Raw genomic sequence first — 144,179 nt, forward strand, 5'->3', positions numbered from 1 at the left:
GGAAAAGATACTTAACAAGCAAGGTGCATGCATGCATGCTCAGTCATGTCCAACTCTTTGAGACTCCATGGATTATAGCCCACCAGGATCTTAGGTTCATGGGATTTTCCAGGCAAGAATACTGGAGTGGGTTGCCATTTCCTCCTTCAGGGGATCTTCCTGACCCAGGGATTGAACTGTTGTGTCCAGGGGCTCCTGCTTTGGCAGGCAGATTCTTTACCACTGAGCCACCTGGGAAACATGATTTGCATCAGATGATCAGCGTCAGGGTATAAAGGTGCCTTCTCCATTCTCCAATTTGGTATGACCCTGCAAAGACATTTCAGCACTTAATAGCCCCATGGGATAATCTGAGACGTTGTGTGACGATATCACATCCCAGCTTTTCCTTCTACCCTATCCGATTTTCTTCATTTCCCCATAGGTCCTAAGAACACTGCCCACGACTCCCCGCCCCCTTGCAATAAACTTCGGGTAAGGAAATTCAGTCTCAGAGTCTTCTTTCTGGGAAATAGGACCTGAAACACTACATATTTGTTAATTTTTAAATTCTTACTTCACTGCAGCTGGAATTACGTCAAATCTCATCTATTTTTTTCTTCCTTGAGCCTAGGCTAAAACCATGTTACCATATTAAGAATAGTGGGTCTAATGTAGACATCGAATCCTGCTATTAAGACCAAGTGCAACTGTTTGGACAATGACACATTAAAGTCTGGATTCCACACAACTTTTCAAAACCCATACATGCAGCTTAACCTCCTCATCCTTCACTCTCCGTAACCTTCTGCTCTAGTGTCACTCAGAGATTTTGCTGTGCAACTCACAGAAACAATGACCTCTGGTTGCAGAATAGAAAAAAAAATGACACCTTGACCTACCTTAGATATGATTTGAATGCAGGTGAATCTCATGCCTGTTTACAGAGGTATGATTTTAAAATTCATTTGTTTCTTTGATTTCTCAAGTACATTTTCTCCAAAGGTTCAGAATGTAGAAGAAGTTTTAAATGTTCTTCTTTTTCTATTCTTATGTCTCCGGATGTAAAAGTGCTGTAATTAGGGGCATGCGTCAGATACCATCCCACTTCCTGTTTATTTTCCTTGCTTAGAAAACCAGAACCTTTCAGGAAGGTGAAATATATAGCGAATGTTGTTAGTCGCTCAGTTGTGTATATTGTCTGACTCTTTGTGACCCCGTGGGCTGTAGCCCTCCAGGCTCCTCTGTTCATGGGATTTTCCAGGCATGAATATTAGAATGGGTTGCCATTTCCTTCTCCAAGGGATCTTCCTGACCCAGGGATGGAACCCAGGTCTTCTGCATTGCAGGCAGATTCCTTACCGTCTGAACCACATAGGGCTGGTTCCAAACTCCACCGTGAAATAGTTTGTCTGTGGTGAGCCTCTTCCCTTTTGTGGGATACTCCAGTCACTTTGTCTTTTCTCTTCCCCTGATTCTGGGATCTCCCCAGCCCACTGCCAGCCTCTTATCCATCTCTCCCCATAGCTCTCCATCCCTTTTTATCCAGCTTTCCCTGCTCTACTTTTCTCTCTCCATGACCCAGAATCAGTCTGATGCTGCCTGTTGTCACTACAGTTGAAACTTCCCTGTTCTGTCGTTCATCAGTCAAGGCCAACTTTCTCTCTTAGGAGGCATTTCTGCCTGACTTACTTGTAGTTGATTAGTATTTAAATAAATGAGTGGACATATGAATAAGTGAAGTGCCCTCTCATAATAGGCCACTTAGCACCTGTCTTATCCCCACACACCCAAGGTATATGTGTATTCATAAGGGCCTGATAAGGACAGTATGCCTTCCTTTGTAGCATGACCAAACCAGGTGAGTTGACAGAAATCTCCTGACAGGTGAGTGGTAGAAGATTGAAGATAAACAATGAATGTTTCTGATGATTTGACATCTGGGAATTTGCTGCCCCTGGAGAGACTGCTCCTCCCAGAGCTAGCCAATCCTAGAGATAATAAACAATTCACTTGATAGAGTTTCTTTCATATGCAAACCAACATGTCCATTCTTTATACCCCAACCACTTCCTTTACTGAGCTCTCATAAGACTCTCAATCGAATTCTGGGACACAGTCCATTTGCTCTAATAACACCAGGGCCAGGTTCAAGGCAACTAAGGACAGTTTCTATAACCCAGAGTCTGCTGAAATTATTTATATCGGTCCATCCTCCTGCTTACCCTGCGTTGACTGTTCCTTCCCACAAAAGCCACAATGAAGGCCCTTGCCCATATTTCCCCCTTGGTCCTTCTGTCTCTTGACCAATCCTGGTGCTTCCCCACGTGGTTCTTTGTGACAGAGCTGTTCCCTCCTCTTGGGAATTGTGAGTAACAAGCTCTCTTTTCAGTGGCGATCATCTCCTGATCTGCTGGCTTCACCATACCTGGGTGATAATAAAGCTTACATTTTACAAGTTATAGTTATTTCAAGGGAGAACGGGGTAGAGATCAGTGGTAGAGCACATACATAGCAGGAATGAGACCCTGGATTCAGCTCCCAGTACCTCCATGTTTGATAAAACCAAAGCAACTTTTAAAGTTTCAACTATTTCTCCAATCTCAGGTGTGAGAGCCCGCCCCCTATGCTAATTCTTTTAAGACCCTGAAGGAAACGTCTCCTTTGCTATATGTTCAGACGATTAGAGAAATGATTGTTATCCAGAAAAGGCAGGGTAGAATTAAATTTAAAAAATGGAAGTAATGACTGAGACTTTCCTGGTAGTCCAGGGGTTAAGACTTCACCCTCTAATACAGGGGGTACAGATTCAATCCCTGGTTGGGAGGATCCTACATGCCTTGGGGCCAAAATACCAGAACATAAAACAGAAGCAGTGTTGTAACAAATTCAATAAAGACTTTACACAAATGTCCCACATCAGAAAAATCTTCAAAAAAAGTAATGACAAACCTTATTTAATATATGTTGTCACTTTGAGATCTTGGGGAAAAAAAAAAAAAGATCCTATGAGTTATTATTGTATTATCCATGATGAATGGAAGTTCTAAGATAGAAAGTGGTTTTTCCAAGGTCACAGAGTCACAGACACAGAGAGGTGAGTCTCAAATACAAACTTTACTGGCATTCCTCTGACTCATGCTGCTCCCACTCCTTCCGTCGGTCATAGTCTTCTAAACCATCCAATAGCTTTTACAAAATATTGTATAACATCACCACTTCCTTCATAATTTAAGGAAAAAAATAAGGCAGTCTTGCCAACTAGGACTAATGAATGGTTCCACAGTGAAAAATAGCTGTGACATATTAGTATTTAGATATTTCAACAATCATACAGCCTTGGGGAAAGGAATATAGAGTCTTAGGAAGATAATTACACAAAGAGAGGATCTAGAGATGACAGAAGTTTCTAGTACTAAGTCTGATCTTTAGTGAATGAGCGAGGACCTTTAGAAGTTTCTTCTTTCTAGAGAAGTTCCATTCTTTGCTCATAAGTCCATGGTGGCTCAGACGGTAAAGAATCTACCTGCAAAGCAGGAGACCCAGGTTCAGTCCCTGGGTTGGGAAGATCCCCTGGAGAAGGGAATGGCTGCCCATCCCAGTATTCTTGCCTAGAGAGTTCCAAGGACAGAGGAGTCTGGCAGGCTACAGTCTATGTGGTCACAAAGAGTCAGACGTAACTGAGCAACTAACAAACACTTTAACATACGAAGAACAAGATTGGCCATGAAGGAGACAGACAAGAATATCTTTCAGTTTTGGAGAAACATAAACCTAAAAGGAATAATTAAATACCATAAGATAATAAGAAATGCACAAAGTACAAAGTATAATGAAATTGCTATTGAAGGTCATCAAGAGAAAAATACCCTGTAAAGAAGTTAAGATCTGTGTAGTCAATGCTGACCATAGTTATTGGCGGGAAGACTTCAGGTAAAATAATTGAAAAATGAACTCAATATTGAACAGAATATAGCTCATGGGAATTTATGTGTTCAGTTCAGTTCAGTTCATTTCAGTTGCTCAGTCGTGTCCGACTCTTTGCGACCCCATGAATTGCAGCACACCAGGCCTCCCTGTCCATCACCAACTCCTGGGGTCCACCCAAACCCATGTCCATTGAGTCGGTGATGCCATCCAGCCATCTCATCCTCTGTCGTCTCCTTCTCCTCCTGCCCCCAACCCCTCCCAGCATCAGGGTCTTATCCAATGCGTCAACTCTTCACATGAGGTGGCCAAAGTACTGGAGTTTCAGCTTCAGTATCAGTCCTTCCAATGAACACCCAGGATTGATCTCCTTTAGGACGGACTGGTTGGATCTCCTTGCAGTCCAAGGGACTTTCAAGAGTCTTCTCCAACACCACAGTTCAAAAGCATCAGTTTTTCGGTGCTCAACTTTCTTCACAGTCCAACTCTCACATCCATACATGACCACTGGAAAAACCATAGCCTTGACCAGATGGACCTTTGTTGGCAAAGTAATGTCTCTGCTTTTTAATATGCTATCTAGGTTGGTCATAAGTATCCTTCCAAGGAGTAAGCATCTTTTAATTTCATGGCTGTAATCACCATCTGCAGTGATTTTGGAGCTCCCAAAAATAAAGTCTGACACTGCTTCCACTGTCTCCCCATCTATTTCCCATGAAGTGATGGGATCAGATGCCATGATCTTAGTTTTCTGAATGTTAAGCTTTAAGCCAACTTTTTCACTCTCCTCTTTCACTTTCATCAAGAGGCTTTTTAGTTCCTCTTCACTTTCTGCCATAAGGGTGGTATCATCTGCATATCTGAGGTTATTGATATTTCTCCTGGCAATCTTGATTCCAGCTTGTGCTTCTTCCAGGCCAGTGTTTCTCATGATGTACTCTGCATATAAGTTAAATAAGCAGGGTGACAATATACAGCCTTGACGTACTCCTTTTCCTATTTGGAACCAGTCTGTTGGTCCAGTGTTAGCATTTACCAAATACCTACAAGGGTTTGGAATCCCATTCTTTTAAGCAAAAGAGAGGGAATGTTGACAAAAGAGGAAAAGAGAAAATGATAAAGTCAATCAAATGACTTGGAAATTTTTTAAAAAGGTGAAAATTTTGGATTATGAGGAGTATGGAAGAAAGAAGACAGGTTAAGAAGGTTTAAGAGCAATCAGCAAGGAGTTAGAGGTACTATTTAGAGATGGTGATTGGCAGCCATTAGGAATTTCCATGCAGTATAAGTTAGAAGAAAGAGCTTGTGTGGTTAGTAGACCTCAGCAGGATATCAGGAAGAATTTCCTGATGGTAAATGTCAAGAGTTCTGGTTCGGAGGATCAAAGAGCAGCTTCTGGGATGTGCCTATCCCAGGCATATTTTTCAGCCTCAAGCAGGAGACTGTTTGGGTGGTTTTCAGCAGCCCTGTGGATGGATGGGTCTGCCTCCTTGGAATCCGCTGGTCTCATGTTGCCGAGGGGCGTGCCCTCCACAGCTGCTTTCATGGACTCCCAGCCAGCAGCCAACTCCCAGCTCACAGGCCATGGAGTTTTCCCCCAAGAAAGGAACAACTAAGTCTTTCAGAGTCTATTCCCCACTTGGACCAGCCCTTAGGTATACACTGTGGTTTTTCAGCTCTTCAGCACTTAGGCACTTTCCTTCAGAGCCAAAAGCCCTCCTGGGAACAATGCAGCATTTGTGTGTTGACAGTAACAGCCTGTGGGCCAGAGACACTCAGCCAAACTCTCCCTCTGTCCCACACGGTCTGGATCGCACACCTCATCTGCAGTAATCCACACTCAGTTAGCCCCAGCTTGCCCCTAAGACCAAGCGCCCCACTTCTCTTCCCCCCTGTTCCCCAACTTCTTACCTAGTTCAATCCCCAGCTCCACTACCATGTTTATCCCAATGGTCATGCAGGATGATCTCCACCAGCTCCCATCCCACCCACGGGGAACAATGATACAGAGGTGGCTCATGGCCTGACCCTAAACAGTAGGCACTGAAGAGGGAGGTCCACTCTGCTGAGCTGGGCAGTGGGGTATTTACAAGATGTTAGGTCTGCAAAGAGATGCCAGTCTTTTTCTATAAGATAGGGCTTTTTATTTATCATGCAGTTGTTGATTCATATGAGGAGTTAGGAATGCGAAACAAGCATAGAGTTGTACACGGTCTGTTTCTGCTGAGTTCAGAGACTTGGAAATATTGTTTGACTTCTAGCATGAAGACAATTCCAGAAAGGTGTTTAAAACCATGTTTGTGTCCTTGGCTCTGAGTCAGAGAGGGACAAGGGTTATGAAGAGTAGGGTTTCAACTCTTAGGCAACCCTACAAGATGTTGGATGTTTCAATATTAAATGACCCTCAGAACAATTTCCCTCTAGGAATGCTCCCTTTCCCCTCATCTCCCCCTACCCCCCACTTCACAGCAAGAGTGCAGTGTTTCTCTTAAAACCTCCATCCAGTGTATGGGTCCACTCAGTGTGAATGTAGAAGAGAAAAATCAGATGGGTAGTAGAGAGTATAGAAAATTTAAAAGAAAGGGCAAGTAGAGTAATTGAGATTTTAAGGAACAAACTGGAGTTGTGTGTATGTGTGTGTGTGTGTGTGTGTGTGAGAAGCTTGGCGAGTCTGTTATTTAGTGTCTCTGGGATTTGAGTCTTTTTACTGACCCCTTTTCATTCAGCATAAAGTAGTTACTTGATTGTACGCAGAAGAAACAGGGAAGAAATCAGAGTTCCACCTTTGACGTCTTCTCTTCTGATCCATGATTTTCTCTCTGAAAAACATCATGGCATGGATATTCAGATCTGGAGCCCAATCTTGTTTTTGAACTCTGAGATTAACAAATTGAGCTCTTTAATCCCTCCTGAAAACCCTAAATCCATCTTCCACTGTTATGAACCCCTCATATGAATTTGACTTATTTCCCATCGATATTGTACACAGAATGCTAAAATCCAAAATCCAGCTTCTTTGAATATGCAAGACCTTCCCCAAAGTGCTTTTGGAGTTCTGTTTTGGTTTGGTTCCCATGACTACGGACTTCCCTGATAGCTCAGTTGCTAAAGAATCCATCTGCAATGCAGGAGACCCTGGTTCAATTCCTGGGTGGGGAAGATCCCCTGGAGAAGGGATAGACTACCCACTCCAGTATTCTTGGGCTTCCCTTGTGGCTCAGCTGGTAAAAAAATCCACGTGCAATGCGGGAGACCTGGATTCAATCCCTGGGTTGGGAAGATCCCCTAGAGAAGGGATAGGCTACCCATTCCAATATTGTGGCCTGGAGAATCCCATGGACTGTAGTCCATAGGGTCACAAAGAGTCTGACATGACTGAGCCACTGTGACCTATGCAGGACTTGATTAAGAGTAAAGGAGTAGGAGGATATGGTGGTCAGGGTCGAGACGCTTTTTAGGAGGTAATCATGACCACCATATCCTCCTACTCCTTTACTCTTAATCAAGTCCAGCAGAGGTCAAAGAATTTTCATTTAACAGAAAATTAAAGGGACTGAGAGGGAAAATGGATCCGATTCAATGGACATGAGTTTGAGCAAGCTCCAGGAGTTGGTGATGGACAGGGAAGCCTGGCATTCTGCAGTCTGTGGGGGTGCAAAGAGTCAGACATGACTGAGCAACGGAACTGAACTGAACTGAGAGGGAAAAAAACCTCAACTTGCTTTACCTGCAGTTTCATACTTACCTGTCCTTTCCCTTTCAGGAATCCATCACAAAAATTTTGCACTCGCTCTAGTAAGACCTCTGTTATAGGCAGTGTATCCCACTTATCATCTAGAGTCTGGTAAATTGCTAAAGCAGGCAGTTCAGACATCTTTAGTTTGAAAAATGATATCGCCTTTTCATTTTGCTTCACTCCACTGTCCACCAGAATAAAAAGAATCTGCAGTTTGGGAAATTTGAAAGAGAAAGATCTGTCTGAGGTCCTCCTTGGAAGAAAGAGACACTTGGTGATTGTTGCTGTTTACACTGATTGAACTTAGGGTCTGTGCCACAATTTAAATATTCATTGAATTAAAATGAATTTCTTCTTTTACTTTGCATTGTTTTAGGTTTTTTTCCTTTAGATCAGGTCTATTTAATTTTAAGAACATAGAACTGGAAGACAGTTTAATGATTAGCTAAGGGAGAAAGTATGGTCTAATGGCTAAACATGGAGAATTCTTTTTAAATGTTGCCTCTAGTACTTTCTAGCTGTCTGACTTTGGGTACATTAATCAGCCTCTCTGAGATTCAGTGTTCTTCTTGGATTTTGTTGGGGGGAGACTGAATAAGAGAATAGATAATATTTCTAGTACGGTTTTCAGCGTATATAGTAAGTGCTTGATAGGGCTTCCCTGGTGGCTCAGATGGTAAATAATTGTTAACTATTTTATATTATTAAATCAAACCTTCTGCTCGATGAGGAAATCTCCTTGATAACAGTCTAGTTAGAGAGTTATCTACATTTAGTAACACTGAAAACTTCCAATGTTAGGGAAACAACCACCAGAAAGATTTTTTTTTTTTTTAACCAAACAACCCTCATCATTGGTGTCTCTAGTTCAATGCAGTAGACTTGAAGTAGTTGATGTTTTACTATTTCAGTGACATAAGCAGAACTGCACAAAGTGGGGAAGGGAAAGAAAGAAATATTTATTGCTTATCCAGTAGACACTAGGTACAAGATATGTGTTTTATGTGAGAAATAAGCCCTGGGTCTAAAACTTCAGAGTTTATAGTAAGGAGTAAATAAATCACGGGGCTTCCCTGGTGGCTCAGTGGTAAAGAATCTGCCAGCAATTCAGGAGACACGGGTTTGTTCCCTGGGTCAGGAAGATCCCCTGGAGGAGGGCATGGTAACCCACTCCAGTATTCTTGGCTGGAAAACCCCATGGACGAGGATGCCTGACACGACTGAAGCTACTTGGCACAGCACAGATACATGAAGCTATCAAGATTAACAGGTGATTTTTATGTTCAGTCTCTTTGGATCTCTAATTATTTTTTTGTCCAACCATCAATGAATAAAAAAGAAATAGACTTACTGCTAATGGAAGATATGATTAAATACATCTTTAACAGTTTAAAATACATCTTAAGTTTTAAGGCAGAGTAATGGGATTTAATGGGATTTATTATACTCCAGTTCTCACTTCGTTACCTCTTAACCATAATTATTTTCCTCATTTCTCTCACTTCCCTAGCCGCATCTCTCTTTTTCTGGTGTCCTACAGCTGAGTAGTCAAAAGGGAATCTCCCAGTCCAGACTTACCCTCCCCTGGAAGAGCTTAGCTGCCTCCTGAAATCTGTGCAAGTTTTCTTCAAACTCTGAGGAGGCCTTGTTCATAATCAGTAGAAGATGAATCGGAATCATACTATTGAATAGGCCAATTGCAGTCTGGCAAATTGAAATGTATTAAAGCAGAATGAAAGAGAAAAGGAGGGGAAAAAATATTAGCGGCAATTCAATGACTAGGTACATTGGACCATAAATGATACCTGTCCACCCATCACACCAATGGCAACTCCTACAAGATGGCTTTGGATCAATTTCAGTCTCCTAATTTTCATGCAACTTAGTAGATCCCTCATCCCCACACTGAACAGGGTGGAGCTGAGTAGCCAAAGGGATACTGCAGTAGTGATGGAGTGTGACCTCCAAGGGTTGGGTCATAGAAGACATAGTAGCATCTTCTTTGTTCTCTCCTGTATCACTTACTCTCTTATATTGCCCACTCAAGCAGCCCTGGGAAGAGATTCACATAGTTCCTATGAAGGAACTAAGTTCTCCTGCTAACAACCAGTACTGACTTGCCAATCAGGTGACTGAATCATCTTGGAAGAAATCCTCCAGCCCCCATCAAACCTTCAGATGATTGCCTCCTTGACCAATGGCTGCAACCTCACATGAGCCCCCGGGATCAGAGGCCCCCATCCCTAGTCACTCCCGAACTTGACCCACAGAAACTGTATGAGATAATCAATTTTTTCTGTTCTAAGTTGTTACATTTTGGAGTAAACTGTTATGCATCATTAGACAACAAATACACCATGGACTATTTTAGTCACTTTTTTTCAACCCCTTTTGAAATGTGGTGGTCCAGTGGTTAGGACTCCAAGCTCTCACTGCCAGAAGTGTGGGTTAATGCCCTGATTAGGGAACAAAGATCCTGCTGGCCACACAGCACAGCAAAAAACAAAGCAAAACAAACAAAAAACCAAGAGAAGCCAGATACACTTAAAATGGGATTTTGAACCCTTGATAGTACTGTACACTTTTGAGTGCTTTTGTTGTGCTGGGGAGTGTTTCCAGGTCTTTACGTATAATAACTAATTTAATCCTCAAAGTCCCAGTTTTATAAATAAAGACATTGAGGTGCAAGATCGCCTCAAGTCACATAAGTGATGAGCTGGAATTCTCAGCAGGCAGTGTGACTTGAGAGTCTGTACCCTTAACCATGAGACTCCTATTCAGCTGATGGCAAAACCTCAACAAAATCAACTCAGCCCTAAGCACGGTTGAGTTAGTCCATCTCAGGTCAGCCGTAAGATAACTGCTTCAGCAGGCGGGAAGTTTGGCCCTTTTTTGTGGGTTAGAGATGGTGATTTCCCCTGAGGCTGTGGGTGGTAGAGTGGAGGAGACAGCTGTGAGGCAGAGGGACGAGAGAAGGGAGACTAAAACTATGACCCTAGCCCCCTTCATTTCCCTGTTCAGAAACAGCGCTGCAACTGTCTCTATTTTAAACAAAATCCCATTTCCTCTTACCTGTCCCTTCTAAAGACAGAGAGTATTGCTGTTGAACTAGCATGTGCACACAGAGAGAGAGAGAGAGAGAGAGAGAGAGAGAGTGAGCTGTAGGTTAATGAACATTTGGGCAAAGTCCCAGGATGATGGGAACGGGAGTCACTGAACAGGATTCTTCCAGAAGCTACATACTACCCTGAAGAGAATTTTCAGCTCTACTGGCCAACATGTAGGCAAGGAGGATCCATTAAGTTCTTTCCAAAAACTTTCTCCCTGGAGTTTAAAACCAGGTCTTCAATTTTAAATTTGGAAGATTGGAAATTTAAATAACTGTCTCTTGTTTTGTTATTTAAATTTAAGCAGGCAATCTACCCTCCTAGAACAGAGATAGGGAATAAATCTTGGGAAGACTCAAGAAACCAAAGCTAAAGAGTCAAACGATATAGTGAAAGGATAGAGGAAGAGATTGAACACTGCAGAAATGATGAGTTTAATCCTAATAGGCACAGTCCGATTTTCATCTTGAAGCCAAGTGTTGAGTGTATGCATTAACAGTGCATAGGAGGTCAACCACGGGACTGGGAATTTCTGCCCAGTTGCTACAGGTACAAACCTCTGCACCAAACACAGATGAGAAATAGCCAGAGTGGTGTGGGCAGGCCTCAAAAAAGAGAAAAACAATTCTTCTGGGAAATGAAAAAGTCATGGTAAAACTTGCTTCTTTAGAGAAATTCTTTCCTCATTTCTTCTTGATATGAGTTGGTGTCGCCTCTAATGTAGAACTTAACAAAATGTGTCATTGTTCCATAAGTAAGAGATGGCCCAATCATCAGAACTTAGGAAGGCTAGTCTTTGCCTCTGCCCTCATTCACCTGTGGAAATCCAGGACCCTGGGTCATAAACCAGAGACTGGAAGAACATCTTTTCTGGTCCCCAATGCACTCCTGGCAGCCTTATAGACATTGACCAGAATGATGATGGTCTAGGCACTTTTCAGTGCCTTTTAAATTATTGCTGCCAATGCCCCTGGGATGCATATGTTTGCAATCCTAACAGAAGTGGAAGTGGGATCACCATTTCATGGAGACAAACATGGTATGAGAGGAATTTAGTCAACAGGAAGAGGGGTGTTTTCTGTTGTAGGCTATGTAGGAGAATGGAAAAACCACAGGACTCAGTCAGAGAGATCAGTCATGAAAAAAGCTGGGACAAGTGGACAGGGCTGTCACTGAACTTCAAATGACAAGTTGTAGGGCTTGAGGATCGCTTTTCTGAACTCCCATCTCCTCTCCTGTAAAATGGAAATAGACAATATGACTTCATGCATCATCAAATTTTCTGCCTTCAGTGACGTCTTTTCTACTTACTGTGTAATATTGAATGTTGTTTGGAACTTAAGAGTCCGCCTCTATAAAATGGACATAATAATCTCCTCTCCTCTACCTCAAAAAAATCTGTAAGTATTATGTGAAAAAGTGGCATAAAAGGGTTTTGTTAGTTCCAAAAAGCATGACATGCATATAAAGTACTGTTATGAGAGAATGTGCAGCATTTTGGAGCCGAGATAGATCACTGGAAATCAACACTCATCATCTTAACATCAACTTAACTTAATGATGTTAAGTTCGGGAAGGTAAAAGGTAGGACATATAAGGTAATTCTATAAGCTGTGTTAGAAGGCCAGAAGATTATCAGGACAGGTGGACCAACACCTTCACCCAGGTTGTAGACAGCATGAAACAACCAAGAAAGACACCCAGAAAGAAACCTGAGACTCTAGGAGGGTCTAGGCAAGTGCTAATTGTACCCGACTGAGAACTGCTGGTCATGAGTCTGCAAGGAGGTAGACACAGAAAATGGGAATAGGTGTGTAGAAACTTTTTAGAAATTTTACACTGCTGCGACATCCAAATATGTGATCAGTGTTTTTAACCAGCTCATTTGTATTTTACAAAAATATTGGTCTCCAACGCTTTAGGAAAAAAATTGACCTTCAGCATTTTTGCAGTTGTGGCAAGCTTGCCATCTTGTTTGAGAAGCATGGTCTAGAATGCTGGTCACATCAGAGTTGCTTCACTGAACTCTCTTGCAACCAAACTCAGAAATTTTTGATTAGTCACCCTAACTTTGCATTCTGACTCTCTTACTAGTCATGTAACGTGTCATCTCACTTTTCTGTTTTTTTCTTTGTTGGGTACGAACAAGTTTATCAATCTTAAGGGCTGTAGTAGTGATAGGAATATAAACAATTACAAGTTGATTTAATGGTGGTTACTGTTATTATGGGCTGCCTTGGTAGCTCCATTGGTAAAGAATCCACCTGCAATGCAGGAGACCCTGGTTCAATTCCTAGGTCGGGAAGATCCCCTGGAGAAGGGATAGGCTACCCACTCCAGTATTCTTGGGCTTCCCTTGTGGCTCAGTTGGTAAAGAATCCGCCTGCAATGCAGGAGACCCTGGTTCAATTCCTAGGTCAGGAAGATTCACTGGAGAAGGGATAGGGTCCCCACTCCAGTATTCTTGGGCTTCCCTTGTGGCTCAGCTAGTAAAGAATTTGCCTGCAATGCAGCAGGAGGCCTGGGTTTGATCCCTGGGTTGGGAAGATCCCCTGGAAAAGGAAATGGCAACCCAGTCCAGTACTCTTGCTTGAGAAATCCCATAGACAGAGGCGCCTGGTGGGCTACAAAAGGCTTCATGGGGTCCCAAAAGAGTCTGACATGACTTAGTGACCAAACAACAATAACAACTGTTATTATTGATTAAAAGATCAGAATGCTTGGAGGAAAGGATTTCTCCTTCGAAGGCAATTACCCTCCCTGACACAGGGACTGAAGGGTCTAGAGACAGGGGCTACTTACTATAGCATTGTACTCCGTCACCAAGTGGAGGTTGTTGCTCTCAATGAAACGGCTTAACTTGGTGGTATCCATGCTTTCCATGTCTTCACCCTTTAAATCCAGTTGTTTGTTATCCACCTGGGTCACACAAAAAGGACAAAATTGTCACTGTTTTGTCATCAATAAATGTTTCTGAACTATTAAACCCAAGTCAGCCACTAACTCAAGCTCCAAAGACAGAAAGGTCAGTGTTCCTGGTTCTCGAGGAATGCACTGTCCTGTGGGTCACAGAGAAGTAAACAGGAATATCCCACAGAATGTGACAAGTATCATCACAGACCCGTATGTCCCCTCAGGAAGAGGAGAAACGCTTCCAGGAAGAGACAGCTCCCAGTGAATGGCTAAGACTTGGTCAGATGAATGAGGATGGGGTAGGAGTTTTAAATAAAGAACAGTGTTTGTAAAAGGCAAAAAGATGACAGACGTTCTGTTCTAGAAGCTGCAGTTAGGTTAGCTAGACTATAGCAGTGGATGTTAAGTGTCGTAGGAGAGAGACATGGGCAGTGGGGTGGAAAGTGACTGCAGCTGGCCAGACTCCTCTATCCTTGTGATTTCCCAGGCAAGGATACTGGAGTGGGTGGCCATTTCATTCTCCAGGGGATCTTCCTGACCCAGGGATCAAACCCAGGTCTTTTGCATTGCAGGCAGATTCTTGAGGATCTGAGCCATCAGGGCAATGGGGTAGGCAGGGCAAAGTCCCAAAGAACCTTGAGGTCAAGATAAGCAATTAAATTCTAACCTGAGGGCAAGGGGAGCCACTTACAGGATGAGATTTATGTTGTATTTATGTACATTTCTAATGTGAAATGAAACACACATGCAGAGAAAAGCACAACATGGAAAATATAAAGCTCAGAAAATTGTCACAGAGTAAACAACTGTGGAACCATCAGTAAGGGAAGGACATAGAATATTGCCAGAATGTCTGAAGCTCTCTGTGGTCCTTCTACTGCTGGTGTTTAGTAACTAAGTTGTGTATGACTCTTTGCAACCCCACGGACTGCAGCACACCAGGCTTTCCTGTCCTCCATGATCTCCCAGAGTTTGCTCAAGTTCATGTCATTTTATAATCCATTATTTTTCTGCCAATGTTCACCATTATCCTGACTTTTACAATGACTATTTTCATTCTTTATAGCTTTACTACTTAAAAATGCATCTCACTGTTACAGTTAATTTCATCTTTTAAAAAATGTTATGTAGGGACTTCCTTGGTGGTCCAGTGGTTAAGAGTCCATGCTTCTAATGCAGGTGGTGTGGGTTTGGATCCTGGCTGGGGAACTAAGATCCCACATGCAGTGGGGATGCATAAAAAAAAATTATGTAAGTGGAAACAGACTATGTTTTTTTGTCTGTGTATCTCAATTATTTTGTTTTTAAGAGTTATCCATATTATTGCATGTAGCTGTAATATGTTCATTTTCCTTGCTGTAATAGTATCCCATTGTACAAATATGCAAAACCTTATTTTATTACTGATGGATATTTAGGTTGTTTCCAGTTTCTGGTTATTAAAATAATGCTGCAATGAACTCTCTTGTTCATTTCTCTTGGAACTCATTCCTCTGTATCTATTGAGCATGTATTTAGGATTGAAATTTTTGATTATAGGATATGTATATTTTTGACATGCACTTTGATGTTTATTTGGGAGATAAGGCCAAGATATTTTCTAAAATGAAGAATAATGTACACTTGCATCTGTACTGTTTGAAAGATCCCAGTGCTTCACACCCTGGGCAGCACTTGGTATTATCTGCCTTTCTCATTTTATTCATTTTGATGAATATGTGGTAGTATTTCATTGCAGTTTAACCTCCAATTCCCCAATTAACTAGTTATAGATCGTCTTTTTTGAAGTGTCTGTTCAAGTCACTTGCTTATTTTTCTATTGAGTTGATCTTTTCCTTGTTAATTTGAAGGTGTTTTATATATTCTGGATATGAGCCCTTTATAGTTCTATATTACATATCTTTTCTCACTGGGGACTTCTATTTTAATGGTGACTTTGTGAATAGAAGTTAATTTCAATGTAGTCATCAACCTTTTCATTTATGATTAGTGTGTGTTTTTGTTTTGTTTTGTTTAAAATGCTTTGACTACACCAAAGTACTGAGATGCAGAAGTGTTGACATTCACTCAACTGGCAACTTAATCACCTTATGATTTTTTTTTCACAACTTAAACTTATGAAATACATAAATGCCGAGGTACAGAAAATGTTTGTCTTTACAAAAAGAACCTTAAAAAAAGCATTCATCGAAACCACAGGATATTTTAAAATGTGACTTCCCTTTGCATGTTTAATTGTTTTAAAATTCACACTATTTGAGAGAAAGCCTGGGAGAGAACTATGAAAGCAGGAGAAAAAGTCATCCTAGGTGGGGCCTCGCCCACCCTTCTCCCATCCTTCTTCTCCAGGAGAAAGAAAGTGAGCACAAAGGATTTTTAAAGCTGCATAATGCCCAGGTGGTGCTAGTGGTAAAGAATCTGCCTGCAAATGCAGGAGAGGCAGGAGATACGAGTTCAGTCCCCAGGTCAGGAAGATCCCATGGAGGAGGAAATGGTAATCCACTCAGTCTTCGTGCCTGGAGAATTCCATGGACAGAGCAGCCTGGCAGGCTACAGTCCATGGGGTTACAGAGTCAGACACAACTGAAGCGACCTAGCAATGCCTTGTACGTTTCCTTCCTAAGGTTTTGCTAATTGCACAACCATCAGAATCATTACTGTAATCACAACCAGGGTCCTTTTTATGTTTAATACATCTAAATACTTTCTGATTATTTTTCTAGAAACTTGGAGGCCTGGTGTCTACACCGCAGCAGATAGAACTGTGCTCTGAGCCAGAAGCTCCTCCCTCACTGCTCTCTCCTCCAGGCAAACCCTCGCATTTCCCAGAACAGGATGAACAGGAAATGCCAGCTACTCCAGGTGGCTCCGGACTTGAGGAATGCAGTATAGGAGAGGCAGAGTTTGTGAAGTGGTGATAACATTCTCTAAGAAGCAAAGATCTTTCATAAAAGCCACCCTCCCGAACCCTCTCCAGCTGGTCATGGCTCTTTAAATGAAGCATACCTGATTATTTCTCTATTTCTTAAACCAACAAACTCCGGAGCGCTCATATGTAGGGTTGCTGGAAACATTTAAACAGGAAACCTCCCTTCTGTAAAGGGAATTTATTTGCATAATGCCCTGGAAAAAAAATCCGATCCTGGATCCCAGAGTGGGAGAAAATATTTTTTAATATATTTTTCCAGTTTTTGGAAAGAATTTTCCTTGAAAAACCATATTATTTTTCTCCTCAAGAGGCACCAGAAGAAAAACAGAAATAGTAAACCAGAAGGGTTGTCACCTTACAATATAATTTTGAGGTTCCCTGAGAGTATCAGATGTGGATTATTATATGATTCAGACACTGTATCATACCAGTGGATTTCATCACTCCTTTTCTGTTTGTTAGTATTTCAGCAATACTCTTTTGAATTAATTCCAACAGATTCCTGTAATTAACAACCCAGCTTTTTGTAAAACGTTAAAGTTGTTTTAGTTTGCACCAATTACAATGTTAACTATCTTGGCCACCATGGAGAAATCATTTGTTCAGTACATGCCCTCTCCTTTCGGGTTTGTTTTTATAAGCTGCCTGGTTACCATATACTTGGTAAATATATACTTTAGGATTTCTCTGGTGGTCTAATGGTTGGGAATCTGCCTGCCAATGCAGGAGACATGGGTTCTAGTTCTGGTCCAGGAAGATCCCACATGCTGCAGAGCAACGGAGCCCTTGTCCACAACTACTGAGCCTGAACTCCAGGACCTGTGAGCTGAAACTACTGAGCCCACGTGTCCCAGAGCCCATGCTCCGCAACAAGAGAAGCCACAACAATGAGAAGCCCACACACCTCAACTAGAGAGTAGTCCCTGCTCACCACGGCTAGAGAAAGCCCATGCACAGCAGTGAAGACCCAGCGCAGCCAAAAATAAATAAATTAAAAAATATATATATACACTTTAGAAAAATATTTTAAAATTTGGCATATCTTATTTATTGCCTTTCCTATCAGTTTATTTTTATGCACTCTGCTCTGATTCTCTGCTTGGCTAGATGCATTTCTTATAATAGATTTCCAGGAAAAATTGTGAAAGGCATGAAAGGACGCCCCTACCGTATTTCTATTACTATCCCACTGGGTCAAAGTTAGACTTCTTCAAATAGAAGTGATGGAGAATATTGAAAATGAGGTGCACATTCAAATAATATCTGGGATTCCATTTTAGGACAGATTCATGGTTTATTCAACACAGGATTAATCTCGGTTAGGGTAATAGTAAGAGTCCTATTGAGAGTGGGGGGCTGTTATGGCCATACGACCCTGAATGCACTGGATTTCGTCTGATCTCGGAAGCTAAGCAGGGTTGGCCCTGGTTAGTGCTTGGATGGGAGAGTGGGGAGGGACTTCGCACTAGTGCTAGGACAAGCTGTGTCCTCACGCAGACAGGTTGTCATACACAACTTACTATTGCTCCATTTTAATTTTTTCTCAATCACATTTATATAGTTGGCCTGAGCTATTTTTGCAGACTGATGCATTCTGTAAATATAGCAAATGCTGCCTTCTTATCTCTCCCATATAACTGTCAACTCATATTTCCACTTATTATTTCAGCTTATTTCTAAACATGTTCTTACAGTGGAAATTTGCTATATGGGCTAATTCTGAAATTTCTTTGCCAAAATACATCATGTATGTGTGTGTGTGTGCGCGCACTCAGTCATTCAGTCATGTCTGACTGTTTGGGAGCCCATGGATCCCAAAGGCTTATTTGCCCATGGAATTTCCCAGGCAAGAATACTGGAGTAGATTGCCATTTCCTACTCCAGGGGATCTTCCTGACCCAGGGATCCAACCCACGTCTCTTGCACCTCCTGCATTGGCAGGTGAATTCTTCACTACTGCATCACCTGGGAAAACCTAAAATATGTCATGCCTAGGTTAAATCTTGAGAAATAAGCCAGAGGTTTGATTAAATAGTGCTAGGGAGAGAGAAATGGTTTAGGAAAAATGTTTTTTGTTTTTTTTAGCTTTATTTAATAAAGTTTTATTTAATGAGGAGCATTAGAGTAGGTAAAATATACGAGTAAAAACAGACTTTTTTCAGAATTAAATACTGTAGAAAGTCACTATAATAAGGTAGAAAAGGTAGCTTTGGAGTCGGCCATGCTGGGTACGGGCTTTCCTTTTAGTTCGGTTGGTAAAGAATCCGCCTGCAATACAGGAGAACCCAGTTCGATTCCTGGGTCGGGAAGATCCACTGGAGAAAGGATAGACTACCCACCCACTCCAGCATTCTTGGGCTTCCCTGGTGGCTTAGCTGGTAAAGAATCTGCCTGCAATGCAGGAGACCTGAGTTTGATCCCTGGGTTGGGAAGATCTCCTGGAGAAGGGAAAGGCTACCCATTCCAGTATTCTGGCCTGGAGAATGCTGGGTATGAGTCAGATGTTTGTGACTCTATAGTTCTGAGATTCTAGACATCAGAATCAATCTCATGGAACTTCAGCTTCTTTATTGATAATGCAGGGTCGATAATGGGCTTCCCTGGTGGTTCAGATGGTAAAGAATCCCCCTGCAAAGTAGAGACCTGGGTTTGATCCCTGGGTCAGGAAGATCCCCTGGATGAGGGCATGGCAACCCACTCCAGTATTCTTGCCTGGAAAATCCCATGGATAGAAGAGCCTGGTGGGCTTCAGTCTATGGGGTCGCAAAGAGTCAGACACAACTGAGTGACTAAGTGCACACAGGGATGATAATAATAATTTCATCAGATTCTACTGCCTATCATAAATTAGGCACTAAAACAAACAGATGAAATTCTAGATCTTAAATAAAAGAAAGTATCAGAAGATCTGCAATTGATTCACATTTCCCAGTGTCAAGAAGAAGTCTTAGCTGTAGACATAAAAGGGCCTCCTAATGGATCACATAGAGTATTACATAGAGTAATACATAGAGGCACAGATACCAACAGGCAGGAATCAGTGAAGACCATGTCCATTGTGTATGTCTGTTCACTCCCAGACCACCCCTACAGGGCAGAGGAATTGATTATCATTTCTAAACATTGGGATCCTCTTCTGAAGGGCACGGTCACATTGTATGGTATTTTTTGAGTATATTAAAAGCCTCAGTTTGTTCAATGCCAAACTTTTAAATATTCCTCAGTTTAAGAAAACACTAAAAAAAGAAAACAGTCTTGGTTGATGTTCTTTTTCTTTTTTAAAAAAATTATCCAAAAAGCCTGAAAAATAATCCTAGTAAAATTTGAACTGAATTTTCGAAAGTGTAGGGCTCCAAAATCACTGCAGATGGTGATTACAGCCATGAAATTAAAAGATGCTTACTCCTTGGAAGTAAAGTTATGACAAACATAGACAACATATTAAAAAGCAGAGACATTACTTTGCCAACAACGGTCTGTCTAGTCAAGGCTATGGTTTTTCCAGTGGTCATGTATGGATGTGAGAGTTGGACTATAAAGAAACCTGAGCGCAGAAGAATTAATGTTTTTGAACTGTGGTGCTGGAGAAGATTCTTGAGAGTCCCTTGGACTGCAAGGAAATCCAACCAGTCCATCCTAAAGGAGATCAGTCCTGTGTGTTCATTGGAAGGACTGATATTGAAGCTGAAACTCCAATACTTTGGCCACCTGATGCGAAGAGCTGACTCATTGGAAAAGACCCTGATGCTGGGAGGGATTGAGGGCAGGAGGAGAAGGGGACAACGGAGGATGAGATGGTTGGGTGGCATCACTGACTCAATGGACATGGGTTTGGGTGGACTCCGGGAGTTGGTGATGGACAGGGAGGCCTGGTGAGCTGTGGTTCACGGGGTCGCAAAGAGTGGGACACGACTGAGTGACTGAACTGAACTGAACTGAAACTGAGAAAAAAGCTGTTTATCTAAAAGCTGTCACCACAGACTTGCCAATGGAGCAGGGTGCTTGTTTTTGGTATGGCACATAAATAATCTTGTCCACAGAGGTTCCAAGAGTTCATTTGGAGTAGGTCTGTCACTGGTGGGAAACAGCCAGCAGATTCTAAAGAAGAGCGAGCAACTCTGAGAAGTCATCAACAGGGCTTTGTAGAGAATAAATCGTAAACAAAGTTAAAGCGTTCGTTAGAGGTCGTAAAACCTGCAGACACTGGAAGCAACAAGCACTTGTTTTTCTTCTCAAATGTGTGCCTTTGTGGAACTAGGAGTTTTAAATCAGGCTTTCATAAGACTATAAACAACAAACTGGAAAAGAAGTACTGTGGATCTGTAGCTAAATGGAATTTTTTGTATTGATAGGTTGCTATAAATAGTTCAATAGTACGGTACTGGGAAATGCATTAGTGTAAACTTTTATATCTTTCTTTAAAAAAAAATTTTTTTAAACTGAAGTATAGTTGATTTACAATGTTATGTCAGTCTCTGGTATACAGCAAAGTGATTCAATTATATATTTTACATATACAATGTATGTATATTTTCATATTCTTTTCTGTTATGGTTTATTATAGTATATATAATATAGCTCCCTGTGAAATACACTAAGACCTTATTATCAATCTATTTTATATATAGTCCATATCTTTCTCACCAAAACTCTTCACAGAAGGATTTGATTTAATCCTATTTTACAGTGCAAGCCAGCAGCTTCTGAGGTGGGGGAAGAACTGCTGAAGGGACTCAGGCATCTTCAGACAGAGTTTTGGGAGTGAGTAAACTCCTCAAACACTTTCCAAGTGTCTTCAAGTTACCAGAGACCTACTGTAGACCTTTGGGACACAAGATGAGTAAGTCATGGTTCCTGCCTTGAATAAGCTCATGGTCTAGTAGGGTAAAAGGTGAAAGAGACACAGAAATACATGACGTGCCCTCTAAAGTGGTCAATTACGTGGGATTTTAGAGGAAACTCTGTCAGTGCTCAGTTGGGTCCGACTCTTTGAGACCCCGTGGATTGCAGACTGCCAGGCTCCTCTGTCCATGGGATTTTCCGGGCAAGAATACTGGACTGGGTTGCCTCTTCCTACTCCAGGGGGTCCTGACCCAAGGATCAAACTTGAGTCTCTTGCATCTCCTGCATTGGCAGGCAGGTTCTTTACCACTGTGCCACCTGGGAAGCTTCAGAGGAGTGGTTAGGACAATTTGAAGATTCCAGGGAGCCTTTCTGAAGAAGAAGCTGCTGGAACTGTTTCACTGGAATATGAGGAGGAGTTGGTTGGGTGAGCCTAAGAGAAAGTGGCCCTGAGGGGGGCTGGCATTCTAGGCAGAGAAATAGCCCATGTGACATGATGGAAGCATGTCCTCATACTGTGTATAGTTGGGTATTGAATGGGTAGAGACCAGGGTAGGAATGTGCTAGAAAAGGGAATGGAGAAGCAGGTAGTGGCCTGGTCATAAAAACTACACATTTAAATGTCTTGATTTTGTTCTTGTAATATGGGGGAATATAGAAGAGTTTTTTAAGAAAGAGGTGTCATGGTCAAATGTCCATTTTAATTCCATCATTGTCATACCAACCTAGAAACTGAATAAAAAATAGTGAAGGGAAACCTATTAAGAAGGTATGGGAAATGTTTATGCTAAAAAGGTGCTAAGAGTCTAAGCAAGGAGCAAAACAAAGGGCAGAGGAACAGTCAATTTTTGTGCATAACACCATCAGTACATTAATTGAATCAATAATAATAATATAGGAGCAACAGTAAGATTCAGGCAGCTACAGACACAGAAAATACTTCAATCTATTTAATAAAGATGGAAGCATTCACTGGATAATAAAACAACGTGTAATGGCCATGGCTGTGGGACTGGCTAAATCAGACCTCACCGGTGGCAACACTGAGTTTTCATTGCTGTTAAGGGACCTCCCTCATAGCTTAGATAGTAAAGAATCTGCCTGCAGTGAAGAAGGCCTGGGTTCAGTCCCTGGATCAGGAAGATCCCCTGGTGAAGAGAATGGATACTCACTCCAGTATTTTTGCCTGGAGAATTCCATCGACAGAGGAGCCTGGTGGGCTACAATTCATGGGGTCCCAAAGAGTCGGACATAATTGAGCAACTAACCCTTTCACTTACATTTATGAACTCATTATTGTTGATTACTGTCTTCCTTCAGAAGTATCACTTGTATTCTATGTGTCTCTACAAATATTTTGCTGGTGCCTGAATAAACTGGTGTAATAGAAAGTAAAAAGAAGAGTGAAGGAGAACATAGGCTCCAAATACAGGGTGGGAGGTATGATTGGCAAAGATTAGAGCATGAATGAACATAGCCATTCACTAAAATAGTGTTTTCATGGGAAGAACGTGACACAGCAAGGGAAGGTGACAAACTCAGTCTTGACTAAGTGAAGACAGCAGTCAGTTTAGCTCAGTCGCTCAGACATGTCTGACTCCTTGCAACCCCATGGATTGCAGCGCACCAGGCTTCCCTGTCCATCACCAACTCCCGGAGCTTGCTCAAACTCGAGGATTGCAGTATTTATGAGGATATTCAAATAGTTCTATCCAGCAAGCATCTGAATCATGAGAGACTTCCAGGCTAGAGATAAAACATTCCACATCCTCAACAAACACATAACCATCAAACATAAGAAAGGATCCTATTATTGAAGAATTACTCTTTCATTCATTCATTAGTTGATTCATTCACAGGCAGAGCACAGAGGAATTTAAGGGCAGTGAAAATCCTGGGATACCATAATGATAGATTTATGCCATCACTCATTGTCCAAAACCATACATTGTAGAAAACCAAGAGTGAACTATGATGTAAATTATAGAGTTCGGGTGGTTATGACATTACAATGTAGCTTCATCGGCTATGACAAATGTACCACTCTGGTGGAGATGTTGCTGACGGGGGAGGCCATGGATGTGTGGGGCAGGAGATATAAGGGGAATCTTCGCATTTTACTCTCAATTCTGCTCTGAACTTGAAACTGCTCTAAATAAATAAAGCCTTTTTCAAAAATTAAAAAAAAAAAGATTCATTCACATATTCATTTATTCAGCAAATACTTATGAGTACCTGCTACATGGCAGGCACTTTTATTTTTTATCTTGTTTTTTTAAAGATGCTTACTTAAATTTATTTTTAATTTATTTTTGGCCACAGATCATCCCATGCAGAACCTTAGTTCTCTGATCAGGGATAGAACCCATGCCCCTGCAGTGGAAGTGCAGATTATTAACCACTGGACCACCAAGGAAGTCCTGACAGACACTGTTAAATGCTCAGTGGTTGAAATAGTGAATAAAACAGTCTCTGCCTCCATGGAGTCTATAACTTAGACTGGGAAGAGCATTGGGTCAGGCAGTAGTGTGGACAGAGAAAGAGAAGAGCTCAAAGAGACCAAAAGAAGAGGTGGACCTAGAGAAGCAGGTTCCTAGGTCAGGGAAAGAGAGACTATTAAAGAGAAAAAAAGAGTGGCTAACAATGTCAAATATGGCAGAAATGGTCAGTAAAATAAGATCTAAATAATGTTGGTTGGGTTTGGAGATATGGAAGCCATGGAGACCTGGGTGAAAGCAATTTTAATGGAGTGATATGCAAATTAGATAGCAATGTATTAAGTAAGAGCTTAAAGAAAGCCGAAGACACTGAATACAAAATACATTTTAAAGCGATTTGGATGAAGAATGTAAGAGAGAGGATAAAGAGTAGAGGAAAGGACACTCAGACCAGAAATTCTGAAACTTTAATGTTTGCTCAGTTTCTCATTTCCAGTGGACCCTGGTCATCTTCACTTTGACGTTCCACCAACAACATAAATGTAACAACCAAATAAAACATCGGAAATCCCTACTTCCGTTATACCCTTACTCTTCCTTAGATACTGTGACTTTCAAGCTCTCCTCCTCTCCATAATTTGACATCTGATCCTTGCAGTAGTGTGGACAGAGAAAGAGAAGAACCCAAGGAGACTACAAGAAGAGGTGGACCCAGAGAAGCAGGCTCCCAGGTCAAGGAAAGAGAGAATATTATGCCTTTTCTTCACTTTCTGCTGCTACCTCTTTGCTACAGATCCTTAGTACACGATCTATCTTGTCAGCCTGATAAAAGTTCTCTCTATTCCTGTCTTTTTTGCCTAACCATCCATCCGACTCATTGCTGCCAAAATAATCTTGCACAAACACATTATTGTTCATGTTATTCCCCTGATCTAAATGCTTGAGGGGCTGCCCAGCGCCAGTCAACTTAAGTGCAAACTCATTAAGCTGGTATTCAAATTTCTCAACAATATGGTTCCAATCAAACGGCTCTTTTATTAATCTGCCCAAAACATGTTCTCTGAGATCCAGTCAAGTTGGCTTGATCACTCTTTTCCAAGTTTAATTTTTTTCCCCCATTTTGGCCATGAATTCCCCTCTATGTTGTCCAAATTTTATCTGTTCTTTAAATCTCAGTTCAGTTGTCTCCTTCATAACCTATTTTGGTCAGAACTCCTACTCTGCTTTTTTTTTTAATCCCATTTTTTATTCTTTTTATTAGAATATATTAGCATTAACACTGTGTTGATAATAGCATCAACGTTAGAAACTGTGTTGATGTCAGTACTGAGGACATCCTTAAGAAGGGAACAAAGGAACTATGTTCCAATGCTTACTGAAATCTTCTTAACCTACCCTTGATTTTCTTCATTGTAAAAGGGGCAGGGAAAGTGTAGGGGTTTGGGAGATGGCTCAAAGGAGGAAAACGGCATGCTATATTCTGCACATCTCTGGATTTAATATTTGCAGGCAATACAGAAGGTCCAGAATGTGGAATAACTTTTAAGGCCATTCAGCCAGAACTTGGATCATGGGTTACAAAGCTGATGTTCTGGCCAAGTCATTTAGATCTTATCCTGCTTTGACCAGTTAAACTCTTTTAATGTTTCATCTGGAGAAGGAAATGGCTACCCACTCCAGTATTCCTGGCTGAAGAATTCCATGGTCAGAGGAGCCTGGAGGGCTCAAATAGGGGCCTGGAGGTCCATGGGGTCTCAAATGGTCGAACATGACTGAGCAACTAATACACACACACACACACACACACACACACACACACACACACAGTATTTTACCCATGGTGATGCTGTTTGTATTATAGATACTTGTATGTTATGTCTACAATCTCTACCATATTTTAAGAGCTATGAGAGGGGAGAATATACTCAATGTGTTTTTATGATCATTACCTTGCATAGGGAACCCAGTAGTTGTTACCACACATTTGATAAATGTAAGTGAACTCCCAAAGATATGAAAATATTAAAAAGTATATATATATGGAAATATAAAAATATAAAGATCTCTGACCCAGGGATCAAGCCCAGGTCTCCCACATTGCAGGTAGATTCTTCATTGTCTGAGCCACCAGGGAAATCCCATAAAAGCATTTATTTGAGCACTGCAGTAATAGAAAATATTTGAGATTATCTGATTATCTGTAGAGAGCTTCCCTGGTGGCTCAGAGGGTAAACAATCGTCCTGCAATGCAGAAGACCTGAGTTCAATCCCTAGGTTGGGAAGATCCCCTGGAGAAGGGAATGGCAACCTGGGGTTGCAAAGCGTCCGACATGACTGAGGGACTAATACACACACAGAATTATCTATAAATAGGAAAACGGCTAATTAAGCTATGTCATGTCCAAATTATGGAGCTGTATGCAGTAGTTTTTTTCTTGGTATTTTTTCTTTTAAAAATTTATTTATTTTAATTAGAGTATAATTGCTTTACAATGTTGTGTTAATTTCTGCTGTAAAACATGAATCAGCTATAAAGTGAAGTTGCTCAGGCTCCTTTGTCCATGGGATTCTCCAGGCAAGAGTACTGGAGTGGGTTACCACTTCCTTCTCCAGGGGATCTTCCCAACCCAGGGATCGAACCCAGGTCTCCAGCATTGGAGGCAGACGCTTTAACCTCTGAACCATATGTATACATAAATCCCCTCCCTCCGGAGCCTCCCTCCCACTCCCCTTTTATTTTATGGATAAAAGAATTGAAGTCAGAGAAAGTGTTTTGTGACCTGCCCAAGTCACATGGCTGCTCAGTGACCCTCAGTCCAGGCCTCTTCCCATTTCATGACAGCATCTGTTTAGGAAGCTTGAGTTGAGCCATCCTCCTCATATGGTCCCTGATGCTGGCATCACCGTTGTGATTCAAGATATAGACTCCTTTCTGGTCTCAGAAGTCTGTGTATTCACAACTCAAGGAAAAAACTAGAAGGCTGGAGCTGCCCACTTGACTTACCAGACGGAAGAGGGAAATAGTGTTCCCAGTGATGTTGTAATGAGTCAGAACCTCGGAGGCAGTGCTGATCCCAAAAGACACGTCTTGGAAATTTTGCACCACACCATGGATTAGGGACACTGCCGGTACTTCTAAATCCTAAAGACAAGAAGGAAAAAAAAGAAAGAAAGAAAGAAAGAAAGAAACCCACAGGTTGTTACTGGAAGAAAGAGACAGCGAAAGAGATTAGGGAGTAGAAATATGCTCACACATATCAAATCAAAGTGTCCAGTGAGACAACATTGACCTCTAAAAATGCAGGCTGGCTTCTCAGGGACATGGTTGAATTTTCCAGGCTGGGTGGGTTAATAGGTAACTATGACACAGTGGCTAAGTCTAGAACACCTATCTGGCTTTACCGCAGAACTTGTAGTTCGCTGGGCTTCCTTGGTGGCTCAGCTGGTAAAGAATCTGCCTGTAATGCAGGAGACCCAGGTTCGATCCCTGGGTTGGGAAGATCCCCTGGAGAAGGGGATGGCTACCCACTCTAGTTTTCTCGCCTGGAGAATTCCATGGACGCAGGAGCCTGGCGGGTTACCATCCATGGGGTCACAAAGAGTCAGACACGACTGAACGACTAACTTGTAGTTTGTTAATAGCTGAGAGGGGGCTCAAAATCATAAAGACCTGAATATCCACAGTCATTGATAAACCAAAGGAGGCAAATATTTGGGGAATAATTTGTGGTGGAAAGAAGAAACGTAAAAATCAGAAATAGGTGCTGTCAAAAGGACAAAAAAGAGAAAATGAAAAGAAGAGAAATTAAAGTGGAAGCTTAGAAGGTTTGTTAACAAGGCTGTGTAGGACGTTGGGGAGATGTGCTCTTTCCACTGTGTGTAAGCCATGAAGATACTGTTCAGACGTTGCTCATCCTCTAGAACCAAAGCCTGCAGGACAGAGCAGGGAAGCCTGTTCTGAATGATGATTCCAGGCCTTCTTATTTCCCTGCACTCATGGGACCCTCATCCCCAGAAACTCTGGGCAATAAACAGCGGTGAACATCTTTGTCCTTGACATTTCTCTGGCAAGAGGAGATGTGCTCAGAGAAAAGATCATGGTTAGCCTTGCAGCTGGGGTCAGGCAGAGGGAGCTGGCACTGTGCTCATCCAAAAGGGCGTGTGGAGTTCATTTTAGGTTATGAACAATTGTTCTTCATGGTTTCGTTTTTTTTGTTTTTTTTTTTTTTTAAATCCACTCCTTAGAATGGAATTGCTCTCGGAGCAAATAGCGACACCTGGTGACCATTTGAGTTATCGCACCCTCCTCCAGTTTCACTTCCTTGCCACTCCGGTCTGAGTGTTGTAAGCTGCTGTTTTTGTCTACAGGTTCAGATCGCTCATCACTGAAAAATTTGCCCCCAGGCCTCACACCCACTCCCCCACTCCACTCCTGTCTTCCTCCCCTACTTATATATCATCAATTTTATTTCCAGCTGTGTACACAGAAAAGACAAGATGATGATGATTTGGAATTAATGAATAGAAACAGGCAAGAAGGTCTGAGAGGAGAAAGTAGGGGATTAATTAGCTGTGAAATCAGCAGATGTTACCTCCAGAGAAAAAGAAAAATGCTGGGATAATGCCTTCTCCTTTATGGTTGATTTTTTTTTAGCCAGGCAGCTAATCTGGAAGATAGAGGCTAAGACCTTCGATATGCAAAATGTCATCTTTATTCAATATTTCAAAGCAAACAAATGAAAAAAAAAAAAAGAAGAGTGTGTATGCATGCTCAGTTGCACAGTTGGGTCCAACTCTTTGCGACCCCATGGACTGTAACTCACCAGACTCCTCTGTCCGTGGGATTTCCCAGGCAAGAATACTAGAGTGGGTTGCAATTTCCTACTCCAGTGGATCTTCCCGACCCAGGGATTGAACCTGTGTCTCCTGCATTGACAGGTGAATTCTTTACCACGGAGCCACCTGGGAAGCACAGGAAGAATGGGGGGCTCCTTATTTGCTAAGAGGTTCTAGACTGGAGGCAGCTATTCACAAATGTGTTGCCTGATTGATACAAGCTGATTTACTCTGGGCCCTGCCTTGGAAATTCAAATACTGACTGAAGCTTCAAAGCATGTACAGATGGGGAGACCCAGACAGCAGCCTCAGAACTCTTGAAACAAATATGAGAAAGATGTGATTCAGAGACTGGGAACGTCTAGAAATTGTGAGATCTTGATTGACAAGCTAAAATCAGACTCTGCTCTTTGACTTCTAAGGCAGTATCATCTGGCCGGCAAGTCACTAGCATGGCTCCCTTAAGGTAGGATATTTCTGGTTCTTTGGGAGAAGGGCAGGTGGCAATATCTGAACAAACCTGGAAGAAGCCTATGACAGCCACCTCAGCAGCAGCGATGAATTCCATGGCAGCTTGGATATCTGTGAGTCGCATAGGTTCCTGGGCACCGGGACCATCTAGACAGAGACGAGGGTAAGGGTAGGAGGAAGAGAGAGAGACAGAGAGTTTGCAGGTACCGAGTGGAGAAAAAGCAACTCTAAATCACAAGGGCATCTCTATTTTTCCTCTTCATGCTAAAGCCAAAGAGATTTGGGAGTGCAGATGTCATTCCAAGGTTTTATTTCTTTACTAACTTGTTGGGGGGGGGGGGACTTCTCTCATAATAACCTATTTTAAAATAATATTTATTTATTTATTTGGCTTCGCCAAGTCTTAGTTGTAGCACAAAGAATCTTTAGTTGAGGCATGTGGGATCTAGCTCCCTAACCATGGATCGAACCTGGGATACCCTGCATTGGGAGCACGGAGACTTAAGTCATGGGACCACCAGGGAAGTCCATGATAGCCTATTTCTTTCTTTTTTTCTTTTTTAGCCTATTTCTTAAGGATGCCAGACTCCCCTCTTCTCTGCTAGGCAAGGCAGATTTTTATCCAGCATCTCCTGAAAAGTTCCTAGGTTTGGGGAACAAATACCCAGAGTTCTACCAATATTCCCTTCCCTTCTTCCAATAACTCTTTCACCCCCTGGTCACTCAAGTGCTCCTTTCTTTTACCTGATGATTCCTGAACTTCTGCGGCAACTTCCGGGGACGGTTTGTATGTGAAGAGAAATAACAGAAACAGGCATCTGGACGGCATTGCTTCCACTTTCTTGCTCCTGTTCCACGCCCTGGTCTTGGTGTTTGGAGCCGCTGACTCAGGGCAGCCCACTCTGCAGTTAATGGATTGTGGCGTAATTTGTGCTCTGGGAACACTGCAGCTGACTCTGGGGCAGGGGGACCTTCAACTTTTGAGATAAGAGACAGGATTCGGTAACAGGGCCTCGGAACAAAACCAATCAGAAGAAAGTCAGGCTATTTCCTTTAAATAAAACAAAACATTCTATGCCAGGTGGTTGACTTAGACACTATGGACGTAGCAATCATGGTGATCTGATCACCTCTCCCAGCTTAGATTGTTAATATGAAAGATGGGCAGTTAAATAGATCGTTTAAATGTAAAATGGAAAGTGATTAAAAAATTGGGAAACTCACAGGGTGCTAGGAGAAGATGAACTAAGGACATTTTGGACAATGATGGTGTCTGGTGAAAGCTTTCTTCCTGCGGGGGGCGCCCAAGCAGCGCGTGTGTGCACACTCGGTCATGTCTGACTCCAGGGAAGAATACTGGCTCCGTGGCCTTCTCCTTGGATGTTCCCCACACACGGATCGAACCTTCATCTCCTGCACTGGCAGGCAGTTTTACCACTGCACCACCTGGGAAGTGTGCCTAAGCAGAGTCCTGGGTAAATAAAACTTTTCCAGGCAATGAAGGTGGAAAGGGAGTTTCGCGTAAAGAGCCAAAGCACTGAGATGCGAATGTGATGTGCAAATTACTAACAAAAGAATTATTAGTAATTGAGCATTACCAGAAAATGGAATAATAAATCTGGGCAGAAAGGCATTCTGAGGCCAGATCCCAGGGGACCTTGTATACTAAGCGTAGGAGCTTCAACTGTATTTTGCAGGTGATGGGAAGCCACTGAAGAGCTTAAGCAGGAGAGGAAGAATGCCTGATGTGGCCCAAGTGCCTGTGGAAATCCAAGGCATTCTCGTAGGCAAGGGATATGTAAGTCTCAAGCTTAGTAGAAACTTCTATCCATGGGTTTGCTAAGAGTCGGACATGACTGAAGCAACTCAGCATGCATGCACTATATGATAATAAAATACACTGAGGGACTTCCCTGCTGGTGCAGTGGATGGGAATCTGCCTGAAGATGCAGGGAACACAGATTCCATCCCTGGTCCAGAAAGATCCCACATGCCTTGGAGCAACTGAGCTCATGAGCCACAACTATTGAGTCCGTGCTCTAGAGCCCAGGAGCTGCAACTACCAAGTCTGTGCTCTGGAGACTGTGCTCTGGAACAAGAGAAGCAACTCCAATGGAAAGTCCAGGCACCACAATGAAGGGGAGCCCCTGTTCACCACAACTAGAGAGAGCCTGTGTGTAGCAAGACTCAGTGGGGCCAAAGATAGAAAAAAAAAATGTAATTAATTTAGAAAAAAGACTCCTTGCTTCCATTTGACCCTTGTTCGATCTCTGGTCAGGTAACTAGATCCTGCATGCCGCAACTAATATCCACCACAGCAAGTGAAAGTCATGTCTGACTCTTTGAGATTCCCTGGACTGTAGTCTGCCAGGCTCTTCTGTCTGTGGAATTCTCCAGGCAAGAATACTGGAGTGGGTTGCCATTCCCTTCTCCAGGGGATCTTCCTGACCCAGGGATTGAACCCGGGTCTCCTGCATTGCAGGCAGATTTTGTAAAGATTGTGACATCTGAGTCACCAGGGAAGTCACAGCAAAGCAAATTAAAAAAAAAAAAAGACCATGCTTATTAAAAAATAAATAAATACATTGAGATTTTTCTAGCATTTGCACTGAAACAGGGGGGTGAAACTGCTCCCAATGATGTAAAATCTCCTGTGCTGAGCTCTGCCCACCTCTTCCGAGGAAACGCATGAATGGGAACCATCCAGTTACCATATTTGCTTGAAGGGAGAATGCAGAGAAAGGAGGGTCTCAGTCAGCTCTTATAACTGCTTTATTCTTGTTCTCTTGTGCTGTTTACAGTGTCTCCCAGAAAAGGAAAACCCCAGTTGGTAGGGAACGTGATGAGGGACCTTCACTGAACCAGCAGTAACCACAGGAGAATCCAGGGGTGGGAGGGAGAGACAAGGACCTGAGGCAGAAGTGCTGTGCTAGTTTGCCCATCTTCTGATCTCCAGTTGCTCAAATGGGAATAAAAGAGGGAATATTAAATGACCGTCTATGGGACAGAGAACTTGGGAGATCTTGGCCATGATCAGGAGGGCAGGATGAAGGCCTGGATTTTAAGCATCTTGTTCGGGTATCACTGGGAGACACCGTGTGGGAGAGGGTGCAGTGCTAAGAGATAGTGGAGGGTGCTGGGGAAGGGGCCCAACTGTGACCAGGGAGGAGGGACCAAGGGCTCTTCTGGGTGGCAAAGACAGGCAGAGTGAAAGGCAGAGGCGCTCATTCTGTCCAGTCCTTCTTAATGGACAGGTTCCACTCCCAGGTGAGGTGGTCATGCTTGTCATCGTCGGTGAAGAAGGACTTGTTGTGATAAGTGCCTCGGGCCAGCATGCCCTTGGGGGCCTCCTCAACTGGAGTCAGAAACTCATATTCCTCTGGCCGAGGCCCATAGCTGCCCACCATGAACGTTGCTTTATCCACTGGGAAGAAAGAAGAGTTCATTAGGATGAGAGCCTGTTAGATGGAGACACTGCCCATGACAATTTGGAGCAGAGTTCACTGTGATCAAAGCCAAGAGCAATGGTTTCCAAGCCTGGCTAAATATCAGATTTACCTGGAGCACTCTTTTTTTTTTTTCCCTTAAAAAACATTTTTTAAATGGAATCTCTTCATAGTGCAGTATACTTTGATCCACTGTCAATCTTATGGTTAGTACTGTTGTGAGTCCCAAGAATCAGTGTCTTTAAAACGCATCACAGCTGACTCTCAGATTCAGGAAAGCTGAGGAATCAGTGCCCGAAATCAATGGGGATCAAGACTCTATGGAGATGTAGCAGATTATATCAGAAAAAAAAAAGTCCAGGTCCTCCAAAGGTACACACTTCCAGTTATAAAATAAGTAAGTCCAGGGATTTTCTCAACCCAGGAATCGAACCTGGGTGTCCTGTACTGCAGGCAGATTCTTTACCAACTGAGCCAGGAAAGCCTTAAAGTACAGTGTGGTGACCATAGTTAACGATACCACATTGTGGATTTGAAAGTTGCAGAGTTGATCTTGAAAGTTCTCATTACAGGAAAAAAAAACTGAAATTGTGTGTGGTGATGGGAGTTAATTAGACTAATTACTGTAATTATTTTATAATATGTAAACATACAGGTCACTATGCTGTATGCCTAAAACTATCACAATGTTATATGCCAGTTATATCTCAGTAAAAAATCCTGAAACTAATTGAGACCTGAGTTCTGATCTCAGCTCTGCAACTATCTACGTTTTGGGGATTCTGTTTCTTTTCTATACAATACAGCTTGAGGATCTTTTATCTACAAACTATCATTCTGTGAATAGCTGCAAGAGATAAGGTAAAGCTTTGTGATCAGAATGAATGATATCATGAATGCAATAATTAGATGAAATGGGAAGACCAATAATTTGGTTAAAAAAAAAGTATTGGTGAACTGAAACAGATGGTAAAAGTAGCCAACCAGAGTTATTAAAAGGTGAGCAACTGGGATATATATTAAAATTAATAAGGATCAGAAAGTTTATGTAAAGGTAGGTGGGCAGGCAGGTGACGTTTAAATTGGCTGTTATTTTGGATAAGTTTGGAAGACTACCTGTAGACATCCTTGACGACCTTTTGCCCAAGTGACACATCAGAGTCTTTACACCCAAAGGAAAATAGGAAACTTAACTATCTTTTCGTGAGATTAGGTATTGGAAGAGCAAGGACGATCTTTCAGGTTAACAATCTTCTGCGGGATTTGAGTCATTAAGTAGTTCTTTATTTCATGCTAATTGATCATTGTCTTCCTTAGCCCTCATTGATGGATTTGATGGAACTGACCTATGCATTACTGCTTCACACCTCTAGGGGACGCTGTTTCACACCATCAGGTTAACGAAACGTTTCATCAGCCTTCCACCTTTCATTTTTCTCTGCTCTTATTAACAGAACACAACTGAACATGTACCATTTAGGTGCTGCTTGTCAAGAAAACTGTAGATTAAAGAATGTGATATTATTTGTTTCAGTTACAAAGTGAAAGTGAAGTCGCTCAGTCATGTCCGACTCTTTGCAACCCCATGGCCTGTAGCCTACCAGGCTCCTCCGTCCATGGGCTTTTCCAGGCAAGAGTACTGGAGTGGGTTGCCATTTCCTTCTCCAGAGGATCTTCCCGACACAGGGATTGAACTCGGGTCTTCTGCATTGTAGGTAGACGCTTTACCGTCTGAGCCGCTTTTCTTAATTCTAGAAAGAGGTTTTTTTTTTTCTTTCCTTCTATTCTTGGGCTAGGAAATTGAGCTACGAAGCCCACCCCTCTCCCCTGCCAACTACCCATCACATGCTACTAGCGCCTCCCATTTGGGTAGGTCTTTCCACTCTTGGATTTCTCTGACACTCAGGTTTTTTACTTGTGGATTCAGTTCAGTTCAGTCCCTCAGTCGTGTCCGACTCTTTGTGACCCCATGAATCACAGCACGCCAGGCCTCCCTGTCCATCGCCAACTCCTGGAGTCCACCCAAATCCATGTCCATTAAGTAGGTGATGCCATCCAACCATCTCATTCTCTGTTGTCCCCTTCTCCTCCTGCCCTTCATCTTTCCCAGCATCAGGGTCTTTTCCAATGAGTCAACTCTTCGCATCAGGTGGCCAAAGTATTGGAGTTTCAGCTTCAGCATCAGTCCTTCCAATGAACATTCAGGACTGATCTCCTTTAGGATGGACTGGTTGGATCTCCTTACAGTCCAAGGGACTCTCAAGAGTCTTCTCCAACACCACAGTTCAAAAGCATCAATTCTTCTGTGCTTAGCTTTCTTTATAGTCCAACTATTGCTTTTTAAAAAAATTTCAAGAGTACATTTACGTACTTGAATTCAAACTTGGCTGTGTTTGCTTGCATGCTATGTTGCTTCAGTCATGTCTGACTCTTTGCGACCCTATGGACTGTAGGCCTCCAGGCTCCTCTGACCATGGAGTTCTCCAGGCAAGAATATTGGAGTCAGTTGCCATGCCCTTCTCTGGAGGATCTTCCTGACCCAGGGATCGAATTCTTATTCTTCCCCTTTATAAGTAATAAAATCGGATTTCAAAAGCAGAATGCTGAAGGTTGGTGGCTGACCCAGTCTTAACTAGGGTTCCTTTAACATGGAAATATATGTGTGCCTCTCCAAGGGTGAATGTCCACAGCTGTCATCAGATTCTTAAATGAGTCTAGGACTAAACATTACTAATAACCTGAAGTTTACGTGTCCCTGAGAAGCAGACTTTGGGACAGTGGAAAATGTGCATACTTTACCTTTTACCCCCGTCCGATAGGTGTGTTGAACATACTTCAGTCCTGACACAATATCCTTGTTCACCTGTAGGTGGGAAGGAGCCAAGTGATTCAGATTAAAGAGAGTCTTCAATTTTTCCTCATCTCTCATGCTGATCTGACCTAGCTGATGCTTCTCTGAGGATGAAGGACTGAAGATTTAGTTCAGAATAAGTTACTACCATCGTTTAGCCTGGCAATGAGGCAGAGATTAAAGAGAGGAAGTCACGAGACTTAGTGTTACCGAAGCTGGTTCCAATTGTCGAACACCATGATTTCTGGTGTGGGTGAGGGTATGGTTAATTAGAACACTGTCTCAATATTCTATATTACATTTCTCCTTCCTCCATAGCCCAGAGAAGGGTCTTGAGCTCCTTCTTCCTGAAGACTGGCCATAATAAGATCTTTCTTGTTTTTACGTTACAAAGTCATTAATGGAAACTAATTATTATGTAAATATCTGAAAATTCTAATCTCAGAAATGATCCACCGAGCATATGAAAACAAACAGGGAGAAAAGTCGTGATGGAAAGTTGGACCTAGAAGATGATTTTGCTTGTAACCTAACTGTGATTGGAGTCTAGAGATGAGTCACAGGAAAACAACCCCCTTGGATGAAAATAATGGGTGAAATCCATTTGCCTCTGGCATATAGCTTGGATGACTGTCATTCTCAGATGTTGTCTGGAATCTTGCCACTTTCCCAAGCTTTTCAGAGAAAATTTACTAAAGCGGAATGAAAATATAGACAGGTCAAGCACTTGATTTTTCCATGATTCATTCTACTTAGGGCTGAACTGGTCTGTTAATTTTATACCATGGTCATGTTTATACAAGCAAATTAAAGTGAGCATGGCACCATTAGCTGGATGCTTCGCTAATTGTTTACCCATGTAAGAATGAAAGCGTATTGTTTCTCCTGGACAATAACCAGGGCTCCGGTTTTGTTTTGGATAGAACAATTAAAGCAGTCTCTCAGTGATACATTTTGTTTTGTTGGCAGTGAGGTAGCATAGCCATGAATATTTCCTGCTTAGGTTTGGAACAATCACTCAGCAAAACCTGTAGCATAAAGCTATCAAAAGCAGACAGAAGGAAAAAAGCTTCATTGAAGAAAGTGTGATAAAATGAAACCCGAACTTTCTAATTCTTCTAACTTCTGCGTGTGACTCATAGATATAGGGAAAAAACCCACATCCTTCTAGAAGCCTCTAAGCTGGTCTCCTGGGCATAGTAGAAGATATGGTCTGGTGGGTAAAAGACCAAAAAAAAGACAGAAATGGAGTAGTAATAAGGACTTCAAAAAAGAAAGACTCTTGTTTTTCTACTGCTCCACAGATCTTCCGTTTAATATAAACATGGTTGAGATGGACAAAAGAAAAATGTGAATATTCCTTGTTATTCCCTGCCTCTGCCTGCCCACTCTTCCTGATTGTCTTCCACCCCATGAGGAAGAAGCTTTGGGAACTAAAACCGAGAGCCAGATTTAGGGAGAAATAGAAATTAACAAAAAGTATGCCAATGTGATAATGCAAGAAATTTGATTTTTTTTCTTCTTCTGATTACAGAAAGAATTTAAACTTTATACAAATATACAGGGCCAGATACTTACTTTGAAGTTAATTTTTACTCTATATTCAACACCTTCCTTTAGGACAAAGTTTTCTTTTTTAAGGGCTTCCAGATCCCCTGTAGAAATGAATTTTAAAAGAGTTAATTCTCATTGGAAGGACATTCACAAGAAGATGAATGAAGTCGAAGCTCCTGAGCCATTTTCTGAACTCCTCAGAGCAACACGGCCCCCGTGGTCCTCAGGTCAAAGAATGTTTGAAATTAGTCACTGCACAAACACACATTTGGAATGCCTGAAATCTTACAGCAGTTTCGAAAGATACATGATAGAGCTTTCCCGCCAAGTTTGACTGCAATCTTAAGAATATGCAAGACTTTATGCTTAAAGACTCTGCCCCCAGTCCTCAAATACATAGGAGAAAAATATTATGTAAGAATGCCAGCTATTTGTTTTTGTAGGTTTGTTAATGTATGTGGTGTTTTCTAAGCTTTAGAAAATGTGCTTTTTTGGTTCCTTTTTATCATTCTAAGAAATACATAAAATAAAAAAAATTAAAAAATATACTTTTGTACTTAATTTTGCTTTTGCATTTGCAATTTCATACTTTTTTTTTCTTAAGGAAAAGAAAACTTATCACTTAAGTTCTAAAGGCTTCAGGCTCCATAAAACTGGCATCTGCCCCCTAATTCCTGTACCTTGGTTAGAGAGGTGGTCTTTGCTCCTTTCCCAAAGTGACCCTGTGTAATTTGACATTTGGGGTGACTGTGTGTGTTCTGCACAGTTTTGTGCAAAATTTCATGCATATAGCTGGCATCAGCCTCCTCTGTATACATCTAGGATTCTCTTCAGTAGCCTTTTTTTTTGGTGACAGAAAACCGAGGTTTTTTTGTTGCTGGGGAAAAGGGAGAGAGACCAAGTTTTCCCTGCAGGATCGATCATGAAGCCCTTCTGAACAGAGCAGTTTTCCTTAGCACCACTTCAGACCTTATCTTGCAAAATGGCGGTTATACCTGTTAACTTTACACAATTTCTCACAGGAAGAGGTCTGAGGCCCGGTGTGAGAGAGAATTCCTTTCTTGAGATGCTAGAACGTGGGGGTAGTTGAATGTGTGACTCTGCTCTAATGATTTCGGTTGAACAGGAAGTATGTCTTTTCAGCCTCCAATTTCCTCCCTCTGACAAAAAGCCCATATAAGGTAAAGAGTGGCTGTCTTACGAGAGGGGAACTACCTTGCTCCTAAGCTTACTGTTCTTTTGTCATGCTGTGTTCTGTCTCATGAGTCTATTTTCTGAATCTGGTAATAATATATTTTTTTTCCCCACTAAAGAGCTGCCTTTGATGTCCCCAACCCCTGGCTTAGTGGCCTTTTCCTTATTTCTCCCAGTGGCCTACTTTCCCCCAAATCAGCACCCTTTCCAGTTTCTCATCATCTCCTCCAGACCTAAGTCTCAGGAAAGGACTTGACCTTGGCAACAATAAAGTGAAAGAAAATAACATGTTAAGTTGTACATCTTTAGTGAGGGAAGTTGCTTATTTCAAAGAATCATAGTTTTAAGCTAAAAAAAATCCTGCAGATTTAACAATGGAATTCCTAGCATTAATCAGGAGGTCTTGGATTTCTTCTTGCCTTCAGGTAAGTTCTGTAGCTGATACAAGATCAATATTTTCTCTGATCTTTATATTGTATGTGTGTGTGTTTGTGTGTGTGTGTGTGTGTGTGTGTACTCAGTTATGTCAGACTCTGTGATTCCGTGGACTGTAGTCTGCCAGGCTCCTCTGTCCATGAGATTTCCCAGGCAAGAATACTGGAGTGGGTTGCCATTTCCTTCTCCAGGGGACCTTCCCGACCTTCAAATGGTAAAATATTACCATTTCAGAAGCCTACAACTTGCTTCTTAATATTTTCATTAGCAGTCTTTTTCCATGAATAATAATTCTCCTATGCCATGTGGAGATAAAAATCTAAAATAAATATAATACAGGTAGACATATCAGGTACTTATGTTTGACCCCTTTCAATTAAATAGAAATGGAGGTTGGGCTTTTCATTAAGCATGGTAAATACTGTGAAAACAATGACTTGTGAGCTGGTCCCAGCATACCTTACTAGGATTCACCTTACTGCGTGCACGCATGCTCAGTTGTGTCTGACTCTTTGTGACCCCATAAACTGTAGCTTACCAGGCTCCTCTGTCCATGGGATATCCCAGGCAAGAATACTGGAGTAGGTTGCTATGTCCTTCTCCAGGGGATCTTCCCAACCCAAAGATCAAACCCAAGTCTCCTGTGTCTCTTGCATTGGCAGGTGGATTCTTGACTACTGTGCTGCCTGGGAAGCTGTTTACTTTACTAGGTATTTTTCTTTTTGGCTGGGACAAGGGACAAAAACCATGCCCTTGTCCTTATGATGCCATGAGGCCCCACTAAACAGAAGAGCTGTAACCACTTACCAGTGAGGTCCATGGTGATTGGTCCTGGGGCACTTTCACAAACGAGGGTCAGGCGGGTGACCGTGACGTTGGGGGCTGTTGGGTCTGCAGGAATTAAAAGGCATTGTGAGCACAGAGAAGAGGCATATACATACTGTGTGTGTGTGTGTGTGTGTGTGTGTGTGTGTGTGTGTGTGTGTGATGTGTGTGTGTGTATACATTTCAAGTAGGAAAGAGAGAAGATGAAAAAGAAAAATGGATCTCTGTCTCTAGAGGAGAAATAAAGATGGAAGTGGCAGATTCACCAGGCTTGGTCTTAGTGGCCTTGGACCTTCCTGTGATGCTATTTCTGCTTCAGGTAACTGTACGCCCACCTTATTCATCAATAGCAAACATTTCCCGAGTGGCTAGGGGTAAGGTACTCTGCTGGTTGGGCAGGGTGCATCCATATCTTTGGGTCATGTCTGACTTTGCCATTGTGTATTGGAAATGATGGATGTTAGGTAAGGAGTGGGAAGGAGAAAGAGAAGAGAGAATGTGAGAGACCATGGAGAGAATTCAATTCTTAGTAATAGTCTGAAACTCCTTCTAAATCCTTCCTACGTGTTATATATTTGTCTATTTCAAGGCAAAGTACGCTTTACCTCCAAAGAAAACTTGATTATCCATCTATAGCTTGGTTTGGCACATGGAGATTGCAGCTCACTCCCTTAACCTTAGAAGCTTGAGACCCTCTCCTGTGCATCTGTTCCTGAGTAGCTCAAATGTCTGCCTTCTCTGTGCCCCTCCACCTGTCCCACCCTGTCTCCTCACACACACATACCTGCGACCACAGGACCGTCCCCCAGGAGCGTTTTCTTGTACTTGGTTAGACTTTCGTCATCTTTGTCCATCTCCTGCAGCTCCTTCAGGGACTTCTGTGGGGGCGGCTTGTAGTTGAGCTTGCCATCCAGCTCGTCGTCATCCTCCTCCACGTGTGGTTCTGGGGCCTTTTCAGTCATTTTGATCTAGAGGGAGAGAGGAAAGAGAGACAGTGATGATCTGTTGGCCAAAAGTCCGTGGATATGAGCTATGCTTGAGGGGCTGCTCTTAGTCTTGTTGCTTTTTAATCACTAAGTCCTGTCCAACTCTTTGCGATCCCACAGACTATATAACCTGCCAGACTCCTCTGTCCATGGGATTTCCCAGACAAGAATACTGGAGTGGGTTGCCATTTCCTTCTCCAGGGGATCTTCCCGGCCCAGGGATTGAACACACATCTCCTGCACTGGCAGATGGATTCTTTACCACTGAATCACCAGGGAAGCCCACTCTTAGTGCTATTTTTGCCCTAATAAACTTCTGTAATTGTCAATGCTTTTCCAGGAGATTTCCCTCTGATTCAGCCTCATCCTATTTCACAAAATAAGAATATAATGCATTCTAGGTTTTCCTTCGACATGTTTGAATGTTTTCATATTGTGATGAATCCCTCCTATTCATGGAATGAAACTGACAGTAAGTAACTCACTTGTGAATTCTATAAAACAAGTGAAGCAACATAGCACAAGCTGTCCTGAACAATGAACGAAAAGCCCCAGTTCAGAGAGTTATAGAAATGATCATAGTCCTACAAATCCAGCCAGTCTTGCAGGTGTCAAAGCGCTCAGCATGTATCAATACAATCCCAGTTATAATGGTGTCAAGTACTTGGTAAAGCAAATTAGTTTTTCCCCATTCATTGCATCTTTCCCTGAACGCCTGAAAAAACTCAAAGGCAACTCATGAGAAGTTTTAGGCCCCTGTGATATCTGCCTGAGTGTCCTCCCCCTCTGCCCCCAACATTGCTAACGATTCCCCAAGGCCATCTAGTGAGTTTTGTTTCTCTCTCCCTTTTTGGCTGCCCTGGGTCTTCACTGTATCATATGGGATCTAGTTCCCTGACCAGGGATCAAACCCAGGGCCCCTGCATTGGGAGCACAGAGTCTTAGCCACTGGACCACCAAGAAGTTTCTCGAATCTCCCAAAACACTTTAATACTTGTCATTTTATAAGTGCTCATTGATTGGGTTAATAGGTTCTACATCTAATGAGCTTCTTTTTTTTGAAATAACACAAAATAATAAAGGACTCCAACTTCTTCTAGACAAATTGTAACTGTCTCTTTAGTACCCTTCTATCCATCTCCACCTCTCCTTTAGTACCTCCTTCCCTTCTCTAGATCTCCTGTGACTTTATGCTCTAAGATCTCACCTGGGCATACCCTATTTTCTTCCTTCATCATCTGCATTTACTTGTTTTGTGTTAAAACATCAAGGGGAGATCTAATACAATTATTTATACTTAAGTGTTAATGACTGATTATAAATTTAAAAATTATTTTTCTTGAGGCATGTATATAGTCTGAGCTTTTCAGAGTTGAAATGAACCTTGGAGGTGATATAGTCCAAAAACTTGCTAGTCGCTCAGTCGTGTCCAACTCTTTGTGACCCTGTGGACTGTAGCCCACCAGACTCCTCTGTCCATGGAATTCTTCAGGCCATAATACTGGAGTGGGTAGCCATTCCCTTCCCCTCATTTTATCACTGAGCAACTAGAAACCCAGAGCTTAAGAGAATTGCCCAAGTTCATGTATCTCAATGAGATGCCCCATTCTAATAAAGAGAAAGGAAATCTCTAGGAAGAATTTCGGGCCTGGGGTTGGCAGAAATGGAGCTCTTTGGGGGAAACACGGGAGATATTTAGACAAGGAGACAATTTCCTGGTTTCTTTTCATTCTGCTCCCAGGGTAACTCTCTTTCCTGCCTTGGGTAAAGGCTTTACTGTTCCAAAGTAGTAGAACTCTAAGACAATACCTATCACATCTCATCTTGAGTGGCTCTGCCAAGTTCTATAATGTTCCTGAGAGTGAAGCTATCTGTGGCCAAAATCAGTTGTGGTTTTGACTTTTAATGTTGCTGTTATTGGCAATGGGAAGAAAAATAATTTGGAAGTGAAGCCAAACAAAAGCAATTTTAACAGGGAAAAAAATGGAAAGGAAAAGAAATGATATCTCTTGGCTGATTTATCCTCTTCCAGAAAAATAACAAGCTGAACACTATGAGCCTTGATCAGCTCTGGAAACTGTATTGCATTGCTTGGGTCCACTTCCTGTGCAGGAAGGAAGCTTGTAGGCCTGTTGCTATGGCAACCCTTGCTTCTGCTGAAGAATCAGCACCACTCAGAGCTGAGCCTCTAGAGAACAGCACAATAAACAGAGTGACTAATTCAGGTCCCATTCCAAACAACACTCAGGGAAAGTGAATGAACTGGCTGGAAAAACGATGAAGGATGCAGTGGGTGGAGGTTGTAGGCTGTGGGTAGTTTAAGGACAACCATTAAGCCACAGATAAAGAACAACACAGATGAGACTAATTAGATGGGACAGGTTCTCCTCTGGTGACACCCAGGAGCCTGACCAAATACCCAGGGTAGAGGTCACGTAAAAAAACTGCAGACAGAATATCAGCAAAGCTATCACCATATGAGGACATCTCAGCACTGTAGAGAGGCCTTTCTGGAATGTATTACTTGGTTCTCACAAGTCATGTGCTTGAAGTTTGACTATGAGAGGATGACATCACATCCAGACACTAATTAGCTCAAGGTGATTTTAATAATCTGTAGGGAAATGACAACCCCCTCTAGTATTCCTGCTTAGAAAAATTCCATGGACAGAGGAGCCTGGCAGGCTACAGTCCATGGGGTCATAAAGAGTCAGACATGATTGAGTGACTGAACACACACACACGGAATTATAATTCTGCACTCTCAAATCTCAATTTTGAAAGGAGAGGGAAACAGAGACAGAGAGAGAGAAAGATCTGGTCTAGGACAGTACTTTCTAACTTTTAATAGTGTCATACTTGGCAACAGAATTTATCTGTCATCTAGATCTTGATTTTTTAATTGGTAAGTCAGAGACATGTCACTTCTAAATTTCCTTAATCCACTGCAAATAGAATAATTGCTCTATGAAAATGAGCCACACATTTATTTAAAGACATTGAAGAGCAGAGAATAATGTGGGATTACGATATGAAATTGTGGCAGTCAAAAGGAGGAAATTTGGGACCACATGAAAATAATTTGGTCTAATTATATAGCATAAGAAAAAGAGATATGAAGTCAGATGACTCCAAATCAGTTCACTCTGGAGAGCTGATTAGAATAAAGAAAAAAAAAGATGAAAATGTCATAAAATGACAAAGAAAGGACTGGAAAGCACTTCTCAGGGAAAGCTCTTCTGAAAGCAAAATGAAGGTCACAAATATTTGATGAGCATCTAGCATTTACAAGACACTGTTCTTTAGCACATACTGATGTTTAAGTTATTCTCCAAAGTGGAAAAAGTTGGGGGTTGTGCAATCTAGCCATACCAAAAAGGCCCAGCTGATTTGACTGGTGTTTCTTAAGCTTTCTGGAGATGGCAAGTCTCTTTAAAAATCTAGTAAGAGTCACAGTCTTTATAAAAGGTGAAAAGGAAAAGCCCATGGAATTGTGCATGCAGCACAGGGATTCATGGAGCCCTGAAGTCCTTCGTAGACTCTACTGGAGTCCGTGATTGAGAACGTGACCTTGAAACTATAACTTTTGCAAACAGTGAAGCAAAGCCTTGAGTGTTAAGTCTGGACTTCCCTGGTGGCTCAGATGGTAAAGCGTCTGCCTACAATGCGGGAGACTCAGGTTCAATCCCTGGGTTGGGAAGATCCTCTGGAGGAGGAAATGGCAACCCACTCCTGTACTCTTGCCTGGAAAATCCCATAGACGGGGGAGCGCTATAGGCTACAGTCCATGGGGTTGCAAAGAGTCGGACATGACTGAGAGACTGCACTTTCTTTTTCACCTTTTGCCTCTCTCTGAGGCCTGGCCAGACCAATGACATAACTCAGCCTCAAGCCAGGGATCATGTCTGTGAGCCTGAAACACTGGACCTGCAGAAGCAGGAGGCGATCCTGGGTAACGTCTGGATCTTAGGGAACATGACCATAGTCCTGCAGAAGAGCAGTGGTTTGGGAAGTGTTCTGGGTAATCTACTTGATTTGGGATGATTATCCCCTCAATAAACTGGGCCTCATCACACATGAGTTTTCATTCTGGCTTTGCCACTAACTAGCTGTGACCCTGTGAGCAAATGTTCCAACCACTGTGATCTTCCTTTCCTCATCTTGGGAGGTGACAGGTTAGGGGAGACCATCTCTAGGTGCTTCCTTTTCTAAGGTTGCTACCTGTAATCAGGTGTCAGCTCAGTTGTCTTTCAGTTACCTTATTTCACCTGTATAAAAGGCCATCTGCCTCTGTTTTATTATTTCATATTGTTTATTTATACAAATTCCCCAAAGAGTCTGCATTTTCAATTTTACAATTCATTTCCAGGAAATTTCAGATTCTCCCAAAGCCCCAGCTGGTTAATAATATATCTTGACAACAGTTTCCCAAGCTAACTGTGTATGTATAGTGAACTACAAGTATCATTTTTCTCCTTTTAAAAATAGTTTAAAACTTTTTTTGTGTGTGTGTTTTGTTTGTTTTTGTTGTTGTTTGTTTGCTTGCTTTTTGGCTGTACCACGTGCCTTGCAGGATCTTCGTTTCCTGACCAGGGCTTGAACCCTGGCCACAGCAGCGAAACCACAGAGTCCTAGCCACTGGACCACTGGGGAACTCCCTCTTATTTCTCTTTTTATCCTTCCATCTTACAGGTGCTTGCTGAAGAATAGGAATTTTAGGCAAATGCCAGATTGCTTTCCAATTGCATCATCTAAAGAACAGTTTTTGTGTGTGTATTGGAGTATAGCCAATTAACCATGTTCTGATAATTTCAGGCGAACAATGAAGGAACTGTCATATATATACATGTATCCATTCCACCCCAAACTCCTGTCCCATCCAGGCTGCCACATAACATTGAGTAGAGTTCCCTGTGCTGTGTAGTAGGTGTGTGTTGGTTATCCATTCTAAGTATAGCAGTGTGTACATGCCCAACCCAAACTCCCTAATTCTTCCGTCCCCCCACTACCCGCCCCCAGCAACCATAAATTCATTCTGTAAGTCTGTGCAGAACATCTGGTTTTGTTATTGATAACAATAATTCTAACAGCTATGACACGTAGGGCTAAACCCTGTCCCGAGGATTATCTCACTTAGTCCTCACCACAGCCTTGAGGATGGCTGTTACCGTCATTCCCTTCTACAGATTAGGAAACTAAACTTGAAGTAAATAACTTGCCCGAGAAAGCATGCTGTCTAAGTGACAGCATGAATATGAGCCCAGGGGGTTTCTGACAGAAGGCTCTAAGCTCTGTCACTCCAGCTGTCTTTATTAAGAAGTGATAATGAAATTAGAGAGCTCATTGTTTATCTTGAGAATCTCCATGGGGGTTGCTGCACAGGCAGAGATAAGTGCTACTTTGCAAAACTCTGCCGGGCGGCTTTAGCAAGTCAGGGAAGTGTCATCTACAGAGAATTTCGGTGCAACTCTACCCCAGGTCCCCTTGCGCAAGTTGCTGAACCTCTGCTCTAGTTTTGGCCTCTGCAAAGTGAAACGGTTGCATTGAAAGATCTCTGAGGTGCCTTCATAATTCAACGACACTAATGCTCGCCTTAATTTAAACAAGGCTGTAAACCAAGAAAGGGAAAGAGGAAGTGGATGTGAGGCTTGGGAGAACCCAGATCATCATCATAGAACATTCTAGATTGGGCTGTGCTCACCTCCCTCTGGGGCTAGGACCCTGTTTGACAAAGAGCAGGGCTGTGTTGATTGTTTTCATGCTGTGTTTGACTACAGTTTTTTACACAGTAAAAGTGAAATGGGGAATTAGCAATTAGGTATTTAATAAGGCCCCAACGCACATACGATTTTTTTTTTTGTTTTCATGTGCTCGCCGCTCTAGTTATCTTTATTTCCTGTTTCACAGATTTCTCTACAGGTGAATTTTCACAGCGAACCCTTACACACCCATGTTTACTGTTCAGTGAAACAGGGCCAAGCATTAGATGGGCTGAGGCAGGAATTTAATCCTCTCAGGCTCAATTAAAATGCCAAATTAAATTAGGGTGCGTATTCATGGCATGGGTATAACAACACAAATCAGTATTTTTGCTTAAAAAATCAGTGAAATTTCCAAGACACTGGAAGTGACATACACCTGAGAATTTACCAGTCTCAGGATGGAGCACACTCTTCTGGTTAATAACGCAGTTCCAAATAAGTGAAAGGCAAAGACAAGGTAAAACTCTTGAATTTAGATGAAACAAACCACCTGGTTAATTCATAAAACAAGGACCCTTTGTTGTGTCTCTTGGGACTTAAGCACTGAGTCAGATAGACTAGAGATTCAAAACGTGTATCCATGATTGATGTTCCAGAAAGTAAGGGTATTATTAGCCTCACTGAGCCTGAGTTTTTCCACCAGTAAAGTGGGAATCATAATCTTTTTTGATGGGGTTGAAGAGTTGGAGAAGACATGAAAAGTTCTGGGACTATTTTGGCCAACAGTAGATGTTCAATGACCTTTGTTCCCTTCCTCTCCTCCCTTCTCCATGATACTCCTTGTTTGCTAGTTTCGTCAGCGAGGTACCTGACTGCCAGGCACCAAGGCTTTCTTAGAGCTTGGCCATGTTGACAAAGTCCTCTCCTTCCTTCTTAAAAATAGATTTGGTTTCTTTGAGGAGCATGGAAGAGACAAGAGGTTCTGGGAACTGCCAGGATTGTTTAGGAACTGAATCAGCCTGTAAAATGCAATCGTCACTATTCTAGTTCTTTAAAGAGCAATTTAATTTTAGATTCTATTTATTGCTCCCTTTCCTAAGTAAAGCCAGAGGTCAGCCTGGGACCGATGGGAAATGATAGGAGACACAGGCACAGCAAATAGAGAGATTTTCCTCTGGCTCTGGAGGAAAGTACAGTGGAGACTTAACTCAAGCCCCGAAGTTGCCTGATCACACAACCTGATGCACCAGCCAGGAGGATTAGGCAGAAGAGGTAGACTTGAGGGAGAGATAGAAAGAAATGGGGAAGTGCCAGAAATAGGGGGTTTCCAGCAGAGAAGTACCTATGTGAGTGTCAGCATTCTATGTCACCCTGTCATCTTCACTTCCTGATGTCTAGGATATGCCCACTTTCCCCAAACTGGAGGTCATTGGTCTACAGCAGGTCACGGAGAGCTGGACTGTCTCTGAAGGACCGCAGACATTTCGGAGCCAGTCGAGGAGGATTTGGGTCTGCTTTGCAGTCTGGTGATTTGGCTTCACTGGGGACTCTAAGTCTATCCCTCGGGACACGGCACGCTGGCTCGGTTCTAAATTCCTTTGTGGTGTGTCACTATTTCCTAGTGACCCGGAGGAATTAATGCTTCCAATTAGGAGCTGCTGTCTACCACCTCCACCCCACCAAGAGCTTCTGAAACTGCAGAGCCGGAAGACAGCAACCAGCCCAGTGCCTGAGAGGACAGAGTCCTCTTACATGCATTAAACATTAAGATCAAGCCAGAGAGGGGGTACCGAGTCTTAGAAGCAGAATTCTTTAGTGTTTCCCTTGAAGTAATTATTTCCCAAGATATAATACATTATTCCTCCCTGGGCATTCATAGAAGGGTTGGTCCTCTCTTGATACCAAGAGCATGGGACTTGCAGCATCTATGGATTTTGGTATCAAGGAGGATGTGGGTGGTCCTAGAACCAATGTCCCATGGACACCCAGATTCATATGCAAAAGGAGAGAGAACTCAGTGGATGCATTCAACTTTTCTGAGTGTCTACTATGTAAAGTCACAGTGCTAGGTGCTTTCATGAATACTCATTTTAAATAATCCGCAAAGAAAATTGCATAAAGGCAGCCACTATTGGGCAAAAGACTACACTGCAATTACTCAGTCCACTCACGAGGTTTTAAATCAAACATGAAAAATTATGGCTCAGACTGTAAAGAATCCACCTGCAATACAGGAGACCAGGATTCCACCCCTGGGTTAGAAAGATCGCCTGGAGAAGGTAAGGACAACCCACTTTAGTATTCTTACCTGGAGACTCCCACGGACAGAGGAGCCTGGCAGACTACAGTCCATGGGGTCACAAGGAGTCAGACTCAACTGAGCAACTGACACTTTCCCAAAGACAATTTTTATAAGCACAAATGGTGAATATGAGCTCCTCTGAGAAAACCCAAGTGAATTTTTACCAGATCTGGTTGTGGGAACCAGAGTGTGTGGAAACCATCAGGGAGAGACTAGGTAAATCTTTATTGAGTGGATAAACATTGAAGTTTCAAAAATAACATTAGACCCATCTGTGGGGGGTGCTAGTATGGACTCTAACACAAGATCTGGGGTGACAGTAATACTGACCCAAAGCAAGGGTGCTCAGAATGAGGCCTTAAAGAACATTTTTGCCATGGGGTACTTCCTAAAATGTCCTTCTGAGGCAGTGTATATACTGATTATTTTTGCATCAGTGTATGACTTTAATCAAGTCATTGCATAATTCTGAGCCTTCTTGTTCTCTTGGTGTCCTCACGGGATTCAGTTTTATACGTTCCTCACACCAGATCTGACACATAGAAGGCCCTCCACATAAGCTGGTTCTCTTTATCTTCTTGATTTTTACCACCCCCACCTCCACTCCTCAGGGTGTCTCTCTATCGGCCTGCTGAAGTTGGAATCTATTGTGCTTGCATGCAGTGGCCAAGGCCCTCATCTTCCCATCAGGCTGACTTAGCTATTCTAAGCTTCCACTGAAAACAGAACCTGCTCATTGCTCAGAGCATACTGCCTGAGGGACAGGCTCATGCTCTCCCAAATAAGGAAGGGCCATAGTCCAGCGCCTGGAGGTTGTCAGCCTTTGTTCAGCTATAACCTGGTTATTCTTTATGGGCTGTATCTATGTAGTTTGGGTGGTGAATGAACTTTTCTTTCACAATTGCACACATATCAGGAAAGAATAAAATGATCTTACTGAGCTTGTGTCATATCCAGACCTGGGAGGGGCCTTTTCTTATAAATGTAATAAAATCAAGCAGTGGCAAAGATAAATGGTGACTACCTATGACTGAACTTCCTGGGTGCCAGCACAGACCTCTTGACTTCCCTCGCTTGATCATTCCTGCCCTGAGCATCCAATATGCTAACTCTGAATCCAGTGTTTCTTGGTCTCTCCATGGATGTACAACCATGGGACCTCCAAGTAAGGGCATCTGCCTTCCCCTGCCTTGAACAGAAGACCAGCTTAGAGTTTATCAGACTTATACCACAAATTACTCTAGGTCCAGAGTTTAACCCATTCCAGCATGCTTGCCCAAGAAATGCCAGGGACAGAGGGCCCCAGTGTGCTCCGGGGTCACAAAAAGAGTCCGATACAACAGCAACTAAATGAAAAAACAGAGTTGAAGTAAAGACCATGTTTGTAATATGTGCTGCCTGGAACATCCTTTAAAAGAGAAGAAAGTATTTCAGGTCACACCTAAAGCACTTCTCATGACTGCCAAAACCAGACCCCAACATTTGGAAGGCCCGCTGACTGGGTGTCCTAGCTGAGCCTACTTGGATTTTTCTAGAATGCATCTCTTAATAAGGGGCTTCCCTGATGGCTCAGCAGGTAAAGAATCCACATGCAATGAAGAAGACAGGAGACTCAGGGTTCAATCTGGGTCCCCTGGAGGAATAAATGGCAACCCATTCCAGTCTTCTCGCCTGAAAAACCCCATGGACAGAGGAGCCTGGCAGGCTACAGTCCATGGGACCTCAGAGAGTCAGATACGATTGAGCAACCAAGCATGCATCTCTCAATAAATTGTTGGGTGTCTTCTGGGTTTCCTTTTAGCCCCCTCAGATGTGAAGAGCTGGTCTTGGCAACAGCAGCAGTTATCTTTCTGCCCACTTCACTGGCTTTTGCTAGTGGTAGAAATGCCATCTCGGTAGACTGATGAATCAATAGCCATGCATTCTGCTATGCTCCCCCCTGGATTATTAAATCTCATTGGACCCCAGGGGAGGTTTTCATTATGTATTTCCTTTATGTGCCCAGAAAATTCTTCCCGTGGAGAGCAGTTTCATGTTTGACAATTTCAAATCGATTTTTTTTTTCCTTTTCAACCCGTCTCTTTAAGTCTGCTTAAAAACAGGAAACCACACATCTCCACCCCAGCACCAACCAACTCACCGTGCACCAGCTTGGTTCGAATCAGCTTGGTTCTACAGTCTTTTTGCTTCTGAGCTTGGCCAGATGCCGGCTTTGCCCTTGTAGGAAACGGGCCAGGCACCGCTGGCGAGTGCCCTTGGAATCCTTCTCCAGGACATGAAGGCTGGGTCTCCTGGGCGGGCGTGCACGCTCTCCCTCTTAGACCAGCCTCCCCTGAGTCACTGTTGCCATTCCCTGCCTGGACTTCCCCTTCTCTGCAGCCTCCTTAATAACTTTCTTATCATGGTTTGTTTTAAAGAGGAACAACCCCTCTTAAAATAAATAAACTGTACAGGGTGGTAGCCAGGTTTAGAAATTTCATGCATTTGTCTGCGCTCACCTGCAGCCCTCCCCACCCCGAAGGGATCTCAACTTACTGTCAGTGGTCCACGTCTCCGTCCTGGGTGCCTCTGCCTCTCAAGCCTGACTTCTGAGCACTGGCAGTTAGAGCAGGAAGGAAGTTGTGAGAAAAAAAAAATGCTTTAAACCTACTCAAAGAGGAAACCCTGTGCTGTCTCAAATCCTGTTCCTTTGCACTGTGTATCTCTTGATCAGCCAACTCGGAGCAGCACTCTTGACAATTCATGGTGCATGCTAGAACATGACCATCCAGGTGAGCATGAAGCTGCCTGAGTGTTCAGACAAGGGTCTGCAGCCTATCATCGTGAGTGCTGTGAATAATTGTGTGGCTGTGTCTAAAAATCAAGCCATTTCAGTGTATACACTTCTGAGGCAAGTTGTCTAAAAGCAGTAGCAGAAAATTCGCATAGGCCTTACTTTGTATGACTAACTTCTGTTCCTTTGGGGTCTCTGCCAGCTCCCTTATCAGCCAGATATGTTGAAAGTTTGCTGGCAGTGAATACTGCTAAGGGGTGCTAAGAAATTATGAATTTTAACTACACGTATTTAGCCCTAAATCTTAACATTGGTCCTCAAATTGATTTTTAGAGTTTTGTTGGTCAGAATTTCAAGATGTGGCTTGTATGCCAGCACAAATCATCACATGTTAATTATTGTAGTTTTCACTAATTTTTCTTTTAAATGAAAAAAGTCAAAGCCCAAAGCCCTGTTTCGATTAAACATAAGGATTGCAGATAGCAAAATAAAACTTCATTAATTCATAGTCTTCTAAGTCAGAACTTGTTATAATTTAACAAGTGCTAAAACTGACTTTGTACCTTATTTGAGGAAATGGCTCCTGAAGTAATTTGAATGGGAACAAGTTACAGAGGCCATATTTAAATCATTTGGGGGAAGTTTTTAAAGCACCCAAACCACATTTTCATTAGACATCTCCACAACTACTGACAATAATAAATGTTTATTGTTAATATTTAAATATTCAGTATTTTGGGGCTTCCCAGGTGGTGCTAGTGGTAAAGAACCTACCTACCAATACAGGAGATGTAAGAGATGTGGGTTCGATCCCTGGGTGGGGAAGATCCCCTGGAGGAGGGCATGGCAACCCACTTCAGTATACATGCCTAGAGAATACCTTGGATAGAGGAGTCTGATGGGCTATGGTCCATAGCATCACGAAGAGTCAGACGTGAGTGAAGTGACTTAGCACACATGCATTCAGTATTTACTTTGTTCCAATATGTTTAGAGCTGACTAGTTATGCAAATATATTTGGAGAAACTGACATTTATTTTGTTGTCATTGAAATGTAATGCATTTTGTTTACTTCATTTTGTATATTGATGCCACCAGCTAAATCTTATCTTTAGTCAATGGAACTAAAGTAATCAAGGAAGTGGTGATCATTTGATGGGAGAAAAGAGATTAATCTAGAAAAATATGAAAAGAAAAACAGTAAAAGTGCTGAAAACAAAAAACAGATTTAGTCTATAAACTTCAGGATGATGTAGATACAAAAGAGCTTTTGTAACAAAGAGGCTGACCATATTATAAATAGAAGCAAATATTAATTTACTCAGTAGACAGTAAATTTTGTAGCACAAGAGAGGACATATTTCTTCTTTCAAGAATATTTTTTGAGCATGTAGTTCCTCCAGGTCCTGTTCTAGACATTGCATCTAGATTCATGGTTGATAAATACAAAGTATCAAGATACAGCTGCAAGCAATAGGCATAATCTCAAAATCTCTGTTCTCTTGTGGAATTTATGTTCTGGGAGAAGACAATTTAAAAATAGATCTAGTTTTAAAACAGGAAGAGTTACCATATGATCCAGCTATCCCGCTGCTGAGCATACTTCCAGAAAAGACAAAAACCCTAATTTGAAAAGATACATATATCCCAATATTCATAGCAGCACTGTTTACAATAGCCAAGACATGGAGGCAACCTAAATGTTCATTGATAGATGAATGGATAAAGAAGGTGTGATGTATACACACACACACATATATACATAGATGTTATATTTATATATATACACACACACAGGCAATAGAACATTACTCAGATATAAGAAAAGAATGAAATAATGCCATTTGCAGCAATGTGGATGGACCTAGAGATCATCATACTGAAGTGAAGTAAGTCAGACAAAGACAAGCATTATATGATATCACTTATATGTGAAATCCCAAAAATTGACACAAATGAACTTATTTACAAACACAGAAACAGACTCCCAGACATGGGAAACAAACTTATAGTTACCAAAGGAGGAATCACAAGGAGTTTGGGATTAACAGATAACACTACTATACAACAATATCCTACTGGGTAGTATGGGGAACTATTTCAATATCTTGTGCTGTGCTCACTGTGTGTGTTGCTTAGTCATGTCTCACTCTTTGCGACACGATGCACTGTAGCCCACCAGACTCCTCTGTCCATGGGGATTCTCCAGGCAAGAATACTGGAGTGGGTTGCCATGCCCTCCTCCAGTGACTCTTCTCAACCCAGGGATTGAACCCAGGTCTTCGGCTTTGCAAGTGGATTCTTTATCATCTGAGCCACCAGGAAAGCATTATCTTGTAATACCTGTAATGGAAAAGAATCTGAAGAAGAATCCATACAACTAGAACTAACACAACACTGTAAATCAACTACACCTTAATAAAAACAATAACAACATAGGTAGAATACATTTTTTGGAACAAGAAGGACTTGAAGAATCCAGAATGCTAGACTCAGTGGGTGCCACTACCCATTTCTTATGTTATTAGGAAAGACATCATTAGTCAAACAGGGTGTTTTTTTCCTACTAAGCCCAACGTGTCATCAAAATTATTCCTAATGTGCTGCTTTAGGCACAGACATTGGAAGAGGTGGAAACCCCTAAAAGTGTCCGTGATATCAATATGTATATATGCAGTGTTTCTGTGCATTTACTGGAGTTGGGGGAGGGGAGGGGAGAGCATTCCTAACTTTCATCAAATTTTCAAGGAAGTCCATGACCTCAAATGGATTGAGCTGCTAATGAAGAGCCTCTTTTCTTTCTTTTTTAAAAAAGCTTTATTTATTTATTTATTTTGGCCACATTGCACAGCATGCAGGATCCCAGTTCTCTGACCAGGGATATAACCTGTGCCCTCTGCAACTAAAGTGAGGAATCCCAACCACTGGACCACCAGGTAAGCTCCTAGAATCTCTTCTTGATGATGCAATGGTGCACTTTCAGTAAGTTGGAGGACAATTTCATATTCTTCTAAAATGACTTTCAGCATCACTGTCAGGGCTGGGGTCTACCTGAAATGACCATTTCTCACTTTCTTCTGTTGTAGTTCATTTTTTAGAACCCACCTATCTATCCAGGAGACACAAGAGATGCGGGTTCCATCCCTGGGTCTGGAAGATCCCCTGGAGGAGGGTATGACTACTTACTCTAGTATTTTTGCCTTTGAAATCCCATGGACAGAGGAACCTGGTGGGCTACAGTCCATGGGGTCACAAGAGTCAGATACGACTTAGTGACTAAACCACCACCAGTATATATCTAAATTAGATAGAACTGGGACATCCCTGGTTGGTACAGTGACTAAGATTTCGCTCTCTCAGCGCAGGGGCCTCATTTGATCCCTGGTATGGGATCTAGATCTTGCATGCTGTAACAAAGAGTTTGCATGCCTCAGCTGAGACCTGACACAGCCAGATAAATAAATAAATAAATAAATTTAGAAATTAAATAAAATAAATTAGAGTTGCCTAATTCCATCTCTTTTCTGGGATAAGAATATTGCCTCGGGGAAGGATGAGCATGAGAGTGGTCACTGAGGCCAACCTTCTTTTTTCTTCCTGTCTTTTATATATATGACATTTTAAACTACACTATTCAGGATTTCATAGCCTTGGCCTAAAAACTCATTTCTTAATTCAACAAACCTTTGCTCATTCCCAGTTTACACCAGGCCAGGACTTGTGCCCAGGTACAGAGATAAACAAGACACAGTCCTGCATCTGTGCAACTAGTCCTAGTTGCCAAAGATGTAATGGGGGAAAACAGAAATAAACAAATGGAAAACTCTTTTGTTAGTTTAGGAAAAGTAATATACTTGGGGTGTTATGAGAGCACTAAGTAACTGTATCAGAGAAGGCTTCTTGGAGGAAGTGACTACAGCTCTCAGTCTCAAAGGATAGTAGGTAGTTGACACGGGGAGGGTTGGAACGGGAAGAAAAGGCATTCGAGGAAAGGGTCACGTATATGTGCCAAGTCGCTTTAGTCGAGTCTGACTCTTTGAGACCCTACGGACTGTAGCCTGCCAGGCTGCTTTGTCCATGGGATTCTCCAGGCAAGAGCACTGAAGTGGGTTGCCATGCCCTTCTCCAGTGGATCTCCCCTACTCTGAGAACGAACTCATGTCTCTTGCGTTGGCAGGCAGGTTCCTTACCACTAGAGCTACCTGGGAAGCCTTAGGAGGAAAGAGGACGCATGAGCAAAGATGCAGCATCCTTAAATAATATGATATGTTCAGGGGATTACAAGAAAGCAGCTCAAGGTGGCTGGACCTCAAAATGCGCATCACACGAGGAGAAGCAGCATGCCTGGAGGTGGGCAGGTGCAGGTACAGATCACAGTAGATGATTTGTGCTGTGTAGGCAAGGAGCTTGGTTTTCATCCTGTCCATGGCTCAGAGCCATTGAAAGTAAAGAAAGAATATGTTTCCCTCTGCAGTTTACTCTGGTAGCTGTGTGGATGAATTTGATGGAAATAAAAACCGTTTGGGGACAGTTTAGGCCTGAACTAGAGCGCTCGTAGTAGAGACAGAGGTAGATTGGAGAAACATATACATGAAATTGGCCTGGCTTGTTGGTTAATGAGACGTGAATGATGAGGGTGAAGAGGAGTGAGGAATCACAGATGACTTATGGGTTTCTTGCTAGAATGAATGGGTCCTTGGTAGGTGTAGGGGAAGGGAGTTAGAGAAGGCCAGGTTCGGAAAAAGAACCAGACTGGCACTTTACAGGAACAGATCAGCTTCAGTGAGGCGAGGAAGGGCGGCAGTCAGATTAGCGAGTTGCTGCACTAACCCAAGGAGAGAGTAGGTATATACAGGCATATATGTGGAAATCCACTGTCTTAAGGGGCCTGTCCTTCTCCAAGGTTTTTGGGAGTAGTTATCTCTTAAACAGCTGGGGCAAGGTATTCTGGAGATAGGCCAGAGGCTGGACTGGCTGGGAGCTGGGCATAATTGGGGAGAGAGTTCTTCGTTTTGCATAGAATGGTGGGGGGACCCTGGAGGGGAGTTTTAACTCCACGCCATTTGAGCCGTGTAACTTCGCTTCAGTAGGAAAACAAGTTGAGATAAAGAATACAGAGGAAGGAATAGAGATGTTGGGGGAGATAAAGACTTGAGCTTGAAGATGTTGAGTATCAAGTCTGAAAGACACTGGGTCATTTCCAGGAAGTGATTTCAGACTGTAAGTGAGATATAGAAAACTGAATTTCAACCCTAAATTGATGATTTACACTTCATCAAGTTATAGGCAGTAACTTAAACCAGGTTATCCAAAGTGTGGTTTGAGGATCAGCAGATCAGTATACCCAGGAATTTGTTAGAAATGGGAATCGTTAGGCCTGATTTCAGGCCTCCTGTATCAGAATCTCTAGTGTTGGTGCCAGGGAGATTTTTTTTTTTTTTTTTTTAAAAACAACAACAACTCTGAGGTAAATTGCAAAGTTTGAGAAACACTGGTTTAAACCATGAAAATGGATGAGATATTCCCCTGCTGAACTCACTTATAAGCTTTAGGAGATTTTGAAATATGGATTCCTTAGGATTTTCTAATCTTGTCATCTGTGACTAGAAACAGGCTTTTTTTTTGGTCTTTTTTTTTTTTAATCTTTGTCTTCAATCTTAGTGGTTTCTGTTATTTTATGCCTGATTGCACTGGCCAGAGCTTTCAGTTCCATGTTGGTAAGAGTGATGAGAGCAGACATTCTTGACTTGTTCCTTATCTTAGAGAGAAAGCATTCGGGCTTTCACAATCAAATGTGATGTTTCTGTAGATGCTTTTTATTAGTTTCTTTCTATTTCTAGTTTGTTGAGAGTTTTTATCATTAATAGATGCTGGATTTTGTGAAATGCTTTCTGCATCAGTTAATATGATTATACAATTTTTCATCTTTAGTTTGTTGGTGTAGAGCCTTATGTTGACTGAGTTTTGGATACTGAGCAAATCTTGAAATATATAGAATAAACTCCACTAGGTCTTGATGTATTAGCATTTTTATATATTACTGTATTAGATAAAGGTCATATTTTAAGGGCTTTTACATCTGAAGTCACAGGAGATACTGGCCTGTATTTTTCCTTTTTACTGTTTTTGTTTGATTTTGGTGTCAGAATGTTTCATGAGGGTATGGGTGAAGGGGTCAACTACATGGTGATATATGGTAACTGGACTTGTGGTGGTGATCACTTTGTAGTGTATACAGATGTTAAACTGTAATTCTTCCCCCTGAATCTTACATAAAAATAATGTTAAAAATCCATGAGGGTAAAACTGGTCTCATAAATTGAGTTGAGAAGTGTACTCTTCTATTCTCTGAAAGAATATTGTATTTTTAATGAGGCTATTTTTTCAAAAGTGAGAGTGTTGTTTTGCATGGATGGACCTAGAGAGTGTCATACTGAGTGAAGTAAGTCAGACAGAGAAGGAGAAATATTGTATGACATCCCTTACATGTGGGATATAAAAAGAAATGATGCAAATGAACTTAAGAGGCTCATAGACTCAGAGAACGAACTTACGGTTGCCAGGGGGAAGGATGCAGGGAAGGGATAGTTAGGGAGTTTGGGAGGGACATGTACACACTACTGTATTTGAAATGGATAACCAACAAGGACCTACAGTAAAGCACAGGGAACTCTGCTCAATGTTATGTGGCAGCCTGGATGGGAGGGGAGTTTGGGGGAGAATGAATACGTGTATATGCATGACTGAATCCCTTCACTGTTCATCTGAAACTATCACAACGTTGTTTGTTAATTGACTATACCTCAATACAAAATAAAAAGTGAAAAAAAAAAAGTGTTGTTCTGGAGAATCCCTAAGCATGGTAAAGTGTTAACGGAAGGAGGGACCAGCCTTGTACATTTCTGCTTCACATTTAGAATGTTTCTCTCTAGAGTCCACTGTGCGTTAGTAGAGGAGTAGTTCAGTCTAGGAGGTTCAAAATGTGGAAGAGAAGTGACTTTGATGTGTGTCTTCCGACTCACTGGTATTTTAAGAAACACTAAAGAAAGATTAAGATTAGCATTCGTGTAAGCAGCTTATAGGATAGCTAAAATTTTAATCACATTCTAATGACTTAGTACCTGCCCTTTAACTTTTTTCCTGTATATAATTAATAACACTTCCCCATCCCCTGGAAAAGATCAAGAACCAAGGATTATAGAACTATGGAGCAAAGGTTTTTTTTTAAATAAGTATTTTATGATATTTAGGTTTAAACCGGCATTAGGAAAACTCACTCTATGTAGTGTACAATTCTATAGGTTTTGACAAGTGCATAGAGTTGTATATCTACCTCTAATAATATCATTTCACTGCCTTTCAAAAATTCCTTTCATTTCCCTTTATAGTCAGCTCCTCCTCTCAACTCCTCGGAATCACTGATTTGTTTACCCATGTTATAGCTTTACCTTTCCAAAAATATTATAAATAAAATCAGACAGCATAGAGCCTTTGACTTTGATTCTTTCACTTGGCAAAATGTGCTTAATATTTATCTATTAATAATGTCATTACATCTATGTCACTTCATCTATCCATAAGTTCTCTCTTTTTCTTCTCACTCAGTAAGTTTCCTGCTGGCTTTGTTTTTGTCTCTCTCTTGCTTTTTAAAAATTTTTAGTGTTTTTGCACTGGCTTTCTCCCTTTATTTCTTGGTTACACCATGTTGCATGTAGAATCTTAGATCCCCGACCAGGGATTGAGCCAACGTCTCCTTCACTTGAAGCAGGTTGTCTTAATCCCTAGATCACAAGGGAAGTCTCTGGCTTTGTTTCTTTTGCCTATGAAATCAAGGCACACTCAAATTTCTTCCAGGAAATTACTTGACCATTGATCATCTTAAACAAGATGAAACAGTTTTAAACAAGGCTGTGTGACCCTATTACCTGATTGGTAAGATCAGAGGCAGATAACTGACCAAAAGTATGCCACACTAGGCAAGACAATGACCAGTGAAGTGACATGGTAGGAGAACTCTGTTCAACAAAGGCAGAGCATGTTGACTGACCAGCCAGTCTATTCCAATCCCCTAAGACTCAGTGGTGGCAGGAGCAGTAGAGATAGTGGCAGAAAGAACATCCCCTTAGCGCAGGGAAACATGGGTGTACTTTCTGAAAGTACAAGCTGCCCAGATCTCTAGACCTGTCAGTGTCTTTAGAATGTCAGTGTCTTTTTTTTTTAATTAAAAAAAATTTTTTTGGTTGCACCATGCAGCATGGGGAACTTCCCTGACCAGGGATGGAAACTATGCCTTCTTCAGTAGAAGTGCAGAGTTTTAATCAGTGGACCACCAGGGAAACCTAGAATGTCAGTGTCTTGAACAATGCTTCATTCTCCATATAACCTTCTTGAGGGTGACTGAGTTCTCTGTCTTTCACACTCCACCTCAAATCCCATAATTTTTTCATTGCTGTTTCTTTTTAGATGTTCAACATTTCCTTCTGTCTTTTTTTTTTTTTCTGTTTCAAGAACTTTCTTTATTATTCTTATTCAGTATTTAGGTGACAGATTCTTCTAATCTTCCTTTTTCTTAGGATGTCTTTATTTCCCCTTCATTCCTGAAGGATCAGTTCATTTGATAATAGAATTAAAAAGTTGACAGCTTATTTTCTTTCGGGATGTGAAAAATGTGCCACTTCCTTCCAGCCCCCACTGTTTCTGATGAGAAATCCTCTATCCTTCACCAGGAAAATGGAGATGGTGGGAGGGTTCAGCAGAGAGGTATCAAAACATCCACGGGTCTGATGCAGAAAAAGCTGGGAGTAATAATGGAGACAGGGAAGGATGAAGAAGCCTAGTGTGCTGCAGTCCATGGGGTCCCAAAGAGTCGGACACAATTGAGCGACTGAACAACAACGATGATGGAGTCATAGAAGGGAGTGGAAGGACCCATCCAGAGACAAAACACTCTGCCACCTTTGTGAGGTGTTCGCTGCCATCAAAACTCCTCTAATTCTGGTAGCTACCAAGGGAAAGCTTACTGAAAAGAACCCTTAAGCTGGTCAGCTGCCCATGTAATCTGCTTGGGTGTTAAGACTCTTTCCTTGCCTAGAAAGGATAAATTGACCTTCTTTCTGTATAATCTTACAGAGTACACTTTTCTTACAAGTGACAATTTAGAGAAGCACATTGCAATTTTCCAGCAATGTGTGAGAGCGACCAGAACAAGGAATCTTGGTCCAGGTTCACTTTGTATTCATATAGTAGAAAGGTAGCTGATTATGCAAGATAATTACAGGGTTGGGTCTTACTCCTGGCTCCCCTTCTAACCTTATATTTAAAATATTTAAAAAATATTCTATTTTTTATTGACATATAATTGACTTGAGATACCATATTAGTTTCAAGTATAGATCATCACTGTTGTTCAGGTGTTCAGTTATGTCTGACTCTCTGTAACCCCGTGGGCTTCACTGGTGGCTCAGTAGGTAAAGAGTCTGCCTGCAATGCTGGAGACCTGGGTTCAATCCCTGGTTGGGAAGATCTCCTGGAGAAGGAAATGGCAACCCACTTCAGTATTTTTGCCTGAAGAATTCCATGGACAGAGGAGCCTGGTGGGCTATAGTCCATGGGTCACAAAGAGTCAGACTGCAACACACCAGGCTTCCCTGACCTTCACTATCTCCCAGAGTTTGGACAAACTCATGTCCATTGAGTTGGTGATGCCATCCAACCATCTCATCTTCTGTTGTCCCCTTCTCCTCCTGCCTTCAATCTTTCCCAGCATCAGGAGCTTTGGCCAAAGTATTGGAGCTTTAACTTCAACAGCAGTCCTTCCAATGAATATTCAGGGTTGATTTCCTTTAGGATTGATTGGTTTGATCTCCTTGCAGCCCAAGAGACTCTCAAGAGTGCTCTCCAGCACCACAGTTTGAAAGCATCAATTTTTTTGGTTTTCAGCCTTCTTTATGGTCCAATTCACAATATTTTTAGTTTTTATATGTGCAGTCTTGAATAAATCATTTAATTTCTCTATGACAAATTTGTCAAAAGAGCTTAATGATACTGACATATGAATTAAGGTCCTTTCGAAACTGTATAAAGTGATGTACAAATTCATACTAGTGGCTGGATGCAATTGGAAGACTAAAGTCAGTTGTTACACTGAATGGGATTGTAGCCTGGATCCTTTGGGTGCAAAAGATCCAGTAATCAATTCTCAAATATAAAAGTCACCAGTTCCCAGCTATCGCTTGGGCTCTTTCTCAGTTGCATATCACTGGACCTTAGGTTTTTCCTAATTTGTGGTTTCTTCTCTCAGAGAAAAATGCATATAACATCAGTTAGGGAGAGATGCTGGTGTTTCTCAATGTCATTGCTCACATGATGAGTGTTCTCAGTGAAGCAGGTTGCAGTGTAAGAATTACATGATGATGATGATGATGTGTGTGTATGTGTGTGTGAGAAAGAGAGAGAGAAGAGAGAGAGAAACAGTATGCATGAGTGTGTGTGTTTGTCAAAGAAAGGGAAGGATAGAGGGTAAGAACTAAAGGTAGCAATGGAGAAGGAAAAAAGGTATTGGATTATAATCTGCAAATCTCCCCCTTGGAAACCAACACTTTGTGTGTGTTTATGAATTCAATACCTGTTTGTGGATAGGAGAGAACCCAAGACAGTTTGTAAGAGCATCCGATTATCAGCAAAACCTGCCCCAGTCTCACCCCACACTCTTTCAACTTCTTTGCACCTAGGCCGATGCTCTTAAGCCTATGATGACGTGATTAGGCAGCATGAGGGTATTACAGAGAGATAAATCAGGATGCAAAGATCCTTTATTCATCTACTGTGAAGAAGGCAGCTGGACAGCTTATAAGAGAAACATTTAACTCTGTGAGTATTTCTCAACTTCTGGAGAGTTTAAGCAGGATGTAGTCAAAGGGCTTTTGTGGGAGTTTGGGGGTTCAATCTGGCTCTAAAAGCAAGAAACAGAAGAAAAAAACACATTGAACCTGTGGGTCTGGATCAGGGTTAGGGATGGAAATGGGCGAAAACGTGGAGGAAACACATCAAAACTCCCTTCTGTGACAAGCTAGTAAGTGAAACTTCATTATTACAAGGTCACTGCAAACCTTGATTACTAACCCCAAACTGACCCTCCCTTTTTGGCGGCTCCATAGCAAACAGCTTTCTGGAAAAGGAGGGATCTGGGGCACTCGATGACCACAGAGCAAACAGTCCTTTACTCCTAGGATGTGCTTGGAAACTTGGTCCAGCCATCAAGAGGCTGACAGGGGAGTGGGAGGATGAAGGTAAGAAGCCCAGAGTCAGCCAGGAAACGACCGCAGTGCGAGGAAGGTGCACCCAGCCATCTCCCTCCAAGGTGAAAGTGTCTGTTTGTTCCTAGATGAAGCAACATACTTGCTGGATTTTTGTTTTTGTTTTTTCATGGCTTTGGTTTGGGTTTTGACTCTGAATTATTTGATTTTCTCTGCCTCAGCGGGACCCTAGGTGACATCTGTGGGTCCGATGGCATCAGAGGAGGAGACGGGTCCTCTACCTGTCTTCTCCCCATCCTTGGCCATCAACAACAGAATTGGTTATCTGCTCATGTCTTTGCTAAGAAAGAGGGAGAAGAAATCTAGGATGATAATCACAGCATCTGAAAGCCTGACTCACGAATCTTCAGAAACTGCCCTTATTTAGTTGGAATTTATGGAGCATCACCCTCTTGCTTCCTACAACTGAGCTCTGCTGTCTTGGGACTAAGGCAATGCCAAGCTCAGTGCCCTGCAAAACTATGCCTTGAAATCTTACATTGCTGCACCCACTTCTTTATTCAGGAGAACACTTTGTAATCTTCAAAAGGGGAAGGGCTAACATTGTTTTAAAAACAGGAAAACATTCTGCCTCCCAAAGGAATGAATTACTTGACCCTTTTGGAGGCAAAAATGTGAAACGTCCGCTTGGAGCTAAAATCATGTCTGATACTGGATTCAGGTTTATTCAGCTCCATGGAGGCCCTTGGAGTTCCTAGGAAAACATGGTCAGGATAAGTTCAGCCATCGGTGATACCTGGGGCTGACAGGACTGACTTCCAAGGCAGGACAGGGTCATATTTGTTCTGCTCCTCCCAAGGGTTTTATAGGGAAAATTGGGGGGTAAGTCTATGCCAGAAACACCCTAGTGATTGGTGGACTGTCTTACACACTCAGAAATGAAATACTGTACCTGAAATGCACAATAAATGTAAAAACAGTTATTCATAGGGCAAATCTTGAGTGCCACGAGGATCCAGGGATTAGCCAGGCAACTGTTACATAACTTTCTGAGAATTCTTTTACAGAATGCATTGCACTTAGAATTAGACATGAACTCAGTCCCAGCCTAGAGTTGTAACTTCAGAATGAGATAAACATGCAAAAGAAACTCGCCAGAGAAAAGAGGAAGTATAATCAGGGGGACATAGAAATCAAGTGTCAATTTCAAATTCTTTGGGGTTACTGTTAGAGGTATCAAAGGAATCCTAGGACGGCTTCTTAAGAGGGAATTTTGAAACCAGAAATGGGGAATAGTTGGAGGGTTTGAATGATGCAGAGGATTACCCAGGAAGTGAAGATAGCAATTACCTCTCTGGTACTTGTCAAGCACTTGTCAATCCATGGTCCTAGGGGATGGGTGTGGATTCAGGTGAACCTGCGCTGCAACCATAAGTTTGCTTTCAGAGTTCCCTTGACTGTCAGAAGATCTACTACATAGTTATTTCGTTTTGAGTACTTTTCACCAAAAGCTGTACATTGTTCCCTCTTATTTTCCCCATTACCCTAAAAAGAAAAAAAAAATTTGATTCATTTTATAGATAGAATGAGATCCAGAGAGGTGATGCAGCTTATCCAAGTTCATATTAAACAGTCTGGTGGAGTAGGAATTTGAGATTGTTTCTATTTGATCTGAAAGCATCTACTCTTTACACTGTTTTGCCCCCAGAAGGTGATTTGGCTGATGAAAGTGATCTTTGCTGTTGTTTAGTTAATGAGTCCTGTCTGACTCTTAAGTGACCCCATGGACTGCAGTCCACCAGGCTCCTCTGTCCATGGGATTTCTCGGGAAGGAATACTGGAGTGGATGGCCATTTCCTTCTCCAGGGGATCTTTCTGACCCAGGGATTGAACCTGCGTCCTCTTTATTGGCAGGTGGGTTCTTTACCACCGAGTCACATTATAGATTTGGGGTCTTACAAAGTAGGATCCCACTTACAGTTGCCAGATATCATAGAAGATGCGCAGTTACATGTGAATTTCAGATAAACAATAACAGTTTCTAAGTATGTACCATGAAATCCATGAAATATTTGGGATATACTTATACCAAAAAAAAAATCATTAGTTGTTTATCTGAAGTTCAAACTTAACTGGATGTCTTGTATCTTGAGTTGCTAAATCTGGCAAAACTAAACTTAGTAGGGTCTCTAGATTGGAGAAACGTTTGTACTTTCTCATTACTTAAAAACAATCGGGAAGTCCAGAGAGGTTGATCTGAGAGTAATTCTCCAGTTTTCCTCTGTGGCTTTGGCAGAGTCGGGATGTGTCAGTCACTGGTGGCACAGGGTGAGGGTAATGCTGCCCTTGGCTGCCCTCCAGTCATTTCCCTGGTCCCAAACACACTTGGGAGAGGCACAGACTTGGCCTGTTTACCAGGGCTGGAGAGAGCCTGCAGCACAGAACTGGATTCAGTGGGCAGAGGAGCTGGCAGAACATTTCCCAAAACCACCAAGGGGTTTACGAGGTGAGGATCAGCTGATGCCTTCCCTGTGACTTGATGGAGACGGTCACGGGGTCGGGATCTCAAGACCCAAGGTTCAAGGCATTAGTTCAGTCTTTTCATTTATGTATTCACTCATTGGACAAATATATATGGCGCACCTACTATGTACCAGGTACTCTTGTAGGTTCTAAGGGTATAGGAATAAGTAGAGACTGAAAAAACAACAGCTTCATGGAGCATATTCCAGTGAGGGATAAAGACAAGATCCATGGGGGACTTCCCTGGCAGTCCAGTGGTCAAGATATCACCCTCCAATGCAGAGGTGTGGGTTTAATCCGTGGTCAGGGAGCTAAGAATCCTTCCTGCCTCATGGCCAAAAAGCCAAAACTTAAAAAAAAAAAAAAAAAAGCAATATTGTAACAAACTCCATAAATACTTAAAAAATGGTCCAAAACAGAAAATATACATATTAAAAAAAAGAAAAAAGACAAGATCCACTGCATGCACAGGTGATCCAGGGATGTGGCCAGCTTCACTCTCTTCTTGGTTCTAGCTCACAGCGTCATCAATGTGTTTCTATCAGACAAGTTGAAGACTGGCAGGAGAGAACGAAAATAGTGATTGAGGAAAAGAAAATAGGAAAAACATCTTAGAGGCAAGGATTTATTAATATTTTAACATGATTTTGAGAGTCATAAGAAACAGTTGATAAATTTTACAATGGAAGATTTGAGGGATGCAACCTCAAACCCCAAAACCTGCAAGATGAGACAGAAGGAGCGGGTGTAAGAGAGCCGGCGGGCATGCATTGAGCCACAGCAGGTGCCAGACACGGCCTGGGGCAGGCAGGAGGGTCTCTGACCTGGAGAACAGGAGGAGGGTCTCCCCAGGGCAGCCTCAGCACCCACACTTGCAGGGAGGAGCACGGAGGTGACGGGGAGCGGGGAGCAGCCAGCCAGAAAGGCCGAGGCTTGGAGGCCATGGCCCACCTGCTGGCACTGCCACCAAATGGAAGTGTGAAGAGGGCAGCACAGCATCCATCTGTTCAGATGCAAAGAGGGCAGTCAGGCCCTCTCTGCTGAGGCCCCCACCCTGATGGAGGGACAAGGCCAAGGGCTCCCACTCCTCTCCTGGAGCAAGATTTGAGGGATGTCTATTGGGCTCCCCTCGTGGTTCAACTGGTAAAGAATCAGCCTGCAATGCAGGAGACCTGGCTTCAATCCCTGGATTGGCAAGTTCCCCTGGAGAAGGGAAAGGCTACCCACTCCAGTATTCTGGCCTGGAGAACTTCATGGACTGTGTAGTTGGACACGACTGAGTGACTTTCACTTTCACTATTGTAGCAGAGAGAGAGAGAAAACATGGTTTCATGAGCCTGGCATTGTCAGGGAGAACTGAAGTTAAGGATACTAGCATACATTTATAATGGATGAAATATGCAATTCTATGAAAACAGGCAGTAGGCCATGGAAGAGGTTGGCTCAAGGTAGGAGTTTAAGGTTTTGGAGCTTTTTCAGAATCTCCCTTCCCAGATTAAGCACTATCAACTTTTGTGATAGAAAAGGAAAAAGAAAAAAAATCTTTTAGTTTAGCATTTCATATTAATTTGATATCACATGTTATTGTAACATGTAATAACAGTGATTTGTTATCACATGTTACTGTAACATGTAATAACAGTGATTTGTTATGTTCTTTTATTTGTATTTGAAGAATGACAATGTATCTTTTTGTAACTAAAATGTAAGTCTGGGAAAACCATATTGGATAAGTTCTTGATTTGGATAGGAGAAAAGTTGAAGATTCCTGAGAAATAAGTGGCTAAAGAATTTCTTAACTGGTAGGGGAGTTAAAGCACAAACTTATGACTTAATCACCTCTTATTGTCTTCTGTGTGTGTGTGTGTGTACCAGGAATGTATTGAATTCTTTTGTAGTGTCAGTATACTTGGTTCAGAGTTACCCCTATCCAGACAACTACACTGTCACCTCCCATAACTAGAAAAGAAGTCTTTGGATCACATGAGGATTAAATAAAATACGGGCCATAAAGAAAACAGGCCATAAGAATGGGTCAATAAACATTTAGAATCAGATTACTTTATAGTTAGGTGGAAAAATATGTAAAGCTTACAGAACATTTCAGTGTTGCCAAGTCTAGATAGTCTTTAGCACATTTCTCTCCCGTTACAGATGGTGGAACTAGTGGTCAATGAAAAGGACATAATTATTATACATTCACACAGAAAGCTGTTGGCAGACTTACTGGAACAACAAATCTACCTAGATTTATCAGTTTTTGGCTTATAGCCTACTCTGCTGGCTGCCTCCATTGACATATACCTCATTTTCTTAGATGGTAACTTCTTTAAAAGATGGTAACTTCTCCCTTTTGCTGTCAATACAAAATGCCGAGCTTCTTTATCAAGATGCTTTTCTCCCCGTCCCCCTGCCCCCGAAGATTGTTGTAAAGGTCATAATAGTAAGCAATGGTCATCATACGTTGAAGAATCTCTCTCTCTCTCTCTCTCTCTCACTGTTCAAACAGCCTGAAAGAAAACCATCAGCCACCCAAACACTACCAGAATGAGCGACAATACTGCGTTGGCTCCTCCGACTTCAAACCAGGGTCCCACCACCCCACGCAAAGGGCCCCCTAAGTTCAAGCAGAGGCAGTCTCGTCAGTTCAAGAGCAAGCCTCCTAAGAAAGGTGTGAAAGGGTAAGACCAAAATGAAAAAGAAGGTTTCCTATTTTTCTGAGAGATTAATGCTCACCATATTAAGTAGACTTATAAAAATTTCCACCTCACTCTCTGTTTCCTAACACAATCTTTGCTGAATCATATTTTTTCAGTCCTGGAATCCTTTCTCTCTCAGCTCCCACATATACAGCCACATTTAACAAGGAAAATGGGCCCTTTCACAGTGACCTTTGGCTTGACCTTCCAGACTCTTCTTGACCACTCTCCTTTGCTGATGTAAACTGTGCTTTAATTTGGAACACAGAATCACTGGCTGCTTCTAGAACACACAGTTTATTTTTCTGGCTTCAGATTTTCTCTCTTCAGTTCTTTGTTTTGCTCTTTTTCTCCCTGGCAAAATCTGATTTATTTTTCAACACACACTCATGTTAATTTCTTTTGGAAACCATTACTGACTCCCTTAGACAAACATTATCATTCCTTCCATGTTTGCATTTTGTACATTCAGCTATTGTAACTTGTACTATTTTATAGTACATATCTTTCTTTCGTCTGTTCCCTGAGACAGATCCCTAAGAGAAAATTTGTGTGTTGTTTTTTCCTTAACTCTCAGTACCTAATACAATTCCAGGAACAAAGCAGATGCTTAATATGTACTTTTGGATAAACTAAACAAATGGATAAATTAATCATTTTAATGACTTTTCATATTGCTTTCTCATTCCAATTTTTAGTTTAAAAAGTAGAGCTTGACCACGTTGCCCCACCGATTCACCCCCCGCCCCCCACCGCCCCGGCTCTCAACTGTCTTAGGTTACATTTTTACAGAGGGAAACTCTCTCTTTTGGGACATATTGTTTAAAACCTGTTTGAGTGACACTTCCTTTGCCCTAGTTCAGTGCACACAAAAGGATTTTCTCAAATACAAAAACTGAAACCTCTTCTTTCCCCTTGAATCAGGAAACTCTTCACATGACTCATTCCAGGATCTTTTGGCCCCAGTATCAGCTAACTTCTCTTGTATTTTTTCCATAGGTTTGGAGACGACATTCCAGGCATGGAGGGACTAGGAACAGGTGAGCAATCTGAATATTTAAGTGAGAATCTTACCCCCGGATTTTGACCATTTTTTCTGCTTCTGGCCTCGAGGAGCAGTTCAACGTCATTGGAAATACATAACGCAGCAGATTTTTTTTTGAAGACCTAGGAATGTAGGGTTTTAATTTAACTTCCTAAATAAGTATGTGTGTGCCCAGAGGCAAAAACTCAGAGAAATCAGGCTAGTCCCAAAGTTCAATGAATCCTTGTGTTTTGTTATATACTCTAGAAGGTGTGGGCTTCCTTGGTGGCACAGTGGTAAAGAATCTGCCTGCTAATGCAGGAGATGGATGGGTCGTGGATTTGATCCCTGGGTCAGGAAGATCCCCTGGAGGAGGAAATGGCAATCCACTCCAGTATTCTTGCCTGGAGAACCCCGTGGACAGGGGAGACTAGCAGGCTACAGTCTATGGGGTCACAAAAGAGTCAGACACAACTGAGTGTACACACACACACACACACACACTCTCTCTCTCTCTCAGGCATACAATAGTGAATTGTAGACATTCACAGTAGAACAATTCTCAGAATGAGTCTAGCCCAACTCCTTTATTTTTCAGGAGAGAAATCGGAAACATAGAGGAATTAAGTGATAATCTGAGGCTACAGAGTGAGCTATTGGAAACAAGTGTGGGGCCTGGAGAGCCTTTCCTCTCCACCGGGCCAGCCACTCCCTCACAAGCTTCCTCTTTTTTACACATCCTCTGGCACTCAGAACAGGGCCCTAGACACTAAAGTATCTGGAGTAATACATTTTAATTGGCTAAAATTTTTATTGGTTGGATAATACATGCAAACTACTTCATATTCTCTTTAAAAAATTAATAGACTTTAAATTTTAAAGAAATTTTATGTTTACAGAAAAATTAGGCAGAATTTTTAAGGGATTCCTACAGATCCCCTCTGCCACCTTCTTCCCCCGTACATCAGTCATACCACCTATTATTAACCTCCTGCATTTAGTGTGGTACATTTGTTATACTTCATGAACCAATATTAACACATTTTTATTAGCTGAAATAGCTTGTTCATTCTTTGTGTTGTCCAGTTCTTAGGTATCCACCACTACAGGTTCATATGGAATCCCAACCCTCCAGATCTCCTGTGTGCTATCTGTTCAATCCTTTCTCCCCATAAACTCCTGACAACCACTAACCTTTCTACTGTCTCTATCATTGTTGTTGTTCAGTCACTGAGTCGTGTCCGACTCTCTGTGACCCCATGGACTGCTACACGCCAGGCTTCCCTGTCCTTTACTCTCTCCCAGAGTTTGCTCAAATTCATGTCCATTGAGTTGGTGATGCCATCCAACCATCTCATCCTCTGTCTCCCCATTCTCCTCCTGCTCTATAGTTTTGCCTTTTCCAGATAGTCCTACAGTTCAAATCATATAGTAAGAGCTCTTTCACTTAGTAATATTTATCTAAACTTCCTCCATATCTTGACATGGTTTGATAGCTCATCTCTTTTTTATTACTAGATATTTTATTGTATGGTTGTATCACAGTTTATTTATCCTGTTGATAGGCATCTTGATTGCTTCCAGGTTTTGGCAATTATGAATAAAGCTATTATAAACTTCTTTGTGCAGGTTTTGTGTGTGGACACAAGTTTTCAACTCATCCAATACACTTTTGACAAATGATGGCATTCGTAGCAATCAGTTTCCTTTCTGGACGACTCTCAGTACATTTACTTTTTTAGATTTATTTTTAATTGGAGGATAATTGCTTTACAATATTGTGTTGGTTTCTGCCAATCAGTCATAAGCATACCTATTATTTACTTTCTATTGTCCACTGCCACTCCTCAGATCTCAAATAGAATTTCTAGTCACTTTGATAAAACTCATCTGCTATTCTTCTAAATCAAATGCTTCTCTATTTTGACCATGTGTATATAAGACCAGAAAATTCACTTTGGACTCTGCCAAACTATTTGGAATAGTGACAAGAGGTTTATTCTGAAGGAAACTCTGAAGTCTTTGACCTGGTTCTAGTTCAGTCTCTACAACCATGAGATTTTTTTTTTCTCTAGGTATTTAACCTCTTTGGGTACTAGCCAGCTTCTCTGTAACTTGGGAACAATATTATAATTCTTAACAATACCTAAAGGAGCTTGAGAGCAGTTAGAGAAACCTATCTGCTTGGTAGGTAGTAGGGAAACTAGATTTCCACACCATGCGAATTTAAAGTGCCCCAGAATACAGGTTCAACCCCTGGGTCAGGAAGATCCACTGGAGAAGGGAATGGCAACCCACTCCAGTATTCTGGCCTGGGAAATCCTATGGACAGGGGAGCCTGGAGGGCTACAGTCCATAGGGTCACAGAGAGTTTCAGACACAACTTAGCAACTAAACAATAACAACTTCTCACTTTAACCCATGGCCTAACTAGAATTCCACCTCTGTCCCCTCCTTAGTGTTTTGGTGAGACTTCAAATGATCAGAGAACTACACTCCCACAGAATAGTCCCAGTCCGAAATCTTGGAGCATCTCCCCAGAAAGGATGCCAAATAAAACTAACACAGATCCTGGGGGAGCCTGTTTGGGTGGAATCAGAGCCCCGAAGAGGATTAATGAAACAATTGTTCTGATCCCTCCTGTGATGAAGGGCCGTTCTTCCCGGTCATCTGGGCAACAGATGGGAGACAAGGGCGAGGTGTCTTTGCCTGAATGATGTCCTTTTGTGCAGAAGAGGCTCTTCTGGGGAGTGAGATTGGTTTATCAGTTCTTCTTCTCTCTCTTTCTTGCAGATATCACTGTGATCTGTCCTTGGGAGGCATTCAGCCACTTGGAGTTGCACGAGCTCGCTCAGTTTGGGATCATCTGAACCACTGGAGATTCTGCCACTCTCATTAGCATCTGCTGTAACTTTGATTACTTCTGCCCTATTGATCTGCCAGAATTTTGACATGCAGATGTGGGAAATGGTTTCACGCACCCTCACTTCCCTTAAGTGACTACTAAGAGTTGTCTGAGTGCCAGAATCTTTCATGCAGAATAGTTTAGCTCAGAATAGTGGGTGAAATCAACTTTTGATGAGGCATTTCCAACATCACCCCTTTTTCCTATCAGCTGGTTAGAAGTCATCCATATTTCTCTAAAGTCCTTCAAATCTGTTTTTGCTAGGCACTCAGTACTCTTGGTAGAAGGCTTTTAAGATATCATTTATGTCCCTCCTCTCCCCTTTTCTTTAATAAAGGAGATATTTACCTCGAATCTCAAGATGAAGTTGTATTAAATGCTATAAGCAAATATCTGTGGCCTTGTTCTGAGACCCAATTAAACAAAGAAGGCACAGTTACACAGGAAGTAAGCACTGTGCATGCAAAAAAGTGTGGGATTAATAGGCAAGTTCTGATTTGACTTTGTCATGACCTCTTGGGTTCTAAATTTTATTGCACCAGGTTATCCCTGAGACCTGATGCAGCTTTAAACTGAACAGTTCTGAGCTGGTGGCAAACTGGAGATGTAAACTCAAGACCCTGACAATGAGTATTCTTTTCATTGCCTTGGTTCCATTGATTGAAAAGCTGTTTATCCTTTAAAGTTTAGACGTAGATGCAAAAGCTAGGTTACAGAATCCGAAAAATAAAATGATGGCTTGCTTCACCCCGAAGTTGTGTCAAATGTAATGTGCACACAGCTATCTTTCCCCAATACTTTCAAGGCAGTTGTGCAATTCAAGGGCTTTCTATCTGACCTGGATGCTTTAGGGCACTAGCAGTATTCATTTCTTCATGTCAGTTTTGTAATTTGTGGTAAAAGAATGAAGTAAATTAACTGAAAAGAGAGGCAGGATGATAGAGGGAAAAGAGTTTTGGGTTCTAATGACATGTCATCATTTTGAGGAAAGATCTCTTGCTTGGGAACCTCCAGTTTGCCTGAATTAGACGATCAAAATTCACAGCAGCAATAAATCCTGGGACACAGAGTGAGCATGAGAGGTGCTCAGCACTGGAGAACATTTCTTCTGCTCTTGATTCTACACTCACTGTTGTGCGGCAACAACCTTGTTATCATCTGGCCAGAAATCTGGAAGCCCGAAGGACATGTTTGGATTGGAACTGGGTAAAGAGAATGGATTTCCAGGTCATAGGAATTTAAAGCCCACATCATTTCAGTTCAGCTGCTCAGTCGTGTCCAACTCCTTGCGACCCTATGGACTGCAGCACACCAGGCTTCCCTGTCCATCACCTACTCCCGGAGCCTGCTCAAACTCAAGCAGGTGGTGTCCATCAAGGTGGTGATGCCACCCAACCATCTCATCCTCTGTCGTTCCCTTCTGCTCCCGCCTTCAATCTTTCCCAGCATAGGGTCTTTTTCATGAGTCTGTTCTTCATATCACATGGCCAAAGTATTGGAGTTTCAGCTTTAGCATCAGTCCTTCCAATGAATATTCAGGACTGATTTCCTTTAGGATGGACTGGTTGGATCTCCTTGCAGTCCAAGGGACTCTCAAGAGTCTTCTCCAACATCACAGTTCAAAAGCATCAATTCTTTGGTGCTCAGCTTTCTTTATCGTCCAACTATCACATCCAAACATGACTACTGGAAAAACCATCGCTTTGAATAGATAGACCTTTGTTGGCAAAGTAATGTCTCTGTTTTTTAATATGCTGTCTAGGTTGGTCATAGCTTTTCTTCCAAGGAGCAAGTGTCTTTTAATTTCATGGCTGCAGTCACCATCTGCAGTGATTTTGTAGCCCCCCAAAATAAAGTCTGTCACTCTTTCCATTGTTTCATCATCTATTTGCCATGAAGTGATGGACCAGATGCCATGATCTTCCTTTTTTGAGTGATGAGTTTTAAGCCAATTTTTTCACTCTCCTCTTTCACTTTCATCACGAGGCTCTTTAGTTCCTCTTCACTTTCTGCCATAAGGGTGGTGTCATCTGTATATCTGAGGGTATTGATTTCTCTTCCTGCAGTTTTGATTCCAGCTTGTGCTTCATCCAGTCTGGCATTTTGCATGATGTACTCTGCATATAAGTTAAATAAGCAGGGTGAAAATATATAGCCTTGATGTACTGCTTTCCCAATCTGGAACCAATCTATTGTTTCACATCCAGTTCTAACTGTTGCTTCTTGACCTACATACAGATTTCTCAGGAGGCAGGTAAGGTGGTCTGGTATTTCCACATCTTTGAGAATTTTCCACAGTTTGTTGCCATCCACACAATCAAAGGCTTTAGCATAGTCAATAAAGCAGAAGTAAATGTTTTTCTGGTATTCTCTTGCTTTTTCATCCAATAGATGCTGGCAATTTGTTCTCTGGTTTCTCTGCCTTTTCTAAATCCAACTTGAACATCTGGAAGTTCTCGGTTCAAGTACTGTTGAAGTCTAGCTTGCCCAACTAGAATTCCATTTGTCCCCTCTTTATATTGCTGAGACCAAGCTCATGCTGCTTACTGCAGCCAATAAATAAGAAATAAATACAGGCCAATAAATCAAGAAATGAGTCATTTGGGGAAGAATGGTGACTTTATTTGGAAAGCCAGCAGAATTAGAAGATGGTGGACTAGAGAACTGTGTTGCCTAGGTTTGGATGCTACTTTACTTTATAGAACAAAGTAGGGGAGGTATCAGGAGGTAACGGAGAAGGTAATGACAACCCACTCCAGTACTCTTGCCTGGAAAATCCCATGGACAGAGGAGCCTGGTAGGCTGCAGTCCCTGTGGTCGTGAAGAGTTGGACACGACTGAGCGACTTCACTTTCACTTTTCACTTTCATGCATTGGAGAAGGAAATGGCAACCCACTCCAATGTTCTTGCCTGGAGAATCCCAGGGATGGCAGAACCTGGTGGGCTGCCGTCTATGGGGCCGCACAGAGTGGGACACGACTGAAGCGACTTAGCAGCAGCAGCAGCAGGAGGTAAAATTTAAAAAGGTGATAAATTTTTCAAGTATTTTCTGATTTTGGCCATAATCCAAAGGGGACTGTTAATTTCTTCTTTCCTGCAGCCATTTACAAGTGGGCCTGGTCAGGATGTTTCCAGTGAGCTTAAACAAAGGCATTTTAGCCCAACATTCAGACATGGGAGCCAGGGTTCCCAGAGGTGGGCTGTCATGTATACTTTGCATTCATGCATGCTCTGGTGTGTCCGATTCTTTGTGACCCTGTGGACTACAGCCCACCGGGCTCCTCTGTCCATGGGATTTTCTAGGCAAGAATACTGGAGTGGGTTGCCACTTCCTTCTCCAGGGGATCTTCCCCATCCAAGGATTGAACCTGAGTCTCCTGCATGTCCAGTTTGGCAGGTGGATTCTTCACCACTGAGCCACCTGGGAAGCCCTATGTATACTTCAAGTTACAGGTAACACCCCTTTAGTGGTTCACTTACAGCAAAAGCACTAGAATACAAAGGTTAAAGTGAAAGAAGCAGATCCAATATGAAGTCACATTTGTTCTTCCCTAGTACACTTAGTAAAAGAAAGTGAAGTCACTCAGTTGTGTCCAACTCTTTGGGGCCCCATGGACTGTAACCTACCAGGCTCCCCGGTCCATGGGATTCTTCAGGCAAGGGTACTGGAGTGGGTTGCCATTTCCTTTTCCAGATCTTCCCAACGCAGAGATCAAACCCAGGTCTCCCGCATTGCAGGCAGATGCTTTACCCTCTGAGCCACCAGGGGAGCCAGAGTACACTTAATGCAAAATAAAAAAGTATAGAAGAAAAAGTAGGGTCTAAATTTAAACGTGAAACTGTGACATGCGAGGTGAGTAGTGGTAAGGATGTCTTACCAACCTCAGGAACTCCTGCCTCCACTCGTGTACCTGTTTTTGAGGAGTTGCTTTGTTTGCAGCCAGAACCTGTAGTCTGCACTTGCTCTTCCCAGTGGAAGGGTGTGCCTTTCATTTAGGGATGCCAGGGCTCTTCTCTGGCTGGAAGCCTGTCCACATTCAGCTTACTTTGCAAATGTTTTCTAAATGTGAAGCTATAACTTTGACACAACAGGATTCACCCAGAGGAACACAGCCAATGGCCACGATGGAGAAGGATCTAGAAACCACCCTAGATCCTAGATCCTGAAGAACTGTTGAAGAATGCATAATAGTTAGTCTGAAAGAGAAAATGATCATTACCAGCAAATTTTTTTACAAAGTTGCAATGAACAGGATGGTGCAAATATTTCCTGTTGGAGTCTAGTAATTAATGGTAAGTTAGAATACATATAATTAATTTAGTATTTCCAGTTTTATTGAGATATAATTGACATATAGCACTATATAAATTTCAGGTGTACTGCATAATGATTTGACTTAAGTATGTCATGAAACAATTATCACAATAAGTTTAGTGAACATCCATCATCTTCTATAGATACAAAATTAAAGAAATAGAAAAAAATGTTTTTCATGTGATGACAGAAATTTTAGAATTTACTCGCTACAGTTTTTACATATAACATATAGCAGTATTAATTATATTTGTCATCTTTCTTGGGCCTGTTAAACAATTTTTGGACTTCCTAATTGGCTCTGTGTGTAAAGAATCCACCTGCAATGCAGGAGATGCAGGAGACATGGGTTCTATCCCCAGGTCGGGAAGCTCCCCCGCGTCTTGGCAACCCACTACAGTATTCTTTCCTGGGGAATCCCATGGACAGAGGGTCCTGGCAGACCACAGCCCATGGGGTCACAGAGTCAGAAATGACCGAAGCCACTGAGCACGCATGCACAAATGTTACATCAATAGTACTAATTTATCTTATAACTGTGAGTTTGTATTTTTTGACTGTCTTCATCTAATGCCCTCTCCTCCCAACACCCCACCCCTTGGTAACCACACGTTTGTTCTCTTTTTCTATGAGTTTGTTTGCTTGTTTGTTTGACTTTGAAGTATATTTTACCTACAACACTACGTTAGTTTCTGTAACAAAACATGGTGTGGAGTAGACATAAAGCGCTTTCAAACTCTAAAGTTTCATTTTTTGTATTCCTAAATTCTAAATCTATCTTTTCTAATATTTTAATAAGAAACAAGAAAATCCTGATTGCACAAGCAGCACATATGAAAGAGATAAAGCTAAATTATTGTCCCTATCAAAATCCCAGGAGTGGAGATACCATATTAAGACAGAGTGAGGAAATTTTTAACAAAGGGGCTATTTGCAAAGATTTGGGAAGTGTTAAGGAGAATCTACAAAAAGTAGTAGAGTAACTTGGGGCTACATGACCAACCTAGACCTGGAAGAACCCTAAGGTCAGCTCTGATCATAAGAAAGCACCACCACCCACCACCCACCTGGTGAGAGGGAGGTGGTCTTCAGTAGTGAGATACTGCCAACCCACCCTGATCATGTGGGCAGTCAGGAGGGGAGGGATGAGGCTAATTAATAACCCAACATTGTTCTGAGCTCTACTCTTGCCCTGATGCCTCCCATGGGATAAATCTAACTTTGAAGCCACGAGCTTATCAATGTGATCAGTGGGGGCCACTTTCAAAACAAAGAGCAGGTGGAGAAGGGTGGAAAGTGGGTGTGAAGGGGCAAATTGGAAATATACTGCATAGCAATAGGATGGAAGAACAGACACTTTGTCAGCCAGTGATGTTTACTTAGAAGTGGAAAATAGCATGGATACGTTTGAAACCTCCAAATGTGATTCTAAAGGTAAACCTGGGAAGTGGAGGAAGCACAGGTCAAATACGATAAACACAACAGATGAAAGAGAACAATTGCAGAAATTCTCATCAAATTTTAGGGTTTGGAGGATTAAAAAAAATCTTTTATGTTTTGTTGATAAATAAGAGCTGTTGAGAATCTCTTCTTAAAATGCACAAAATTTGAGCCCCACTCCAGGTTTTCTGAAGAAGAATCTCTAAGGGCGATATCTTAGAATCTGTATTTTTAACGAGTCCCCAATAATTCTTTTTTAAAAAAGCTTTATTTTATTTTGTATTTTTCACCAGGGAGGATCTTAATTCCCCAATCAGTGATCAAACCCATGCCTCCTGCAGTGGGAGTGCAGAGTCTTAAACACTGGACCGCCAGAGAAGTCCCTTCCCAGTGATTCTTTTAGTTGTCCCAGTTTGCTCCCTGATGTGGTCCAAGCCTACATTTTAAACATCAGGAATTAGCTAACGCTGAACATGTTGCCACCCACTGACTGATGTAAGTGGTTCTCTCTGTTAGTCACTCAGTCGTATCTGATGCTTTGCGACCCCATGGACTGTATGTAGTCTGCCAGGCGGCACGGTCCACAGAATTCTCCAAGAATACTGGAGTGGGGAGCCATTCCCTTCTTCAGAGGATCTTCCCAACCCAGGGAATCAAACCTGTGTCTCCCATATTGCAGGCAGATTCTTTACTGTCTGGGCCGCCAGGGAAGCCCTTATCTGCCCCTAGGAACATATCTAATGTGTGAGAATGCAGCCTAATAGCGTGAGTTCTGACTCAGACTGTTGTGTTGACTAATAGCATAGATAATGCCTCCCTCCTCCACACCTAACCCAGGTAAGTGCTTCTCCAGTTGCAGAGCATATCAGAGAGTTCAGAATCTAAGTGTTGGACAACTTCCAAGAAGCTAGAGCCAAAGAGGCACCATTATTCCCAGGGCTGACCTCTTGCCGTGGCCTGGCGTGGCCAATCTCCCTCTGTAGCCTGTTCATTCCCGTCCTCATCTGCCTCCTCTGACAGGAGTAGGTGGACCAGGGACTCAAAGAGCTTTTTCTGGACAGGCGGTGGCAGTGAACCCCACTTTTCCTCCACCTCTTTCCTGTTTGTTTGTATCCTTGGGTAGAAGTTGGGGGTGACGGGCTGGTGAGGTAGGCACCAACCCCCATTCCAGAGTTCCGAGCATCACAGTTAGAGCAGAAAATAGACTATAAGGAGAAAAAATGCTCCTCTGGTATGCACGCCTGAGGCAAGTAGACACAGCTGCTATTAAACAGTTGCTATGGTGCTGTTGACCTTGATTGTGAAAAAAAAATCAAGAAGCACTGTAAACTGAGGAAAGGAGAGCATTTTCTCAATAACTAGAGAAGTGAAGGGGAAAGATACACAGGCAAGAATAATCGGTAAGCCCAATATTCAGTGCAAGAGGGAAAATAATCACACAGGACTGAACAACATCAAAACCAATATTATGAGAACTAAGCAAATATGACACTGAATTATTTAAAAGAGAGAAACAGAGGAGGGCTTATGTTTTATAGAAGACTTGAGGGGAAGGGCTACACGGGTCACAAAAATAGCATCTTTGTGTAAACTCGCTTGTGCTTTTTGCAACTGGAAATGAGCTGCTTGATTTCTAACATCACCATGGCAGAGTCAGACTGCTGAAAAATGAAATTTACAAGTGAGAATCATGGGGAAGGTTCTCCACATCAGTCATACCATCTCCTTGGGGCAAAACAGCCAGGAGGCCTGGTTTCTGCCTGGCTGTACTGCCCAGAGCCTACTAAGTAATCAGGAATTCACTTGTCTTCTTTTGGGCTCAGTGTGTGAGAATTAAAGCAAGGATATTGCATTAAATAATTGCCAAGTGTAAAATGCTAAAAATCAAGTAGTAAATCTAGGCATATGTCAAACAGGAGCAAACTGTTTCTCTTTATGGCCAGGAGTCCTAAGGCACTGAGCCTGTTTTCCGGCCTTTTGCATTGAATGGTTAGCTACTTTCGCATTTCTCCAGGGTCCCCTAAACTAAATCATATGTAGTGCTGCCACCTGCTGTCATGAATGAGCACTTCTTGAACACTGTGAAGACCTTACCTAACAGACTTTTGAATCCATGGGGCTGATTCTGAATTTGTTCCTTTCTATTGACCAGTTTGAACTGTTATGCTTCTTGGCTATTCATATTTGAAGTGCAGTGAAGTGAAGTCGCTCAGTCGTGTCCTACTCTTTGCGACCCCATGGACTGTAGCCTACCAGGCTCTTCCGTCCCTGGGATTTTCCAGGCAAGAATACTGGAGTGGGTTGCCATTTCCTTCTCCAGGAGATCTTCCTGACCCAGGGATTGATCCCGGGTCTCCCGCATTATAAACAGACGCTTTACTGTCTGAGACACCAGGGAAGTCCTATTCATATTTATCATGTACATATTTGTCTACCCACAACATAAACATTGAAAGAGTATACAAGGGAACACAAAGTCAACGTAAGTCTTGTTTCCACTCAGTGCCCTATGTCCATATCCAATGTGACTGTTATCTTTAAGGAAACGGGAATTTATGACTGAGTAACAGTCCATTGTATATATATATGTACCACAGCTTCTTTACCGATTTTTCTGTCGATGGACATTTAGGTTGCTTCCATGTTTTGGCTATTGTCCTGTAACAAACATTGGGGTGCATGCATCTTTTTGAATTATGGTTTTCTCTGGATATATACCCAGGAGTGGCATTATAGAAATCATCTGTTAACTCTATTTTTACTTTTTAAAAGAAGCTCCATACTGTTCTCCATAGTGGCTGTACCAATTTACATTTCCACCAACATTGTAGGAGGTTTCCTTTTTCCCCCTCGCCCCTCAGTATTTATTAATATTATTTGTAGACTTTCTCATGATGGCCATTCTGATCAGTGTGAGGTGATACTTCATTGTAGTTTTTCTTGCCTGGAAAATTTCATGGATGTAGGAGCCTGGTGGGTTACAGTTCATGGGGTTGCAAAGAGTTGGACACGGCTGAGCGACTTCACAAAAATTAGTGATTTGGGCATCTTTTCCTGTGCCTGTTGGCCATCTGTATGTCTTCTTTGGAGAAATGTCTCTTAGATCTTCTCATTTTTTTGAACATTACTCAGCCATAAAAAAGAATGAAATAATGCAATTTGCGACAACATGGGGACCTACAGATTATTATACTAAGCGAAGTAAGCCAGACAAAGACAAATATCATATGATCTTGCTTATATGTGAACTCTAAAAAGAGATAAAAATGAACTTACTTACAAAACAGAAAGAGACTTGCAGACATAGAAAACAAATTTATGGTTATCAAGGGAGAAAGGGGAAGGGGAGGGATAAATTAGGTGGTTGAGATTAACAGATACTACTACTATATGTAAAATAGATAATCAAGAAGGACCTGTATAGCACATAAATATATATGTGTATATATATATTCTTTTTGAATCTTTACCCATATGAGTTATTATAAAACATTGACTATATATAATATATCAATATTTCATTATGTATTATATTTATGTTATGTACATTATATATTAATACATATCAAAAATTTTACCCTTGTATTAGAAAATATTGACTATTATATGTTAGTATATCAATTAACATTATGTATTAAAACATATCAATTTTTACTTTTAGAAGTTATTACAAAATATTGACTATATAATAATTAATTAATATATATTAAGATATTATATTGGGCTTCCCAGGTGGCACTAATATGGTAAAGAACCCACCTGCCAATCAGTGCAGGAGACATAAGAGACGTGGGTTCAGTCCCTGGATCAGGAATATCCCCTGGAGGAGGGCATAGCAATCCACTCCAGTATTCTTGCCTGGAGAATCCCATGCACAGAGGAACCTGGCAAGCTAGAGTCCATGGAGATGCACAGAGTCAGACATAACTGAAGTGACTTAGCACCCACACACAATATATTATATTCAGTTCAGTTCAGTTCAGCTCAGTCACTCAGTCATGTTTGACTCTTTGCGACCCCATGAATCGCAGCATGCCAGGCCTCCCTGTCCATCACCAACTCCCGGAGTTTACTCAAACCCATGTCCATCGAGTCGGTGATGCCATCCAACCGTCTCATCCTCTGTCATCCCCTTCTCCTCCTGCCCCCAATCCCTCCCAGCATCAGGGCCTTTTCCAATAAGTCAACTCTTCATATATTAATATAGTATACATATTATATTAATATATATTCAGTAATTAATACATTACTATATATTCAATATTTTATAATAACTTACAAGGGTAAAAAATTCAAAAAGTATATGTATATATATGAATCAACATGCTATACATTTGAAACTAATGTCATACTGTAAATCAACTGTACTTTGACAAATAAGTAAATAAATAGCAATAGGAAAAGAAAAAAGAGAAAGAGAATTTGGACACAGACACAGACAGAGGGAAGATGGCCATGTGACAATAAAGGCAGAGATAGGGGTTGTGCTGTGACAGCCAGGAGATGTGTACTATCAGAAGCCGGTGAACCAGGGCAAGATGCTTCCTTAGAGACCTGAGGCTGATACAGAAGTGAAGGTGTCATAGGTTTGGCTGATAAAGCACCTGTCAGACATCTCAGAAATAGCTGGGTGGCTTGGGGGAATGGGCAGCAGACTTAACTTCCTTCAGTGATGGTGAGGTCCAAACGAGAGAATTTGGTTTTGTGATTGTTTTTTGATCATGCTGCATGGCACGCAGGATCTTAATTCCCTGACTGAGGACTGAGCCTGCTCCTTCAGCAGTGAAAGTGCTGAGTCCTAACCACTGGACCACCAGGGAATTCCCATGGTTATTATTTTGAAACCAGGTTTACACTCAAGCTGTCACAACTTGTGTGTGTGTGTGTGTGTGTGAGTGTTGCTCAGTTGAGTCTGACTCTGTGTGACCCCATGGACTGTAGACAGCCAGGCCCCTCTGTCCATGGGATTCTCCAGGTAAGAATACAGGAGTGGGTTGCCATTTCCTTCTCCAGGGGATCTTTCCAATCCAGAGATTGAACCTGCGTCTTCAGGATCGGCAGGTGGATTCTTTACCATGGAACCACCTAGAAAGCACAGCAATGCAATTCACAAGCTGTTGGAGAGCATTTATTTATTATAAATACTTGAAAGTTGGGAGAAGTAAGCCTGGTCTGTGGGTGGTGTTGATGGCTACAATGAACTTTCCTCAAAATATTTCTCTTAGTTCTTTATGGTGTGTAGTTCCTACCAGCAAGACTAAGAGAGCTATAAAGCAAAACAAAGGCAGAATCTTCACAGAACTGGACCTTGACTGCCATCTTGTGGATGCTTAGATTTGCAATCTAGAGCTGACAAAAAACAAATATGTAAACAAACGTACATATTCATTCTTAAGGTATGTGAAAACTATTGGAAGAGACTTGATTATTCACTGAAGGCCCTCACGTTGCAGAAGAACAACTTGAGGCCCAGAGGATGAAATGACCTCGTGACATTTTCATTTGGCCAATCTGATGGGCAATTTTAATACATCAACTATGCACTCCCAGCTCAGTAATGAAGACTGAGTAAGTCCCAGGTTGGACAGTAATGAAGACTGAGTAAGTCCCAGGTTGGACAGATATGGGATTTGGGGTGAGATTAAAGAACTGAACATGGAACAACAGACTGGTTCCGAATAGAAAAAGGAGAACATCAAGGCTGTATATTGTCACCCTGTTTATTTAACTTATATGCAGAGTACATCATGAGAAATGCTGGGCTGGAAGAAGCACAAGGTGGAATCAAGATTGCCGGGAGAAATATCAATAACCTCAGATATGCAGATGACACCTACCCTTATGGCAGAAAGTGAAGAAGAACTAAAGAGCTTCTTGTTGAAAGTGAAAGAAGAGAGTCAAAATGTTGGCTTAAAGCTCAACATTCAGAAAATGAAGATCATGGCATCTGGTCCCATCACTTCATGGGAAATAGATGGGGAAACAGTGGAAACAGTGGCTGACTTTATTTTTGGGGGCTCCAAAATCACTGCAGATGGTGTCTGCAGCCATGACGCTGAAGAGTAAGTAAAAGACACTTACTCCTTGGAAGGAAAGTTATGACCAACCTGGACAGCATATTAAAAAGCAGAGACATTACTTTGCCAACAAAGGTCCATCTAGTCAAGGCTATGGTTTTTCCAGTAGTCATGTTTGGATGTGAGAGTTGGACTATAAAGAAAGCTGAGTGCTGAAGAATTGATGGTTTTGAATTGTGGTGTTGAAGAAGATACTTGAGAGTCCCTTGGACTGCAAGGAGATCCAGCCAGTCCATCCTAAAGGAGATCAGTCCTGGGTATTCATTGGAAGGACTGATGGTGAAGCTGAAACTCCCATACTTTGGCCACCTCATGTGAAGAGCTGACTCATTGGAAAAGACCCTGATGCTGGGAAAGATTGAGGGCAGGAGGAGAAGGGGATGACAGAGAATGAGATGGTTGGATGGCATCACCAACTCAATGGAAATGAGTTTGGATAGGCTCCGGGAGTTGGTGATAGACAGGGAGGCCTGGCGTGCTGCAGTTCATGGGGTTGCAAAGAATTGGACACGACTTGAGCGACTGAACAGAACTGAAAGATAGGATGAGGTTCAAGAATGGGAATGAGGCTGAGGGATGGTTCTTAATATTATTTTATCACAATCTTAGTGTTATAAAACCAGTATAAAAACATGTTTTGTAAAGCTAAAGAACTTATTCCAACAGCAAAGTACTCGTTATAAGCTTTCAGTTCTCCGCTTCTTAGAGGCGACTCTTTCTATGCATATACTTCTACTTTTTATCTTCTTGTAGTTACCACAACTTTAAGTAATAGGCTTATATCTTTATTGAATCACCATTTAGAGACTCCTTGCTATAAAAGATGAAATATTATCTTATACCATTGATTACTTGCCCCATCTATTCTTATTCCCTAAATTCAGTCCCTACCAGAGCCTCTGTCTTACTGGACCACTCTGGACTTGTTATCTTCCAACCTCATAGCATTACTGTGTCATCCCAGACACCCTCATTTTTTAGATCACACTTGTGTTTTCCTTTCTAGAAATGTTTATGATTATCTGTTGTCCTTGGTGATCTAAAAATGACAAAGATTTTTCACACATCCCTCTCAGCTATCAGGGAATCCTTCTCTGTTGAAAAGTTCTGTCTTTCCAAGTTTGAGGATTCTTTTTTTTTTTTTTTAACTGTCTTTGATAATATCCTCTGTACCATTTTCTTTGTCCTCCTTTCTCTGGAATTCTAAATCAATAGATGGGTTCTCTTTTATCTCTTGTATTGTATTTCTTTCTCTTTATCATTTTGCTTCCATTTTTTGACTTTTCTCTTTTTTATTTTTCTACTATTTATTGGGTTTTTTTGAAATCCTATTTTTAACCTCTTTACTGTCCTTTGCTTGCTCCTTTTTCTTTGCATGGATTCATGGGTATAAAGTCTTTTTGAATACCTTGAATTCTCATTTTTTCCTTGTGATTTCATTTTTTGCTTTTCTTTTCTTCTCTTTTTGGTGCTCTCCTGTCTGGCTATCTTTGGTTATCTTCATATTTAAGAATGAGAGATGGCATCTGGTACAGGCATCTCCTCTGCTAAATTGATTTCCAATTGCTTTCCTGATAGGCTGCTCCATGGAGTGGAAATTCTGAGATGGAGTTGTTTACACAGATGGGAGCTTGTGGAATGGCAGGCTTAGCTGTAAAATGAAATGATGGGGGGATGGCTGTCAGGTGGGGTTCCTTCAAAAGCGAGAGTGAGAAAACTTTACTGTGGGTGCCAGCTAGAAGCCTCAGCTCCCCAGATGAAGGAGGTGTAGAAAGGAGAAATGAACTGTCATACCTCTTCTCTGTTTATATGTTCAATAAATCCGTCTTTTTCTAGGACTCAGACCAATCTTTCCTCCTGAGTCCAGAGCCCCACTGAGATTCTAGTTGTCAGATCATGGCACCCCCATCCCCATATTGGCCCCCTTATGGGACATTCCAGGCTTTGACTTCCTTTAGTGTGGTCCATCAATATACTCCCATCTGTTTTCTGCCTTCCAGGAGTTTACTGAAACCTCTCATCTACTGGTTATTTTTGTCCCTTATCCCTGATGTTTTCTGGATTTTGTGTGAGTGTGTGTGTTTTGGAACTATTTCAGTATGTTCTGAGAGGTACAGTATATAAATACACTTACCCAGTCTAGCAACTTGAGCAATTTGTTAGAATCCTTTTGATGTTAAATTGTTGTATTCTATTAGTGCTAGTGTGGCTTTCTGCTTCTCAGTAAAATATTCTGCCTCTCATTTGTGTTTTTAGGATGCTGTTTTCATGATATGGAAGTTGTTTCATATCTACTTTTTAGAGTAGGAATTCACAAAGGAACTTGGAGGCAGCTTCTGTCTCTTCCAGACGGAGGACCTTCATGTACTCTGGAACAAGATGTGTCCTTTGGCACACAGAAAACATAGCATATTAGTCCTGCCTTCTGGGAGTTTAGATAATAGCAGGGACACAATTATTCAAGAAAAAGAGAAATCAGTAAAAGACATTACATCATGAAACACTAAATTGTAAAAAACAGACTGATTGCCATTTGCGCTCTTTTAGCAGGGTGAGAACCATGAGGCTTGGAGATTGCATGGATGACTCCTTAGGGGAGCTAGAACCTGAGCTGGCTGAAAAGGGGACCACAGTTAGAGAGAAGATTGGTGGGTGAGAATGATCAAGTACATTCAGAGGTCCGTTGAGGCCCATGAGGACTAGATGGAGGCCAGTCTTTTATTGTCTGCTGAATGAGGCGAAACCCAATCAAATGTGTGGAATAATGTCCTCAGTAAACATTAATTGAGCATCTTCTATGTGCAAAATACTATGTCAGGCACTGGATGACTAAAACAGGAGAAAGGATTTGAGAAAGCAATCTTTGTCCTTCGTTTAAAGTGAAGCTGAAAGTGTTGGTCTTTCAGTCATGTCCAACTCTTTGCGACCCCATGGTATGTAGCCTGCTAAGCTCCTCTGTCCATGGGATTCTCCAGACAAGAATATTGGAGTTGGTTGCCATTCCCTTCTCCAGGGGATCTTCCCGACACAGGGATCAAACCCAGGTCTCCTGCATTGCAGGCTCACTCTTTACCATATGAGCCATTTTCAAATGGTTCTTACCTTGAAATTGTCCTGACTAGATTACATAAGCAAACACAGCTGATGAAAGCATGAAAATTTACATAAAGATGACTCCCATTTTAGGTCACTCAGTTTCTTCACTTGTAAAATCAGGTGATAGAATCTCTAAGTTTCCTTCTAAAGATTGTTCAATAAGTTGTTGGCCTTTCATTTTTAATCCCGAAGCTTTCAAGCTGCTGGAAATGAATGGCAAGGACAGGCAGAGTTGAATTAATCAATATTCACTAGTCTTTTTCAATGCTATATATTAATGGCAGCAATATGATTAATCTTTTAACTACTGTAATTGGTTTTACAACATTGTAGTAGGGTACTTCCCTGGTGGCTCAGATGGTAAAGAATCTGCCTACAATGTGGAGATCAGGGTTCAATCCCTGGGTTGGGAAGATTCTCTGGAGAAGGGAATGGCTACCCACCCCAGTATTCTTGCCTGGAGAATTCCATGGACAGAGGAGCTTGATGAGCTACGGTCCATGTGATCACAAAGAGCTGGACATGACCGAGTGACTAACACACAGTAGGGTAATAAAGCACTTCTTATTAGAGTTTTATTGTGAAAATACAGAAGGACTACACTTAGGGGCAGGGCTAAACTTACTATTCTTAGTCAATAAAATCGGTGCAAAGGCCACTGGGGAAATGGGAAAGGGAGAGAAATTGTACCCAGAAGTTTAGGAATATTCTCAATGTGAAAATGAGCTTAACTAGAGGCTTGGGTATCTCATTTCAGAAAAATGGAGTAATAAATTTCTGTCTATTTTTTTTTCATTTTTCAGTAAGGTAGGTTCATTATTAGTGTGTGTAGGAAGGAAATTGTCTAAAGACTGTAGGGAAAATTCAGGAAACACACCTTGGCATCTAACTTATTTGCCACTCTTTCAACTCCCTCAATCTAAATACATTTACATTCTGTAGTCCCACAGTGTCCCCACCAGAGACTGTATTCCAGGATTGTATAACTTTAACATTTGTAATTTATTAATTAGTATTGTTTCCAGTTGCAAGTAATAGGACTTTTGTTTATTTTTTAAAGTTCACTTTTTTTAATCATAAAAAAGTAGAGTGAATATAGGTAGGTTCTAGCAACAGTTCAGTTGCTCAAAGATGTCCTGGACTGGATTTTCATGTCTTTTCTTTCATGGCTTCAAGATGGCTGCTTCAGTACCAGCCATCACATCTATGTTTAAGATAGGATGAAGAAAATATGGAGAAGATCCAAAAATTGTCAGAGAATAAAACACTTATACCTATCCTCACCCCATAGACTTCCGTTTATGGATCAGTGCTCTATTACATGCCTACCTCTAAGCACAGTGGACCATGAAGCTTTTTAGCTGCTATACAAAGAGACCACTAGGATGAAGGAGTCGGGAATAGCTTTTGGGTACAGTCACTAACGTCTGACCCATTTTCCCATAAATCAGCAGCATATTTTAAAGAAATAAATGCCTAAGCTTATGGATTTTCCCTACAAGGATTTGCCAAGACAGTTTATGGATTGATATTCATCTACTTATCTGTTCAACAAATATTTATATTAAGCCTTACTCTGAGCCAAGTCCTATCACAATGATAAGTAAATGGCACAGTCTGTTCCCTCAGGAGCCTTCCAGTGGAGATTGATAAATTGGAGCAAAAGGAGAACACCTAAATCAGCTTAAAGTTGGAAGGGTATGGGCAGAAACATACCATGTGCCAGGCGCTGTCTTACGTATGGGAAATACAAAGTCCAAGGAAACTCTCAGTCCAGTGCAAGGGGAAAGATAAGTGGAATAAAGGATCTAATAGAGGTCTTGTTGCCCAAGTTTTTCCCTTACGAGGCTTGCAGGCCCAGGGAATCATTGCTTTTCTTATCCATTTAAAGACAGGAGTCTCTTAGTTGTTTCCTAGCATCTGATAGAGCTCAAAGTTCAGGGCCTCAGAAACAATATTCTCTTGAAACCATGTAACTCACTTTGGGATGTAAACCCATAGTCTTATAACTGAGATCACATACCTGCTCTCAGGATTTAATGAAGCTCAGTTTCTTGATGTTTCATCTCAGAAAGAATTCAGTGAGAGACAAAATGATAGGTAAGAAGTGGACTTATTTATAGAGAAACACACTCCACAGACAGAATGTGGGTCATTTCAGAAGGTGAGAGCAGCCCCAGGGTATGGGATTGTCAGGTTTTATAAGAGTGGGTAATTTCGTACCCATGGGATGAGATGGTTGAGATGGTTGGATGGCATCACCGACTCAATGGACATGAGTTTGAGTTTGAGTAAACTCCAGGAGTTGGCGATGGACAGGGAGTCCTGGTGTGTTGCTGTCTATGAGGTTGCAAAGAGTCGACACAATGGAGCGACTGAACTGAACTGAATTTCATAGGCTAATGAGGAGGAGGAGTATTCCAGCTATTCTGGGGGAGGGGTGGAGAGTTCCGGGAATTGGGTCACTGCCTATTTTTTGACCTTTATAGTCGGCCTTGGAACTGCCTGTCATGGAGCCTGTGGGGGTGTGATTTAGCTTGCTGATGTGTTACAATGAGCATATACTGAGGCTCAAGGTCTAATGGAAGATGGCTCGCCTGTCATCTTGGACCTCTTTGGCACTAATCAGTTTTTGTCATGCATGTCCTATGCTTGTTTCATTCTCTTAAAAGTTGTGCCCTGCCCCCTTTCCTCCTGTTTCACGTCTCTCTACAGGCTTTCCTTAGTTAGGCTTTCTGGTATACACACACACACCCTCTTCCTTTAGTCTCTAGATTTATGCAACTGAAGATCCCATATCTTCTTTCTTCGCTCCACCTTTTCTTTCACATCTATATCTTCTTTCGTCTCAATAGTCACCTTAAACTTGTGAAGAAGTTTCACAACTCCTTTGCCTAAAGTGCTCACCTAGATCTGACATTCAATCAATATGACCATGTGGGTTGTTCAGATATTGATATATTCACAACATAGGCAAGTAACTACCACCCTGAGCCCCCTAAGTTTTCCCTGCACCCCACACCCTAGCCTTTTCTCATAATCAGAAACCAAGAGGTTAATACCTAACAATGCGTAAGACCTTTAGAATTTGGCCTTATTGCCCATGCCTTACTGGTTATTAAATATTGTTAATATCTCTTCTGAGCTGTTCAGTAGCATACAGAGTCTGAAAGGCTCAAATACCTCCAGGGCCAGTAGGTGATGGAAGTGGGTAAAGCTGACTGAGCAGAACCAGAGATTGTGTTACGTTTCAGATGCCATCTGTAAGCAGTAGCCACTAGGAATCTGGAGTAAGCTGCAAATAGGTGACTTGTCACTGAAACTTTAAAAGAAGCATCAGTCCCTGAAACATCTCTAGGTTTTAATTTCTCCTACAAAATCTGCACCTGCAGCTCATCAGAAAAGATCTTTGAGATGGACCGTTTCAGACACCCACGGAATATGTCTGGGACACCAGAACATCCTCAAAGAAAGTATCCTGCAGCCCACCTAACTCAATGAGCTGGCCTTGAGTTGATGTGTCTGTATTAAGGCTCTTCCTGGAAAGCAACAAATCTTAGGTGTTCTTTTATCAGGTACATGTTGTCAATTGGGCTGCTTATCACGAGCCACTGAGAGTTGAAACAATGGCTTATGGCAGAGAGAAGGTTAATGTAAAATGTCAGTCCAGGTAAACTGGAGTCATTAGTTATTTTTGTAAAATTTTCTGTGCGTTCATCACATTAGGGAAAGGATGTGGATTGAATACAACATTTTTCCTATGCACCTAACACTACTGGCCATTAGAAGCTATTGATCACTCAAAATTTCTCTTCTATTTTATTTTAGTGTCATATTGGTCTTTGGAACTTCAGGTTTCACATTTCCTCCATAATCAGCTTTCCATTGGAAGATGAGGGCTTCCTATACTATTTTTCTAAAATTATGTAATTTTGGGGTATTTTCTTAGTAAACTTTAATAGAACATTTATTATATGTTTGATGCATATATGCTAAGCCACTTCAGTCATGTCTGACTCTGTGTGACCCACTGGACTGTAGCCCCCCAGGTTCCTCTGTCCATGGGGATTCTCTAGGCAAGAATACGGAGTGGGTTTCCATGCCCTCCTCCAGCAGATCTTCCCAACCCAGGGATCGGACCCGAGTTTCTTGGGTTTCCTGCATTGGCAGGCAGGTTATTTACCACTGGTGCCACCTAGAAAGCCCATATATTTAGTCCTGGTATGCATGGTTTACTGCAATATTAGCCTAAAATAAGTAAATATAGCTTGGTTTATAAGTAAGAGAAACTGAGACCTTCCAGTTACATTATGTGCCCTAAATAGAAACCTTCAAGTTGCAAACTTTCAAAGATGTGAAGGTGCATTCATCTATCCAATCACGTCAGTTATTAGGAGTTCACATGTCTGGTGTACACTGTCGTATGTGTTCATTCTCTAAAGTGGTTGTGCGTTTGTATGCTTTACTGTACAGGGCATAGAACACAGTAGTACAGTATCTTTATTTGAAGCCCAGGACATCCAGAAGCAAGCATAAAAGCAGCAGTGATGTAGCTAGTTGTTGCTTTTTAGTCCCTAAGCTGTGTCCAACTCTTTTGCGATCCTGTAGACTGTAGCCTGCCAGGCTCCTCTGTCCATAGGATTTCCCAGGCAAAAATACTGCAGCAGGTTGCTATTTCCTTTTTCAGGAGATCTTTCCAAGCTAGTGATTGAACCCCTGTCTCCTGTGTTTCCTGCATTGGTGCCTTATTTACCACTACGCCACCTGGAAAGCCCAATGTAGCTGGTGCTACTGTACTTTTCAAGGTACTGGACTGTAAGATTAAAAATGCTTTCTTTATTTTTTTGTGTTTGTTTGTGTATTATTTGTGTGAATAGTATTATAAACCTATACCAGTACAGTGCTATATAGTCAATTGTGTTAGTTGGGTACCTAGGCTAACTTTGTAGGACTTACAAACAAATTAGACTTGTGAATGCATGCTCAGAATGGACACTTGTTCATATGTAAGGGACTTTCTGTAACTGCTAGATGAGAGGACAATGGAGCCATGTCTAGTCAAAGCCATAACCTTGTCCCCCCAAACACAAAAATCCATCTGTCTGTCACATCCACTGTGCTCTCACCATCACCCAGAACTTGTCAGAAAGCAATGGTTCACAGAACACATCCCTGGTTTCCTGGTGCCTTTGTTCACTCCAGAGCCAATGGTACTGTGTTGATGAATTCTACTTTGTTAAGCTCCACATTTTAATCTAGAGTTAGATCAGAACACTGATCTAACTCTATTGTAAAAGACCGCTTACTTCTGTCGCCCCAACTTGACAGGAAGGGCTTTTTTCACTGTTTTCTTCCAGCACTTGGCCTAATGAAGAGCATGTAGCTGGGATTTAACAAATATTCATTGAATAAATGGATAAAAGATTCCAGGCTCACCAAACATACGCTCAACTTTGCCTTCAGTGCTTGATCTTCCTTGGAGGACTTTCCAACTGCTTCGACTACTGTCAGATCTTCATCATTAAACATGTGTGGTTGTCACGTTGGTAGCAGATATTTGTTGGTGACGAATCTGATAAACTGATGCAGAGAAATAACTTCTGTGATTACTTACAGGAGCAGTGAGAAATGCCCTCGAGTGGACATGGTAATAACCGCACATTTTACTGAGATTATACTGGCTGTGCTTTTGCTGCAAGTGGCATAAACCCAACTCACAACAGCTTAGCAAAAAGCATATTGATAACTTTTAACCTGTAACTAGGAAGCGGAGTATTGATGTTGCCTTTAGACCTGGTGGGTCCCAGAGCTGAACAATTTTGTTTCTGTTTCTGTCTCTGTGCCTGCTTCCTTTCTCTTGATTTTGTGCTTCTCATTCTGGCTTCATTCTGCAGAAAAGCTCTTTCTTTTTGAGCAAAAAGGAAGGGCCAGGATAGGAAGAGCATAGGTCAATGGTTCTCAGAGTGCTCCCAGCAGAGTTAGCATTATCTGGACTCTGGCTGGAAATGCAAATTCTCGGGGCTTTTTCCAGACCTACTGAATGTGAAACTCTGATAGTGGAGACCAGTAGTCTGTGCTTTTTCAAGCCCTCCAGATGACCGCAATACAGACTACAATTTGAGAACCGCTGGATTAAGAATGCGAATTAGGTGAAATGAGTGGACTTCACTCAGTGACCTTTCACATACAGAAGTGTAGGAACACGAATGTGGCCCCAGATGAGAGCTGTATGTCTGGAATTCATCTGAAATACGCAGCACTCATTTGAGGAGAGCCTAATTCATTCACCTTGTTGTTGCTGTTTGCTGTGCAGTCAGTCAGTTGTGTCCAACTCTTTGTGACCTCATGGGCTGCAGCACGCCAGGCCTCCCAGCTCCTCACCATCTCCCGGAGTTTGCCCAAGTTCATGTCTGTTGAGTCCATGATGCCACCCATCATTCACCTTAGCGATATATTTATGCTTATTTTATAGAGTCTTTAAAAAGTAAAGGACCTGGAGAAAATTTAGTAATGAATTTTACTTTGTTAAGCTCCACATTTTAAGAGTGACAGAAAAATGGGAGGACACTGGGGTCTGTGTTCCGTGAGAGAAAGGCATTCAGGGTCAAAATCCCAAAGTTTTCTAAGAACCTTGAGAGCTCTGCAGCTTCCCAATTTTATTTTTTGAGAAATTCTTTTTTTAAATTTTTTAAAAATTTAAGTATCCTTTTTTTTTTTGCTCTATAGTAATAGAATTATTGGAACAAAAAGTGTTGTTTGGGGAGACAGCACAAAGGAAGAAAGTTAGGGGAGAATTGTGATCCACTCTGTAACCAGTCTTGAGGGAATAGATATCCTAGTAAAAGGACTTCCCTGCTGGTCCAGTGTTTAAGGATTCACCTTCCAAGGCAGGGTATGTGAGTTCAATCCCTGGTCAGGGAACTAAGATTCCACATGCCTCTGGACAACTAAGACCCAAAACAGCCAAGCAAATATTAAAAAAGGAAAAAGAAATCCCAGTAGATGAAAACAGAAGCCACAGCTCAGAGGAGGGGAAAACTGCCTAAATTCCTTGTATTTCCTGAAATAGAGCCTCCCTCTCCCCCTCCCTGGGGGTGACAAAGGCTCCCGAGGGACCTCCGTTCCCTTAGCAGTAGTAAAAAGTCACTTTGGAAGGCTGTGTTCTGCATTACCTTTCCTTTCAGATTTGACTGTTTTTGTTCTTGCTTGGTCTTTTAATTAAAAAAAAAAAATGAGAGACTTTCAGGACAGTCAAGATGGTGTCAGCAGCTTGGCAGTAGTTGAGCTGAAATAAAGGTGGCAAGAGCTAAGAGAGAATTAAATAATAACTATAAATAATGAACTATTCAGAATGAAATAACCCTAAGAAGTTATTCTAAATAATAATAATACTAATATGATAATAGCAAACACTCATTGATCTTTTATTATGTGCTAGGCCCTTCGGTGTCTAACTCAATGAAACTATGAGCCATGCCATGTGGGGCCACCCAAGATGGACGGGTCATGGTGGAGAGTTATGACAAAATGCAGTCCACTGGAGAAGGGAATGGCAAACCACTTCAGTGTTCTTGCCTTGAGAAACCCATGAATAGTATGAAAAGGCAAAAAGATAAGATACTGAAAGATGAGCTCCCCAGGTCAGTAGGTACCCAATATGCTACTGGAGATCAGTGGAGAAATAGCTCCAGAAAGAATGAAGAAATGGAGCCAGAGCAAAAACAACACCCAGTTGTGGATGTGCCTGGTGATAGAAGTAAGGTCCGATGCTGTAAAGAGCAATATTGCATAGGAAGCTGGAATGTTAGGTCCATGAAGCAAGGCAAGTTGGAAGCAATCAAACAAGAGATTGCAAGAGTGAACATTGACATTTTAGGAATCAGTGAACTAAAATGGACTGGAATGGGTGAATTTAACTCAGATGACCATTATATCTACTACTGTGGGCAAGAATCCCTTAGAAGAAATGGAGTAGCCATCACAGTCAACGAAAGAGTCCGAAATGCAGTACTTGGATGCAATCTCAAAAATGACAGAGTAACCTCTGTTTGTTTCCAAGGCAAACCATTCAATATCATGGTAATCCAAGTCTATGTCCTGACCAGTAATGCTGAAGAAGCTGAAGTTCATTGGTTCTGTGAAGACCTATAAGACCTTCTAGAACTAACACCCAAAAAAGATGTCCTTTGCATTATAGGGGACTGGAATGCAAAAGTAGAAGTCAAGAAACACCTGGAGTAACAGGCAAATTTGGCCTTGGAGTACAGAAAGAAGCAGGGCAAAGGCTAATAGAGTTTTCCCAAGAGAATGCACTGGTCATAGCAAACACCCTCTTCCAACAACACAAGAGAAGACTCTACACACAGACATCACCAGATGGTCAATACCGAAATCAGATTGATTATATTCTTTGCAGCCAAAGATGGAGAAGCTCTATACAGTCAGCAAAAACAAGACTGGGAGCTGACTGTGGCTCAGATCATGAATTCCTTATTGCCAAATTCAGACTGAAATAGAAGAAAGTAGGGAAAATCACTAGACCATTCAAGTATGACCTAAATCAAATCCCTTACGATTATACAGTGGGAGTGAGAAATAGATTCAAGGGACTAGATCTGATAGACAGAGTGCCTGATGAACTATGAATGGAGGTTTGTGACATTGTACAGGAGGGAGGGATCAAAACCATCCCCAAGAAAAAAAAAATGCAAAAAGGCAAAATGGTTGTCTGAGGAGACCTTACAAATAGCTGAGAAAAGAAGAGAAGTGAAAGGCAAAGGAGAAAAGGAAAGATATACCCATTTGAATGCAGAGTTCCAAAGAATAGCAAGGAGAGATAAGAAAGCCTTCCTCAGTGATCAATGCAAAGAAATAGAGGAAAACAATAGAATGGGAAAGACTAGAGATCTCTTTAAGAAAAGTAGAGATACCAAGGGAACATTTCTTGCAAAGATGGACAAAATAAAGGACAGAAATGGTATGGACCTAACAGAGGCAGAAGATATTAAGAAGAGGTGGCAAGAATACACAGAAGAATTATACAAAAAAGATCTTCATGACCCAGATAATCACGATGGTGTGATCACTCACCTAGAGCCAGACATCCTGGAATGTGAAGTCAAGTGGGCCTTACGAAGCATCACTATTTACAAAGCTAGTGGAGATAATGGAATTTCAGTTGAGCTCTTTCAAATCCTAAAAGATGATGTTGTAAAGGTGCTGCACTCAGTATGCCAGCAAATTAGGGAAACTCAGCAGTGGCCACAGGGCTGGAAAACATCAGTCTTCATTCCAAACCCAAAGAAAGGCAATGCCAAAGAATGCTCAAACTACCACACAATTGCCCTCATCTCACATGCTAGCAAAGTAACACTCAAAATTCTCCAAGCCACGCTTCAATAGTACATGAACCGTGAACTTCCAGATGTTCAAGCTGGCTTTAGAAAAGGCAGAGGAACCAGAGGTGAAACTGCCAACATCTGTTGGATTATCAAAAAGCAAGAGAGTTCCAGAAAAACATCAACTTCTTCTTTATTGACTATGCCAAAGCCTTTGACTGTGTGGATCACCACAAACTGTGGAAAATTCTTCAAGAGATGGAAATACCAGGCCACCTGACATGCCTCTTGAGAAGCCTGTATGCAGGTCAGGAAGCAACAGTTAGAACTGGACATGGAACAACAGACAGGTTCCAAATTGGGAAAGGAGTATGTCAAGGCTGTATATTGTCACCCTGCTTATTTAACTTACATGCAGAATACACCATGAGAAATGCTGGGCTTGATGAAGCACAAGCTGGAATCAAGATTGCCAGGAGAAATATCAATAACCTCAGATATGCAGATGACACCACCCTTGTGGCAGAAAGAGAAGAACTAAAGAGCCTCTTGATGAAAGTGAAAGAGGAGAGTGAAAAAGTTGGCTTAAAGCTCAACATTCAGAAAGCTAAGATGATGGCATCTGGTTCCATCACTTCATGGCAAATAGATGGGGAAACAGAGGACGCAGTGATAGACTTTATATTTTTGGACTCCAAAATCACTGCAGATGGTGACTTCAGCCATGAAATTAAAAGACGTTTACGCCTTGGAAGAAAAGTTATGACCAGCCTAGACAGCATATTAAAAAGCAGAGACATTACTTTGCCAACAAAGGTCTGTCTAGTCAAAGCGATGGTTTTTCCAGTAGTCATGTATGGCTGTGAGAGTTGGACCATAAAGAAAGCTGAGCACCGAAGAATTGATGCTTTTGAGCTGTGGTGTTGGAGAAGACTCTTGAGAGTCCCTTGGACTGCAAGGAGATCAAACCAGTCAATCCTAAAGTAAATCAGTCCTGAATATTCATTGGAAGGACTGATGTTGAAGCTGAAACTCCAATACTTTGGCCACCTGATGTGAAGAACTGACTCATTTGAAAAGACCCTGATGCTGGGAAAGATTGAAGGCAGGAGGAGAAGGGGAGGACAGAGGATGAGATGGTTGGATGGCATACCACCTCGATGGACATGAGTTTGAGTAAGCTCTGGGAGTTGGTGATGGACAGGGAAGCCTGCCATGCCGTAGTCCACGGGGTTGCAAAGAGTCGGACATGACAGCTACTGAACTGAACAGAACTGAGGCTCTTCAGTTGTATTGACTCATTTAGTCTTTGCAACTACTCCCATTTTAACAAATGGAAAAAACCAACACAGCTTATCCAATTCAAATAGTATTTTGATTATAAATGTGTTAAGCTTTGTTCTTAGAGCTTATGCAGTTTATCATTCCATAAGGCTACCTCTCAAGAGAAAGTGAACCTCACCAACATATGCAGATGTTTGCTAACATTAATCCTCCTTAGTGGTGGGAAGGCCACGGCATGTAGTTTTCCTTAGGAGTCCCTCCAGACAAAAATGGGATCCAATCACCATCCTATCCTCATCCTGACCCTGTCATTACAGCTAAGACATCAGAGAGGACATTAACTTGTTACTGGGCAGGATTTCCATCTGCTCTCCTTCCACAGGGGTCAGTAATGTTACCTGTGACTTAGATTCTTCTTCACAGTTCCATGAAATTCCTTGCTGTGAAGGTAAAAGGCATTTTCTATCAGAAACTTTTTTTTTTTTAAATGGGAAAAGCTAACTTGAACCTAACTTGTGAAAAAACACAAACCTTTGAAGGCCAACTAACCTGTAACCTGACTTCACAGAACAACTGACATTCACATGCTGAGTTTAACTGTTAATTCACCCCGATTCTTGAAGACTGCTCAGAATGTTCATTGCATTATTAATTTCACTGCTGGCTTAGCTGATGGGCTGTTTTTCTTATCTGAGCTGTATTAAGAGTCAAACAAGATCTTACATCATTCTACAGGAATAAATTTATAAACTCTGTTTACTTCAAGTTTCTAGTTGACACATAAATTTAGCAACTACAAAATTACAGATAGCATTACCAGAAAGCTATTAAGCTATTCTCTTTGAGATAATATTTATAAATGAAATATAATTACCACCTAAAGCATGCTCTTTCCAGAGCTAAAAGCAATAAAGCTAAAGTAATAAAGAATTTACAATTAGTTCTCCTGGGAGGAGGAGGCCTCCAGCAGAGTGAGAAGAAGCTGGGGGTGATTCATGGGCCTGGGATGGGGAAAGTAGAAAGAAGAGAAGGGGATAAAGAGAGGAGCTTGGTTTTTCCAGACAGTGGGTATATTCCAGGCTCCACTAAGAGAACAGACTTTGGCGCCCAGAGAGACCAAAAGTCCCTTGCCCTCACTGGGGGAAGAATTTTTAAAGTACTTTTCCAACCTGATAGAAACTTTCACTTGGGAATACTTTGTTCACAGATGTTTTCCCCAAAGAGTTCTCTTATTTTCCCAGATAGCTGCATCTTGAAAAAAAATTAGATGAATGCAACACCAATAACCTACATAGTACGTGGCCATTGTCCTTGATGTTTAAATTCAGGTCAGTAAATAATTATCGAGCAGCTACTATATACAAGATACATTGTAGGTATTTTGAAAGTATTAAGATGGAGCAAGATATGATCCCTGTACTCAGGAAGTTTAAAATTTCAAAGGGGAGGGACTTTCCTGGTGGTCCAGTGCTTCTTAAGACACCATGCTTCCATTGCAGTGGGTGCAGGTTCAATTCCTGGCTAGGGAACTAAGTTCCCACATGCCATATAGTATGGCCAAAAAACAGAGGGGAAAAAAAGATAATGAGATAGCTATTTTTTTTTAATTTCAGTTATTTTTTTTAAAAAAAATTTCAAAGGGAAGAGAAGACATGTGATTGCAATCACTAACATTAGCTGTTCTGTGCCAGGCTTTGTTCTCAATGCTTTACACATCTTAACTCATTTAATCCTCATAGCAACCCTACAAGAAGCTGGCCTTATTTAACTTAATAGATGAGGAAACTGAGTTTGAGCCTTATTACAGAACTTGTCAAATGTTACACAGCAAAGCTGAAACTCGAGACAGCAAGAGATGAAATATTTGCCTTTAATTCTTACATTAAATCATTATCAGAGCCTGAGCTATAATTCAGATGGAGCCCCCTGATTCTTTGCACAAGGCTCCTTTTATTAAAGTATGAAGTCTTTTTGTTTTCTCCTTAATAATGAATGGGGCTAGAAAGGATTTCCATGCTCCATCTGAGACTCCTGCTTGCTTATTCTGAGAAAGCAATTAACTTTAACTCAAACTTTGTTTTTCTAAAGAGCCCCCAAAAGTATTCACTAAGGTTTTTATGAAACCTTAAGCAAAGAACTGTTTGTACAAATACCATCTTGAAAGAGTTTTCTGGCTAGAACTAATATAAACGTACATTCACTGTTGACTTTAGGAAGGCCTTCATATGAATATTAGTTTTTGAAGTTTATTTATTTTTAAAAAAGTCTCTCGTTTATCTAAAAATGTATGTTTTGGTTCAGCATATTGGAATCAAAGTTTGTTAGATAATGTTTTTATTGGGAAAACTGGTTTTATTTACATAAAATATCTAAGGCACAACTTAAAAGAAATACAGTGATTTTAAAAATATCCTCTAAGCTATTTTTATGCTTAGTGAAATGTCAGACAAAAACAAATATTTTATGTTATCACTTAATGAGTATAACAACACAGAAATGGACTTAAAGAGATAGAGAACAAACTAGTGATTACCAGGCGAGTGGGTGGGGGTGAAATAGAGGTATGGGATTAAAAGACACAAATCACCATGTATAGAATGAATAAGCAACAAGGATAAATTTACAGGACAGAGAAGTATAGTTATTTTTAATAACTTTAAATAAAATATAATCTACAAAAAATATTGAATCTTTATGTTGTGTACCTGAAACGAATATATTGTAAATCAACTCTGCGAGCATGCCTGCTCAGTCGCTTCAGTCATGTTCAACTCTTTGAGACCCGATGGACTGTAGCCTGCCAGGCTCCTCTGTCCATGGGATTCTCCTGGCAAGAATACTGGAGTGGGTTGCCACTTCCTTCTCTAGTGTATCTTCCTAACCCTGGGATCAAACGCGCCTCTCTTCTGTCTCGCATGTTGGCAGACTGGTTCTTTACCACTAGCACCACATGGGAAGTCCAAAAACCTATTATAGTGCAGTACTATATAACCGATTGCAGTATTACACATGGTATCCAGGCTAACTTCTTCAGACCTACAAACAAATTTGACTTACGAAGACACTCTTGGAATGGAGTAGAACTCATTCATATGTCGGAGGCTTACTGACTGTTTTGTCATAATTTTAGTCTCCTTTTATATCTGATTGGAAACATCCAATGATCTCCTTTAGTCCGACACCATCTCAAAAAGTCGTGGTGACAAATGCCTTTATGACTCAGGAGAAGAGGGAGGGTTACTTTGTTCAGATTAATTCATCAGCTTTGCTAATTACTTTTCTGAAAAGCAAATAGAATTTTGTATGTCTTGAAAAGAAATGATTGTTAGAAAGGAGAGATAGCCACTTGAGTATGGTGGAAAGACTTGAATTCTTAGTGTTGGACTAACAGTTTGAGTTTTAGTACTGCCGTGTACTAGTTTTCTAATCATGAGAAACTCTCTTGGCAGCAATCTCTGGGAAATTAAATTTACATTCAGGTTTGGTGATTTTCAGGATTAAAGAAAGACACAGTAAATATTCATAAATAATGGCTAGTAGGTTTCCTACACTAGTAGTAGTAATAGTAGTAATAATAATTAATAATAATTGTAATAATAATACAATAATAATAATGTTACCCCAAAGAGATAGGATTGGCATCTAAAATGCATTTCATCTTTTCACAATTTTGAGGAAGTTAATCCTATATTCCATACCCAAGAAGGGAAGAGTAGGCCATCTTAGAATGCTGAAACAAAAGATTCAGTATTTATTGGCATGATCAGACCTCTAAACTCCTCATCCTTTGTAAGCTGTGTTCAGCTCACCTATGTCTTACCTCCAGCAGAGTAGCTGTGTTGGACCTCTGATCTCCCAGGCCCAGACCTGCTCTTCACAATGTGGCAAAAATTCCACTCTGTGACCCTCCCTTGCCCACAACAATTTTGCGGTGCAAAGAAGGTAACGTGTGGAAGTTGGAGAATTTCTGAAGAGCTGGCCATTTCTTTCAGATAGCATCTTTCAGGATTCTGACTACCTGTGAATTTCAGATTGGTTGGTTTGGTTTTTTACCACCACCTGATAGATCAGCTTCTTGCTCACTGCCTCGAGACCCCTCACGTTAGTCCCTGGTTTCCAAAATAGCATGCTGGCTAATCAATGGAACTTGCTTAAACCTGGCTGGCTTAGTCCACACAGTCTTTTAATGCATCAGAGAAACTTCAGTGGTCATTCCACAGCAGTTTTGGCCTCTGTATTTCTGTCTCAGCCTCTTTGGTGGCTTTCCTGCCTCTCCTGATCTGCCCCCTGTATCAGCCCTACCTCCAGCTCCAACCTGGCCCCACAGTCTGTGCCTCCTCCTCTGGCTCGGGGAATAAAACATTCAGGCAGAGATGTCTTTCTAGAAAGTGCTCACTAGGGAGCAGCACATTGAAAGTTGTAAAGCCTTTGTGTATGCTTCCACTGGGTGGATCCGTTTAACCTTCTATACAGTATTTTTTTTATAAAGGGAAAATGTATGCTTTCACAAGAAGTTCTTAATTGACTATTTTAAAATTAGACTTTCAGAACAAAAACCAACTGGTGATAATACTGACCGGACACTGACTTGTTAGAGAAACTAGGTTTTGTGGGATGGTAAAATAGGCCCTGGTGCTGGGAAAGACTGAGGGCAGGAGGAGAAGGGGATGACAGAAGATGAGATGATTGGATGGCATCACCGACTCAATGGACCTGAGTTTGAGCAAGTTCCAGGAAATGGTGAAGGACAGGGAAGCCTGGTATGCTGCAGACTATGGGGTTGCAAAGACCCAGACACGAATGAGCTACTAAACAACAAGGAAAATAGATTCAGGGTTTACTTTGCAAAGGTCAGTGGACACCTTATTTTTCTTATCCTAAATGACCCCTATCATTCCATTTTGAGGGGAAAAAAATCAAGAAAAATGTTGTCACATAGTTCTCTCCACTTCCTTCATTCTATCTCTTTTTGAAATATGTGCTACTGCCAACAGCAAAGAAATTTCTAAACAAAGCAAAAACTTGTCTTTGCCAAAGGATAAAAAACAGTCAAGCATTGGGATAGACTCCAATAGTGAATGGAAACTAATGCAGTCCTAAATCCCTCTTCTTAGCATGATCCTTAAGCTTGGAACCTTGGCACGGAAGAGCAAAGGGTCATTGTGTTATGCTGGATGTACTATAGCAGCGAGGGACACAGGTAGAAACTTATCTAAGAGAAATAATTTCTGTGCCCTTTGTGTGAAAGTGAAAGTGATAGTTGATCAGTTGTGTCCTACTCTTTGTGACCCCCTGGACTGTAACCCCCCAGGCTCCTCTGTCCATGGAATTCTCCAGGCAAGAATACTGGAGTGGGTTGCTTTTCCCATCCCCAAGGGATCTTCACAACCCAGGGGTCCAACCTGGGTCTCCTGCATTGCAGGCAGATTCTTTATAGTTTGGGTCACCAGGGAAGCCCCATTCTATGACCTTTAAATATCTGAAAATAATATCCTTCTCTCTCTCTTTTTTATGATGGTCTCCTTTGCTCTCTCTCTCTCTCTCACACATACAGTCACTCACACACACCCCACAGGTGTTTATTTTGCTAATTTTGTTAATTTTGCTCAAAACTGATCGTGGAAAAGAAAAATGTTAGGAGAGCTCCAGCCCACTTATCTCAGTAGATGAATCAGACTGTGACAGGTGGGTTGTAGTTAGGTGAGATGGAAGCTCAAAATAAATGCTGTTAGATGAGATGAAAGCTCAAAATAAATGCTGTTTTCCATGAGCAGTGACAAGTAGAACTTACATACCCATACAGTTTCAATCCTGTTGTACAAAGGGAAAAGAACTGATGTGTGCACATGTCATGGTCTGGTAACAGAAAGCTGCAGTAAGAGAGGGAAGATTAAAAACTAAATGCCTCTGCAGTTGAAACTGGAAAAATGTCAAGTAGAGAGCGTGGAAAAGTGTCAAATGTGAAACAAGTGTCCAGAGGGCAGATAACAAAGATTGGTCCCTAGATTTAAGCTACGTGGGAAGGGAGAAACTACACTGGATTGGGCAAACTGGAATGGGAAAGAAAGAAGTTTAAGGGAAGTGTTTTTGAATGTTTTTTGAACATTCATTTGTTTTTTGAACAAAAAATGTTTTTCAAAAAAAATGTTAGACTTAAGTAATGATAGCACATTTATTATTTATTTATTTGGATTATTTATTTTTAGTTGGGAGATCATTGCTCACAATATTGTGTTGGTTTCTGTCGTACATCAACATGAATTAGCCATAGGTATGCATATGTCCCCTCCCTCCTGAACTTCCCACGTCCCACCCCTCTAGGTTGTCCCAGAGCAGTTGATTTGAGTTCCCTGCTTCATACAACAAGTTTCCACTGGCAGTGATAATGCCTTTAAGATACTGTGATACATGTCATGAATGCAAAAATAGAGGGACAATGGTGTGAAAGGACATCTTTGTCCTTTGAGCTGGTATCACGTGAGGGTAGACAGGAAGAACTAAGAACAGAATAGACAATGCCAGAGAGGGAAGAAAGGAAGCCTGCAGCTCAGAGCAAATTGTTGTTTTGTCCTTGAGATGAAATGGGATTTTGCTCTGCTGCTTAGAAATTTACGTGACACAGGTCTCAGAATGAATTTGTATAAATATTTCATTCTTTAGATGGAATGGAATTAGATGACCTCCAGCTCCGATAGATTGAGCAAAGGCAGACCGTGGATTTCACATTCAGGTTCTCACATCTGCACTGTGCTCCTCACCATGGGATACTATTTTTTGTCTTTTAATTCTGAAGGCATAATCACTTCCTGTAGTTGCCTGGGACTCATTTTGCCCAGAACTCACCCCTGGAAGCAGAAGATCCATTGTGGAGCTCACACAACAAATCTTGAGTGTGTCTGAGATGGAGAACCTCATGGTCACATTCACTTCTCTGTTTTCCTCACTTGGCAAGTCTGCTATGTCACCAGGAAGCAGTCCTGTAAAGCTAACATGGTTTTATGGTATCAAGAATGACTGGGTCACACAGTCCAACCAGGCTATTACTTCAGTGACTTCATTGAAAAACACCACTCCCTCTTGCCACTCTTCAGTCCCCACTCCATTGAATCCTATTACTTTCTCCAAGTTCCATGGTGACAGAAAGTCCTGATGCTGGTCATTCTTTGGGGGAAATGGTTGTAATAAATATTTCAGGGTAGATTATAGCTCTAAGTCAAGGGTTTTCAATCTTTACATTTGGGATGCTGTTGACAGTTGGGGCTAAGTAATCTTGATGCTAGGAAAGACTGAAGGCAGAAGAAGAGGGACCAGCAGAGGATGAGTTGGTTAGTTCATATCATTGACTCAATGGGCATGAATCTGAGCAAACTCCAGATAATGGCGTGCAGAGGAAACTGGTGTGCTGCAGTCCATGGGGTCCCAGCAAGTAAGACATGACTTAGCAAATGAATAACAACAACAGCTGGTCTCCACCCAGTAGACGCTGGTAGCACAAAATGTCCCTAGACATCGCCAAAGGACACTGTGGAGATAAAATCACCTACTCAATCACCCTGCAGTGATTGAGAAGCATTGCATCAAACCAGTATCTCCCATGAGTTACTTATGAATCAGTCCCAAGAGTCTAGCAGGGCACTGAGAAAAGTGAGAGGTTTCTGGAGCTCAGGGAAATCATTAGCTCAGGAAGCCTCAGGATGTGGCTATGAAGGATAAATACACACTGGCTCTTACGGGGCAGAGGTAATTTCCAGAACCACTATTAGAAGACTGATGAGGGGAAGACAGAGATAAGGGCACACGACAACTGAATAGAAAAAGAAGTACTAAGAACAATGTTGCTTTCACTCTATGACTTACACATGTGTGTTTCCATGCTAAGCCACTTCAGTCGTGTCCAACTCTTTGTGACCTATGGACCTTAGCCCACCAGGCTCCTCTGTCCATGGGATTCTCCAGGTAGGAATATTGGAGTGGGTAGCCATGACCTCCTCCCGGGGATCTTCCCTACTCAGAATTGAAACCACGTCTCTAACATCTCCTGCATTGGCAGGTGGGTTCTTTCCAGAAGGAAAACCACAGTGAATAGTCAGGAAACCAAGGATCTGGTCTCCACTCTGCTCACCTCTGGGTCTTTAGACCATGGGTTTATCCTTGGTTTCCTGATCTATAAATTGTAGCAGTGTTTCCAGACCTGGTTATCTCAGATTGTTGTGTTAAGGTAATACATGAGAACATGTTTTGTAACTATGTTCTCTATGACAGTGTCAAGAATTACTGTTTTTGTACAGCTGTGCCTCACATATAAGTCAGAAGGCTGAGAGGATGTTTCTCAGATCCGTAGGGGGCCTGGGGCTGGAATGAGTCAGGTTCATCCTAGAGCAGAATCATGTAGTTTGGTGAAAACCCAGGTCATACTTCATAACCTAGCCTTGGATTCTTGGGCATCTGGAACAGTTATAAGGGGCATTTAAGAGTGTGTATATCTGGGACATCCCTGGCAATCCAGTGGTTAAGACTCTGCTTTATTACTGCAGTGGGTGCATGTTTGATCGCTGGTCAGGAAGCTGAGATCCTGCATGCTGTGTGGTATGGACCAACTCTTTTTTTTTAGTTTAAAAAAGAATGTATATATCTGAGTATATAGCATAGTAAAATTTAACTGCTAATATCTCCCATATAAAGGAATATTTGTTAGTCTCAATGTATACTTATGCGTCTTCTCAAAGGGAAAACCTTGGTAAACATGAGTAATAAGCCCACGATACTGTTCATATTGCTTGTGTTCTATAGTAGAAAGAAGATACTTGCCTGGCAAAAACTTAAAAAAATTTTATCTAACTGTATACAATTATCATTTCTATTGCATGATAAATCTCTTCTCTCTTCTGACCTTGCTAATTTTCTTTTATCTACCAGGACCACTGAAACCTGGGAAACATCTTGCAGCCATGCGCCATGAAACCAGGTGTTCTTTCCCATGAGAAACAGTAGTGTAATAAATATCTCCTTCCCTGCCCTGCTTAGTAGGGTCAATAAACGACATGGTGAAACACTATCTTCTCACCACAAAATAGACGGGACAGAAGCAGAAGATACTAAGAAGAGGGCAAGAAAACACAGAAATATACACAAAAGATCTTCATGACCCAGATAAACATGATGGTATGATCACTCACCTAGAGCCAGACATTCTGGAATGTGAAGTCAAGTCGCCTTAGGAAGCATCATTATGAACAAAGCTAGTGGAGGTGATGGAACTTCATTTGAACTATTTTAAGTCCTAAAAGATGATGCTGTGAAAGTGCTGCACGCAATATGCCAGCAAATTTGGAAGACTCAGCAGTGGCCACAGGACTGGAAAAGGTCAGTTTTCATTCCAATCCCAAAGAAAGGCAATGCCAAAGAATGCTCAAACTACTGCACAATTGCTCTCATCTCACACACTAGCAAAGTAATGCTCAAAATTCTCCAAGCCATGCTTCAATAGTACATGAACCGTGAACTTCCAGATGTTCAAACTGGATTTAGAAAAGGCAAAGGAACAAGAGGTCAAACTGCCAACATCCGTTGGATTACCAAAAAAGCAGAGTTCCAGAAAAACATTTACTCCTTCTTTATTGATTACACCAAAGCCTTTGACTGTGTGGATCACAACAAACTGTGGAAAATTCTTCAAGAGGTGGGGATACCAGACCACCTGACATGCCTCTTGAGAAATCTGTATACAGGTCAGGAAGCAACAGTTAGAACTGGACACAGAACAACAGACTGGTTCCAAATTGGGAAAGGAGTACATCAAAGCTGTATATTGTCACCCTGCTTATTTAACTAATATGCAGAGTACATCATGTGAAATTCTGGGCTGGATGAAGCACAAGCTGGAATCAAGATTGCCAGGAGAAATATCAATAACCTCAGGTACACAGATGACACCATACACAGTGGAACTAAAGAGCCTCTTGATGAAAGTGAAAGAGGAAAGTGAAAAAGCTGGCTTAAAGCTCAACATTCAGAAAACTAAGATCATGGCATCTGGTCCCATCACTCCATGGTGAATAGATAGAGAAACAATGGAAACAGTGAAAGACTTTATTTTCTTGGGCTCCAAAATCACTGCAGATGGTGACTGCAGCCATGAAATCAAAAGATACTTGCTCCTTGGAAGAAAAAGTATGACCAACCTAGACAGCATATTAAAAAGCAAAGACATTACTTTGCCCACAAAAGTCTGTCTAGTCAAAGCTATGGTTTTTCCAGTAGTCATGTATGAATGTGAAAGTTGGACTCTAAAGAAAGTTGAGCGCCGAAGAATTGATGCTTTTGAATTGTTGTGTTGGAGAAGACTCTTGAGAGTCCCTTGGACTGCAAGGAGAACCAACCAGTCTATCCTAAAGGAAACTGGTCCTGAATATTCATTGGAAGGACTGATGCTGAAGCTGAAGCTCTAATACTTTAGCCACTTCACATCACTTCACTGATGTGAAGAACTGACTCTTTGGAAAAGATTCTGATGCTGGGAAAGATTGAAAGCAGGAGGAGAAGGGGAGGACAGAGGATGAGATGGTTGGATGGCATCACCGACTCGATAGACATGAGTTTGAGCAAGCTCTGGGAGCTGGTGATGGACAGGAAAGCCTGGCATGTTGCAGTTCATGGGGTTGCAGAGTCAGACATGACTGAGCGACTGAACTGAACTGACTGAACTGTATTCAGAGTAATCATGGATTTTTTCCCTCATATTTTATATGGAGACCTGATAATATTTCTCAAAACTTTTTTTTTTTTTTTAAGATGAGAATTGGCTAGTGGACAACAGGGAACAACAGGGAAGCAAGTGCAAACACCAGGCTGAAAACTTAAGACATCAAAACCTTTTGGAACTTCCTAAAATATTACGTGGAAGATCAGCTCTAGTTTAAAAGAAAGATTCAGTGCTTATTTCTTAAACTCTAGTAAAAATTAGTAAAACATGTTTGCCCTCGGGAATCTAGACTACAGTACTTGGCCAAAAGGAAGAACCATGTTAGGTAAGATTAACCCAGTTCTTTCTGGAACATACGTGTGGTAGAATTGAGAAGTGTAGGTTTAAGCACAAGAACTGGATTGTCCTTACTTTCTATTTACGTAGGAAGTTGAACATCACCTTTTCTCATTTTCAAACTTTCTGTTGCCCAAACTACAGATGAGGTTTCCCAGGTGATGCCAGTGTTAAAGAATTTGCCTGCCATCCGCAAGAGACACAGGTTTGATCCCTGGGTTGGGAAAATCCCCTGGAGGAGGAAATGGCAACCCACTCCAGTATTCTTGCCAGGAGAATCCTATGGACAGAGGACCTGGTGGGCTATAGTTCATGGGGTCACAGAGAGTTGAACCTGACTGAGCGACTAAGCAGGAGCAGCCACAGCAACAAACTACAGATAAAAACTGTGTGGGAAATGTTTTTGGGTGTCTGCCTCTGAAATACTGTTGCAAGTTGCAGTTGTGCTAAATTAGATCCGGAGAGCTTAATTATAGTAAAATCTGGTAGTGTAGGAGGTAGCTATTAGCTGCTGAGATAGCAGACTGCTTTTTGTTTGTCTGGTCTTTGTAGATAGATTCTAACTTTCCCCTTTTATACCTGTCTCACATTTCATTTCCCCAAACCAGAAATCTTATCCTATTTGCAAAACACTGTTATTGCAGTCATCTCCTGGGGTATAATTAATCAGTAACCCCCAGTTTAATGATACAATGAATAAAATGGCTAGTTGCCAAAAAGGCAAAGGTGACTTGAAAGATGTTATAAGATTTTGAGGAAAATCCTTGCTTTAAATTGGCATTGGGTAGCTGCTTTATTTCTGTCAGATTCTGGGGTTTCAATATATACATCTCCAGGACAGCATAGAGAGTAGTGTTAAATTTCAATGGTGAGGATCATTAGAAAATGGGGTAGGCACCCTCAAAGTTTGTGGGTTCCCTGTCACTGAATGATTGATGAGAAGAATGATTTCTTTCCCTGTTAGAGAAACACACAAAGCAGATAGACAAACCCTCATGTTTCCCACTTAACTTGAATTTGCATGATTTATACATGGTGTCGGCTTCTTAGAACTTTTGGGAGAGAGGCGCTGAAGCCATGTTTAAAGAGCAGGTCCGTGGTGTGTGGTGCAACATGATTGATGCTGGAAGGCAACAGTGTGGTGGTTTAGTCGCGAAGTGGTGTCCGACTCTTGCGACTGCTTGGACTGTAGCCTGCCAGGCTCCCCTGTCCATGGGTTTTCCCAGGTAAGAATACTAGAGTGGGTGGCTATTTCCTTCTCCAGGGGGTCTTCCTGAACCAGGGATTGTACTTGGGTCTCCCGCATTGTAGGCAGATTCTTTACTGACCAGGGAAACCCTGGAGGGCAACCAGCCTCATTGCAAAATGACAAACACTTATATGAAGTATTTGAAGTAGCCAAACTCATAGAAACAGAGAGTATAATACTGTTAGTTGCTGGTGGCTGGGGGAGGGAGAAATAGAGAGTTGTTTAACTGCTCTAGAATTTCAAATTTGCAAGATGAAAATGTTTTATATATCTGTGGTACAACAAAGTGATAACACTTACCATGAAGGAACCAAACACTTGGAAATGGTTACGATGGTCATTTGAATGTCTTTTACCACAGTTAAATATTTTTAAAGTACTAAAAATTTATTTTAAGCTTTTGGCAGAGAAAAATACTTTGTTTTAAAACCCTCACAAGAATAACTGAGTAGGAGCACAGGACGTCAAGGCGATAGCTGAATGAATGTGATGATACTTGTCTGTCGGTAAGTTTTCAGATCAGAGACGTGAAAGTGAAAGTCATTCAGTCAGTGTCCAAGTCTTTGCAACTCCATGGATATAGAGTCCATGGAATTCTTCAGGCCAGAATACTGGAGTGGGAAGCCTTTCCCTTCTCCAGGGGATCTTCCCACCTGAAGGATCAAACCCAGGTCTCCCGCACTGCAGGAGGATTCTCTAGCTGAGACACAAGAGAAGGCCAAGAATACTGGGGTGGGTAGCCTATCCCTTCTCCAGCAGATCTTCCCCACCCAGGAACCAAACTGGGGTCTCCTGCATCTCAGGCAGATTCTTTACCAACTAAGCTATCAGGGAACCCTCCCCCTCCAAAAAAAAAAAAAAATTATATATATATATATGCAGGCATGCTAAATTGCTTAAATGTCCGACTCTGTGATATGCTATGGACTGTAGTCCACCAGGCTCCTCTGTCCATGGAATTCTCCAGGCAAGAATACTGGAGTGGGTTGCCATGCCCTCCTCCAGGGGATCTTCCCAACCCAGAGACTGAACCCACATCTCTTGTGTCTCCTGCTTTGGCAGGCAGGTTCTTTACCCCTAGGGCCACCTGGGAAGCCTGGATCAGAGAAGGGGAATCACTAAATATTTAGTACAACAAAAGAACACCAATTTTACTGTTCACTGTTGATTAAGTGACTTAGAAAAAGATGTATCATACAGTCTTCCAAAAAAATATTTACTGAACAAAGAGGAGGCCAATCATTGTGCCAAGTGATGGGGATTCAGTGATGAATAAGACTGATTTGCATTTTCATACTTCAGTCTACTGTAAATTTCCTCTTGCTGAGGTTGTCAATGACCTTCTAGTGACTAGTTACATTGGAAGCTGATTTACAAGGTTTCCCTAGTGGCTCAGATGGTAAAGAATCCTCCTGCAATGCAGGAGACGAGTTTGATCCCTGGGTTGGTAAGATCCACTGGAGAAGGGAATGGGTACCCATCTAGTAATCTTGCCTGGAGAATCCCATGGACAGGGAAGCCTGGCAGACTACAGTCCACGGGGTTGCAGAGAGTCGGCACTTTCACTTTTACAGAGCCTGGCTATTTCCTTCTTGAAACTTTCTTCTCTGTTGGCTTCCTTGACTTCACCTTCACCTGATTTTTTTTAACTTCATCAGCTTCTCCTAGCTACTCCATAAATATTGATATTCTCTAGGGTTTTATCTTAGACCCCCCCTTTCTTCCAAGTACACACACCCTAGGAAAAGTCATCAATTTGCTAAAGTGAAAGTGGAAGTATTAGTTGCTCAGTTGGGTCTGACTCTCTGTGACCCCATGGACTGTAGTCTGCTAGGCTCCTCTATCCAAGGAATTCTCCAGGGAAGAATATTGGAGTCGGTGGCCATTCCCTTCTCCAGGGAGGTCTTCCCAATGCAAGGATCGAACCTGAGTCACCCACATTGTGGGCAGATTCTTTACCATCTGAGCCATCAATTAGCTAATGACCCTCAAATCTTACCTCCAGCTTAAACATCTTTATCTGGGCTCCAGAATGCTACATCTTATATACTATCAGAGAGCTCTACCTGAATGTCCTAAACTCAACAGATTTAAAACCCAATTTATTCTCTTTTCTGATATTCTTTTCTTCCTACATGCTTTTTATCAGGAAAGGACAGCATCAATAATTTAATTGCCCAAGCCAGAACTTGGGAGTCATTCTATATTTCTTCCTCTGTGTCGTCCTCACCAAGAAGGACTCAGAATAGTCTGTTAATTTCAGCTCTTTAATAATGCTTAAATATGATTCATCCTCTCTTTCATCCTGCTGTCACTGCCTGAGTTCTCATTTGAATGATCGCATTTGAATTATTTCAATAGACACATCAATTTCCACCCACCTTGGCTTGACTTTCCTTAATCCATATGACACATGCTATCAGACTGACCTTGCCACACAAATCTGATTATGTTGTTTTCTCTGGGCAAATTCTTTAATAGTTTCCTATTACTTCTAGGACAAATCTTCACCCTTGTCAATGTCTTCTGAGAGCGCTCTTTGTGCCCTCTTCTTAAAGCATTGTCTCTTACTTTTGTTACCTTTGCATCCAACTCTCAAGCAGGATTGAACTCTTTAGTTTGAGACTCCTATAAAAGAGATGTACTTTTCTTAGCCAGATGGAGTCCTATTTATAAGTGACTCATGGCTATTCTTTTATTATTTTATTGATTATTACTGATAACTCTCTTGTTGCTGCTCACTTTCCCCATGAACCTAAATTACTAAAAGAAAAAAAAATAGTCTATTACATATTTTAAAAGTACACCCTAATTCCTGGAAACAGACAAGTAATCAGTTTGTTTACCATTTATGTCTGCTTTATTAAAACTGGTTCCCTGATAATACTGAACACAGGAATGTTAAGAAACTAAAGATGGTATCAGGGAAACACCGGCAGACACTTATTTCTTGGCCTTGTTATAGTGCCAAACATTATGGGGGAAAAACCAGTGATTCTTGGGACACTCATGAAAATTTTATCTTTCAGTGAAGTGAAATAGATTCTCAAATGAGCCAGCACTGCCATACCATTGGGAACAAATGCATAATCTGTCGTTTAAAGCAAAGAAAAAGTATCTGGTTAATAACTCTACATCTTTCAAGAAGAGAATCTTAATGACCATACTATTGCATTTGAAAAAGTAAACTTGGGATTTCCCTGATGGTCCATGCTGCTAGTGCAAGGGGTGTGGGTTCAATCCCTGGTTAGGGATCTAAGATCCCACATGCTGAACAGCGAAGTCGAAGATAAAAAATAATAGTAATATAAAAAAAAAATCTTAATTCTCTTGATGATGATGGTAGTGATAGCAGCAGTGAGCATTTGTTGAAAAACTTATTCTGTGCCAGGAACTGAGCATTTTTACTCATGAAATAGATGTCATCATTAGGCCCCTTTTCCAGATGAAGGCTCACAAAGTTTAAATCTCTTGCTGAAGGTCACTCAGCTATTAAACTGGTATAATGTGAAAATCTCTTTGGCATTATAGTTACTACTGCCTCTAAAAGAATGTAGAAAAAGAGAATTTGGAAGTGAGAAGTTTGGAGACCTAACTTCTTAGGACCTGACACACCAAACATTTCTCATTTCTTTACTCCAAAAGCTTTCCCTCATTTCAAGAGATCTGTACCACTTCAGCCAAGACATGTGAGAAAGACCTTTGTCATAGTTTTTTTTTTTTTAAACCCAGATTACATGAGAGCAGTAGCTTCATTATCTCTATATTAAGTCACAGCAGGGGAAAAACTACATGAAAAATGAATATCTGATAAGTATTCCCTGCCTTGGGCAACATCTTCCCTTTGAATTTAAAAGAGAGAGAAAATTGTATATCTCTGTTATGAATGTGCGGAAGGGAAAATTCATAAATCTCAGACCCTTTGTTAGAGAGTCACACAAAATAACAAAGGGAGCATGTGATTGCTTTTTGCAAAACGGAAGTTCCTTTGCTGGCTTAGGCTGAACATGAAACGATGTTGGAGCAGGCTTTCTGAAAAGGGAATTAGATATCTTGAAGTTTCCAACAAGATAGAACACAACCAGACTCACACTGCTTACAAAAGCCATTTGGCATTGAGTGGAATGCAGAGAAAGCCTTGAAGGGAAAGAGTAAATGGGTGACTCAGAGCCTCTCCCCTTTCTGCAGCCAGTCACACCAGTGCAGTAAGCTTTCAGAGAGAATTTTCGCTGGAAAAACAAAGGTACGGATGCTCCACCTTCACATTTCATCATGCTTTACTCTTTCCCAATCATGTTCACATTTTATCCTCATGACAAATTTGTGATGGCAGTAAGGTAGGTACTAGATTTCTATTTATTCAAGGAAAAAAAAAAAAAGTCAGAGCCAGTGAGGTATTATCTGAGCTGAGTTCAGGGAGCTAATAAGCGGTGGGAAATGTACTAGAAACAGGGATGGTTCTGTACTCATTGCTCATTAGGTCAAATCAAACAGAAGGAAACACTGGACCTCAGACATTCTACTTCCAAGGTCTAGGCAAGGGTATATGAAGTGCAAAAACATGCAGTGGAAGCAAAGATCACGTAAAGCCCATCAAAATTCACTCTTAGATTTGTGGAGTGAATGTGTCATATTTTGGGCTCGTAATGAACAGATCCCAATGCAAGTATGTTAATGCTAGAAATTTGATTGAGAGATGGTGATTCCAGGAAAAACCAGATGGATAGTGGGAAATCAAGAAAAGAGAGGGAAATAAGTTAATAAAGGGTGCAAATCAATTCAGTTACCATTTTTTGTAACAGGAGTGTAACTCTCTCAGTATGTTGAAAATACACCTCATAGTTTGCTCCTCCAAAGGGTGAGGGTTCAGAAATGTCACAGAGGTGGGTGTGAGGTGGAAACACTGATTCCTCAGCACTTCTAGCCAGATTTATGCAAGCTCTAGCCTGCAGATAAGCTCCTCAGAAAGCTGAAAACTGGCTGGTTTTTCACTCCAGTGAAAACATCAAAAGGGGTGTGAGTGAGGACTTATAGGGCCTACATCATAGTATCTCCAACAGCGTTCAAAAGTAGAAGAGCAGACATAGAATATTCTCATTCAGAGAAACATGGTATCGTAATTGATTTTTCTCAGCAGCAGAGGTAGTATCAGAAATTCGTGTGTGTGTGTGTTTTGGGCACTCTTCATGTTCGACTCTTTGCAAGCCCATGGAATGTAACCCTCCAGGCTCCTCCGTCCATGGAATTCTCCAGGCAAGAATACTGGAGGGGCTTGTCATTCCCTTCTTCAGGGCGATAGAACCTGGGTCTCCTGCATTGCAAGCAGATTCTTTACCATCTGAGCCAACCGGGAAGTCCCCACTTTGTATCAGAAGACCACTTTCTAAAAATTTAACATTTCATTGAGCTTTTCCTTTATCAGTACTATACTCTTTTGATTATTTCAGCTATATACTAAGCCTGAATATTGGGATGAGTGATTCCTCTCAGTTTATTTTTAACTTTCAAAATTATTTTGAAAAATAAAGTCTAGAGTCTCTTTCCTTCTGTATAAATTTTAAAGCAAGTTTATCTATTTTTGCATAAAAGTTTCATAGATTATGATAGGAATTTTGATAAACAGATAGATAAATTTAGGGAAAATATACATCTATTATGTGGAATTTTCCAATCTACACACATGGCATGTTCTCTTCAAGTATGAAAGTCTTCTTTGATTATTTTCTTTAGAATTTTCTTATTTCCACATACAGATCCCATACAAGTTTTGTTAAAAGACTCTTTTGCCCTCTAATGCTGTCCTTCTGTACCATTGTAAATCCAATGATATTCCTGTTACCACAATCAATGTTTTTGGAAGGGAGATTTTTGAGGATTTTATGGAGGTAAAGCTATAGCAATTGTCACTATATAAATATACGTAATATATGTAACACAAAACCTGGAAGTGACAATACCAATATAAAAGTTGTAGGGTAGCGAGGTTATGGGATTTTATTTCCTCATGAATTCTGAAATAATATTCAAATTTAGAGTTTGGAACTTAATATATTGTATACCTTATAGCTTTGATAGGAAAAAAAGATGTACCTGGGATTTTAGTTGGCCCAATTTACCTGTTTCCAGAGAGAAGGGAACATAGGACTTTTAATGGAAGTATGGTCTTCTCACACTCCTCCCCATCCTGCAAAGAGCAATAAGGGAATTTTCATGATTGCAAAAAACAAAGAAGGAAAGGACAGCTCTGGCATAGTGGGGAAATTACTGTACTTTGAAGCAGTATGTTTATGTTCAATCCATGGTCCTAGAATTACTAACAATGTAATTTAGAAAAAAACCCTTTATATCTCTTAGCTACAATTTTCTCTTCTATAGAGCAGAATGTTTACTTCTAGAAGGTTCCTAGATTGGTTCTCTAAAGTTGCCTCCATGTCTCATGTTAGAAGAGAGTTGTTTCCTCAGTGCAACTAAATAGCTGTTTCCACTAGATGGGATTAATCTCTGGGCATTACTGATGAAAACATTTTATGCATTGGTTCTGAAATTTGACCAAGATTTAGAAGTTATAAAAGCTGGGATTTAGATCCATCTGAAACTAAGTGAATCAGAGCTTCCATGGGCAAGACACATGGCTCAAAATTTTCAAACGCTCTTCACAGTGATTTTGATGATTGGCCAGATTTGGGAAAACTAGTGCTTTTTAAACTTTAAAGTGCACATAATTCACCCGGGGCTCTTGTTAAAATGGAGATTCCAGTTTGTGGACCTGGGTGGGTGGGGGAGTGGAGCTCAGGTGTTCCCAGGGGACGCAGATGCTGTGGATTGAAACAGGAGTACCACTCCTTAAGCATCAAGAAGACCCCCCTTTGGGTCTTCTTCTCTTTAAGAGGGCAGGTCACATACTATTAAGGAGGTTCTTCTAGGAAAAGAGAAACATGATTTTAATTCGGAGACCCCTTAAGCTCTGAGTATTCAAATAGTAAGGAATCATAAATTACTTCTGGCAAGACTAAAATATAAATGCTTGAATGTGTAATGAAAATGTCAGCTTCAGTTCAGTTCAGTCACTCAGTCATGTCCGACTGTTTATGACTCCACAGACTTCAGCCAATCAGGCCTCCCTGTCCATCACCACCTCCTGCAGTTTACTCAAATTCATGTCCATTGAGTCAGTGATACCATCCAACCATCTCATCCTCTGTCATCCCCTTCTCCTCCCACCTTCAATCTTTCCCAGCATAGGGTCTTTTTAAATGAGTCAGTTTTTCACATCAGGTGGCCAAAGTATTGGAGTTTCAGCTTCAACATCAGTCCTTCCAATGTATATTCAGGACTGATTTCCTTTAGGATCGACTGGTTGGATCTCCTTGCTGTCCAAGGGACTCTCAAGAGTCTTCTCCAACCCCACAGTTCAAAAGCATCAATTCTTCAGCACTCAGCTTTCTTTATAGTCCAACTCTCACATCTATACATGACTACTGGAAAAACCATAGCTTTGACTAGACAGACCTTTGTTGGCAAAGTAATGTCTCTGCTTGTTAATATGCTGTCTAGCTTGGTCAAAACTTTTCCTCCAAGAAACAAGCGTCTATTAATTTTATCATCTGCAGTGATTTTGGAGCCCTCAAAATTAAAGTCTGTCACTGTTTTCATTGCTTCCCCATCTATTTGCCATGAAGTGATGGGACTGGATGCCATGATCTTAGTTTTCTGAATGTTGAGCTTTAAGCCAACTTTTTCACTCTCCTCTTTCACTTTCATCAAGAGGCTCTTTAGTTCTTCACTTTCTGCCATAAGGGTGATATTATCTGCATATCTGAGGTTATTGATATTTCTCCCAGCAATCTTGATTCCAGCTGTGTTTCATCTAGCCCAGAATTTCTCATGATGTAGTCTGCATATAAGTTAAATAAGCAGGGTGACAATATATATCCTTGACACACTCCTTTCCCGATTTGGAACCAGTCTATTGTCTCATGTACAGTTCTAACTGTTGCTTCTTGACTTGCATACAGATTTCTCAAGAGGCAGATCAGGTGGTCTGGTATCCCCATCTCTTGAAGAATTTCCCACAGTTTGTTGTGATCCACACAGTCAAAGACTTTGGCATAGTCAATAAAAAAGAAGTAGGTGTTTTTCTGGAACTCTCTTGCTTTTTTGATAATCCAACGGATGTTGGCAATTTGATCTCTGGTTCCTTTGCCTTTTCTAAATCCAGCTTGAACATATGGAAGTTCACAGTTCATGTACTATTGAAACCTGACTTGGAGAATTTTGAGCATTACTTTGCTGGTGTGTGAGATGATCGCATTCGTGCTGTAGTTTGAGCATTCTTTGGCATTGCCTTTCTTTGGGATTGGAATGAAAACTGAGCTTTTCCAGTCCTGTGGCCACTGCTGAGTCTTCCAAATTTGCTGGCATATTGAGCGCAGCACTTTCACAGAATCATCTTTTAGGATTTGAAGTAGTTCAACTGGAATTCCATCACCTCCCCTACCTTTGTTCATAGTGGTACTTCCTAAAGCCCACTTGACCTCACATTCCAGGATATCTGGCTCTGGGTGAGTGACCACACCATCGTGATTTTCTGGATCATGAAGATCTTCTTTGTATAATTCTTCTGTGTGTTCTTGCCCCCCTTTTTAATATCTTCTGCTTCTGTTAGGTCCATACCATTTCTGTCTTTTCTTGTGCCCATCTTTGCATGAAATGTTCCCTTGGTATCTCTACTTTTTTTAAAGAGATCTCTAGTCTTTCCCATTCTATTGTTTCCCTCTATTTCTTTGCATTGATCACTGAGGAAGGTTTTCTTATCTCTCCTTGCTATTCTTTGGAACTCTGCATTCAAATGGGTATATCTTTCCTTTTCTCCTTTGCCTTTCACTTCTCTTCTTTTCTCAGCTATTTGTAAGGCTTCCTCAGACAACCATTTTGCCTGTTTGCATTTCTTTTCCTTGGGAGTGTTCTTGATCTCTGCCTCCTGTACAATGTCATGAACCTCCATCCATAGTTCTTCAGGCACTCTGTCTATCAGATCTAATCCCTTGAACTATTTGTTGTTCCCACTGTATAATCATAAGGGATTTGATTTATGTTATACCTGAATGGTCTAATGGTTTTCCCTGCTTTCTTCAGTTTCAGTCTGAATTTGGCAATAAGGAATTCATGATCTGAGCCACAGTCAGCTCCTGGCCTTGTTTTTGCTGACTGTATAGAGCTTCTCAATCTTTGGCTGCAAAGAATATCATCAATCTGATTTTGGTATTGACCATCTGGTGATGTCCATGTGTAGAGTCTTCTCTTGTGTTGTTGGAAGAGGGTGTTTGCTATGACCAGTACGTTCTCTTGGGAAACCTCTTTTAGCCTTTGCCCTGCTTCATTCTATACTCCAGGCCAACTTTGCCTGTTACTCCAGGTATTTCTTGACTTCCTACTTTTGCATTCCAGTCCTCTATAATGAAAAAGACATCTTTTTTGGGTGTTAGTTCTAGAAGGCCTTGTAGATCTTCATAGAACCAATGAACCTCAGCTTCTTTAGCATTACTGGTCAGGGCATAGACTTGGATTACCATGATATTGAATTGTTTGCCTTGGAAACAAACAAAAGTCATTTGTCGTTTTTGAGATTGCATCCAAATACTGCATTTTGGACTCTTGTTGACTGTGATGGCTACTCATTCCTTGTAAGGGATTCTTTCCCACAGTAGTAGATATAATAGTCATCTGAGTTAAATTCACCCATTCTAGTGAAATGAAAATGTCAACTTCACAAAGACATTAAAAGAAAAAAGACAGTTGATCAAATATCATTCCTTGTTTTTATGAGATACTCCGGAAGACACAAGCAGGAGTCATGGGTTGTTTTGCAAGTTCATAGATAGAGAAACTGATTATTATAACAATTTAGAATCATTTCAGACAATGACCCAGGTAATAAAATTCCTTTTTTATTGGAAAATTTCCTGAATACTGGAAGTTAACTGGGAAATTCCATGTTTACTCATTCAAATTTCAGATTTCTCATAAATAGTGAAATGGGGTCAATAAGCATGTTTAAAAACCAAAGCAGGCTTTTAATGTTTTAGATAAAGTAAACATTAAAAACAAAAAACTGACTTGATGAATTTATCAGGATCCAAGATTTCATTTTCAACTTTGTATGTTTAAGATACTGTGTTATAAAATTTAACCATAATATCAACATTATTAATTTACACTAAGAAATAAAGCTGTTTGGTACAATTGTTCCCTTTTACTAATCCATACAGATTTTCCTATAGGCAAACTAATGATGATGTTACCCAGAGGTACGGTCTCAGAACAAAAGAATTAATTATATGCTCTAAATAATTAATATCAGATTCTGATAACTTGTTGTTTTGATCTCCACAGTGGGGTTGCCCTGTAATAGGTAAACATATACCTCAACCCAAACAAATGCGTACTGTCCTGTTAGGACTCCGGCTATAATCTACCAAAATGGTTCACACTTGTTGAACACCAGCCCAGTGTGCAAGGTAAATAGGACATCTGAGTTCATCAGGATGTTCTAATCTTGAAACAGTGAATGACAAAGTCAGTGTTTCTTATTTTTCAGCTTTTATTCCTGATCACTACAGTCTCTTTTCTTAGTCACACATTGAATACCACTTTTCTCTTCCTTTGGGGGAAAAGAAGAAAATGGATCATATCCCTCAAGTTATGGTTAATTATGGCCATGTTTATTTCGTGATATTTATGATTTTCCTTTACTAGCAGCCATGTCCAACCCCATTCTTATCTCTTCAGTAGGTACCCACTTTGTATAAGCCATGTAAGTCTTTCCAATCCACCTTCCATAGCATACTTTAATTTTTGAAAAATATAAGGTGTGATTTTCTGTCAGTTTAATACATGTAGATTTAATGCTGTAAAATAAAAGTTATAATGGCATTGTCTTTCTTACCATTTCCCCACAATATTAGGTTCTCAATGACCATCAATGTTAGGAATTCTACTTCATGACTCCTGACCGTGGCAATAATAGTTCCACTGTATGTGTATATTGTTACTTAGCTATTCTACTGGTGATACTCCAGAGGTTATGTTCACCTTTGCTACTACAAGAACTACCCTGTTAATATTTTGGTGCACTCAACATCTTGATTGATATTTTTGGTCTAAGAATAAAATGACCAAATTAAAAGGTATATGAACTTTACATTTACATTGGGTTTCCAATGTTTTCCTTGTTTATTTCAGGAGTTCCTTGTATTTCCTCAATATTAAATTCTTGTCAGTTATAAAAAGTACATATATTTTCCCAGTCTATTTATCACTTTGTCTAAGATGTCCTTTATTGAAGAACAGTTTCAATTTTGATGTAATCTAATGTATACATTTAATTTTCCTCTTATGACTTGAACTTTTAGTATATTAGTTAAGACATTGACACCTTAGGAATAAGTGAAATAAAATCGGCGGGAATGGAAGAATTTAATTCAGATGGCCATTGAATCTACTACTACTATGGGAAAGATCTACTACTACTATCTACTACTGTAGGCAAGATCCCTTAGAAGAAATGGAGTAGCCCTCATAGTCAACAAAAGAGTCTGAAATACGGTACTTGGTTGCAATCTCAAATACAGTAGAATCTCAATCTACTTCCAAAGCAAACTATTCAACATCACAGTAATCCAAGTCTTAGGCCCAACCACTGATGCTGAAGAAGCTAAAGTTGATAGATTCTATGAAGACCTACAAGACCTTCTAGAACTAACACCAAAAAAGATATCCTTTTCATCGAAGGGGATTGGGATGCAAAAGTAGGGAGTAAAGAGACACCCATATTAACAGGTAAGTTTGACCTTGGAGTACAAAATGCAGCAGGGCAGAGGCTAACAGTTTTGTCAAGAAAGCACACTGCTTATAGCAAACAACCCTTTCCAACAACACAAGAGATGATTGTACACTTGGACATCACTAGATGGTCAATGCTGAAATCAGATTCATCATGTTCTTTGCAGCCAAAAATGAAGAAGCTCTATACAGTCAGTGAAAACAAGACTGGGAGCCGACTGTGGCTCAGATCATGAACTCCTTATTGTAAAATTCAGGCTTAAATAGAAGGAAGTAGGGAAAATCACCAGGACATTCAGGTATGACCTAAATCAAATTCCTTATGATTATACAGTGAAGGTGACAAATAGATTCAAGGGATTCATTTGATCAACAGAGTGCCTGAAGAACTATGGATGGAGGTCATGACATTGTACAGGAGGTAGTGACCAAAACCATCCCAAAGAAAAAGAAATGCAAGAAGCCAAAGCAGTTGGTTGAGGCAGCCTTACGTATAGCTGAGGAAAGAAAAGTGAAAGGCAAGGGAGAAAGGGAAAGATATACCCAACCGGATGTAGAGTTCCAGAGAATAGCAAGGAGAGAAGAAAGCTTCTTAAATGAACTGTGTGGGCTACTGATCACAAAGAGGGCTAAGCCTGCCCAGTGCCATCAGGGAGAGCATGAAGGGAACCAGCTGGCTACGAGGCAGGGCAATACAGGGAAATAGCAACATCCCAGGCAGATGTAATCACTGGAAACACAGCCAGAGCTGGTCTCAACAGACCACATTGTTGGAGGCAGAAAGAGAATGCTGCCAGGCTTAATATGAAGTTTGTTCCTTGTTTGATTATTTCAGGATAAAATAAAACCAACAAATAATTATGTATTCAATCCATAATTGAAGTAAGCTACAACTGTTTCTGGCATTTATTCAATGAGACAGAAAAAATTCATGAACACTATTCCCTTATAGCAATTTCTTAAGTACCTTGAAATACATGATGAATGGACTTCTCAATCTTGGACTCAGATTCAAAAATCAGAATCCAGTTAGCTTTTCCTAGGTTCCATTTGCAATCCTTTCTTTATTTGTTTCCCCATCTTCAGGTCTCACAATCTACATTTTAATTATGCAGGACATTGAAAAACCATACATATATCAGTAAATCTGAAAGGATAAGAACAGGGGCTCAATCAAACACAAGAATTCTGCACATTAAATGGGAATCACATGAACTGATGGGGCATGAAATTGACCTGCAACTAAAGATAATGATTCAAATTACACTGGCATTTTCAACAGAGCAAAACTGTCAATAAAGAAGTTCTAAAGCTATGTACTGCATCCAGAAAAGGAAACTAAATCTTTTTTTTTTTTTTTTTAATGGGAACACGGTGAGAGGTCTAAAAAAGAAACATTTTTTCTGGTGTAAAGTCCTCATCAGGCTCAGCAGTCTTGTCAGTTGGATTTGCATGTGAGAAGAACTCTTACCAAATGTGTAGGCCTCATTGCCATCTGCAAGACAGGACTTTGTAATCCTTCCATTGGCTCAAATTCAGAAATGTCTTCCTCCATAGAGTGTTCACTTACCCATCTTGATCTCTTTTCCTTGCCTCTTTTTTTTTTTTTTTTTTTTTTAATTCAAGGCACTAGGAAGCCCAAACAAGTAAAGCTTCCTTAAAGTGTTTAGGCTGGGAGACAGGGTTTTCAGATGGTTCTTATTTTTTGCTTCATGGAAATGGAAAATTGCACATAGCTTTTCTCTGCTTAAGACTGAGAAATTACTTATACACGATAAAGAAAAATAAGGGGGAGGGGAACCCGAGTAATCAGTCTGTTTCTATTGTGTGTAGAATTAAGATATGAGCTCTGTTAAATATTTGTAGGTGTGTTCTTAGCCATTAAACTCTCAGCACTGCATGTCTGGTATATGGAAGTAGCTTGACAAAGACAAAAATTAGAAAGACAGACTCTCTCAGCTTGCTATGTGTCATGTTATACATTAATTTAATTTTTTAATTTTGGTACCAGAATATGATTTGGAAATTTCTGTAATGTCACAGGCTTATACTAAATATACATACACACAAATACACAAGGAGTAATGTCATGACCCACCTCTCATCCCTGAGGGCTATGAGAAGTGTTGATCAACGATTTTGGATACTGCTTCTAGCATTTACATCCATGTTTCTGTACTATGTTTATTGGCTATTTCTTGGGTTTTTTTTTTTCAACTTATGTGATGGCTTCCTACTCTGGAAGATGAAGATTTAGTTCTTTATATACTGCTCCCAGGCACTTCAATTTCTCATCCTTTTGTTGTAGGAAGGGGGACCCCTTCCAGGGCCTGAAGTTGGGCTCTTGTCTAACACTCAGAAAAGAATTGTTGGAGGAGACACATGCTGACAAAGCAAGAGATTTTATTGGGAAGGGCACCCAGGTGGAGAGCAGGAGGGTAAGGGAACCCAGGAGAACTGCTCTGCCGTGTGGCTCGCAGTCTTGGGTTTTATGGTGATGGAATTAGTTTCTGGGTGGCTTTGGCCAATCATTCTGGGTCTTTCCTGGTGGCACATGCATCGCTCAGCCAAGGTGGATGCTATCGAGAGGGATTCTGGGAAGTGGACGGACAGGCAGGGTCTCTTCTTGACCTTTCCTGAACTCTTCTGGCTGGTGGTGGCTTATTAGTTCCGTATTCCTTATCAGGATCTCCTGTCATAAAACAACTCATGCAAATGGTTACTATGGTGCCTAGCCAGGGTGGGCGGTTTCAGTCAGTGTGCTTCCCCTAACACTTTCAACACATTTGGTTAAATTAGCATTAGGTTTAGATTGCTAGAACCATGTACCTGTTGTCCACGGAGGCATTTGGTACACTGCCATTACATTTTTTCTTGTGTAACTTTTCATTTCTCTTGAAGTTAACAATGGACTTTCTCTTTTTTTTTCATTTGCTTAGTTTTCTAGGTACCATCTAGAAGGTGAGGGAAAGCCTTCAACCTCCTGGTGTTTCTGAGGGCATGGGTTTTGGTAGCATTCAAAGCAGCTTTATTTCTGAGATCCACTGAGAGTAACTCTCCAGCTGGCACGTCTGTAGGGTCAATGGGGAAACTGGTCCTAGGAGACAGGATTCGCAGGCAGCATATGGCTGCAAAGTCTTGAGAACTCACTGGAATGCAGAAAGGGATAAAAAAGGCTGCAAAGAAAGAAGGGCAATAAATTGCTTGGAGAAGTTGTGTGTTAAAAATTAGAGAAGCTCTATTTATAAACAAGCACCAGTGGTTACATGAGAAATAATCTATACCAAATTCTTGCCAGGGCTACTAAGTACATTTTCTAAGGGAAAATGGAAATTAAGATTTTTTAAATATGTGGGATCAAGGGGCAAAAAGAAGGCTTATGGATACTCAAATGTCTCAAATGCTCTGAGAGATAAAGCAGTGCATATAGACAGACTTCACCCCCAGGATAGAGCAAACATATTATGACAATTAACCTCTCAGTGGGAGGTGGCTTAGAAATGAGTTTCAACTCATAGATCTTGAACTTCAGACTATTGTTCACGGATTGAATGGCATCCCTATCTAGGATGTCTTGAAGGTAAGGCATTTCTCCCTTTATCTCTTATACTTCCTGTCTACTATTCTTTCCAAGATAATATTGACACTTCCATAGGTATGCGTAGCCTTAAATTCTGGAATACATATATTTCTTCCCCCTAGGAATATACCCACAGGGGCCAAAGATTTGTTTCACAGGTTTTATGAGTATGAGGACAGTGATATGATAGACTGACTGTATACCCTATTGAGTGTGACTGCAAAAGAGGTACACACAAGTTTTAAAGTTGAAATAGCAACAGTTTGGGAGTTGCCAGTGGAAGACAAAACAGGATGCAGCAAGCTGCTGAAGAAACCCAGATTAAGTGACTATCCTCGGAGCTGGGCTAAAGAGAAAACTGATTTTGAACTTAAATTTTTTTAGTGCATGAGAAGGATATTCCATTTAGGAATTTAATCTCTCTGGCAACCTCGTATTTAGACAACCTATGTTATTAATTTTTAGGGCATTGTATTATTTGGGGTACTATTTATATTGTCACATGCTTCCCTGGTGGAGACTCAGGTTCAATCCCTGGGTCGGGAAGATCCCCTGGAGAAGGAAATGGCAATAGCAACCCACTCCAATATTCTTGCCTGGAGAATCCCATGGGCAGAGGAACCTGGCAGGCTACAGTCCATGGGATCTCAAAGAGTCTGACATGACTGAGCAACTAACACTTTCACTTTCACTTCAGGATGAAAAAAGTAAGAGAAAAAAAAAAGTGAAATGTCACTCAGTCATGTCTGACTCTTTGCAACCCCATGGACTGAGGCTGCCAGACTCTTCGGTCCATGGGATTTCCCAGGCAAGAATACTGGAGTGAGTTGTCATTCCCTTTTCCAGAGGATCTCCCCGATCCAGGAGTCAAACTTGGGTCCCCTGTTTTGCAGGCAGATTCTTTACCATCAGAGCCTCCAGGACACTTTGCTCTAACGTGAGGAAAATGGCAACACTCTTGTCAAAAAAGGCAGTTGATGTCCCTTGTTCTTCTAGTCCCCTCGATGAAAGAGAAAGGTCCAGCTCTTCCAGCTCTCTTTGTTCCAACTTCTTTAGCCTGCAATCACGTGAGTACACCAGATTAACCCTGCCTATTTTTGATGTCTGCAGTTTGGGGTTAGGGAAAATGGCCTACTGTGTTGCTAAAATCAGTCTCGCCAAAGAACACTGTACTTTAGGAGAGAAATGAGCAATCTGACTGACCATCAAGAAAGCTGACATCTTGAGTCTCATTAACTACACTGTCTTTGTACCTATACTCTGTTAACTATGGGGTGATGAGTCTTGCCATTCCCTCCTTCACAAGGCTTCCCAACTCACTGAATGACTGTGCAGTAAGGTGAGATATGGAGCCTGTAGCTGCCGACCACGACTACATTGATACGCTCTTTGGTAGGCCAAGCTGGCAAGCACATGGTAAAGTGGGTCTCAAGCCTGGACTAAAATCCCCTGGGGGTATTTAAAAAATTATAATGTCCAGTCCTACTCCCCACAAATTAAAGCTTTGCTTTAATTGGACTGAGTTGGAGTCTTAGCATCAATGGTTTCATAAAAATCCATGAGTTTCTAAACATGCAGAGTTGAGACCTAAATCAAATCAGAAGCTGAACAACAAATCATCTTACTCCCCCTGAAACAGACAGGGAACAGGTTTCCCAGTGCTAAGAATGCTCCTTTCATTAAGACTTCTGTTTTCTTCTCCCATTCCTTCACTCTAGTGTCCTCAACAGGGGAAGAGCTATCATTAATAATTTATAGACATTATGTGTTCCAAGAGCCATAACCAGTATAGTTTCAGGTATTTAATACTCACCACAAAAGTTATATTTTCATCTGATTGTAGAATCAAAAGCTAAAGGGAAGAGTTTCCCTGGTGGCTCAATGATAAAGAATTCTCCTGCCAATGCAAGAGACACTGGTTTGAGCCCTGGTCCAGGAAGATCCCACATGCCTTTGATCAAGTAAGCCGATGTGCCACAGCTATTGAGCCTGTGCTCCACAGCCCAGGAGCCTCAATTACTGAACCCACACACTGCAACTACTGAAGCCTGTGTGTCTAGAGTCTATGCTCAGCGACAAGAGAAGTCACTGCAATGAGAAGCCTGCATACCACAATTAAGGAATTGTCCCTGCTTGCTGCAACTAGAAAAAAAAAAAACCTGTGCAGCTACGAGAACCCAGTGTAGCCAAACATAAATAAATACATAAAGTTATATTTTAAAAAAGCTAAAGGTGGAATAACTTTTCTGAAACCATACTTCATAAGTGAAAAAATCAATTAGAACACACATCAGTTTGAATTACTCCATTATTTTATTGCAAACTTACATAGTAAATAGTTTTTAAAAGTTTACATTTTTGGGTGGTTGTATCTTTATTTATTCAGCTTATTTGCAACTGTTTTAGGAGAGAGAAATGGAATAAAAATGCCTTTGCTCTACTATTATAGTTGTAAGTCAAGGGTGCAATTTCACCATGATTATTATCTCTAATTCCCCAAATGGCAGAAGTGGTATAATTTAGTAGTTAAAAGGGCATGGGTTTTGGAGTATGACTGCATCAGTTCAAATCTCAGCTCTGCCTATCTCTGTAACCTGAAAAGTCTACTTAATGCCTCTTGACCTCAATTTTCCCATCTGAAAAGTGGGGATAATTTTTTTTCCTGCTTTGTTCTGAGGCTTACATATGCTAGTTTAAGTTAAGTGTTGAGAATAACATGATAATTAAAAGCAGGCTATTAATATTATCTTGGTGTTGATGAGTAGCATTTGATCTAGTGAAAGTACACTTGCTACAATAGTTCTTCACTAACATACTTTTCGTCAGAGAAGAAGATACTTTAAGATAGGTCAATTTGAGATCCCCATTAAAAGGATTTGTTCACCAAAAGACTTACAAGAAATTTTGACTTTCTTGAGCATTTGCTTCATGTCTGGCACTGTATTAAGCATTAATATCATTTTGTTTATTCTCTACAATTGTAAGATACATTATTCCCTAATTGTGTACTGGAGAAAATATTTTTGCACAGTACACTATTTAAAAGACTTAGAGAAGGGTCACTTATATATTCTCTTTCTTGTGTATTTCACATTTGTTTAAGCACTAATGTTAATAGTTGTATTATTGGAGTATTGGTTTTAGGTGTTAGAATATTGGTCTTGGGTATTGCACACTAAGGTTTTCTTACTAATCCATCAATGTTCCCATTTTTGCCTCAGCTTTTTAACCCTTCAGGAAATAGCTGTAATAGCCTAGTAGTCTAAATAAAGTTTCCTAGGCCTAGTGTGTTGCAAGCTACCCAAATATTTTTTCTTGAGGGTAGTATGCAAACCAAACCTATTTTGACTGCAGGTGTTAAAACTTGTGGGTCTTGGCAGATTTAACAAATTCTTGACGCTGACAGAATAAGCAAAATGCTTAGGACTCTACCCCTTGGGTAGGATTGTGGCTTGGGAAAATCAAAGCCTGTAAAGATGGCTGCGTGCCAGCCCTTTGAGGTAGAGGCACTGAATGTTTCTATAGAACCTCTGTTGGCCAGCTTTGTGACTCCAGTGGCTGCTTGCAAAATAAATAAATAAGGGGCTGATGTGCTATACAAGTTACAAGTACTGTAACTTGCTTGTCATGCTGGTTTAGAAAGCAAATGTATCTGTTCAAAACTTGTCACATCGAAAGCTGTGAATTCCTTTTGAGTCTGGACTTAGAATAATTCAAATTTATCTTGGCAACAGTGCCAATGTACTCTTGTACAATGTACAGTGTACCAATGTACAATGTGATTTGTAAAATTATTCTTATCTGCTTTGCTGCAACAATGTCATTACCTGTGTTCTTAGCTATTATTAATAATTTATAATCAACTTTCATATCTTGTGTCACCCTTTTCAAGATTCAGTTCAGCTCAATCGCTCAGTTGTGTCTGACTCTTTGCAACCTCATGGACTGCAGCACACCAGGCCTCCCTGTCCATCACCAACTCTCGGAGTTTACTCAGACTCATATCCATTGAGTCGGTGATGCCATCCAACCACCTCATCCTCTGTTGTCCTCTCCTCCTCCAGCCTTCAATCTTTCCCAGCATCAGGGTCTTTTCAAATGAGTCAGCTTTTCACATCAGGTGGCCAAAATATTGGAGTTTCAGCTTCAGCATCAGTCCTTACAATGAACACTCGGACTGATCTCCTTTAGGATGGACTGGTTGGATCTCCTTGCAGTCCAAAGGACTCTCAAGAGTCTTCTCCAACACCACAGTTCAAAAGCATCAATTCTTCAGCACTCAGCTTTCTTTATAGTTCGACTCTCACATCCATACATGACTACTGGAAAAACCATAGCCCTGACTAGACTGACCTTTGTTGGCAAAGTAATGTCTCTGCTTTTTAATATGCTGTTATGCTGTCTAGGTCATAACTTTCCTTCCAAAGAGTAAGAGTCTTTCAATTTCATGGCTGCAATCACCATCTGCAGTGATTTTGGAGCCCCCAAAATAAAGTCAGTCACTGTTTCCCCATCTATTTGTCATGAAATGATGGGACCGGATGCCATGATCTTAGTTTTCTGAATGTTGAGCTTTAAGCCAACTTTTTCACTCTCCTCTTTCACTTTCATCACGAGACTCTTTAGTTCTTCTTCACTTTCTGCCATAAGGGTGGTGTCATCTGCATATCTGAGGTTATTGATATTTCTCCTAGCAATCTTGATTCCAGCTTGTGCTTCTTCCAGGACAGTGTTTCTCATGATGTAGTCTGCATATAAGTTAAATAAGCAGGGTGACAATATAGAGACTCGACATACTCCTTCTCCTATTTGGAACCAGATTTTCAAGACTACATGGTAATTATAGAAATATGAAGCCATTCAAGTATGCTGAGTGTCTGTAATTTGTACATTTATAACATCACTGAACAGACAAAATTATCTGATCAACATGAGGTTACAGTTTAGATAACAGGATAACACATAAAATGTGGACAACATACAGGACAGTATGCAAGTATTCAATGTCACAAATTTTAAAGACAATACGTATGATCAGATAGGGTTTCATAGAAAAGGAATGGCTTGAAGGAAAAGCCCCAAGGAAAGTTTTATGTGCTTGGCAAGATTTTTGTTATATGGTAATGACTTGAATTACAGTATTGCCACAGGAATAAGTTAGGAATGATCACTAATTATAAATTATCAATAGATACATCAGCTGGAGGAAAGATTTGTGTTCAATTTAAGATCCCTTTTGAGAAAAACACACTTATCTCGAAAAAAACCCAAAACATTAATTGGAAAAGATACATGAATCCTAATGTTCATAGCAGCATCGTTTACAACTGCCAAGATATAGAAGCAACTTAAGTGTCCATTAGCGGATGAAAGGATAAAGAATATGTATGTGGTCCATATATACAATGGAATGCTACTCAATCATAATAAAAATGAATTTTTCCATTGCAGCAACATGGATTGACTTGGAGGCCATTATGCTAGTGAAATAAGTCACACAAAGATGAATACTGTAGGATATCACCTGTGTGTAGAATAAAAAAAACCCTAGTGAATATAACAAAAAAGAGACAGACTGTTGGATGGATATAGAGAACAAGGTAATGGTTACCAGTGCAGAGAGGGAAAGGGGGAGAGGCAATATAAGTTTAGGAGAACAAGAGGTACAAACAATTAAGTATAAAATAAGCTATGAGGATATGTTGTAAAACAAGGAATTATATGCAATATTTTATAATAACTACAAATGGAGTATAACCTTTAAAAATTGTGAATCACTTTAAAAAGGGCTTCCCTGGTGGCTCAGATGGTAAAAAATCTACCTGCAATGCAGGAGACCTGGGTTTGATCCCTTGGTTGGGAAGATCCCCTGGAGGAGGACATGGCAACACATTCTACTGTTCTTGCCTGGAGAATCCCCATGGACAAAGGAGCCCGGGGGGCCACAGTCCATGGGGTTGCAGAGTCGGGCATGACTGAGTGACTAAGCACAGCACAGTCTTTTAAAAAAGACACGTTTATACATTTACTTGCCTTTTTGATGAAATTCTATTCATTAATGCAGAAGTCATGTTGAAGTTGCTTCTTTTATGTATTTTAAGAGCATATCTCTTATTTTAACTTGTTCACTGAATGTTTATAGTGCTAATTATATATGATGATCTCTGAGATCATCCTTTTCTAGTAATGGTAGAAGGTAGAAGGCTGAAGACTACATTTCCATGTTACTGTTTATCATCAACCTACTTTTTTGTGTTTGTCACATTAATGATGCTGTGTGTGTGTGTGTGTGTGTGTGTGTGTGTGTGTTAGTTGCTCAGCTGACTCTTTCCAACCCTCTGGACTGTAGCCTGCCAGGCTCCTTTATCCATGGATTTCTCCAGGCAAGAATATTGGAGTGGGTAACCATTCCCTTCTCCAGGGGATCTTCCTGACCAAGGGATTGAAGCAGGGTCTCCTGCTTTGCAGGCAGATTCTGCTGAAGAACTTATTTTCAATCCCACATAGGGATTCCTTTACTTCCCTTTGCTGATAAACAAAAATTCTCTTGTAGAAAGTCATATTGGCATCTCTTTTTATTTATTCTTTAGTTTTTTAAAGAATTTAATAAACATGGATTTAACCTTTCAAAAATAACATTCATAATGACCTTTTATTGATGTCATGCCAATGATATAACAGTAATGGTTTATGGTAAATAGTTTACAACAGATTTTGTAGTTTAACAAGTAAGAAATTAAGTTGAATTAGACATAGACTCATAGACATAGAAAATAAACTCATGGTTATAAAAAGGGAAACGCAGGGAAAGGATAAACCAGGAATCTGAGATTAACACATGCACACTACCGTGTCCAAAATAGATGACCAGCAAGGACCTGCTATATAGCACAATGATTGTTTGTTTTAGCTCTTTCTACTAATAATTGGGTGGGGGAGAATGGATATATGAGTATAAGAAGTATTGAAATGATCCTTAGGTTTCTGAAACTGGGCTATACTTCCTCTCTCCTCAAAGTAACAGTAACAGAGATTTGATCAGTTCAGTGTTTCTATGACATTGTGGTTAAGATTATGAATTATGGAACTGCCTGAGTTTGAATCCTGGCTCCACTATCTTCTAGCACTGATAACTTGGTCAAAATATATAGTTTCTCAGTCCATCTGTACTTTTATTTGTAAAATGGAGATAATAATAAATACTACCATTTTGGATTGTTCTGAGATTCAAATAATTAATACATGCATTTTTAAAAGTGCTAGGCCCGAAGAACACAAACTGTTATATAATTATGGTAAAACATTTCCTATTTTATTTACCACTGAGTATCTTTTTCTAGCACTGAAAAGTTACCACCATACAAGGCTTTAGAAGACCTACTTGGTGACTCAGTCAGTAAAGAATATGCCTGAAATGCAGGAACTCATGTTCAATCCCTGGCTCGGGAAGACCTCTTGGAGAAAGGCAACCCACTCCAGGATTCTTGCCTGGAGAATTCCATGGACAGAGGAGCCTGGTGGGCTGCTGTCCACGGGGTCGCAAAGCAATTAACATTCTCACTTTATACTTTTTATCTTTAACTATCGTCTAAAATGTGTATTCTACAAAGACTTGCTCTGCTACAAGACTCTCAGCATTCTACCTTGATTTTCCAGGGAGGGAAAAGGAAAAACAAAGAAGGATTTTCTACTTGCTCTCTAATCCTCCTTCATTGCCTACCCACCCCAAACCTGCCACACACACAGACATATGGGCACTGATTTATCTTTAGGAGAATATAATAAGAAAACATGAATAAGGACTTTTAGTCTTCCACTTTTGAACTTTTGGACACAACTTCATACAAGTTTGGCATATGTTTGCCATATGTTTAAATGTCAGCCAAGTAGTTAGATATCTAATATTTGAACATAAACTGCAAAGTGTAGATTTGCAGTAGAAAACTCCCCTTTTGTTCAGAGCTAGATTCACACAGTGGAGTTTCATGTGACATGATTTGAAGGGCACCAAACAGCCTTTTTTCTCTGTCCCAAGAATATCCCCTTTCCCCATCTTGTTCTCAATGTCTCTTCCTTTACTAATTAATTACCTTTGGGAAAAATGACAAAGACTTGCATGCTAAAGCAAGTTGGATTATTTTCTGTTCAGGGAGTACTAGGAAGCATGGAAACAACCAATGTATAGGAACACTTCCGTTGAGTAAGAAGAAAGATGGAGAAAAAAGAAATATGGCTCTAAATTAAATCTTTGCTCATATTATTTTCTTGCTTAAAGGGTTTCTGTTTTCACTTACATAAAATTCTTTGAAGGCAGATTGGTTCAATATAAGTCCCCCTATGTTATCAGGCAAGACATAGTTACCGTTTAAAAAGTGAAACCACCAAGACTGCGGAGAACTGAACAATATTAGCTAGATCCAAGGACTATGCCAATATAAACAAAGACAGGGACATTTCCCTTTGACAAATGATCTAACACAATGTTTGTGATATTGAATGAAAAATATATTCACTTCATGGAAAACGAGTGTAGAGTATCCACTCTTTAGGCATAAATTATCCCTTTGTTTCTTCAAAAGTGTTGCGGCTTACTTCTCTCTCTTGTTGCCGAATAAGTGCTAGTATAGAAGGAAATTCACAAAGTATCTGCAAGCCCCTTGAGTTGTTCAGTTGCTAAATCATGTCCAACTCTTTGTGACCGCATGGACCGCAGCACACCAGGCTTCCTTCGCCATCTCCCGGAGTTTGCTCAAACTCATATTCAAGAGTCAGTGATGACATCCAACCATCTCATCCTCTGTTGCGACCCCCTCTCCCCTTTTCCTCCTAGGAAGGTCTTTGCCAATGAGTTGGCTTTTCACAGCAAGTGGCCCAAGTATTGGAACTTCAGCAGTCCTTCCAATGAATATTCTGGGTTGATTTCCTATAGGATTGACTGTGGCCACTGCTGAGTTTTTCAAATTTCCTGGCATACTGAGTGCCGCACTGTCTTTCCTTCCAAGGAGCAAGCTTCTTTTAATTTCACGGCTGCAGGCACCATTCGCAGTCATATGAGAAAAATTTTAAATGGATAAAGATAGGGCTGATCTATTCAAATTTTGGTTTTACCTCCATTAACTTATTTGGAGTCTGTCCTTTTGACACTGTATGTCAACACTTCTACTTCACAGATTTAAATTCTTGATCTTTAGATTTTTGGTTTTAAAGGCTTGTAGGTTTGCTATTTCCCTTGGCAACCAGCTTTAATTACACCATAAGAGTACTTTCTGTGATCATAAACTAGAAGGGCTATTTGTAGTTTATCTTTTAAAATATTCCCTCTCATCTAAGATCTCTCATGTTCTTTCATGTTATAAAAAAAGCAGAAATTACTCATTGCTACACAGGATTTGAAATCTAGAGTGTATCTTTTTTTTCTCCCAGGAGGTGGTTTCCCTTACTTTATTTAGTAGCAAATCACAGTGTTTGTACACTGTCTCATCACATAAATCACTTTCATATTCTCATCTGAACTTTATAATAAGCTTATGAAATAGTAGAATTGCTTAGTGAACGCTTGGATTTTAGTAGGTCCTTAAATAATGACTGAAGGAAATGTAGATTTTAATGTTGTGTTGTTCCGTCACCCAGTCACGTCCTATTCTTGCGACCCCATGGACTGCAGCACGCCAAGCCTCTCTGTCCCTCACCATCTCCCAAAGTTTGCCCAAGTTCATCATGTCCATTGCATCAGTGATGCCATCCAGCCATCTCATCCTCTGACGCAGATATTAATGACTCATATTTTAAAATAAGTATCTGAAGTATGTGGAGTGAAAATGATTTTCTAAGGTCACTAGGTAGAGTTTGAACTCATGTTCAGGTTTTTTAGATCACAGGGTAAGTTTCTTTCTATCATATTATGGCTTTAGTTTTTGTAATTGTTATTTAAGGTAAAATTTAGAGTGAAATGTTCAGATACTAAGTGCACAATTTGAGTTTTGAGAAATGCATTCACCTTTAAAGCCAACACATCAGGCAAGATATTGAATATTTCTGTTTCTGCAACATTTTCTGGGGACATTTTCCCCAGTCCAGGCAATCACTGTTGTGATTTTTTTTAACCACCATAGCTTAGTATTGCCTGATCTAAACTTTCTGATAAATGGAATCTTATAGTAAATATATTTTTGTATTTTGCTTATTTCACTCAGCATAAATTTAAGATTTACCCACATTTTGCATGCATAAGAACTTCATTCTTGTTAATTGCTAAGCAATAGTCCATCACACAAATGTACCAGTTTCTTCATCTGTTTTTCTGCCAATGAATCAAACTGCTATAAACATTTGTGTACCAGTTTCTTTATGAATATTAATTTACATGTATTTTTTTCTTTTTGGGAAATTGCTTTGTTTACATGCTAGATGACAGGACATATAAGAAACTGCCAAATTTTTCCCGAAGTGGTTGTACCATTTCATATTCCCACCAATAATGTATGAATATTTCAGGTGTTTCACATTGTTGACATTTAGTATTGTCAGTCTTTTAAATTGTAACCATTGTGATGGGTTGTGTTGCAGTTTGCGTTCTCTTGGTTAGCTTGCAGAGCTTTTTCTTCACATGCTTATATGCCATTTGTGAATCTTAGTGGGGTGTCAAACCTTTTCCTTCATTTTTAAATAAGATTGTCTTTTTGTCATTGAGTTGTTGGCATTCTTTCTATATTCTATACATAGCTTTTGCTAGATATATTGTGAATATATTCTCTGCACTGGTGGTTTGTCTGTTCATTTTCTAATGCTGTCTTGACTGACAGAATTGTAACACTTTTCCTTTTGTTGCTATTGCTTTCTGCACTCTGAGAAACCTTTGCCTTACCCCAGACTGCAAAGGTGTGTTTGCATCTAGATGTTTTAATGTTTGCATCTAGATGTTTTATGGACATAGATTTACATTTTGGTCTATAACTTTAACATTTATATTATGTTCATTTTGTATTAATTTTTCAGTATGGGGTAAGGTAAGTGTTGAGGTTAGCTTTTTCCATGTGGATATCCAGTTGTTTCAGCAGTTTTCGTTGAAAAGATGTTTATTATCTTACTGAATAATTTTGTCTTCTTTCAAGTCGATTGTGTAAATAGGTTTACATCTGTACTATCTCTTCTGTTTGATCCTTATGCCAATAGAATATCTTAATTACTCTACCTTAATGTGTCTCCCCATCATTTTGTCAAAATCTCTTTGATTAATGTAGTCTCTTTGCATTTCCATTTGAATTTTAGAAATAGATTGATAATTTTGATAAAAATCTTTCTGGGATTGTAATTAGAGCGTATTCCAATCAATTTTGGAGAGAATTGGTTGCTTAACAGTAATGAGTGTTTCAATCCATGAATTAAATATTCCCTTCATTTACCTAGGTCCTTAATTTCTCAAGGCAATGCTTTGTAGTTTTCAGTGTATAAGCCTTCCGATATTTTGTTAAATGTATTCCTAAATATTTTGTTTATATGTTTTTTTAAGTAGAAGTTTTGAATTTTATTTTTTCCTGTATAGTGCAAGTATAGAGTTTCCCTGGTGGCTCAGACAATAAAGAATCCACTTACCAGTGAAGGAGACCCGGGTTTGGTCCCTGGGACCGAACCAGAGCTCCCTGACGGAGGACATGGCAACCCACTCCAGTATTCTCTCCTGGACAGTTCCATGGACAGAGGAGCTTGGTGGGCTACAGTCCATAGGGTTGCAAAGAGTCAGGCATGACTGAGTGACTAACACACACATACACACACGCATGCACGGTGCAAGTATGTAGAAACAAATTGTTTGTGCATATTGCCTCGTGTAGAGAACTTGCTAAATTCACTTAGTAGTTGTTTCATAGATTACCGCAGGTACTTTTACATAAAAAATCATATCTGCAAATAGAGACAATTTTACTTTTTAATGCAATTTGTATTTTTCTCGCCTTATATAGTTTTACGGTATAAGACTGTGCAACGTGTTGAATAGAAATGACGAAAGTAGATACCCTCTTTATTCCTAATGTTAATATGAAAAGGGTTCAATATTGCACCATTAAGTAAGATGTAAGTTTTTTAATACGTACAGTTAATCAGACTGGGGAAATTCTGTGCTATTTCTAATTTGCTGTGAATTTTTAGTAAACCTAGTGGATAATTTTGTCAAGTCCTTTCTGTATCTGATGAGATGACCATGTGACTTTTCCCTTTAACCTGTTATTGTGTTGACATACTGATTTTCAAGTGTGAAGCCAACTTTACATTCCTAAAATAAACACCACTTGCCAAATTAATATGCTAAAATTGTTAAGAATTTTTGCATATCCTTATTGCATGCCTGCAATACAGGAGACTGGAGTTCAATCCCTGGGTCAGGAAGATGTCCTGGAGAAGGAAATGGCAACTAACTCCAGTATTCTTGCCTGGAAAATCCCATGAACAGAGGAGCTTGGTCCATGGGGTCACAAAAGAGTTGGACAAAACTTAGTGACTAAACAACAACAATATTCCATTGTGTATGTATATACATGTATATATACACACATATATATTATACATACACCATATATATATATGTATATACACAAACATATACATACATACATATATAAATATACATAGACCACATCAAGTCACCTGTTGATGGACATTTAGGTTGTTTTTATGTCTTGGATATTGTAAATAGTGCTGTTATGTACATAGGGGTGCAGGTATCTTTCGATATTGTAGTTTTATCTGGGTATATGCTCCAGAGTAGGCATGCTGGATCATACAGCAACTCTTAGTTTTTTGAGGAACTTCTATACCATTTTCCATAATGGCTGTACCAGTTTACAAGGGAGTTCCCTTTTCTCCACACCCTCTACAACATTTATTATTTATGGAATTTTTAATGATGACCATTCTGACCTGTGTGAAGTGGTACCTCACTGTCGTTTTGATTTGCATTTCTCTAATAATTACCAATGATGAGCATCTTTTCATGTGCTTGTTGGTGTTCTGGAAGTCTTCCTTGGGGAAATGTCTACTTAGGTCTTCTGCCCATTTTTTTATTGGATTGTTTGTTTCTTTGTTGTTGAGCTATATGAGCTGCCTGTATGCTTTGTAAATCAAGCCCTTTTTAGTCTCATCATTTGCAAATATTTCTCCTAGATCTAGGCTGTTTTTTTTTGTTTTATTTGTGGTTTCCTTAGACTTCCCTGGTGTCTCAGAGGTTAAAGCGTCTGCCTGCAATGCAGGAGACCCGGGTTCGATCTCTGAGTTGGAAAGATCCCCTGGAGAAGGAAATGGCAACCCACTCCAGTATTCTTGCCTGGAAAATCCCATGGACAGAGGAGCCTGGTAGGCTACAGTCCATGGGGTTGCAAAGAGTTGGACACGACTGAGTGAATTCAATTCACTTCACTTCACTGGCTGTGCATACAGTGGCTCTGGCCTAACTACTGGATGGCTTGTTTAGCTTCTGCCTAAGTTCTGTGAAAACAGAAAATGTGTCTCAAATTTACCTGATTCCATAATTTTTGTTTTATAAATAATTTTAATACAATTGCTGTAGTCAAGTCACTTGCTTTGCCTCCATTTCTTAAAATCATGCTTCTTTTTCCTCGAGTCCCAAAGGCCCATGTATCTTCTCCCAAGATTTTTTGGAGCATGAAAAAATTATTTTCTTAATGTGTCTAATTGGTTTTGTTTCCTGGAATTATCATACTTTATTCTTCAGGGAGAAAACAGTTGACTAAGAAATCTGATGCATTTATTTTTGGAGTGAGCTTGCTTAAGGCAACATTATCTTTGTAGTTTCAAAGTTGATTACCCTTTTCAGGTTGAAGTAGACCAGGGGAAAGTTCCTTCTCAAAGGAATTTTGCCTTTAGGAACCTTATCAGTTGAGTTTTGTAGTTATACCAGGCCCTAGTGGAGAAATGAATGCCTTAGGATATAGTGGTTTGTTTTCCTGCCTCAGAAGTCAGATCATATCACACTAGTATCTCAGGGACTCAGAAAGTTAGCAAAGCAAAACAAAAAACTGTTGCTCAGTATAACTAAAAGCACATTCAAGCAAAGATTGTGTGGTGAGGGTTCTAGAATTATTCCTGACTCTAAGCTAAATTTCTATCGGGAAGTTACAGAACTTCTTAAACTTCAGGTTCATTTTCTGTAAATTAAACATGATGTACAAGGTACCTCCTGTATGAAATCTGTTTATTTTTAGTTGTCTTACAGTTTCATTCTCTTTTGTTTCACAAATTTCTTCTTAACTGGAATATTCCTGTGAATATACAGATTTTTCAATATTTAAACTTTTTTTCATCTCTTTTTTGACCACTTATCTCTACAACCACTGAAGGAAGTACCTCATCTCAGTCAGAAAATCATTCTTCTACAAAGCATTCCATGAAAACTTACTCAAAAGAGGAACGGACGGGGTCTTTGAATGCATAGCATGAATTTTATCATGAATCCTTATCACAAATCCTAATAAACCTTAAATTTGTTCTAAATTGTGGCATTTATTATCCTTCTATTAACCTCACACTCTTAGAATTCTATGTATTGTTATGGCTTTCCCAGTGGCAAAAAATCAACCTGCTAATGCCGGAGATGGGCTTTTGATCCCTGGGTTGGGAAGATCCTCTAGAGGAGGAAATGGCAAATCAGTCCTGTATTCTTGCATGGAAAATTCCATGGACAGAGGAGCCTAGTGGGTTACAGTCCACAGGGTTGCAAAGAGTTGGATACAAGTTAGCAACTAAACAACAACAACAACAACAACAAGGGGCACTTATCAGTTCTCTCCTTTACAAGTAAGAATACACGAGTCGGACACGACTGAGCAACGGAAATGAACTGAACTGATACATATATATTCAATTCAGTTCAGTTCAGTCATTCTGTCATGTCCGACTCTTTGCAACCTCATGGACTGCAGCACGCCAGGCCTCCCTGTCCATCACCAACTCCCAGAGCTTACTCAAACTCATGTCCATTGAGTCGGTGATGCCATCCAACCATCTCATTCTCTGTCATCCCCTTCTCCTCCAGCCTTCAATCTTTCCCAGCATCAGGGTCTTTTCCAATGAGTCAGTATTTTGTATCAGGTGGCCAAAGTTTTGGAGTTTCAGCTTCAGCATCAGTCCTTCCAATGAATATTCAGCACTGATTTCCTTTAGGATTGATAGGTTTGATCTCCTTGCAGTCCAAGGGACTCTCAAGAGTCTTCTCCAACACCACAGTTCAAAAGCATCAATTCTTCGGCACTCAGCTTTCTTGATTGTCCAACTTTTACATCCATACATGACCACTGGAAAACCATAGCTTTGACAAGACAGACCTTTGTTGGCAAAGTAATATCTCTGCTTTTTTTTTTTTTTTTTATCTGTAGACTGAATTTTTATTTTTATTTTATTTTATTTATTTATTTTCATTTATTTTTATTAGTTGGAGGTGAATTACTTTACAATATTGTAGTGGTTTTTGCCATACATTGACATGAATCAGCCATGGATTTACATATGCTGTCTAGACTGATCATGGCTTTTCTTCCAAGGAGCATGCATCTTTTAATTTCATGGCTGCAGTCACCATCTGCAGTGATTTTGGAGCCCAACAAAAGAAAGTCTCTCACTGATTCCACTGTTTCCCCATCTATTTGCCATGAAGTGATGGGACCAGATGCCGTGATTTTAGGTTTCAGAATGTTGAGTTTTAAGCCAACTTTTTCACTCTCCTCTTTCACTTTCATCAAGAGTCTCTTTAGTTCTTCTTCACTTTCTGCCATAAGGGTGGTGTCATCTATGTATCTGAAGTTATTAATATTTCTCCCAGCAATCTTGTTTCCAGCTTCTGCTTTATCCAGCCTGGCATTTTGCATGATATACTCTGCATATAAGTTAAATAAGCAGGGTGACAATATACAACCTTGATGTACTCCTTTCCCGATTTGGAGCCAGTCTGTTGTTCCATGTACAGTTCTACCCGTTGCTTCCTGACCTACATACAGGTTTCTCAGGAGGCAGGTCAGGTGGTTGGTATTCCTGTCTCTTGAAGAATTTTCCAGAGTTTGTTGTGATTCACACAGTCAAAGGCTTTGGTGTAGTTAATAAAGAAGAAGTAGATGTTTCTCTGGAATTCTCTTGCTTTTTTGATGATCCAACGGTTGCTGGCAATTTGATCGCTGGTTCCTCTACCTTTTCTAAATCCAGCTTGAACATCTGGAAGTTCACAGTTCATGTACTGTTGAAGCCTGGCTTGGAGAATTTTGAGCATTACTTTGCTCGCATATGAGATGAGGGCAATAGTTTGAGCATTGTTTAGCATTGCCTTTTTTTGGGATTGGAATGAAAACTGAGCTTTTCCAGTCCTGTGGCCACTGCTGAGTTTTCCTCATTTGCTGGCATATTGAGTGCAGCACTTTCACAGCATCATCTTTTAGGATTTGAAATAGCTCAGCTGGAATTCCATCACCTCCACTAGCTTTGTTCATAGTGATACTTTGTAAGGGCCACTTGACTTTGCATTCCAGGATGTCTGGCCCCAGGTGAGTGACCACACCATCATGGTTATCTGGGTCATGAAGATCTTTTTTGTATAGTTCTTCTGTGTGTTCTTGCCACCTTTTTTAATATCTTCTGCTTCTGTTAGGTCCATACCATTTCTGTCCTTTATTTTGTCCATCTTTGCAAGAAATGTTTCCTTGGTATCTCTACTTTTTTTGAAGACATCTCTAGTCTTTCTCATTCTATATTGTTCCCCTCTACTTTGCACTGATCACTGAGGAAGGCTTTCTTATCTCTCCTTGCTATTCTTTGGAACTCTGCATTCAAGTGGGTATATCTTTCCTTTTCTCCTTTGCCTTTCACTTCTCTTCTTTTCTCAACTATTTGTAAGTCTTCCTCAGACAGCCATTTTGCCTTTTTGCATTTCTTTTTCTTGGGGGTGGTCTTGATTCCTGCCTCCTGTACAATGTCATGAACCTCCATCCATAGTTCTTCAGGCACTCTGTCTGTCAGATCTAGTCTCTTGAATTTATTTCTCCCTTCCACTGTATAATCATAAGAGATTTTATTTCGGTCGTACCTGAATGGTCTAGTGGTTTTCCCTGCTTTCTTCAATTTTAGTCTGAATTTGGCCATAAGGAGTTCATGATCAGTCAGCTCCCAGTCTTGTTTTTGCTGACTGTATAGAGCTGCTCCATCTTTGGCTGCAAAGAATATAATCAATCTGATTTCGGTATTGGCCATCTGGTGATGTCCATGTGTAGAGTCTTCTCTTGTGTTGTTAGAAGAGGGTGTTTGCTATGACCAGTGCATTCTCTTGGCAAAACTCTATTAGCCTTTGCCCTGCTTCATTCTGTGCTCGAAGGCCAAATTTGCCTGTTACTCCAAGTGTTTCTTGACTTCCTCCTTTTGTATTCCAGTCCCCTATAAAGAAAAGGACATTTTTTGGGGGTGTTAGTTCTAGAAGGTCTTGTAGGTCTTCATAGAACTGTTCAACTTCATCAACTTCAGCTTCTTCAGCATTACTTGTCAGGGTATAGACTTGGATAACCGTGATATTGAATGGTTTGCCTTGGAAACAAACAGAGGTCATTCTGTTGTTTTTGAGATTGCATCCAAGTACTGCATTTTGGACTTTTGTTGACTATAATGGCTATTCCATTTCTTCTAAGGGATTCTTGTCCACAGTAGTAGATATAATGGTCATCTGAGTTAAATTCACCCATTCCAGTCTAAAATGTCGATGTTTACTCTTGCCATCTCCTGTTTGACCACTCCCAGTTTGCCTTGAATCATGGAAATAACATTCCAGGTTCCTATGCAATATTGCTCTTTACAGCATTGAACTTTGCTTCTATCACCAGGCACATACACAGCTGGGTATTGTTTTTGCTTTGGCTCCATCCCTTCATTCTTTCTGGAGTTAGTTGTCCACTGATCTCCAGTAGCATATTGGGCACCTACTGACCTGGGGAGTTCATCTTTCAATGTCCTATCTTTTTGCCTTTTCATGCTGTTCATGGGGTTTCAAGGCAAATTATATATTTCCATATACATATTATATATGTGTATATACATATGTATTTAATTTATTGATATTTAATTTAAGGGTGTATATAGGTGGCTCAGAGGGTAAAGAATCTATCTGCCTGCAATGTGGGAGACCTGTGTTTGATCCCTGGGTTGGGAAGATTCCCTGAAGAAAGGAACAGCTATTCTGGCCTGGAGACTTTGATGGACAGAGAAGCCTGGTAGGCTACTGTATATGGGGTTGCAAAGAGTTGGACATGACAGAGTGACTTTCAATTCACATGTAAATTGTATATGCATACTGTAGTATATGTTTAAATGACATTGTAATGTGAGAAGTATGCTCCTTTTTCTATGTGGCCTATTTTAATGTTCAAATCTATTAATACCTTTCATCATTGTCTTTTCTAAAATCTAATCAAAAGCCTTTGTTTTATAGGTAGGTTCACTGTCCCACAGATTTGCTTCTAATATCAGCAGATTCAGAAATCTAGCTTGGGATTCATGTTTGAAAATTTTATGCTTTGCAGTTTAATATATGTCTATTTACTGCTTTGAAAAAAAATAATCAGAGAGAACAATGGTTAATCAAGTGTGCATCATTGCTTCAGACATCCTAAGTATCATTTTTTCAACAGCAAATATTGTAAATGTTAGCGGCAAATGCTTGTTTATGTCCTAATATTTTGTCTTATGTGAAATCTAGACTGCATAAATAAAATGAGAGCTTTTACTTTCTCAGGCAAATCTGTTTTCAGTATAGTCACAGAGAAATCAGTTACCATGACTGCAAGATCATCTGGCCATTTATTCACTTATTAAATTACACTTTAGCAACAGTCATTCCTACTTCCTGGCCCAGGGATATGGTTTGACCTTTCATTTTGAATTGCTAAGTAAAATTATAAATTCATGTATTCAATTTCCTATTTAAAAACACTGGGTTTTATGTTTCCTTGGTTATCAAAGTTAATTTTTTTCAGATTGATTATACTGAATGTTGTTACATGAGCTCTTGGGGGTGAAATCAGAGGTTATATTGGTGTCACAAGAACTCATAAAAGTTAATTGACTGCCCACAATGGAAACTGAAGTTTCTCTTCTTGGAAAATTATAGCATATTGATGAGTGTCTCATACTGATGTTGCTACTGCTCACATATGAGATTTCTTGAAATAAAGTCAATCATATCAGCTAGCAATGACCAGATGTATTCTATGTATTGCTAGAAGAAACCT

The 144,179-nt window shown here is 40.8% G+C and overlaps 3 protein-coding genes and 1 non-coding gene across 5 annotated transcripts; 2 read left to right on the plus strand and 2 right to left on the minus strand.

Annotated features, from left to right (window-relative positions):
- Positions 1-3,077: 3,077 nt before the first annotated feature.
- ERP27 (endoplasmic reticulum protein 27) lies at positions 3,078-31,828 on the minus strand. Its single transcript, XM_020887467.2, has 7 exons — positions 29,923-31,828; positions 29,228-29,325; positions 26,876-27,013; positions 13,552-13,668; positions 9,221-9,346; positions 7,652-7,849; positions 3,078-6,725 (listed from the first exon to the last, which is right to left on the minus strand). The coding sequence occupies exons 1-7, from the start codon at positions 30,005-30,007 to the stop codon at positions 6,678-6,680; spliced, it is 810 nt and encodes a 269-aa protein (XP_020743126.2). The 5' UTR covers positions 30,008-31,828; the 3' UTR covers positions 3,078-6,677.
- Positions 27,299-27,370, plus strand: TRNAY-GUA (transfer RNA tyrosine (anticodon GUA)). The gene has a single exon. It is a non-coding gene; the product is annotated as a tRNA-Tyr (tRNA).
- A 104-nt stretch (positions 31,829-31,932) lies between the features above and the next one.
- On the minus strand, positions 31,933-51,115 carry ARHGDIB (Rho GDP dissociation inhibitor beta). 2 transcript variants are annotated; one of them, XM_070453668.1, is made up of 6 exons: positions 51,009-51,115; positions 40,268-40,451; positions 39,466-39,549; positions 37,054-37,130; positions 35,424-35,487; positions 31,933-32,602 (listed from the first exon to the last, which is right to left on the minus strand). In XM_070453668.1, exons 2-6 carry the CDS (start codon positions 40,443-40,445, stop codon positions 32,403-32,405), a joined length of 603 nt encoding a protein of 200 aa, XP_070309769.1. In that variant the 5' UTR covers positions 40,446-40,451; positions 51,009-51,115; the 3' UTR covers positions 31,933-32,402. The 2 variants fall into 2 exon arrangements, with proteins under 2 accessions (XP_070309769.1, XP_070309770.1); XM_070453669.1 differs by lacking the exon at positions 51,009-51,115 and adding an exon at positions 50,614-50,797.
- A 37-nt stretch (positions 51,116-51,152) lies between these two features.
- Positions 51,153-72,006, plus strand: PDE6H (phosphodiesterase 6H). The gene is made up of 5 exons (XM_070453670.1): positions 51,153-51,244; positions 54,098-54,182; positions 67,534-67,705; positions 68,723-68,763; positions 71,541-72,006. Exons 3-5 carry the CDS (start codon positions 67,572-67,574, stop codon positions 71,615-71,617), a joined length of 252 nt encoding a protein of 83 aa, XP_070309771.1. The 5' UTR covers positions 51,153-51,244; positions 54,098-54,182; positions 67,534-67,571; the 3' UTR covers positions 71,618-72,006.
- Positions 72,007-144,179: the final 72,173 nt, after the last annotated feature.

This window comes from Odocoileus virginianus, chromosome 23 (genome assembly GCF_023699985.2).
Source record: "Odocoileus virginianus isolate 20LAN1187 ecotype Illinois chromosome 23, Ovbor_1.2, whole genome shotgun sequence".
Classification (NCBI taxonomy): domain Eukaryota; kingdom Metazoa; phylum Chordata; class Mammalia; order Artiodactyla; family Cervidae; genus Odocoileus; species Odocoileus virginianus.

Bases quoted from the DNA above. Each gene is read 5' to 3' on its own strand.
- ERP27 (XM_020887467.2), bottom strand. From the start codon at position 30,007: ATGCCGTCCAGATGCCTGTTTCTGTTATTTCTCTTCACATACAAACCG. The intron at 13,669-26,875 runs GTAAGTCAAGTG...TGTGTGACCCAG, and splicing joins CTATTTCCCTCTTCCGTCTG to GTGGATAACAAACAACTGGA. The intron at 7,850-9,220 runs GTAAGTCTGGAC...CCCAAACTGCAG, and splicing joins CTAAGCTCTTCCAGGGGAGG to ATTCTTTTTATTCTGGTGGA.
- ARHGDIB (XM_070453668.1), bottom strand. From the start codon at position 40,445: ATGACTGAAAAGGCCCCAGAACCACACGTGGAGGAGGATGACGACGAG. The intron at 39,550-40,267 runs GTATGTGTGTGT...TAATTCCTGCAG, and splicing joins GGACGGTCCTGTGGTCGCAG to ACCCAACAGCCCCCAACGTC. The intron at 32,603-35,423 runs GTAAAGTATGCA...CTTTCTTCCCAG, and splicing joins CTATCGGACGGGGGTAAAAG to TGGATAAAGCAACGTTCATG.
- PDE6H (XM_070453670.1), top strand. From the start codon at position 67,572: ATGAGCGACAATACTGCGTTGGCTCCTCCGACTTCAAACCAGGGTCCC. The intron at 67,706-68,722 runs GTAAGACCAAAA...TTTTTTCCATAG, and splicing joins CCTAAGAAAGGTGTGAAAGG to GTTTGGAGACGACATTCCAG. The intron at 68,764-71,540 runs GTGAGCAATCTG...TCTTTCTTGCAG, and splicing joins CATGGAGGGACTAGGAACAG to ATATCACTGTGATCTGTCCT.